Source organism: Trichosurus vulpecula, chromosome 2, assembly GCF_011100635.1.
Source record: "Trichosurus vulpecula isolate mTriVul1 chromosome 2, mTriVul1.pri, whole genome shotgun sequence".
In the NCBI taxonomy this organism is placed as follows: Eukaryota; Metazoa; Chordata; class Mammalia; order Diprotodontia; family Phalangeridae; genus Trichosurus; species Trichosurus vulpecula.
The window spans coordinates 311,773,725-311,917,903 of record NC_050574.1 but is presented as its reverse complement, the minus strand read 5'-3'; the positions used below and the strand labels follow the sequence as shown (position 1 = coordinate 311,917,903).

Genomic DNA, 144,179 nt, shown 5'->3' with positions numbered 1-144,179 from the left:
TCCATTATGCTACCTGGCTGCCTCAAATTGCCTCCTTGCTTAGAGAAGCAATGCAATTTAAAAATGCATCACAGGACCTGGAATCCAGGTAGTTGACTTGGTTACATCACATACTAGTTATGTCATCTTCAGCAAATCACTTTTCCTTGGGTCTCAGTCTCCCTATTTGCAAAAGGGGAACCCTTACAGCCAAAGTTATGGAGATTCTTACTATAAGAAATGGTTTCAAAAGTGCTGATTCGGTCACAGATCACACAATGTTTTTCTTGTTATTGGCAGCAGCTAGGTGGCTCAGTGGCATGCTGGGCCTGGAGTCAGGAATACCTGACTTCAAAACCAGCCTCAGACACTAGCTGTGTGACCCTGGGAAAGTCACTTAATCCTGTTTGCCTCAGTTCCCTCATCTGTAAAATGAGCCAGAAAAGGAAATGAGAAACCACTCCAGTATCTTCTCCAAGAAAACCTCAAAAGAGGTCACAAAGAGTCAGATATGAATGAAAACTCTCTGAACAGCTACAACAAACACAAAGAAATGTGAATAATAAATGGCAGTTCCATGCCAGCTGACCAGGTATCCCTCCTGGCACCAGGTCCTTGGCTAGTGAAACAGCCCCAGCTAACAGTAGAGGTGCCTCCTTCCCCTTCCAGCATCCCACTGGTCCTAGTCACACTCTGTAACTAAGCCTCTCTAAGAACCAAAGAAGACAATGAAATTCACCTCTGAGGGCCCTTGATTTCCAATTTGATTTCTTAGTTCGTGATGGGAATCTTGGATTCATTCAGTTTAGTCACTTGACATTCTCTATTCTAGTTTTCCTTTAAAGGAACCCTTCACAGTTTGTTTTTTAATTTTGTATGTGTAGACATCAGAGTTTTAATTCAGATCATTCAGACAACTCAGCATGTATTGAAAAACCAATTATCTATGAGTTTATAAGTAGTATGCCAGAAATATTACAGGTATTATTATGTAACAAAACACAGGATCATAGTATTTAGAGCTAAAGGGGCATTAGGGATGATCTAGTCAGCACTTTCATTTTATAGATAAGGAAACTGAGCCCCAGAGAGATTTTTATTTCCTAAAAGTTTTTCAGTAGTGACTAGAATATCGATAATTTGAACCCTCTGATCCCAAATCCAGTATTCTTTCCCCTTCATATTTTTTCTTTTTTTAAATAAATTTTTATTTTACATGCATTTGAAATCTGTCTCTCCAACTATCCCCCATCAAGAGAAAGAAAGAGAAAAAGGAAGGAAGGAAGGAAGGAAGGAAGGAAGGAAGGAAGGAAGGAAGGAAGGAACAAAGAAACTGAAAAGTTTATCATAAGCATTCATTCAGCAAAACAAATTCCCACACTAGTCATGCTTTAAAATATATGTCTCTCTCTTTGCTATCTGGCAGTAAGTTTGTGGTATGTTTCATCTTAGGTCCTCTGGACTCATCCTCACAGCTTTTCCCACAATTATGTTACCTCTGATACTGAGTCATGGCCTTCCACACTGGGGACCCTCTCCCTCCCTCCGTTACATTTGTCCTCATAAGCAGAAGGCCAGAGGGAACTCAGAAGGTGGAAACTCCACTCACAAGTCATCTCTTACCTGTCAGAAAGGCAGGCCTTGATTTCTACCTGGTAATGCTGGTCTCTATCCTTCTTCGTCCCCACACCTCTGAAAGAGTGGAAGCAAAAGTCCAGGGGAGTGGATATTTGATGCTAAAGGATTTTTTCTCTTAATGCCTGGTGGTGGAGAAGGAAGAAAAGAAAAAGAGGAAGGAGGAAATGGCTGAAGTCCTCTCTGCCAGGGTAATTTATTATAGGACTTTGTCCCCTAGCCTCTAGCAGGTATCCACTCATACGCAGTGCACTCTGGAGTCACAGCTCAGACTGATTGGTGATCTGTACCAGGCTTCACTGATTCTTACTCTTTAACCTGAGCTCTGCACTGCTTCTTCCAGACTGCTTTAGCAATGACCAAAAGCTTCTCTGCCCTCCCTGACTGGCATCAACTTTTCTCTTCCCCCTTGTATCTCAATTCACATCATGGCAATCAATTAATAAACTAAGATGTATTTGGCCCCCGGTATTCAGGACAAGTGATCATGAACAAGACAAAGCAGCTAGACCGCTGCTAGGCCTATACCTAAAAGAAATCGAAGAAAGAAGAAAAGACTATGTATAGAAATATTTGTAGCAGCTCTTTTTGTGATGGTGAAAAACTGGAAACTAAGGCTATGCCCATCGACTGGTGAGTGGCTGAACACACTGTGGAAAATGATTAGAATGGAATTCTATTATGCTGTAAGAAATGAGGAATTACATGATTTCAAAAAGACAGGGAAAGACTTATATGAGCCGATGCAGAGTGAAATAAGGTCCATGCTGTCTTCCTAATGAGGTCCTCCACATATTCTCTATTTGGGGATTACATTGGGCTGATCACCTCAAGGCCCCAAACACTAAAATTGCATCTACTGAATTACCGTAGTTTTATTGCATTCCTGTCCAATGGTCATGATATTGACAGGGAAACAATCATTAATCATACTAAGCATATTGTCCTCTGCCAGCTTAATAAATGGTATTATAAGACATTTGGAAATAGCTTATCTTTTTTTGTAAGTTTCCTCTCCTCTCACCACACATACACCCACCTTTCCTAATCTTCCTGCTCAACTTTAAACAATAGCTCTAAGTTACCCATTAGCCCTATAAAGTGGTCCATATGTCAGCACCAGCCTTCACGGATGAGTTAATCCAGAGTTCTGACTACAATTAAGCCTGAGAATCCTCAGGCTTAAATGGGACCAAATAAAGTTTATCTTGTCCATCTGCCAAGTTTCCCTAAACCACCCCAAACCACTAGCATTTGTAGAGTTCTCTAGAGAAAGTGATTCTACCACTGATTACCGGTCATGACAATATACTAAAGTTGTTGCTGTTGAGTCCTTTCCATCCTGGCTGACTCTCCATGACCCCATTTGGGGTTTTCTTGGCAGAGATACTGGACTAGTTTGCCATTTCCTTCTCTAGCTCATTTTTACAGATGAGGAACTGGAGGTAAACAGGGTAAAGTGACTTGCCAAAGGTCACACAGCTAATAAGTGCCTGAGGCAGGATTTGAATTCAGGTCCTTCTGATTCTAGGGCTGGCACACTATCCACTGTACCACATAACTGCCCATACTAGAGTTAATCCATCCCTTTTGTCTTTTTTCATCTTTTGAGCCCCCAAAAGGAACACAGATGCTAAATGTGTCTTGTAAGGTGAATGGTCACTCAGTGTATCAGTCAACAAGCATTTATTAAGGCTTACAATATTCCAGTCACTATGCTAAGCACTAAGGATACAAAGAAAGACAAATACACAGTCCCTACCCTCAAGCAACTTACATTCCAGTGGGAGAAACAATATGCAAACAACTGTGTATAGAACATGTACACATTATAAATGGAAGGTGATCTCAATGGGAAGGCACCAGCAAAAGGCAGGGGGTGGAGACTGGGAAAGACCTCCCACAAAAAGTTGAATCTAAGCTCTCTTAAATGAAGCTGGGGAAACCAGCGGGGTGGGAAGGATGGGTAAGAGGGCAGAGCACTCTAAGCATGAGGGACAGTCAGTAAAACACAAGGGAGCAGGAAGGCGGAGTGTTTTGCACAAGGAACAGCAAAAAGGCCAGTATTAACGAGTCAGAGTCCATAGAAGGAGTAAAACGTAAAAAGATTAGAAAGATCGGGAAAGCGCTAGGTTGTGAGGGACTTAAATGTCAAATCTCTGTTTGCCTCAGTTTCCTCATCTGTAAAATGGGAACAATTATAGTTCCTCCCTCCTAAGCTGGCTGTGAAGATCCAATGATATAATAAGCAGTGTTTCGCTAAGTGCCTGGCTCATATTGAGCATGACAAATGGTGGCCATTATTATGGTTAATTACAGAGGAAGAGCCTACAGACAGAGATGGAAAGACAGTCACTTGAGGATGGTGGCGTTTTCCAGGATGGTAACCACTGTGATGGGGAGGAGTGCTGATACCAGACTCTAGAAGTTTACTCCTCCTCAGAGCCCAGCAGAGAGCTCCATCCAAAGGGAATCCCAAAGGACTCCAAGAAGGGAGAGCAGGGGCTAGCAGTACTCAGTCCTTGGTTTGTGGTGGTGGCAGTAATAGTCAGAGCAAAGCCTGCAGAAAATCTGTGTTGACGTGACAACAGTCGTGGAGGTCTCCCTTCCTGAATCAGCCTTCCATCAGTCCTTTGGGGCAATTATAACCAAGACACGGCTCCTACTCAATCATGTTGTGAAAATTCTCTCGACAGACATATCCCCTTCTGCCACAACCTCTTTCAGCAATGTGAGGATCCTAGTAAAGGAGGTTGTGAAATCATGTTTGAGGCAAACCTTGCAGTTGGAAATCATGGGGGGCTGGATTATGACCCATCTTCTGATTAGTTTGTCCTACAAGAGGGAGCATCATGCATCACCACACTGATGGTAAATTCTTCAACTTGAAAAGGCTACAAGCCAAGATCAAAGTGGAGGAAATGTTGGTGCATGATTTTCTGTTTACAGGTGATTGTGCACCCAATGCAGACTCCGAAGCTGAGATGCAACAAAGTGTAGATCAATTCTCCGCTGCTTGTACTAATGTGGCCTAAGAATTAACACCAAGAAAACACAGGTGCTCCATCAGCCAGCACCACACCATCCATATGTGGAACCATTGGTTACTGCAAATGGAGAAGTTCTGAATGCTGTGCATAAGTTCACTTACCTTGGTAATCTACTTTCCAGGGATGTACACATTGATAATGAAGTTGACACATGCATTGCCAGAGCTAGCTCAGAGTTTGGGAGACTCCGAAGGAAAGTGTGGGAGAGAAAAGGCATTAGACTGACTACCAAACTGAAGATCTACAGAGCTGTGGTGCTGACCTCATTGTTGTATGCCTGAATTGAACAGGACTGAAAGCAACTAAACAACAACAGATACATGTATGTCTCTAAATCATGCTCTATGTTTATTTTTGTGGCTATGACTAGTAAAGTCAAATGAACAAGCATTTTTTAAGTTCCTACTATGTGCTAGGCACTATGTGCTAAGTGCTGGCGATATAAAGAAAGGCCAAAAAAAAAAAACCAAAACCCTGTCCCTGCTTTCAGGAAACTCACAGTCTAATGAGGGAGACAATATACAATTAAGTTATGAGCAAGGTATGCCGAGGACAAATTAAAAATAATCTCAGAGAGAAGGCACTAAGATTAAAAAAAGGCAAGAAAAGGCTTCTTAAAGAAGGTTGGAGCTTAGCTGAAATCTGAAGGAAGTCAGGGAAGCCACAAGAAGGGAGATCTAGACAGAGAGTTCCAGATATAGGGGACAGTCAGTGAAAATGCACAGTAGAGAGACAGAGTGTCATGTTTTCAAGGAACTGCAAGGAGACAAGTGTCACTTGATGGCATCACATGATATGGGAGAAAGGTATAAGAAGATTGGAAAGGTGTGAGAAGACTGGAAAGGTGTGAGAAGATTGGAAATGTAGGAAGGGAACAGGTTATGAAGGGCTTTAAAAACCTCCTGGAAGTAACAAGGAGCCACGGGAGTTTATTGAGTAGAAGAGTGACATGATCAGAAGGTCATCCACTGCATCCCAGGCCCTTGCCAGTCATTCTCATTTTTGTCTTGCCACTGGACTCTGGAGGAGAGAGTGAGGATGAAGACTGTGGAGCTCTGCCTCACTTAAACCCAATTCACAGGCAAGTCAAGACATCACCCTAGTGATGTCATTGATCATCTTGAAGAAGGAAGGACGAACAACAGCATGATCAGACCTTTTCCTATGGGAAAATCAGTTCAACAGCTGAGGCGAGAGTGGAATGGAATGGGGAGAGAAAAGTTAGGGAGACCAACCAACAAGGCTATTTCAAGGGCAACATAACGAAGAACTGCAGCAGGGTTCTGGGAGAGAAGGGGGCATATCTGAGAGATGTTACAAAGGCAAAATCAACAGGCCTTGGCAACAGATTGGATATTGGATTGGAGAGAGTGAGAGTGAGAAGAAGAGCATGACACCTAGGTTGTAATCCTGGGAAGATGGTGGTTACTTCTCCAGTGATGGGGGAAGTTAGGAGGAGGGAAGAGTCTTGAAGAAAAGATATTGAGTTCAGTTTTGGACATGATGAGTTTAAAACCTCTACAAGATATCCAATTTAAGATGTCCAATGGGAATTTGGAGATGCAAGACAGATCAGGAGAGAGGTTAGGGAAGGATAAATAAATCTGAAAATCATCTGCATAGAGATGATAATTGAATCCATGGGAACTGAGGACATGACCCAACAAAATAATGTAGAGGGAGAAGAGAAAGTGGCCCAGGACAGAACATATATATATTGTGTGTGTATGTGTGTGTGTGTATGTATATGTATATATGTTTAGTTATTTAATAAAGAGATACATTTAAAATAATTTTAATTATGTAATTGAGTAGAAAGTAAACTATTTTGTAGCTTTCAGGCAACTGTATCTTTGGGAAGACTTTATATTCAGATAAGGAAACAGACAAGATATTACCTGGTGACAGCTTACCTAACTTCAGACCAAATACCTAGGGAGAAATAAACAGCCTCATGAACATTGGCCTGGCAAATCCAAAACTCCCTCAACAAATCACACTCTGAAAAAAATGAACTTCTGGTGGCTAAGTATGCCTAGACAAGCGTTATAGTGGTAATCCCAGCGAAAAGAGTAGCAGACAGAGTCAGAAGACTTAGATGTTCAATATTTTGAATGTAGTATGCCAATCCTACAATGCACAGCACCAGACATTTTGGAGAGTACCTCTGAGTAACTATGTGTATAAAAGGCTGGGACTGGATCACAAAGAGTGGGAGAAAGGGATGGAGGAGGAAAAGAGAGGTTTGGAGTTTGAGAACAACAGTCACATGGTCTATCCTGAGAGCGACATGTGAGGTGGCACAGGCGCCCTGTTTGAAGCCCCAATTTGTTCCTGCCTTACATGCAGAAAGCTGTGAAAACTGTTGATTGCAGTGAGGGCTGAATCTGGTTTGGGTGAGATGGCTTCCCAAAACATCAGTTAGCTGCCCCTCTATTTGGTGTCTAAGCAGGAGGCCCCTTACCATTTTCTAGAGTCAAAAAATCACGACTGTCATATTTCCTCTGCCTGTAATTCAGTTCCTTCCCTTCACTGAGTGTCCTATTTGTTCCTTTTTTCTGTTCTAATGCTTCCTTGCTGATACACAAAACTAATTCCATCCTTGATTGTGTGATCACGGGGGCTAGCTACAACCACTTTCTAAACCAGTACAAGTGGTTTGTAAGTGGGAGTTATGAAAATCAAAATGAGTCATATATTATATGAACCAGAATTTCCCCTTAGACCTAGTGTTCCTTAGCAAGTCCAGTAGCCAAGGACAGATGAACCATAGAGCAGAGGGATTGCAGGCACAGATTTATCCTGAGTTCCTCTACCCCCTGGTACTTAGCCCTATGCCATGCGTAAACACTTCGCCTACCCTGGTGACATATGTATCTACTACAAACACAATATATAAGCTAGGATCCTACTCAAGGCTAGGCGGCCAAGGGGATCACCTGCATGAATGTTTTACCAATGTTTGTCCTGTATATTTTCATAGCCAAGAGGAGCCTTGAAGTGGAAATTCAAGTTTTTGCTGTCTGCTCTACAGAACATTCCATCCCATCTTTCATTTACATTGGGTAGAGATGGAAGGTCCTGAAGCTAAGTATTTCCCCTCCCCCTGGTCTCCAGAGAGAATGAGAAGAGGGAGAGAGAGTGGTGTTAGGGTGGAGAAGGTCCCACCTCAAGTTTTTGTAATTTCCCTAGTTGCTAAGGGGAAAATCACCCTGTAACTATATCGGGTCTCTTTTGTATTTACCTATGTACATATTATCTAGCCTGGCTTGACCATAAGCTCCATGAGGGCAGGGAATAGTTTGCTTTTGTCTTTGTAGACCAAGCACCTAACACAGCGCCTGAAACATAGTAGGCACATGATAAATGCTTGCTTGCTTCCTTGCTTTAATCATGTGTTATTGTAGGAAAAGCTATGAATATAAAGTCAAGGGACCTGGTTTCAACACTTGGGTCTGTTATTTACTACCTGTATGATTTTGGGTAAGTTATCTAATTTTTCTGGGTCTCAGTCTCCATTTTTATAAGATGAGGCAGTTGGCCTACATGATTTCTAAGGTAACTTCCAGATCTAAATCTGTGATCTTATGAATGAAACCTTGAAGGCAGAAGAGCAAATGCATTCCAGACCCAAAGTTTAAAAGTCTGGGGTTAATTACTGTACAACAATCTCTAGCCCTTATTAACCCCCTCTATCTATGTCTATTGTTGTGCAATGTACATATTTCAACAGAAGAACCTAATTCTAATGATCCAAAGTACACTTGAGACAGAGGAGGTATTAGGTGGCAGAGGCAATGTGTTTACCCATCGCAATTTATCAGCCATCAAAGTCTTAGAGGATTGCATGCTCAGATCTGCCCTCGTAGTTACAGCATATGGTTGGTGCAATAGAAAGCACAAAAGAAGAGGACACCTTTCTCCCAACAGAACTATTTTACAAAGAATAAGGATTTTGTGAAACTTTTCCCAGGAGTCTGAGAGTTTGCATCTTTGCCATTTGCTATAGAATCTTCTGAACCCAAGAGAGGGTATTTTGTCTTAACTTGCCCTCTAGTCCCTGAGGACCAATCAAATAGCCATCCATGGTGGGGGAAAGGAAGGCACAGAGGGGAATTAGACAGATGCTTGAACAGCTTCCCATTCTTACAGCCAATAATAGTATATATGAAGTTTGTTGCTGGGCACATTTTCATGTGAAGGGCAGGGGTTTGTAACAAAGGATGTGAGCTAGAGTGTAATACCCTCCTTTACTTAGCTTTTTTGTCCTTATTTTCTCCCAACCGATTTATTTTCACGACAAGACCCAAAGGATCCTGGGGGCTGGGGAAGGAGGCTGAATGAAGCTACCCACAAAGTCCTTTATGGTATAGGGGAATGTGGCCCTTAAAATTGTTTTAAGGGAAGCAGGTTGTCAATAAAAAAAAATTGTTGAAAGCTAACAGGAACTTTCTAATCCTAAATCAGATAGAAGCTTGGCACAAGGATGTTGCTGGGGGAAATAACTAGTTCAAAAGACAATCTTAGTCTTGGGGCACTAAGCTTGGTTTTTGTTTGGGCATTAGCTAGGTGTGATAACTCATAATTATGGATTAAAGAAACAGTCAACTTGCCCTTATCAGGAAGTGGCTTTCTAATCATTGAAACTCCAGCAGATGGAAGCCAAGATGGTTAGCAAGGCACCCTGAAGTGATGAAACCCAGAAGCTGATGATTGACAGAAACTTGGCAACTGCAATTTCAGCAAAGATGTTCTGCTCCATAGAAAGCAGGCCCAAGAAGACCAACATGGTAATGTCACCAGAAAACACAGACACAGTTCTGCAGCATCAAAAGTATGAGTTGCCCATCCACACATGTGCTCTTGTCACATATGTTCCTTGCGACATGTTCCTTCAAGCATGATCATTATTCCTGTCCATGTTCCCACTGCTGTATGTGTATTTCTAGAAGAGTATGGCCCATCATTATGAGGAAAGTGCTCTGTTACTACTTTTCTTACAATGCTATTTCATTAAATCCCTTTGCTTTGAATTAATCGTGACTTAATCCCTTGAGTGATGAATAAAAGCATCAGTAAAGGTTCATGAGCTGTGGTTTTGAGGGTACATAAACCCACCCACAGAGTACTTTGAACCTGTGATAGCTTTTCTGAGAGGACACACATTTGAATGGGGGTGTTCTCAGGCACCATGCAGTGAAGTAAATGAAAGAACAAGTAGACACCATAACCATCATAAAACTGTAGTTGGCTATACTCTACTCAACAAGACCCAAAAGAATGGCTCAGGAGAAAGAACATTCGACTTTCAGTCAAAAGATAATAGGCTCAAAACCTCTCTCTGCTACTTACTACCTGTGTGACCTTGGATAAGTCACTTGATTTCTCTAGGCCTGAGTTTTCTCACCTGTAAAATGAGGGGCTTGGCTTAGATGAACTTAAGGGAAGTCACTTAATCTTTCTGTGCCTCAGTTTAAGAAGAACATTGGACTCAATGAACTGTAAGTTCCTTCCCAGCTTTAATAGTTAAGGTTTTATGATTGCACTTAGAATATAGTCAGCTATAAATGTGGCATAGAATGTGTCAATAGAAATACTAAGACAATTATAATGATGACATTATAGTTGTCTAGTTCCCCGAAAAGGTAAGAGCATGTGAGTTCCATAAAGGGTGGGGTCTGCTTTGTCTTTTCTTTACTTCTCCAGCACAAAGCATGCTGCCTTGAACATAAACAGCACTTACTTAGATTTTTTTTTCAATTAAATTCAATTTTAAACGAGTTCATGGTAAAAAAAAAAGTTTTAAGATTATAAACTTAACCATAAAAAGCACAGAAAACAAGAGATTAAATCTTACCTTAGCCCTTTAGCCTTATAAACAAAAAGTTTAATTGATAAATTTTGTCTTTATAGCATAGTAAGTTCTGGAAAAAGAAAAAAAGAAAAGAAAACTCCTTACCCCTACCACAACGATCTTCTCTCAAGACCCATTCCCAATCACCAGATTGACACTTCCTTCATAACAAGGACAAACAAAAACAACCTGTGACAAATAGGACAGCTTTGTATATTTTTGTATATGCAGCTCTTTTTTCTTTGTAGAACAATTTTACATTTTATTTTGTAAAAAATTATTAATATATTTTTAACATTCTTTTCTTTTTAAATTTGGAGTTCCAAATTCTCTCCCTCTCTCCCATTTCCTCCACCACCCACTGAGAAGGCAAACAATGTGATATGAATCATACATGTGAAATCATGCAAAACATATTTCCATGTTAGCCATATTTAAAAAAAACAAGAAAAAAGAAAGTGAGAAAAGTATACTTCAATTTGTACTCAGAGTTTATCAGTTCTCTCTCTGGAGGTGGATAGCATTTTTTCATCTTGAGTCCTTGGAATTGTTTTGGATCATTGTAAATCAGAGTAGCCAAGTCTATCACAGCTGATTATTCTTACAACATTGGCTACTATCATGCATAATGTTCTTCTCACTTCACTTTGCATCACTTCATATAGGTTTGGCCATGTTTCTCTGAAACCATCCTTCTCATCATTTCTTATAGCACAATAGTACTCTAACACAATCACATGACACCATTTGTTCAGCCATTCCCTAATTGATGAACATCCCTACGAGTTCCAATTCTGTGCTACCACAAAGAGAACTTCTGTAAATATTTTTGTACATATAGGTCCTTTTCCTTTTTCTTTGATCTCTTTAGGATACAAACCTACTAGAGATATTGCTGGATTTAAGGGTATGCATAGTTTTGTAGCTCTTTGGGCATAGTTCAAAATTGTTTTCCAGAATGGTTGGACCAGTTCACAACTCACAAACAGTTCATTAATGTACGTGCTTTTCCCTCATCCCCTCCAGAATTTGTCATTTCTGAGAAGTGTGAGGTAGTACCTCAGAGTTGTTTTAATTTGCATTTCTCTAATCAATAATGATTTTGAACATTTTTTCATATGACTATAGTTAGCTTTGATTTCTTTTTCTGAAAACTGCCTGTTCATATCCTTTGACCATTTATCAATTGTGGAATTTTTAAATATTATTTTATTATTATATATTGTTATCATTATAATATATTATATTTAGATACATTATTTTTATAAATTTAACTCATTTCTATACTTCCTGTATATTTGAAAAATGAGGTTGTTATTAGAGAAAGTTACTGTAAGAATTTTTGATGTTACTTAATTGTCTATGGTACATTTTTATTGAAATACAGTTTCCCTGATTATCTCTTTTACTTAAATCTACTTTCGCTTTTGCTTTGTCTGAGATCATGATTGCTACCCTTGCCTTTTTCACTTCTGCTGAAACATATTAGATTCCGCTCCAGCCTTTTATTTTAACTCTGTATGTGTCTTTGTTTCAATTGTGTCTCTTGCAAACAGCATGTTGTTGGATTCTGGTTTCTAATCCATTCTACTCTCTACTTCCATTTTATTGGTGAGCTTATCCCATTAACATTCACAGTTATTACTCTGTGTATTTCCCTCCATCTCATTATCTTCTGTTTCTTCCCCTCTCTTTTTATTCTCTACCTCCTCAAAAATCTATTTTGCTTCTAACCACTGCCTCCTTTAATCTGCCCTCCCCTTTATCATCCCTGCCTCTTTCTCTTATCCTCTTCCCCTCCTATTTCCCCATTGGGCAAGTTACATTTCTATATACAGCGGAGAATATACACACATACATATATATACACACATACATGTATATACATATATGTAATATACACATATAATATGTTGCACACATATAAATACATATATACACACATTATATATATATAGATACAGATATAGATATACTTCCTTCTTTGAATCAATTCCAATGAGAGGTTCAAGCATTGCCTGCCACTTCCCCCCCATTTCCCCTGCATTATAAAAGCTCTTCCTTGTGAACCTCTTTTATGTGAGAAAATTTTCCTCATTCTACCTCCCCCTTTCCTTTCTATAAGGGCAGCTCCCTTCCCCCCCCCCTTCACTTTTTTTGGCAATCATTCCAACGTAATCGACTCACACTCATGGCCTCTGTCTATGTAAACTCCTTTTAACTACTCTAATAATAATAAAGTTCTTAGGAGTTATATGTATAATCTTCCCAAATAGGAGTGTAAATAATTTAACTTTACTGAGTCCCTTATAATGTTTACTTTTGTATGCTTCTCTTGAGTCTTGTGTTTGAATGTCAAATTTTCTATTCAGCTCTGGTCTTTTCATCAGGAATGTTTGAAAGCTATTTTATTAAATGTCCTTTTCTTTCCTCCTGAAGGATTATACTCAGTTTTGCTGGTAGGTTATTTTTGATTGTAATCCTGGCTCCTTTGCCTTCCAGAATGTTATATGCCAAGCCCTCTATTCCTTTAATGTGGAAGCCACTAAATCTCGTTTGATACTGACCATGTCTCCATGTTGTTTGAACTGTTTCTTTCTGAATGCTTGAAGTATTTTCCCTTTGACATGGGAGCTCTGGAATTTGGCTATAATGTTCCTGGGAGTTTTCATTTTGGGATCTCTTTTAGGGGGTGATGGGTGGATTCTTTCAATTTCTATTTTACCCTATGGATCTAAGATATCAGAGCAGTTTTCCTTGATAAATTCTTGAAAGATGATGTCTAGGCTTTTTTTTGATCATGGCTTTCAGGTAGTCCAATGATTCTTAAATTATCTCTCCTGGATCTATTTTCTGGGTCAGTTGTTTTTCTAATGAAGTATTTCACACCTTCTTCTATTTTTTCTTTTGATTTTCTTTTATTGTTTCTTGATGTTTCATGGAGTCATTAGCTTCCACTTGCCTATTCTAGTTTTTAAGGAATTACTTTCTTCAATGAGCTTTTATACCTCTTTTTCCATTTGGCCAAATTTGCTTTTTAAGGTGTTATTTCCTTCGCGAATTTTTGTACTTCCTTTTCCGTTTGACCTATTCTGCTTTTTAAGTTCTTTTCTTCAGTGAATTTTTATGCCTTTTTTACCTTTAGGCCAATTCTGTTTTTTAAAGTGTTATTTTCTTCAGTATTTTTTATACCTCTTTTACCAAGCTGTTAATTCTCTTTTCGTAATTTTCTTGCATCACTCTCATTTCTTTTCTCAATTTTTCCTCTACCACTTTTATCTCTTTCTTTAACTCTTTGAAGAATTCTTGTAGGGCTTGAATCTAACTAGCATTTTTCTTTGAGGCTGTTTTTATCACTTTTTCACATTGTTGTCTTCTTCTGAGTTTATGTTTTAGTCTTCCCTGCCACTGTGACAGCTTTTTATGGTCAGATTTTTTTTGTTTTTGTTTTTGTTGTTTGCTCATTTTTCCAGACTATTTCTTGACTTTCAAGTTTATGTTAAAGTTGGGTTCTGTTCACCTGAGAATGGGGAGTCATTGTCCCAAGCTTCAGGCTTTCTTCATGCTGCTGATTTTAGAGCTAGTTCTGAGTGCCTGCAAGGTCTGGGTGCTTTCAAGATGGTGTGATCCTGGGAAAGGTATGATCATTGCTCTCCTGATCTGTGCTCTGGTCTTTACCAAGGAAGGGCCTGGGTCCCCTGTAGCCACAACCACTATTACCAAGGCCCCTGCTCTTTTGTGACTGACCACCAGTGCTCCTCTCTACCCTGGAACTGTGAACCAGAACTACATATGGGCAATAGAGTTGCCAATCAAAGTCAGCAAAGGGTCCTCTATAATCTCTCTCTGACCAGTCCTCCAACTCCCTAACCATCTCCAGGCTGAGAGCTCCTGAAGCTGCTGCTACGGCCATTGTTAGCACTCTCCGTGTGTGGACTCCAGACAGATCTCCACCAGAACTCCACCCTAGTGTTTCAGACTTCCCCTGCCTACTTCTTAAGTTTTCTTAAGCCAGAAAAATAACTCACCCAGGCTTTTTGCTGGCTCTGGCACTCCAAAATTTTATTTGAATCATTATTTTAAAGTTGCTTGGAGGGAAATGTTGGGAGAGTTCAGCTGAGTGGTACTCCTAATCTGCCATCTTGGCTCCTTTATATAACACTTTGCTATAGAGTCCTAAAAATGGAATCACTGAGTTGAAAGCTATGATCATTTTTGTGGGTCATATTGTCAAATGGCTCTCCAAAAAGATTACCCTAGTCTGCAGTACTACCAAATGCATGTGTGCCTGTTTCCTGAAAAACCCACCAACGATGAATTTTTTTGTTCTTTCTGCCATTCAAGCAGTTATAAGGTAGAAGCTTAAGTTTGGTTTTGATTTCTATTTCTCTAATTATTGGGAATCTGAAGCATCTTTGCATATGACTACAAGTAGTTCGCATTTCCTTCTTCACAAATTGTCTGGTCCATATCCTTTGACCATGGTTATGCTGGTATGGTAGAAGCAATCAATATCTACTAGAAACGGAAGCTTTTTGCAGCTGCTGCCTTCTCTAAACAGATAGCGTTTTGTTGTTGCCAGGACAGAGGGGTGACCTGATTGGAGGAGAAGTAAGAGTTATTCATTGTTCATTTCCTTGTCCTTATCCAATTGCTTATCACCCCTTTGCATTAGATCCTTTTCTTCTGGCCATTTATCTACCCTGGGCTTGGAGCCTTCAAGGATACAGGCCTCTAGCATACCAGGCACTTGGTTGGAATTGCTAACTGTGAGCACTGGGAGTAGTAGCTGCTTGGCCATGTTCTGTGGGGAATGGGGGTGGGTGATGGGTAGGGACAGAACAAAGAGCCATAGTTCCAGACCTAAAATTCAGGAGAAAAAGGATCCTAAAAGTATGTAACACTTATCACTCATTTGCAGATCTTTGCTATCTGGCTTTCATAAGCAGTCTCACAAAGAACTAGAGTCCAATTAATTTTTCTACTAATTGCTGTGTAACTAATTTTTGGCAAGTCTGTCACATAATAAACACTTAATTAATGTTGGTGATGGACTGAAAGACTTTTACCTGTAGGAAATAAGTGTGAGAATCTGAAATATTAAGGAAGGTTACAGAAGACCAGGGCCCAATGCATTTTCCCTTTACCCTTCAGAGTCAAAGTATCAGGCAAAAAGGGAAAATTTCAGAAGTGACTATAATATATAGATATAACTCCTAAGTGATTATTATATGTATGTATTAATGGGGAATGCTCAGCAACAGCTTAATATTCAACAACAGACAACCCGTATAAACCAGCCACAGTATCTACATGAAATGCTATAGTTTTTATTACATTGAACTGATGGCCATTTAGTCTTGTCAGAGTTGAAGGCTCTTTTGAAAACCTCAGATTTCCTGTAATCATTAATTCGTATAACACATACATAAAGCCTTCTTAAATATTTTCTGAGATGAATTAATGTTTACAACTAGAAGAAGCATAAATAGTTGTGTGGAATATTCCATCCCCCTTTCCTTCCACCATCCTTGACTTCTTTTTCGAGAACAGATTATCTGAATGTACCTAACATGTCAATATCAGAATAAAAAGTTATTCTACTGAGAACCATTTCAATAAACATTGGAATTAAAATCCAAAAGAAAAAAGAAAGGAAAGCTTTTTCTTAAACTTGATTGGTCCAGGAGGCTAAGGTTCCAGCCAGTTGTCACAGTTTGCCTATGTCAGCCTGGGACATAGAAGACCAGCCTTGAAGAAGTTAATGACCCTCAGGCTTGATGATGGCCCACAGCTTTGGGAATTACCATTTCCAACACATACTGCTGACAAGGCACATTTCTGTAAGGAGACGGCAGGTCACTTCCACCTGAACAAGTGCCACATCCTTGGCGAGTATCCTTTTCCATGACCTGGCTAAGTAAAACCTCTCTTTGCTCATTGGTTTATGTATATTTCATTCTGTTCCAGTACTGATGCTGAAACACCAAGACGGCCTGAATAAGGCCTGGCCTATAACAACAGGGGAGGGTGTATTATTAGTATAGTATTAAATAGGTGACAATTCCTTATAGATGCTGATATCAGGCTTTATCTAATATGAGATGAGCTCATCACTTCTGGTAGGAGAACTGAATCCTTAAAAAGAAATGTTCTTGTCTCAAATGTTCTCTTCCCCACTCCTAGCACTATTTTCTTCACCTCAAGGGAATAAGGTACAGTGGATAGAGAACTGGATTTGGAGTCACAAAGATTTGGATTCAAATCCTGCTTCAGATACTAATTAGTTATGTGATCATTGGCAAATCATTTGATCTCTGTGTCTTAGTTTCCTCAACTGTAAGAGCAGGATTGGACTCAGTGGCTCCTTGAGTCCCTTCAAGTTTAAAATCAATGATTCTATTCCTCCCATCCTTTAAATCCCATCTTCTCCATAAAGCCTTCCCTTGGCTTTTGTGATACTGCTCTCTCCTGGTTGTACTCCTACCCTTCCAACTGCTCCTTCTCACTCTCCTTATCTGGTCAGACTCCTCCCCAGTGATAAGCTCTGTCCTGGGTCCTCTTCTCTTTTACTTTTCCTCCCTTGGTGATTTCATTTGCCCCCATTGATTTAACTATCTTCCCTACGTAGATGACTTTCACATCTACAGATTCAGTCCAAATCTCTGTCCTGAGATAGAGAATCTCTATCCATTTTTGAACTGTCAGATACTTACTAGAACCCTCATCTGTGTATACTGTGAGCATCTCAGATTCAACATGTGCACAACAGAATCTATCATCTTCACTCCTACACACACTTATCCTCCAAAACTCTCTATATCTGCTAAAGGTACCATCATTCTCTTTTATGTCATTCTCTCCTTTACCTCTATGTCCAACAGGATTTGACAAAATCCTGTTGATTCTACCTCCACAATATCTCTCTCATCTCTTCCATCTTATTTGTTCACACATCACATCTTCCTTGATTCTTTCCTGGAATATTGTAGTAGACACCTTGTTCCAATCTCTCCCCTTCACTAATGCCTTGATTTCCTCTAAGATGAAACACATCCTTCCATCTGGCACTCACCTTCCACAGTCTGGCTCCAACCAACCTTTCCTGTCTTTTTTCACATTATTTTCCTTTATATATTTTGTATCCCAGACAAACCAGCCTACTAGGTGCTCCCTAAACTCTATACCCCATCTCTTTTCTGTGTATATTTTCACTATTCCTCCCTCAAGCTGGAATACCCTTCTCTCTCATCTCTGCCTCTCAGAATATTTATCTTCCTCCAAGGCTCAGTTCAGGTCCCACTTCCTTTTTGAAGCCTTTCCTGATCTCCCCAGTTGCTTGTACCATTTCCTCAAATTATCTCTATTTTTTTTTTTTTTACTTATCATAGCAGTAGACTTCATGTTCCTTGAAGACAGGGGCTGTTTTATTTTTGTCTTTGTATTGCCAGCATCTAGCAAACTGCTTTGCACATAACAGATTCTTAATAAATGTTGTTTGAGTTGTATGTAGGTGACTGGCGCTTAATAAATATTTATCGATTGACTGATTTTTAATCACGTAACCTTTAATCAATTGAATCCCCCCCAAACCATCTAATGAAGTTACAGGGTAAAAGCGATGAAGTGTTGGAGTCAGGACTTGAGAGAACCAATTGTTAAATTTTCAGTGTGAGCGTTTGTACCTGAGAAGTCAACAAATAATACAGGGGCTTGGTAAAGACTTTCCATAGAAGATGAGATGTTTGTTGGGACTTGAAGGAAGCCAGGGAAGTCATTAGGTGGAGATGAAGAGGGAGTGCATTCCAGGCATGGAGAGCAACTATAGAAAATGGCTGGAGATGAGAGATGGAGGGTCTTGTTTGTGAAATAATCAGGTGACCAGTGTCACTGGATCAAAGAGTATGTGGTGGAGGGTGAGGGGTAAGAAGACTGGAAAGGTAGGGAGGTACTAGGTTATGAAATCCAAACCAATAATTTTGTATTTGATCCCAAAGGCAATAGGAGCCACTGGAGTTTACTGAGTAGGCAAAGTCCTTGACACTGTATCTCTCTTACTGTGGCCTAAGAGCAGTAGACATTTTGTTTGCAATGTTACACAATTGACACATTTTGAGACAGGCAAGAGCAAGATGTAAGAAAACATGCTCCTAGACCAGAGAGTGGGAGGAGAAAAGATGAAGGCAAAGCAAAAGTGGACTGGATCTAGGACTAGGCTAAGTGGCAACTGTGGCAGTTATGACAATGGTAAGATTGGAATCCAAATACTTTCTTTCATTTCCCCCCCAACTTTTCCCAGAACATAGAGCTGGGGAAATTTGCACACAGAGTTAAAATCCCAATTTCTTTCTTTATTAGCTCCATCTCAGACTGGTTGGGAATATTCTAAAGGAGGGCAAAAGAAGTGATTCTAGCTGAAAGTCCCATTGCAGCTCTTTATGCCTGGTTTGAAGGTTTACCTGCATTTCCATTATCTAATACACTAATAAATTACCTAGCCATTATCAATGATTTTGTCCAAGCCTAGAAATTCTTAGTTTAAGATTGAGAGAGAGGAAGCCCATGGGAGAAGAGAGTTCCCTGGTTTTACTCCAAGTTTATTAGGCTACAATTCTAATACTTACTGAGAATATCCTTAGCATACCCAATAGACTGCCTTTGAACACAGAAAGAGAATTTTAATAAGATGAAGTTCAGAGAGGGGTGGAGGTTGGTATGGTTACCTCTTAAGAGGTACACTACTCACACTAAGATTTCAATAACTGGCAATGTTTAGCTTAGAGAAGAAGAAGACTTGGGGTTGAATATTGTGGATACATCCAAGCACAGGAGCCTGTGTTCCTACTTGTCCTCTTTATTTCCCGGGATTGTTTTTCCCTGATTCCATGAAGATGATTCATCGAGAGAGAAAAAGACTGGAGGAACATTTTCTGATGAAGCTTTCTTGCATCTTTGTCTGGATCTCTGTGAGTTCTCATTTGCAACAGGACAGAAGACATGAGACAAGATAAAGGGAAGCTATCTGAATGTTGCAACATTCTCTTTTTGTTTTCTATCTTCCTTCCTCTGACCTTGTTATTGCACTTCTGAGAGTGGCTCAAGATGACCAAGGACCACATGACCAGCACATGACCATAAGGAGAGTTTCCAAGGCTGAAACCAGTGAGAAGCAGTATATTAGTGAGAAAAAAGAACCAAGAATCACCAATAACCATCTATTGTGAAAGCCATTGGGCTGGTGAGCTGGGAAGCTGATTTCAATTTTACTATATGAATCTGAGATGGAGGATGAATTCCCTTCCATATGTTCCTTTCCATGAGCTTCAGATACATATGATTAGGATTCGATCCTGCTAAACCCAAAGATCTGGGAATGAAACAACAGGAGGGCTAAGAGACAGTTAGAGGCAAAAGCTTCTATACAGGGGTCTAGTTTCCTTTCCATCATATTCTATGTATGCATAATAAGTCCTCTGATCCAGGGAAGCCAGGGCAACTTCTCCCACTAAGAAACCTTAGTTGTGGGTTCAGTCCTAGGGAGTACTAGCCCCAGAATGGAGAGTGGGGCTCTTCTCACACGCTCTAGTTCATTATGCAGCTAGGTTGCACAGTGGATAGAGCACAGGACCTAGGAAAGGAAGGCCTGAATTTGAATCCTGCCTCAGACATTTCCTAGCTCTGTGATCTTGGGCAAGTCGCTTAATCTCTCTAAGCCTCAGTTTCCTCCTCTGTAAGATGTGAATAATAATAGCACTTACCTCACAGGGTTGTCGTGAGGATCAAATGAGATCATATACATGAAGTGCTTCATGAACCTTAAAGTGCTACACAAATTTTAAAATTACGTGCGTGTGTGTGTGTGTGTGTGTGTGTGTGTGTGTGTGTGTGACAAAGGAAAGCTCTCAGAATTCCAAGTCAAACATTCCCAAGAAAGGAAGAAGAGAACAGAAGTTGTGTCTCAGTAAAATCTGATGAGTGGACATTTCTTGTTGCTTGGTGGTCACTCCTCTTTGATGCAGCCCTCTGTTATGGTAGAGAGTTGGGGAGAAGGTGGTACATGCTAACTAACCAGAAATCTCACATGCCCTTTATCAAGAGTGCTCCACTGACTTAGGGCATTCTAGTAGTTCAGGTTCAAAATTGGAACGAAATGAGATACTTAGAGACGTTAACAAGAAGTTAACAAAAAAGGTTTCCTTAGCAATATCAGAGGAAGGATATTTAGGAGTATATGGCATTGATTCAGTTGAGTGTAGTTTTCCTGCTCTTGTGTTGTCCATTCTAGCTTGATGGTCAGAAACTGGACCTTAGAAGTCTCTTGTACTTAGGTTACCAGTAAGCTGGGACAATGGACCAAGTCTTAGTCCTCTGAGCCTTGAGGACAATTTCAGTATCTTTGAAGGAAAAAATAATCTAGCCTGCATGGTGTAAGGGTTCAGGTATCAATCAATGCTCCAGCCAGAACATATGTGTTACTGGATGTGGCCAGAGAGCAGGCCAATCTCTAAACCTTGTCCACAGTTTGGCCACTGTTTCATACAATAAAATGCATAATCATAGCATGCTAAGTGTGTCAATCTGTGAATGTAGTGGGAGTGAATTAGAGAATTCACAAACAGTGGTTCTATGCTAGGTATATACAACAGATTTTATATTTTTAATGTTTTGAGCAATAGTTGATTTTATCCTCAAGATTGTACCCAGACCTGGCCAATGAGGAGTCAAGCAAAACTCCAGTGCCAGCACTACATGGGCTTGTAAAATTTAGATTGTGCCTTCCCTTGCTTAGATAATTAATATAATGATGTGCTGTGTTTTGTAGGCTTAAGTAAAGCAGCTTTTGAGTCACAGAGCCAAAGGGTTCCCTCTGGGGGCCAGTGTCTCACAAATACTGGGTTGACATATGGAAAGAGAGATTAGATTTGTTCTGCTTGGCTACAAAGTGTCGAAGTAGGGACAATGAATAAAAGTGTCAGACACTCAGATTTAGCATATTTGGATACCCCCTGAGCAAACATTTCCTAACAATTAGCATTGTCTAAAGAAGATAATGGGTTTACTTTCTCTACTGGTGGGAACAGAAGGAAATAAAGGTTTATATAGTACCTACTATGTCCCAGGCACTGTGCTAAGTGCTTTTTTAAAACAAATATTATTTCATTTGATCATCACAACAACCTGAAACAGTAAGGCAATAATAACCATGTAGATGATAATTGTCAAAATGCCTATGTGGTTCTGTATCACAAAGTATACGAGACTCTCCACATAGAAGGCAGAAGAAGTAAACCATTTATTCAGACACCAGAGAACCAGATCCCACAAGCCATTTATCCAGTCTACCACAGCAGTAAAACATTCCACACGCAATATCACAACCTGAAAACTCACCATCCCAAAACCTCTCCCACCCCCTGCTGGGGTCTTCCCCAAAACAAACTCAGTATGGCTAAGTCAGCCTGTTCACTTCTAACAATCACGAGGGTGGCCATTAGCAGCCACCAGCAGCCATAACATCTCTCTCTCTCTCTCTCTCTCTCTCTCTCTCTCTCTCTCTCTCTCTCTCTCTCAGCATTTCCTATGACTAACTTCCTTTTCCTGTCAGGAAGCTCCTCCCACCACACATGACTTAGGCTTCCTTCTTTTCACCCTGAGTTTCTGTGACTACAGGCACAGGGAATAAGGTAGAGATCAGGAAGGATAGAATGAGAAGGCACTGGAACAGAATGAATGAAAGGGAGAAATATGGGGAAGGACCTGGCATATACTACTTCCTCATTTCTAACCACTGAAATCTTTCCATCCCTTCGAGGTTCAGCTGAGGGGGCACTTTCTCTATCGAGCCTTCTCTGATCCCCCTAATTAACAGAATTCTCACCCCCTTAAATTTTCATAGAGCACTTTGCTTGACTCTCTCCTTTGTCCCTATCACAATCTATCTTTATTATGTTTGTCTATTTGTATCATGGAATAAAATGGGTAGCATAGAGCTGACCCCAGAGCCTAGAAGACTTGGAGCTAAGTCTAGCCTCTGAAACATATTTGGACTTAAGCTCTAGTGCTCTAAGAAACTCTCTAAGACTTTAAGTTGTAGAGAAGGTATTAACCTGCATTAGTCAAGGAAGTTCCTCATCTGAGGGTTCGACATCATCCTTGAAATCACAGATCCAATCCCTATTCTTATTCCTCTCATAAACTATAAGGTTCTTGAGATTAGGGACAATTGATAGGTAGGTTAGAATCAGATTTGAATCAGTCTTGAATGCCAGGATCAGGAGTTTTTCTGAGGAACTTCTTGAATTACTACAACAAATAGCTGGGCTACCATCTCTTCAAACCTGAAAAGACATTACTGTGCACTAATTATTTTTTAAAAATCATTTCTGTATATCATATATGACAGGCCCAGAATGTTAGGTTTGAACACAATCGTAGCAGTAGGCTCCATTAATCAATTTTATGTACTTGGAGCAAGCAGCCACTCTGTATGTAAATTTATGTAAAATTGAATGTAAATTAAAGTTGCTCCTTAAATTAAAGTTATGCTCCTTAAAAAAATAGGATTGTATTACTGAAACCAAGAGTATAGTCCCATTATAGCAATGGAGCAATCATAACATGAAAGATGACCAGTAAACAAATCACACAGCAAAAACATTATCTCCAGGAATTGTTGACCAATGCCGCAAATGATAAAAGCCTTAAAAAAACCTGCTCTGAAATATTCAGATATCTTATATTTAGAGGACATTTGCTTTCTACTTATTGCTAGACACTGAAATCTCTGTACCTAGCCCTTATTTTTAGAATAACAGATTTAGAAATATGAACCAGCATGGGAGAGTGGAGAGTACCCTTGCTGTATGACTACAAACAAGTCACTTGATTCCTTGGAGACGACTCTAAGAATTACCTACTCTGTTCTAGACAGATTGAAATGTATGTGCATCTATAAAGGTGGGAAAGGTCCTAGAGAATATCTCATTCAGTCTCTTCATGGTATTGTAGATTTAAAGCTAGAAGGAACTTCAGAGCCAGCCCCATTGTTTCAGAGATGTAGAAAATCAGACTCATGAAGCTTAACTATCTTGCCCAAAGTCACACAGATAGTGAGTTATCAAATCCATAAGCTATGTGCTATGCCCAAGGTACAAGCTACTAATGATGGACAGTTAGCATGGACAAGTAAGTATTTGGGGAGGAAGGGGGATGGGGGACAATGTGACTCAGGCCAATAACCTGTTAGTCCAGGTTCAATGTGGGGATGAAATGAGGTATTTCATCGGTCATTCAGGAATTAACAAAAGTTAATATAGCCATAGTATAGAAAGGATAAACAACAAAGGTACTCTAGTACTTAGGTTAGGTGGACCTGGATATCCTTCCCACTCACCCTGCCCCCATCTCCATATGGAAGCAACTGTGGTCAGCAGGGCAGGGCATGGTGACTCAAATAGTCTCAGGACATCCCTTCTGAAGGGTCCTGACTTCATATGGGTGGGCATTTTTTGCCTCTAGGTGACCAGTAAGTCAGTGAGTGAAGGCACTTCTTAAGAGCCCCTAAGGATGGTTTTTTTTTTTTTGATCTCTTAGAAGAAAACTAGCCTAATCTGTGTTGGGGGTGGGGCGGTGTAATGGGTGTGAGAGGCAGCTCTAAAACCAGCATTCTCTTAGTTCAGGGTCTATGCTGATGAGGTGGTATTTTCTTCAGTGGTCTTTTGGACCTCCTTTTCCATTTGGCTAATTCTGCTTTTCAAGGCATTCTTCTCCTCATTGGCTTTCTGGAGCTCTTTTGCCATTTGGGTTAATCTATTCTTTAAGGTGTTATTTTCTTCAGTATTTTGGGGGTCTCCTTTAGCAAGTTGTTGATTTGTTTTTCATGGTTTTCTTGCATCACTCTCATTTCTCTTCCCAGTTTTTTCTCTACTTCTCTTACTTGCTTTTCCAAATCCTTTTTGAGCTCTTCCATGGCCTGAGACCGATTCATATTTTTCTTGGAGGCTTTTGATGTAGGCTCTTTGACTTTGTTGACTTTTTCTGGCTGTATGTTTTGATCTTCTTTGTCACCAAAAAAAGATTCTAGAGTCTGAGTTTGAGTCTGAGTTCATTTTCGCTGCCTGGCCATGTTCCCAGCCAACTACTTGACCTTTGAGCATTTTGTCAGAGTGTGACTGCTTGTAGAGAATGCTTTGTCCCAAGCTTTAGGGGCTGTGCTGCTGTTTTTAGAGCTACTTCTACTCCATTGTCACTGCAAGCTCTGCCACAGCAGTGCTCCTCCTCCCCCAAGTACAACCAACCAGGATTGCAACCTAGATCCAGGCAGGGCAAAGCAAGCCGTGTCCTTCTGCTCTGGTCTGCCACTTGATTCCTCCCACCATGTGAGCCAGGGACTCTGAAAGCAGCTGATGCTGGAGCTCCGGAAGCAGCTGCAGGAGCTCACCCCCAGGGCTGGTGGCCGGACTGCTTTCTAACCCAGTCTAGCAGTTTTCCCACTAACTTGCTCTGTTGTCTTTGGCATTTATGGGTTGAGAAGTCTGGTAACTGCCACAGTTCAATGATTCATGGCCCTAAGGCCTGCTCCAGAGTGACTCTGGGTCTGGTCTGTTCCGGCGCGGCCTACAGTGGACTGTGCTCTGCTCCCAGCATGGTGGGATAGACCCTTCCCAGAGACCATCCAGGCCATGCTGGGGTGTAGACCTGCTTCCCTCTGCTATTTCGTGGGTTCCACACCTCTAGAATTTGTTCAGATCCATTTTTTACAGGTGTTTGGAGGGATCTGGGGGAGAGCTTAAGCAAGTCCCTGCTTTCTAGCCGCCATCTCGGCTCCGCCCCCCCATCTATGCTGATGAAATAAGGTTTTGTAAGTCATTGAAGAGTTGACAAAAAGGAGATGTTCTTTGCCCAAAAGCATCAAAGATATGCAACAAGGATACCATAATCATTTATTTTCAGCTTTTGTAGATACAGCCTCCTCATGGAAACTTGTCTGGTCAACAGGTCAGCAGAGTGTGGTAATTTGTGTTCTCAAGCAACTACCCAATGTGAGAAGACTAGACTCCAGATGGCAGGGACTTTGTATACCCTTAGATGACCAGGAAACCTCATCAAGGAAGCAGGGACCAATTGGATCCCAGGGACAATCAAGTCTCTTTGGGGGTAAAGCTGATCTCTAATTGAGGAGGGAAAGAGGAAGAGCCTGAGTTGACCTCATATTGGGTAGGGAGTGAGAGGCAGGAATGGGGTGGGAGAGGAAGCTGCATCAGCTGGTAAATATTAATTCTATCACTGCAGGAATCCAGGTAGCTATTGTGTCCATCACAGGGAGCCAAAAAGTTCCACTTGGGAGAGTCAAATAGCCCTTTATTTACAGATGAGGAAACTGAGGCCCAGAAAAAATGTAACTTGTCCAAGGTCATACATGTAATAAATGAGAGTCAGCATTCAAACCTCATACTGACTCCAAATCCAGCATACTTCTCATTCTACCATGATGATTTCCATGAAATGTTCCATCAAAATTGCCAGTTTTCCTTGTAAAATGCTGTCACAAGATTTGTGCTATATAACACTAGTTTCAATTTAAATTTTAAAAAATTAAATCTGTGGTTAGCTTGAAAGGAAAAGAGTTTTTTCCAGTCTCATTAGCCCTGGGAGTAGGGGGAAGGTAAGGTTGAATTGCAACTCTCTGGAAGGTAGGTCAGTCTCCCAGCTACAAATCTGGCCTTGTAACATACCATTTGTGTAACCTGGGGCAAATCACCTAACATCCCTTAACTTTAGTTTCCCCATTGATATAGGGACTGGATTACATCACCTTTAAGCTCCCTTCTAGCTCTAAATCTATGATCCCAAGATCTCTACTACATCAGTACCTCAACAGTAATCTCTAGTTTTGTTGTTTAGGTAGTGAGATGGCACAGTGGATAGAGTGCTAAGCCTGGAGTCAGGAAGATCTGAATTCAAATCCAAACACTGGGCAAGTCATTTAACATCTGCCTGCTTCAGTTTTCTCATCTATAAAATGGGGGTCATAATAGCACCTACCTCCCAGGATTGTTGTGACAATCAAATGAGATAATATTTGTAAAGTGCTTAGCACAATCCCTGACATACAATAGGCACTTAATAAATGCTTATTAATGAGGAATATAAATATATAAGTACTTGGGAGAGGAATAGACTCCTAGTCGGGTTCTGGTATCTCCAAATGAAGACAATCTGTAATTATAACCTTCATCAAAGCCATGATTTCTAGACTCAGCTAATTTCAAGATCTATTTTTTCCATATAGAATATCATCCAAATAGAATCGAGCTATCTGTTCATTTAAAAAAAAAAAACAGCTTACCAATGAAAACTTCTTGTTAGGTTAAAGAAAAAGTCACACAAATATCGTATTGTGTCCAGTTCTAGGCATCGAAAGTTAAGAGGGTCATTGACAAACTAGACACTGTCCAGAGGCAGATTCCAGGTCAGTATGAGGAAGAACTGTCTAATTATTGGCTTTCATCAACGATTCATTGGACTGCCCAGGGAATTAGTGGAAGTGTTCAAACAGAGGTCGGTTGCCTATCCATTGAACAAATTTGTAGAGGAGATTGCTCTATTAGGAGGGAAATTGAACTAGATGACTTCCCAGGGCCCTTTCAATTCAAATATTCTATGATTCTAAGTAGTTCTGTGGTAATTATGAAACTGTTTTACAATTGCAACCCGAGTCTCAAAGCCCATTTTCAAGGGACTCTCTTTATTGATAGAGAATGATTGCTCAATTCTCTGAATTAGTATAAGGGACAGAATTGATGAGAGCATGGGGGAAGAAAAATCTCAGACTTTTGGCTTTTAAGTTTCAAGAGAGAAGATATGCAGTTTCATGCTCTCTTCAGGTTCTTGAAGGGAGAGAAAGATTGGCAAGAAGCTAATGTGTAGAGGAGCTGGCAACCTCATTCATGTCCCTATCCCCAGTTTACTACACTAGAGACTTCAGGGAATTTCTACTTGGATGAGATCTGAGACTCTCCTGTTTGAGCTAATTTATTTCATTCCCAATGGAATAGTTCATTCACTCTGTTTTTGCCTAGTATATATTTTCCTATATATACTTTTTCTGAATTATGTTTGCTATTAGTTTTGAATAAATAGATTTATTTGCTATATACCTTCATTTTGCAATTGGCATCTGGTGAGGAGTCAAGCCTTAGAGATAGATAGATAGACAGATAGATAGATAGACAGACACATACACACACAGCTTGGGGTCCTCCTCCCCTGTCAAGGGGTAGAAGTCAGGGGTGCAGTTAGAACTGGCATCTGGTAAGGAGTCAAGCCATGGACAGATGGCCACAGTGGTGGGATTCAAATGAATTAACAACCGTTTCTCCATGGAACCCAGCTGAGGCGCTACTCATGGCTGATGTGGTGGTTGCAGGCCCCGTCCCCACTAACAACCGGTTCAAGGAACTAAACCTAAAATTAGGTACCAGTTCTACTGAACTGGTATGAACCAGCTGAATCCCACCACTGGGTGGATAGATAAATACACACATACACACACCCACACACACCCACACACCCACACACTCACACACACATACACACACACACACACCCCTTGGGGCCCTCCTCCCCTGCTAAGGGATAGCAATCAAGAGTGCAGCTTGAACCTAAAAATTATTTGCCTTAGACTAATAATATCTAAAGAAGCAGATAGATATAATTCTGGTCTAGTACCCCTTCTCTCTGAAGAGAACAGACTAGATTGCCTCTGGCCTCAACTCCTAGTAGGAATCAAAGACTCCTTTAAAGAAGGGGTAGAAGTGGGGGAGAGGACTCTGTTTTTCCTCTGTCTTTCCTGAGAGCCACATCTAGACAGACTCATGTGGGCACATATAACCTATATGGATAAAACTGTGCACAAAATACACACAACCCTTGCACAACTTATTGCATTTAATAGATTTGGTTAAATATGTCATCTCCCCAATTAGACTGGAAGTTTTTTGAGGGCAAGGGATTCCCATAAGGCCTAGCACAGGATGCATCACCAGCCCTATTGATACATCCTCCAATGGCTTCTGTCCCTTTTCTTTCTCTTCGTACTGCAATCACTTTTGGCTTCATTACCTACCCTGGGCTTGTCTCTACCTTTAGTGTCTGTCCAACCCCATCCAAACCACCCTACATAGCACTGATAGATTAACTGTGCTAAAACAATCTCAAAACATCTCCAACCTATTACAATGTCAGATGAGTGATGGAGCTCCCTTTTTCTGTAGCTTGATTTGTGTTACGTACTTCTATGACTCATGAGAGTGAAGTAAGGACCATCTTTGGCAATAAGACTCTGGTTTCTGGTTTCTGAGGTCATTCTGCTCAGTTAAGTGACAATCATAGGGACTTAGAGTTATAAAAGGGCCTTCCTGACATAGACTGTGTCATCTCTCTGACTCACCACCAGGTTATGATAACTAGCATATATATAGCCTTAAAGTTTGCAAAACACTTTATAATTATCTTATTTGATCCTCACATCAACGCTATGAAGTAGGCATTATTATAATTCCCATTTACAGATAAGGAAACTAAGGCAGACTGAGGTTAAATGACTTGCCCAAAGTCACATGGTTAGTCAATGTCTGAGGCCAGATTTGACCACATCTCTTCTAGAATCCAAGTTCAGCACTGTATCCACTGCACTACCCAGCTGCCCCTACTGATGAGGTTATGACGGAATCCTCTAAAGACTTTCCCTTGTACCAATCTATGTTCTAATGTTCAACTTTTGTTACTAAATAGTTGTGTTACCTAGTCAGGCTTCCCTTAAGCCAATAAGAACTAAAACTTCCTCCTTCAGTGATTTTTCTCTCAGCAACCCATGCAAGGTTAAGCTGATTAATAGCTCCAAGTCACTAGTATCCACTGCTAATTCTAACAAGGATAGAAAGATGGTCACAAAGCCATCAAACAGCAGTAATGCAAGAAACCTCACAAAGGTCCTAGAATGTAATTTTCTTGAGAGTGGGGATTGTTATAGTATTTTTTAAAATTCATTTTGAACTTAAATACAAAAAGACAAAAAAAATCCATTTACACAGCACAACACAGAGAGAAGAAACTATAAATCTCCATTTCACATCGTTTACTTTTTTTGGAAAAACCATGTAATAAATACTACATATCTTTTTCAAAGCTGCCCTGCTCTTCTATGCTTCTTTCTGAGTTTTCTTTTGTTCTCTGCTATGCACTTTTTTTTCTTCCTCCTTCCCCACCCTACACTAGAGAAGGCCACCATTAGACACAGGTATAGTTAGATAGACAGACACCAGTTCTTTCTCTGAAGGTGTAGATAGCATCTTCTTTCATAGGCCCTATGTAGTTGATTTGTGTATTTATAATACAGTAAGTTAGTTATTCACAGATATTCTTCAAACAATATTGCCGTTATCATATATAATATTCTCTTGGTTGTGCTCATTTTGTCCATTATTTCATGCAAGTTTTTCCATGTTTTTCTAAAATCAAGCAGCTCACATTTCTTACAGCACAGTAGTATTCCACCACAATCATATCTCACAATTTGTTTAACCATTCTCCAATTGATGGGCATATCCTCGATTTTCATTTTTTGTCAACACAAAGGGAGCTGCTATAAATATTTTAGAACATTAGAAGTTCTTTTCCTTTTTCCCTGATCACCTAGGGAAACCTAGCAGTGGTATTGCTGGGTCAAAGAGTATAGGCAGTTTAATGACTCTTTGGGCATAATTCCAGATTGCTCTCCTAAATGGTTGCATCAGTTCACAGTGCCACCAACTGTTTCATTCTTTATATTTGTATCCACAACACTTGGTGCAATGCCCGACTATATTAGGCAACTAATAAATGCTTGTTAATTGTTTGATCATCAAAACTCTGCTTTTCTTGAGCATCTTACATTTTTTGTATTCCTTTCACTTAGAAAAAGGCAGGTCTCTGGAGGTTCCAAATATTTACCTGCCAGCCTCCTCTTTCACTTTAGAGAGTGAACTCTCTGGTCTGGGTTGCCAAACAGGTCATCCTCCTACCCCCCACCCCTCTTTAATCCTGGTATTGATTAGGATATTTTCTCTAGCCAGTATCTTTTGAGATTCTACTGGGACAGCATGGCAAAGCAGGCAAGAGTGATTATTCTGAGATCAAGAACATAAGACAAATGCCTCAATGCCGCCCCTCACACCTTTCCTCTTGTGCTTCTTTTGTGCTTTCTTTCCCCCCTCCCCACCCCACCCTAGCTCTTCTGGATACACATGGGGGTAGATAGGCAAATACTATCTATATAAATTTATGTGGGGAAATACTTAAGAACTGGAAGTATTCCACTTTCTTCACAGGTAGGGACATCTAGTGGCTTATGCAATAAATGGGAATTTGGGGCTAGAGAACTACATTTTATTTCTTTATTATTAGGGATAGAGGGACTAAACCTGTAACTTGATTGGAATAGGAACTGATAAAGTGAAGGAAACTCCCTCGAACAATGTAAATACCTTATTCACAAATGATCACCTTAAAGAATTGCCTCAAGCACAGAAAGGTTTATTGCTTGCCCAGGGTCACAGAGTACAAGGCAGTGGCAGGACATGAACCCAGGTTTTCCTGGCTCCAAGGCCAGCTCCCTACCCACTCTGCCATATTGCCTCTCCTTAGTATCTTTATACTATCATGGAGCTTAGAAATCATCTAAAATGAAATCATTCTTAAAATGAAGAGACAAGCCCAAAGGAATTGAATTATCTCAGGTTACATTTAGCAAGCTTTCTCTCAACTCCTAGGTCTTGGTTTTTTCACTATAAAACAGCTTATCTTGCATTGACTTCTGGTTCATTGTAAAGAAAAACAATGTCTCACAGCCTGAATGTCCTCATTTTTTGCCTGAATACATATAAAACTTTGTAAGGTGACTTCAGGGTAAAAAGTTGTCGGTAGAGCTGCAGAATGTACATGTGTTTCTTTCCTGTCTGCTGCTCTCAGACCAATTCTTTTCTTATCTCTCAAAGGTCAGTGCACTGGTGAGATTGAAAAACCAAGGCATCAGAGAGAGAGGTTAGTGGTTTGCCTGAGGAAGCCCACCAAAGTCCTTGGCAAAATCAGGACTTGAATTGAGGTCTCCTGACTCCCATGTACCTTCCACTGAACCTCTATATCTCTGCCTCCTGGCTTCCCTGGATTCTTCTAATCCCCAACTAAAATCCCATCTTCTGAAGAAAGCCTTTTCCATCCTTTCAATTCTATTGCCTTCTCTCTCTTATTTCCTATGTGTCCCGTATATACCTTGTTTGTACATATTTGTTTGCTTGCTGTCTCCCCCATTTGGATTGTTACATCCCTGAGGGTTGGGACTGTCTTTTGCCTCTTTTTGTATCCCAGAGCTTAGCACCTAGTAGGTGCTTAATACAAATGTTTATTGACTATTAGGGACTTTTTGTTTTCAAAATGTCCACAGACTCTTCCTCTCTCCTATCTTTACTTTTTTAATACCTTAATACCTAATGTTGAAAGCAAATTTCTGGAAGAACATAACTGATTCCATTTTGTTCTATTAACCATTTTGCTGCAAGACCAGACACAGCAGCTAGTGTCCATCAGTGTCTCCTTTTCTCCTCTTATCAATACAAAAAAATTTAGCTGCTGAAGATGGAGGATTCCAAACTCCTGGGAATGTCCTCTTTTCTTATCTGGTCTGATGGGAAGTTTTCTTTGATTTAGTGAAACTGGCTATACTAAGAAGATAATTCTATTATCTATCTCCTGTGGCAAATGATATATACATTTTCTTCTAACAAATATACTGTATTTCTTCACATGACCACCCGCATGTTAATGAAGTCATGTTTCTTTTATTTGTTTCGTATAATATATGGATAATGCTTGTTAAATTATGAATGACACATCCCCATCAGCAACTAGTAGAGAATGACATACTCTGAGTGTAATAAAACCTGTTTCCAATTTGTTCTGGCTTACTAGACAAGTTTTAAACTTTTTCTGTAAGTTTGTAGTAGCCTCCTTCTCTTGTTGTTTCTGTCACTGTCCATTATAGGATCATAATTTAATGGTATTATCATAGGTAGAAGGGACCTTAAAGGTCATCTAGTCCAACCCTTTTGCAGGGTTTACACGGTTGTGAGCCTACATTGGGAACTTCTGAAAGCATCTCCCTGTGGAGGAAGGGAACATATCCCTTGGTAAAATGTTGTGGGGGGAGGTTGAGAGGACAAAAGACAAGAGTTGAGGCAAAAGTTGAAAGGACAAAAGATACCTGATTAAATCTCAGCACTACAGCTGCCTACAAAACAAACTGCTTGGTTTGTTTGGAATATACCCTTGTCATCCTCTTTTCTCCTCTCACCAACTGGGTTTCTGCCCTCCCACCCCCAATGAATTGATTGGAATGACAGACTTTTGTGAGAAAAACCAGCTGCTGATGCTGGCCTATGAAGGAAGACAACAGAAGACCTTTGGTCCCCTTTGCCTCTTTTCCACTTTTCCTCTGGAAGGTCTCTGAGAGCCCAGGTGGTGGGGCAGTGATATAATTCCTTTATAGGTACATGACAGAGGCAGACAGGTGCTCTCCCACTTGACCAGAGAGGGGTATTTCTAGACAATGTGATTCCTGAATCCTTGCTTCCTACTGGGATCAGGAGGTGAGAGGGCAGGGTGATAGCTTCTATACAGGCAAGAGGTATTTCTCGGATCTGTAAAGTCCATTCTTGGGTTTCCCTGGTCTCAGACTTGCGCTCCATAAAGGGCAAAGGGTGACCAGAAATTCTCTCTGCCCTTTGGGTAAACGTGTTTAGTTTTCATCTAATGTTAAAGGTAGCTAGGCTTCTGTAGGATAGGCAGGGTGAAAGCACTGAAGACAAAGGCACCAAGACACGGGAATAGCTCCTTCCGCAAAACTCTGTCCTCCCCAATTGGAGCCAGCTGAGGCCCCAGACACCTACCAAACTTATCAAGGGAAGAAAAGCTCGATCGAAACCCTTATGTCATCATTTTATGGACTGACAATTAATTGATGATATACATAAAACTTTACTCCTTCTACAATGACAACCTTTAAAATTGTTGATGCCTCTGATGTTCATTCTGCGTGTGACCTTAACTCACTTAACCTCTCTGGGACTCAGTTTCTTCTTTTTAAAATGGGAGGGGGTATACTAAATGGACTCTAAGACACCTTCAAACACTAGCGCTAAATCTATAATTCTATAATCTCATTTGCTCCCAACAACAATCACGTGAGATAAGTGCTCTAGATAATATAATTTCCATTTTACAAACAAGGAAACAATTTAGAAGTTACAGTGACTTGCCTCTGGATATAACAGGTCCTCTTACTCCTCTTACTCCAAATCCTGTCTTCTTTTCATTAAAAGTGCTGCCTACTTTTGTTAAATTTTCGGTGAGAGCATTACATCTAGGAATTTGCAAGTGCTACAAATTAAGGCTTAATTTGTTATTTTGTGACTTGTATAGACTTAGTAAAATGGAGAAAATGTTAATAACTCAGATTAAACCTAAGTGTGTGTATTTTTTTTCTTGAGAACTGGTTGTTAAACATTTACCAAGCACACTCCTACCTCCAGTTTATTCTTTTGTTACCCAAGTGCCGAAAAGCTGGCTCTGTATTTTTCTCTTCCCTTAAATTGTGAGCTTCTTGAGAGCAGGGACCATCTTTTGCCATTCTTGTATCCCCAGGGCTTAACGCAGTGCCTGGAATATAGTAGATACTATGCAAATATTTATTCCCTTCCCCCTTAATAAATGCTTATTAGCTACTAGCTTTCCTCATTAGAATGTAACCTCCTTGAAAACAGGATTTCTATCATTTCTTTATTTCTCCAGAGCCCACAGCAGAGTCTCTTGTCATTTCATTTGTACCTGTGATTTTCATTTGTGTTCGGGGCTCCTTGGAGAAAACTCCGTCTATCCATGCAGATCTGCAAGTGTAATTTATAGTATTAAGAAAGTAACCTAGGACACTAAGAGGTTGTGACCCTCCCCTGAATATACACCATGTGCATCAGAGACCAGACTTAAACTTAGATTTTCCTGATTCCAACGCACCCTATCCACTTCAACAAGCAGCGCGTCTGCCTTGCACAAAGTAGAAGCTTAAGAAATGCTCGAGTCCAAAAAAAAAAAAAAGTGTGGCCCACGGTGATAACTAGAAATTTATGAGAAAATAAAGGGAATTCTTATTTTAAAATAAAATCATTGGGTCGTTGGGCTTTTTTCCTCTTTTTCAGTAGAAATTCTTATTTAAAAAATAATTAGATTGTTGTTTTTTTCTCTCTGAATAGAAATTGATTTTTTTTTAATTCATTGGCCCGCTCGTCTCCCCGCAATGAGCGTTGCCTGGCCAAGCTTTGTCTGAGCCACGCTTGCTCTTCTTGCCCGGGTTCAGCCAGACTACATTTCCCAGAGGTCTCTGCTCCCGCCCACCCTACCAATCAGAGGGCAGAAAGATGATTGCCAGGAGAAAAGCTGAATTTAGGCCTAGCCAGAAAGGAGGCTAGACAGCTTCTCCCAGTTCCAGATCTCAAGCCTGAAGAAAAGGGATCGCTTTGCCGCCCTAAAACATTTCTTGAGATATGGAGACCAATTTGTTCTTTTGGATAAGAATACTGGTCGGAAACGTTCACACAGGCAACTTTGAGATCCACTGTGCATCACAACACTGACTACGCTAGCCGAGCGCAGTAGTCCCCTCGTTTCCTGAGGCACACTTGGGAGTAGTAGTCCTGAGGCACACTCTTGCATACTGGGAACTGTAGTCTCAGCAGCTTGCCACCTACCCTTTCAGGAAGAGAGTGGCTTAGAAACGTACGACGATGAGGCCTGAGATTGTCGGAGCAGCGGGCCGGACCCCCGTCCCAGGGTACGTACTAGGGTCGTACTGTGAAGCTCTGCCTTCCAGCAACGCAATCAGAGTAGATCTTTCAACGCTCTCCGCCGCCCGTTTCGGAAACCCTCCGCAGCCACCGTCCCCCGCTGCTCATTGGCCCTTTGACTCGTCGGGACGCCTGCGCACTAGATCCTTTTGAGGGTCTTGGGTAGGCGCCATTTTGGTCATAGAGGTGCTTCTGGGAAGCTTCTCTCCCGCCGGCTGGGGGATAAATCACACTAGGCAGGCCCTAGGCAACAGTCGGCTTTTTCTCCCGGTGGTTCCCGGCAGCCTCCCCGCCCCCTCACAGTCCCTCTTTGCTGCAGGTCGCGGGGACCCCCCCCCTTTGATTCAGGGTCCGGTAGGAGTCCTCCTGAGCCCCAGGCCGGTCCGAGCCGGGAGGGGAGGGGAAGGTGTCGGTAGCGGGGAGGAGGCTGGGGGTGCGGCGCGGGGGGCCCGGAGCCTCCCGGTCCAGGAGCCCACCTCGGGCCCGGGCCCGCCATGGAGATGGAGTATTACAGCGGCGACCAGTCAGGTGAGGAGGCCCTGAGGATGGTAGGGGCTGCAAAGGGGGCGAAGGGCAGCCTCCCCAGGAAACTATCTGTCCTGTCCTGGTGAGGGTCTTCATCCAAGTTTGGACCCATCTTCGGGGCCTCCGAACGTCCCTGGGAGAAAAGAGCTGATTCTGGCGGAGCAGGGAGTAGAGATCGCGCCCCCCCGAGCTCGGAGTCCGTGCTTGGGATAGTGTCCGGCACGCAGTCGGCGCCTAATGGATGCTTGCTGACCGACCGACCGTTGTTTGCCCGCGGGGAGACCCTTTCTCCCCGAAAGTAAAGTCGGTGTCTGGGGTAGGAGGAACCCCGGGAAGGGGAGACACTAGGTATCCGAGCAGTCGTTGTCAGTTGCAAAGTCAGTTTCTCTTTGGCTAAATAGTTGCTAATCCGAGGGAATCCGAACTTGGTGTATCTTTTCAGAGCAGTGTCGTGGGCCTGCCGCTCAACGAGCTTGCAACTATTCTTGCCACCGAAATCCTCGAATGGCCTGCGGAGTCTGTACCCAAAGCATCTGCCAAAAAATAGCTCGCCTCCGTGTAGGATTTTGCCTTTATTGAGTATTTTCCTCACAAAAGTCCTTTGAGTTGAATAATGTAATAGTAACTAAGCCCATTTTACAGATGAGGAAATGAAGGTTTGGAGAAGTGAGGAGACTTATGGCGACAGCTATCGAGTGACTAAAACCCTAAGTTCTAAATTAGGCTTTAGGACGTTGGGCAAGTTGTTTGGTACACTGTTAGAAAGGCGGTGGGCTAGATCAGGAGACTTGGGTTTTAGTACCCTTGATGCTTCTTACTGTCCTTTGGCCCTTGGATAAGTCGCATTTCATCGACCTCAGTTTCTTCACCTGTAAAAATTATTACGTAGTACTAGTCGGTCTCTAAAGGATATTTAAATTCATCTTTAAATAGCTATAAACTCTCTTTTGAATTCCTTTCCCATTTAGGAAGTTTCTCTGATTTTAGGCAGTGAACATATCGGAAACATGGTTCTTTTCCTACATGGATTCAATAAATGTTCTAGATCAAAGGTGGCCCCCAAATGGCATTTAGTTGTTAGTGACATTTTGCATTACACACTCATTTTTTTCTCATTCTTCCTTAAATAAATCTGCTATGTCCCTGGAACTGTGCTAGGCACTAAGGATTCAAAGACCAAAAAAGAAGAGGGAAGAAGGGAGAGACAAAAAGAGAAGGAAGGAGGGAGAAAGAGAGAGCGCCTGCTTTCATAGTACTTGTATTTTCTATTCTTCTCTCTAGCTCTCTTGCTTAATCACTCTTTCCTTTCTTCCATTTCTATGTCTTGGGTCTGCTGGTGGTATCTGATGTTACTGGTTAGCCCCACTGGGAATTCTTTGCCCCAGAAGTGACTAATTACTGCTTTAGAATTATAGTATAAATTTGATCCTGCTTTCAATTTAGATTAACTCTTTAGACCTTGTAGGAGATAGTTGACAAAATGCTTATCAACATAAAGTACAAGGGAATACTGAAATGTTATTGCCTTTAATACTTTCTATTGTTCATACTACAACTTTCGTTACTAAATATTTTAATCTGTTTTTACCAGCATTCTTTATGTTGTAAATATCCCAGGTAGGATCAATGGCTTTTGAGTTAGATGGTCCCAAAGTCTGTAAAGATGCTTATTGTGATTGCTGATGGATCTTTGAACACTAAAAAAAAAAACAAAAAAACCCTATAGGTTGATGGTAGTCAGAGGCAAAATAGGTGCTGAAAATAAAAAGTCCTTTTCAAGCCAGTGTATTAAGCCAGTGACTGGGAGTGTATCTAGAAGTTCCTATTTCAAAGCTACATATCTATGTAGCTTTTGTGACCTATTTCACCTGATAGGAAAGTACTTGTAAGTGTAGGTTGATTTACTTTTTTTAAGTGATTACTTCAGGTCTCTCATGTGCAAAATTAATATTTGGAGATATTATATTTAACTTTTGTGACCTATTTCATTTGATAACCGAGTACTTGTAAGTGTAGGTTGATTTACGTTTTTTACGTGATTACTACAGATCTCTAGTGAAAAATTAATATTTGGAGATGTTACCTTTGGCCCTTTATAAGTACCTTAATATATGTGAATTACTTTACCATGCAGTATTTTAGGGTCTGCCAGAATGAGATCTGATTTTCAACATGAAGTTGAAATAGTATGATCTAGTTGGCCAAATAGGAGAGATGTTTAGAGATCTTTCATTTTCTTCTTGGCTTTTCCATTGATGTTTGCTAAGTTCTGCATACATCTCATCATATTGATGTGGTTACTAGTCATCATTATTCTTGTCACTATGTGACACATATAACATTTTAAATACAAATCTAATGTAGAAATGTCAAGTCCTTAGTTATGCTATTTGCTAGTGGCAACCTTTGGCTATACTTTAAACTTAATCATAGTTGTAGCCCCAGACATTATCCATCTTACCCTTTAAGTGGGATTTTTATTGTTTTGTTTTTGAGCAGATGATGGTGGAGCTACCCCAGTACAGGATGAACGGGATTCAGGGTCAGACGTTGAAGATGATGTAATTGAGCAGCACTCTGGATCAGACAATGGAAGTTTAGAGCATCATTCAGAGGTATTGGTTGAACAGAATCTTTGGGGAGGATTCATTGTTGTATTTGATTAGACCTGTTTCCTTTAGAGTGGATCCTGGAAATTGTGTCAGAGCTTGTCATCAAAACCTAGTGATTTGTAAGGGAGCAAGGTGGGGAAGGGTGGGGAAGTTAATTAAAAAGTTATTTTGGAAGTAAAAGTTTCTTTATTATGTGTAAATTGGCAGTGAAAACAGTTTTGGTTGCTTTAAAATTTTCATTCTTTTATTTTCAAATATTAGGCAATTGCAGCCTTGAATGTGAGTGTCAAAAATGGATTAGCCCAACACCGGCTTCCAGTCCTAGTCAAATTTACTGATGCCATGATGGCAGTAAGCATTGACAACTTACATAAATAGAGTGTGAGTCTTCAGTCGCAAGTTGCAGAGCATATTATAAATTTTTATAGTAAACCACAGTCTGCTAAAACTTTATTTAAGGATCTGATCCTCAAAGGCTTGTCTAGTTAGAACAGTATATGAGAACTTAAAAGTTAAATTAAGTTGCCCGTTTTTACTGTCCAGGCAGCATGAAGTTCCAGGGCAAATTTATTAAATTACGTATGTATTAATGATCAAAGCAAAATTGAGCTTAAAAAGGTATGGAGGTTCAAGAGCCCAAGCTGTAGGTAAGTTCTGCACAAAAACATTTTAGAATATTCAGCCTAGTCCTCAGACTAGATGGTCTCTAAGGTCTTATCTCTTTCTAACTTCACATGTGTGTGCAGTTAACCTAAAAACTATATTGCCACCTTCCTAGGTCATGTAGGCAGTATTATACAATGGCAATAAAAATAAAACTAACATTTATTACTCTTGTTGTATGCGAGATTTGAAGCACAAGGAATAAGGAACAGTAAAGACAGTTTGGTTTTATTTTTTTCCATTTAAGCAGTAGTACATCATTGAATTAGTGAAGAAGCATATGTGCACATGTGAAAATGAAAAACACCCCTCTTCAATAATGCAATGCGTATGTTCTCAATATATTTATTCCCTCCTGCAGTACAGATTGCAACCCTTATTTTCTTTCCCAATGTTTGCGTGCCCCTATAGATCTTCTACAGAGAGGCTCTCTACCTAACAATAGGAGGCCTTTTAAAAAATTGTATTTATTAGGCAACAGTCAAGCTGTCCATCTCTTGCTCCTGTTATGTGTCATATGCCAATTCACCTTTTCTAATCATTTCTTGTGTGATAGCCCTTAAACCATTTATTTTGTATTGTTCGTCATTGGGAATATCTTTATACCCCCCCATGCATCACTCCATTGTCTCTTGTACCTGTAACTTTAAGTCTTCAGAGATTGTGGTGTTCATAGAATCTGAGATTTAGAGGGGCCATCTAGTTCCTAAATCCAAAAAAGGAATCCTTACTCTGAGAGGCCCCAAAGTGGTTTTTTAGCCTCTGCTTGAAGACCTTCAATGAGTAGAAACCTCCTATTTCCCAAAGCAGCCCATTCAACTTTGAGACTCTAATTATTAGAAAGTTTTTCCTGGTCTTATGCTTAAATTTTCCCTTTTGCAACTTATATCCATTGCTCTCTAGGGTCAAAAAAGAACCAGTCTAATCCCTGTTGCACATGACAGCCATTTAGAAACTTGAACACAGCTCTCATATTCCCTCTTAGCCTTTTCTTCTCCAAGCTAAGCATCCCCAAGTTCCATTTGCTGATTCCCATGGACATGAACTCAGGGACCTTTACCATTCTGGCTGCCCCGGCTCTGGTCTTTACAGAATAGTTAGTCTTGTGCTAGAGACTGGACCAGAAGACATGGTTATAGTTCCCACACTGGCACATCACAGTGTAGCTGGGGAAAACTGATTCACAAATATAAAATAGCCAGAGAAGAAGAGTTCAGGACACTGTGGAGTCAAGTTTGAGACAGTAAAGTTGTGAAAACTCCAAACAGAAGATAAGGAAGAACTGGAGCAATCAAAAAAACTCCACCTGTAGGGAGAGGCCATAATATCTTAGATTTAGAGCTGGAAGAGACCTCAGAACCTCTGGTCCAACTCTCTCCTTTTTACAAATAAGGAAACTAAAGCCCGGAGTGGCTAAGTGCAATGCCCACGGTCACCCAGGTTAATAAGTGGCATAGCCAGGATTTGAACCTAGTTCATCTGACTATAAATCTCTCATCCTTTCCAATGTATCATGCTACCCCGCTAGGTACTTTAGCTCCAGACGGGAGGATGGGCAGAGAGGAGCAAGGTGGGCATGCCAGGTAAAAGAAGTGGTGTAGAGGCAGGAATGACTGTGGCCTATGCAGCATACTTTGTGATTAGCTGCAGTGAAAGGTGAATGTTGAGCAAATATTGACATTATGAAACAATATAATTTTTAATAAAAGCACTAGCAGTGAGTCAAGGGCTCCTATTTAGTTGCACATTTTAAATTGGTATTTGCTGTTAAAATGGTTATTTTCACAAATACAGTTATATGTAAATTGAATTAAGAAAATATAATTTAGTTTTCAAAAGTAAAAAATTTACAAAAAAATTACTGGTTTTCCTATTTCTTTAATGACTCCTTTGGATTCTCATTCTCTTCCCAACTTCTTAATGTGCCCATTCCCTAGGGGTCTGTCCTAGGGTCTTCTCTCCCTACACGCTTATTTGCAGTCTCTAACTTTGAATAGATTTTGTCATCTTTTGATTTTGATAACAGCATCTTCATTTACTTACATGACACCCCTTCCTACTGTGTGAAAGTATTGGAATATACTAGGCACATGATAAATACTTGTTGCTTGACTGATCCAGATGATAAATGAGATTTAAACAGCCCATTAAGGTTTACAGAGTACTAAATTCATTGTTTTCTTTTATCCAGCCTTAATCTTTCTCCTCAGCTCCCGTCTTATGTTACCAACTTGCCTGCTGGACATTTACTAGATGTCTCATCCACATCTCAAATTCATCTAACACTTAACATAGAACTTGGTACATTGTAGGTGCCTAATAAATGCTAATCGACTGACTAACTTCCCTTACCCTCTATGTCTAATCAGTTCACAAATCTTATAAAATCTACTTCCATAGTATCTTTAGTACTAATTTCCTTCTTTCTGTATACAGGAATACCTCAGAGATATTGCGGGTTCAGTTCCAGACCACTGCAATAAAGCAAATATCTCAATAAAGCGAGTTACACAAATTTTTTGATTTTCCAGTGCATATAAAAGTTATGTTTACACCATACTGTAGTCTGTTAAGTGTGCAATAGTATGCCTAAAAAACCCAATGTATTTACCTTAATTAAAACTACTTTATTACTAAAAAAAAAATGCTAACCATCATCTAAGCCTTCAGTGAATTGAAATCTTTTTTCTGATGGAGAGTTTTGCCTCGTTGTTGATTCTGCTGACTGATCAGGGTGGTGGTTGGTGAAAGTTGGAGTGACTGTGACAATTTGACTCTTCCCTTCTTGAAAGATTTCTCTGAGATATACGATGTTGTTTGATAGCATTTTTACCCACAATAGATCTTCTTTAAAAATGGAGTCAATCCTTTCAGACCTTGCTGCTGCTTTATCAACTAAGTTTATGTAATATTTTCTAATATTTTTGTGTCTCAGGAAATAGGGAGGCCTGAGGAGAGGGAGAGGTGGAGTAGTCAGAACACACACAACATTTATTGATTAAGTTCATTGTCTTTAATGTGAATGAGGTTTCTGGCACCCCAAAACAATTACAGCAGCAACATCAAAGACCCCTGATTACAGACCACCACAACAAATACAATAATAATAATAATTTAAAGTTTAAAATATTGTGAAAATTACCAAAATGGGACAGAGACACGTTGTGAGCACATGCTGTTGGGAAAATAGCCCCAGTAGACCCACTTGATGCAGGATTGCCACAAACCTTCAATTTGTTTTTTAAAAAATCCAGTATCTGCAAAGCACAATATAATGAGGTGTGTCTGTACACAGCTTCTACGCTAATGCGTCACCTTATCGTCTCATTTGGGTTATTGTATTAGCCTCTTGATTGGTCTTTCTGATTCTAGTTTTGCCCTTTTCCACCCATCCTCCATGTAGTTGCCAACTGAATATTCCTGAAGTACAGATCTGACCTTGGCACCTCCCTACTCAAAAGCCCTCAAAGGCTCGCTGTTGTCCTTTGGTTTTATTCCTTACAACAACCCTATGATATAGGAATTATGAATTCACAGGTGAGGAAATCTGAAGCTCAAAGAGATTGTGACTTACCCTTGTCACACAGTGTCAGAGGTTGAATTTGAACCCAGGTCTCTTCAAGTTCAGTGCTCTTTTCACGGTTCCCTCCTGATGTCCCCACAGCGCCACTATAATTCAGCACATCCCAAAACCAAGCTCATCTGGTCCCCCCAAAATTGTTCCTCCTTCATTAGTTCTGTCCATACCCGTGTCCTGTTTTTACAGCCTTGGGATTATCTTTGAGTCATTGCCAGGTACAGTTAATATGATGGATTTTTATGTCAGAATCTTGTATAATCCAAACATGTGCCTCAGGCTGCCTTTTTCTTTACTGAGTCTAGTGCTTTTTTGTAATCATTAAGTACTGCATGTGTGGGCAAATCATTTAAAGAGTTGCCTCAGGCACTGAGAGGTTAAGTTATTTTGAACCAGAAGTTCTCCATTCTAATGACATAGACCTGGACCAGAAACCCCATATTTGGATCTTACACTGTCTTTACTTTTTCCATGAGTTGCAGAAAACTTTCAGAAAGATTCCTGTTAACTTCACATACACACACGTGTGTACAGAGGTTCCTAAACTTATTAGGCGTACTGCCCCCTTTAAAAAAAAGCTACTCTTTAACCCTTTAAAGGTTTTTTAAAAATTTGTATCATTTCAAAAAAAGAACACATCTTAGATTTAATAATTTATTGTAAATTTGTGGGATTTTTCCTGCATTGAAATTTTGATGACACAGTGTTGTGTCTTGTAACCATATAGTATTATATTGTAAACAAGTCATTACACACACATTCCTGCTGGTGCATGCTGGACTTTTGGACAGTGCTCCACTGGCTGGCCTGCCAGCACTTGCTCTTTAAGACTTGTCTGTGGACTTGACCACTGATCAGTTATAGCTTGCATTCTGTGTGTTTATTTGGAAAATAATGTAATCACTACAAATTTTAACTGTTACACAACAGATGGAGCAAATACGGTTTTTCAAAATTTTCATATCTTCTTCCTTACAATTCCCCCTTATTTTTATTGAACGCCCCCCAATTCCTCCTGAGGCTACTACTGCCCTGCCCCTGGACAGTTCTAGCACCCCCCAGAGGGTGGTATCACCTACTTTGGGAACTTGTGGTTAGATCATTAAATTTTTTTTTATAAAGATGACAAAGTAAATTATGAATTGGTAGATATCAATGCCCTGTCATTTACCTTTTTTAGGAGTCAATGATTTTTAGCACATTCTTTTGTAATTTTCTCCCTGATGTGACATTAAAAAAAAAAAATCCCTCAGTAGTTAACCTCCAGCATAGATTTCCCATGTATACTTGGTCTGGCTAAGCCTCCCTTACTAAAAAACTTCATTGTCTTAGATGTCATTTTTCCTTTAACAAATAATAGCCCATTAAGAACTGGGCTTTAAATTCTATATGTGACAGTGGAAACTAACATTTTCCATTGATATGTTGCCCTCTTGCCAATTTCATGTGTGAATGCCCTTGGAATGATACTAGTTAGGTCTTTCCCCAGGATGTCTACAGACTTCTTTTTGCTTTTTATGGTTTCATGAGGCAGTGATACTCATTATCTTCCATAGTGATTTACAAATGAGTTTGTATTCCAAACTGTTTCCTTTTGTAACCATGTCTATACTTGGCAAAAACACCTTTGCTGACTAAATCAGTTAAAATTCATTAGGAACTTAGTGGTAATCAAAGTCGTTATCTTTATTTTACTCCCCATTTTTCAGCATCATTGGTTTTGTTGAGTACTCAGTGTTGTCTTCTCATTTCTATGCATCGAATATGTGCGTTTGACTTTTATTTTAATTAGTCGCTGGTCTAACTATACAGAAATAGTCATATTAAGAGTTATTTTTAAATAATATTAGATATTCGCTGTGTCAAGTGATAGGAAGCAGAGAGTTCATTAGACAGTAGATCCAGAGCTGAAAGGGACCTCAGAGTACATGTAGCCCAATCTTTTATTTAACCATGAAGGTTAATTTATTTACCAAAGGTCACAAGGAAGTATGTTAATGCTTAGAGCATGAGTTGGGGGTGGGGGGCAGTCACTTAACTTCTCAGGGCCTCAGTTTCCTCATCTGTAAATGAGGGAGTTGGATTAGATAACTTCTAAGACTTCTGCCAGCACTTTACACAATCAAACCAACTCTGCCAACTGCATAGAAAAATTTTAAAATATTTTGAGTAGAATATCTGATTCTTAGAATCGTCATGAATGATATCTGTCAGATGAATGAATCAATCATTCACTTATTAAGAGCTTACTATATGTGAAGTACTGTGGTAAGTTCTGGGAATACAAATAAAAAAGCAATACTGACCTTGCTCTCAAGGAGTTTGCATTCTAATGAGGGAGACAACATATACAGGAAGTTTCAGCTGCAAGTTAGATGGAAGGTTCCATAGTCTATGGTCCTTAGGAGACTGCAGCTAAGCAAATGGGAATGTCTTTTCTTTAATGTCTGTTGGCCACTTCTCTATTTGTTCAGTTGTCTTCAGTCACATCTTACTCTTTGTGAACCCATTTGGGGTTTTCTTGGCAAAGTTGCTGGAGTGGTTTGCCATTTCTTTCTCCAAGTGTCTGAGGCCAGATTTTGAACTTCGGAAGATGAGTCTTCCTGACTCCAGGACTAGCACTCTGTCCACTGTGCCACCTAACTGCCCGTCACTTCTTTATTAGAGAATGGCTTTTCTTTTTGTGGCTGGGAGATGGGAAGAGACTGGGGGTTTCTCTAGAGTAACAAACTCCAGGCATGACACTAACATATTTTGTATGAGAACTGCCAGGAGCATTGAGAGATTAAGTAACTTGCTCATGTTAAGAGAGCTAACAAGTGTTAAAAGGAGGTCTTCAGAACAAATTTTCTTGATTCCAAAACTAACCTTCTGACCTTTGTAGCAGACTGCCTTTCTTAGTTTTGACATTTTCTATCAATTGCTTATGCAAAATGATCAGAGAAATAGATGGTGATAATGATGGTCAAGTAAATTAAGAAAACTTCGTACAAATGGTGACAGCAAAGTAAAGACATTGTACAGAGGGTGCTAAATTTATTGTAAAAAAAATTTGTTTATTTGCTTTTTCTTTGTAACTTTTCTGTAAAAGAAAACCTTTTAGAAGAAACCCTTTACCATCAAAAGGGATATGCATGTATCAGGAGTAATTAGGACTTTGTTCTTCATGTCTTTTTATCTTACCATCCGTTGTAATTTTTGTGCATCCATTGAAATTTTATTTTGGAAAATTAATCAAGTAAGGTGTTGCATGTGACTTACTCTAGTTATAGATAGCTAAGACCTTCTGTATAAGTAAGTTTAGCTGGAGTTTACTCAAATGAGAGTGCACCTGAAATATTACTTTCTCCCTCCCCCACTCCTTCCCTTTTTGCATTCCTTCTGTCCTTATAAGAAATAGTTTTCTTTAAAAGCTGTCAGCATGATGTTGAAGTGTGGAGTTCTCATTCTTCATGGACTATATAGAGTCAGCAATATGTACTTAACATTGCATTATTGAAAACAAGTGAATTATCCAGATAGTTTTACGCTATTTTTTTTTTTTTTGGTACTACTGGTGCTGTGTCAGAAAGCATTTTCTTTTGTTGTTACTTGATTTTTAAACTTTGTTAAACCACTTAACCTTCCATGCCTCAATATTTTTTCCTGGTACAAAAAAATTAGAGGTAGCATTGAAGACAGGTTAAAATGGTAGGGCCAGAGATGATGATTTGTTTATATAGAGAAGTGGTCTCCAAACGTTGTGTATGTGTGTGCTCCATCAGTAAACATTTTTTGAATATGCACCCTTCTGTGTGTATGTGTGTATATTTTTACTTATTTATGGATGATACACATGTACTACTGTTCTTATGCTTGGGTACATTATAAAAATTAAACGGAAATAAAAAATTTTATACAATAAAAGATAAAAATAATTTTTGATCCTAGAGTTGATTAGGAGTCACTAGAACTTGGATAGTAAGGGATTGACATGGTCAGACATGCATTTCAGGGAAATCATTTTGGCAGCCGAGTGGAGGATAGTATTCCATTATATTCATATACCACAACTTGTTCAGCCATTTACCAGTTGATGGGCATACCCTCATTTGGCCACCACAAAAAACAGCTGCTATAAATATTATTGTACATGTGTGTCCTTTTCCCATTTTTATAATCTCTTTGGGATACAGCCCTAGAAGTGGTATTGGTGGGTCAAAGGGTATGCACATTTTTATAGCCCTTTGAGCATAGTTCCAAATGGCTCTCCAGAATGGTTGGATCAGTTCACAACTCCACCAGCAATGCATTAGTGTTCCAATTTTCCCACATCTTCAGCATTTTAAATTTTCCTGTTTTGTTATGTTAGCCAATCTGATAGGCAATATGGTGCCTCAGAGTTGTTTTGATTTGTATTTCTAATCAATAGTGATTAAGAGCATTTTTTCATATGATTATAGATAGCTTTAATTTCTTCCTCTGAAAACTGCATGTTCATATACTTTGACCATTTATCAATTGGGAAATGACTTGTATTCTTATAAATTTGACTCAGTTCTCTATATATTTTAGAAATGAGGCTTTTATCAGAGATGCTGGTTGTAAAAATTCTTTCCCAATTTTCTGCTTCCCTACTAATCTTGGTTGCATTGGATTTGTTTGTGCAAAAACTTTTCAATTTAATGTAATCAAAATTATCCATTTTACATTTCATCGTGTTCTCTATCTTTTATTTGGTATTCTTCCATTCTCCATAAATCTGACAGGTAAACTATTCCTTGCTCTCCCAGTTTGCTTATAGTATCAGTCTTAGTATCTAAATCATGTAATCATTTTGATTTTATTTTGGTATACGGTGTAAGATGTTGGTCTATACCCAGTTTCAGCCATACTATTTTCCAGTTTTCCCAGCTGTTTTTATCAAACAGTGAGTAGTTGAACTGATTTCTTACTAATGGTCTTCCTTGAGCTCGAATGTCCAAGGATCCTCAGAAACTGGATTGATAACTCCCTTCAGTACTTAGTCCCATGAAAGCGCAAAGCTTTTCAATGCCCACCATTGAATTTGTGACCTGGTGTTTCTACCCAGGTAAGGAGGTCCAGAAAAGGAAAATGAGAGACTGTCTAGCTGTATATCCCTTTTCATAAACTGGTCATCAAATGCCTTGTTGCCTTAGTTTACTCACCAGCATTGTGTTTGAATAGTTATTCAATATTCAATAATATTCCATATTATTTTTTTAGAAACTTTAAAAGGAACATAATTTTATTCTTTGTACATTTGCATAGCCCTCTAAAAGTAAATTATTCTGTAGACAAATAAAAACTGGGAATTACACTCCTATATTTCTTGAGGCTGCTGAGACTTCCATCAGATGCATCATCTTTTAAGACACTGGTCAGCATGCAAAGAGTAGGAGAAAATTTTGTAGGCTGTGAAGAAATGGAGATTTAACAGGTTGCTTTAGTTATTTACAATAAGTATTTAACTTCAGTTTCCCTAGACAGTTATTGCTTTTATCTATAAATAATATTTCTGTTATTTGTAGATCAACTCCTGGTTTATAATGGAAATGTATAAAAATTTTATCTCAAAATACTTATGCATTGGGGAACATTTTGCACATGTAGAACACTCATACTTTCTAATGAACCTGCCAATTCTATTCATCACTAAACCTATTCCAATCCATTTCTTTCACCTATTTCCTAGCTTATTCAGCTTCCATAAAGAAGATCCACTCTGTCTCTATTCAACAAACATATATCCTCAGGCTTTTCAACTAATATTGTTCCCATCTTGTTTTAATCAAAACTGTGCTTTTCCCTGAGAATACATTAGAACCAGCTCCTTTGGGGGCTATTCCTTGATTATTGTCCTTGTGACTTTGAACAAGTCACTTAACATCCCTGGGTCTCACTTGCCTTACCTAGTAGGTAGCCTCTGAGGTCTCTTCTAGCTTTAGAACTATGATCTCACCTGGAGGAAGAATGGACAGATCTTTGCGCTTTCTATTGTTGCTTCTCTTGCCACTGTTCCCTAATGACCTTTTCCCTTTGAAGTCTGTCCAATCTCTGTTTATGAAACACTTTCTCTAATTCTTGATGTTGTCATCCATTGACTTCTTCCAGGGCATTCTCCCAATTTTTTCAGGGATTTTTTAAGTAACTAGCTCATGGTATTTTTTATCTGTTCGTCTGCTGCTATCATTCTTGAGGACTCCCTTAACAACCTATCTTTCTTGGGGATTTCCTTAGCACACAATTCCTTAATTTCAACTCTAATACCTTTCTTATGCCTAATTTATTTTACCATCTCTTGAAATCATGCCACCAATAGCCATAACATCTCTGAATATAACTTCCTGTTCTTCCACTTTCTCTTACTAAACATACTTTTTGCCTTTGCAGTACAGTTTTCCAAACAATGAAGTGTAACTCTTGTGTTCAAGACTATCTTGGGGCCAGATGTAGGGGTGTAGAAGGAGGAGTTGAGACCTCAGTGGCAAAATTATCAGCGGCCAAAAGTTATCTGATGGCTTTGAGCATAATTCCTACTAAATATTTCCACTTTATTCATGGCAGGGGTGGGGGGAGAGGTTGAAAGCAAGTGCAACATAATCAATTCACAAGACTAACATGACAAAATTGCTACGATTAGAAGTGCCGCACAGCGATTATTTGATAAGGTATATGGAAACAAGATCAGTTTTGAGTCAGCATGTGTCAGCAGGCACAGCAGCAATGGACAGCATCTCACCATCAGTGGGCGGAGGCTCATGATATAGATCAGTTGTGTTGTCAGGCTGCTTGCTCCATTTATTTTGTTTTTGACTAAATGTTTCACTATTATTGTAGAACCCAAAATACAGAACTCATTCCAAGGCTTCAGTTTAGGTGGACATCACTGAAAAAGGTCCGTTGTCTGATGAATGATTTATGTCTTGATATTTTTCCTTTCCAACAAGGATACATTGCCTACAGTGGATTTAAAGCTTATCAAAATTGAAGTAACAGCGTCTAGCTTATTTCCATAATCATCTCAAATCAGCTATTAAGGCATGGTTACCATTCGCATGTATGTTAGCATTATAGTCTTTAAAAAGCTGTATTCAATTGATTCTCAGTCCACATACATTAAATTTTATTCTGTTGACAGCTCATACACAGAAAAAATGTACAATAGTCATATAATTATTTTATTCTTCAGCTTTACCCTTCTACAAGCTTCCTTAGGTACACTGCTTAGGTAGTGTGAAAACTTAGCTTTACTGTCTAAATTCTATATACTCTCACTTTTAATATGATGGCTGTTTAAATAGTACCATGATTTATGTCTACCATAGACCACACGAAACAGGTTTTTAAATGCTTGTTGTAAACAAGGGTTAAGAACTCATTTGCTTAGATAATTAAAATACAACTTTATTATGCTCTAAATGAAAAAGGAATGGAAAAGGCAATAATGAACATGATTCACCACTGAATGTTATGATAGGATTAGCAGTGTGAAGGGGGACATAATTGCAGTTCAAAACAGTTAATTATACAGGTCTAAAATATGAATTATATATTTTTAAACTGCTAAATTTACTCCAAAGTCCATTCATCTACTTCAGCATCCTGAAGATTAAGTGCATATTCTGCCCAGTTAGATAATCAAGTGGCAAATACGCTACACCACTGACATCATAGGACAGTTGCCTGTGAAACTAGACCTCTGATGTGGGGCTCTAATTTCATTCCTTTACAGGTCATCATCTTCATCAGGGAGCTCAGTTGTCTGAGCAGTCTATACCTCTAAATTCGGGTCTCTTATAAGTTTTCTAACAAGCCAAAGGAAGGACTTTTCAAAGTTGTAGTTATATTTGGCTGAAATGTCATAGTACTAGAGATTCTTCTTGCTCTGGAAGACAGTTGATTTCACCTTAACTTTTCTATCCATATTATCTACTATGTTGCTACATAACAATATAGGGAGAAGTTCACATGCTCGTGCCAGATCTTTTTGCCAGTTAGGTACATTCTTGTAAGTTACTCTTGATGTTACATCAAACTTTATAATGGTACACTGAGCTTGGATGTAACTAATGATCACCTCTCAGAGCATCAAATTTCCCTTGGACAACTGTATCTCATACATTGAATTTAATGGGACCTCTGTTAGTATGGAACTCAAGGAATGGACCTTAATACCTAAGGTAGCTACAGACTTCTCAAATTCACCAGCCAAGTGACATTTTACAAATGTGGTTTTTCTAGTACTTGTATCACCAACTAATACAAGTTTGAACTACACTTAGGGTTCTCTTTGGGAAGCGATCATGATGATTCTTCCAGAAACACTTCCATCTCTGCCTAATTGAAATCTGCTTGCTTCATTTGAAGGAGAAATATGTGAATTTAAAGTTAAACTTTCTGGGTTAAAATACCATATCTATTATATTTCTTGTCACAGTTCATTTTGGTGAGTAAAATAAAACGAGTAGGTTTCCAAAAAACCTCCAATTTTTAAAAACTAGAAATAATTTAAGATATTTAATCATTTGACATTTTCAAGAATGAAATATAATTGTCCTAATTTTTAAATAAAATAATATGCATTTGTGATAAATATGTAACCAACTTGAAAGAAAAATCCACAGCAATAGCTGAAACTAGCACATGTCAATAGAGACTGTTTAGGAAATATAAAAGTACAAAGTAAAAAGCACAAATCCAGAAGATACAATTTTGTGAGATTCATGGAGTATTTTTATTTTAATTAAATATTTTTATAAGCAAAAAATCTGCCTTCTCTCCCTTTTATTTCCTCTCCCCTCCCTTGAAAAACAATGATAAACAAAACCCCTGTTAAAAACATAATCAGGGGAACGGAGCCAAGATGGCAGCTAGAAAGCAGGGACTAGCGTGAGCTCCCTGCTGAGCCCCTCCAAAAACCTATAAAAAATGGCTCTGAACCAACTCTAGAACTGCAGAACCCACAAAATAGCAGAGGAAAGCAGGGCTCCAGCCCAGGACAGCCTGGATGGTCTCTGGGTGAGGTCTATCCCACACGGAGCTGGGAGCGGAGCAGAGCTGAGCGGAGCAGCGCCCAGCATGGGCGGTGCAGACCAACCAGACCAGGAGTCGGGCGGAGCATGCCCTAGCACCCTGAATCAGTGAGCTGCAACAGTTACCAGACTTCTCAACCCACAAACACCAAAGACAGTGGAGAAGGTAGTGGGAAAAGCTACGGGAGTGGAAGGAGTTCGCAGTTCAGCCACCACCCCGGGGGCAGCGGAGGTGGGGCAGCTACAGCTGCAGTTGCTTCCGGCCCCAGGCCCACCTGGTGGGAGGAATTAAGTGGCAGATCAGAGCAGGAGTGCACAGCCTACTGAAGATCTAAGCCCAGTCCGGGTTGGGGGTTCTTGGGGAAGGAGGAGTGCTGGTGTGGCAGAGCTGGCACATCCCCCCCGAACGTGGAACATAGAACTCTCTGGTCTACAAGCAGAAAAACTGAAGGGTCAAGTAAGTTGGCAGGGAATATGGCCAGGCAGTGAAAACGCACCCAGATTCAGTCTCAGACTCTAGAATCCTTCTTTGGTGACAAAGAAGACTAAATCATACAGCCAGAAGAAGTCAACAAAGTGCAAGAGCTTATACCAAAAGCCTCCAAGAAAAACATGAACTGGTCTCAGGCCATGGAAGAGATCAAAAAGGATTTGGAAAAGCAAGTTAGAGAAGTAGAGGAAAAATTGGGAAGAGAAATGAGAAGGATGCGAGAAAACCATAAAAAACAAGTCAATGACTTGCTAAAGGGGACCCAAAAAAATGCTGAAAAATACACTGAAGAAAACAACACCTTAAAAAATAGACTAACTCAAATGGCAAAAGAGCTCCAAAAAGCCAATGAGGAGAATACCTTGAAAGGCAGAATTAGCCAAATGGAAAAGGAGGTCCAAAAGACCACTGAAGAAAATACTACCTTAAAAATTAGATTGGAGCAAGTGGAAACTAGTGACTTTATGAGAAATCAAGATATTATAAAACAGAACCAAAGGAATGAAAAAATGGAAGACAATGTCAAATATCTCATTGGAAAAACCCCTGACCTGGAAAATAGGTCCAGGAGAGATAATTTAAAATTATTGGACTCCCTGAAAGCCATGATCAAAAAAAGAGCCTAGATATCATCTTTCAAGAAATGATCAAGGAGAACTGCCCTGATATTCTAGAGCCACAGGGCAAAATAGAAATTGAAAGAATCCACCAATCGCCTCCTCAAATAGATCCCAAAAAGAAATCTCCTAGGAATATTGTCGCCAAATTCCAGAGCTCCCAGATCAAGGAGAAAATCCTGCAAGCAGCCAGAAAGAAACAATTTGAGTATTGTGGAAACACAATCAGAATAACCCAAGATCTAGCAGCTTCTACATTAAGAGATCGAAGGGCTTGGAATACGATATTCCGGAGGTCAATGGAGCTAGGATTAAAACCAAGAATCAATTACCCAGCAAAACTGAGTATCATGCTCCAAGGCAAAATAGGGATTTTCAATAAAATAGAGGACTTTCAACCTTTCTCACTGAAAAGACCAGAGCTGAATAGAAAATTTGACTTTCAAACACAAGAATCAAGAGAAGCATGAAAAGGTAATCAAGAAAGAGAAATTGCAAGGGACTTACTAAAGTTGAACTGTTTTGTTTACATTCCTACATGGAAAGATGATGTGTATGATTCATGAGACCTCAGTATTAGGATAGCTGAAGGGAATATTCATATATATATATATATGTTTATGTATATATGTATGTGTGAGTGTGTGTGTATGTATATATGTATGTGTATATATATATAGAGAGAGAGGGAACAGGGTGAGGTCAAGATGAAGGGAAGATATCTAAAAGAAAATCAAATTAAGGGATTTGAGAGGAATATATTGAGAGAGGGAGATAGGGAGAGATAGAATGGGGTAAATTATCTCGCATAAAAGTGGCAAGAAAAAGCAGTTCTGTAGGAAGAGAAGAGAAGGCAGGTGAGGGGGAATGAGTGAATCTTGCTCTCATCAGATTTGACCTGAGGAGGGAACACCATACATATTCAATCGGATAACTTACCCCACAGGAAAAAAGCAGGAAGAAGAAGATAAAAAAAGGGGAGATGATAGAAGGGAGGGCAAATGGGGGTGGAGGTAATCAAAACCAAACACTTTCGAAAGGGGACAGGATCAAGGTAGAAAATTCAATAAAGGGGGGATAGGTTAGGAAGGAGCAAAATATAGTGAGTCTTTCACAACATGAGTATTGTGGAAGGGTTATACATAATGATACGCATGTGGCCTATGTTGAATTGCTTGACTTCTTAGGGAGGGTGGGTGGGAAGGGAAGAGGGGAGAGAATTTGGAACTCAAAGTTTTAAAAACAGATGTTCAAAAACAAAAAAAAAAAGTTTTTGCATGCAACTAGAAAATAAGATACACAGGCAATGGGGTGTAGAAATTTATCTTGCCCTACAAGAAAGAAAGGGAAAAGGGGATGGGAGGGGAGTGGGGTGACAGAAAGGAGGGCTGACTGGGGAACAGGGCAACCAGAATATACGCCATCTTGGAGTGGGGGGAGGGTAGAAAAGGGGAGAAAATTTGTAATTCAAACTCTTGTCAAAATCAATGCTGAAAACTAAATATATTAAATAAAAAAAATTTATTAAGAACCTTTTGTGTGCCAATCACTGTGCCAAGCACTGGGGATACAGAGAAAGGCAAAATGAGACTGTTCTCAAGGAGCTCACAATCTAATAGGAGAAAACAGGAAAACAATTGTGAATAAAAAAGATATATACAAATTGGAAATAATCTCTAAGGGAGGATACTAACTAACATTAAAGAGGAGTGGGAAAGCCTTCTTATGGAAGGTGGGATTTTAACTAAAACTTGAAGGGAGCCAGGAGACAGAGATGAGGAGGGAGAGAATTCTAGGCCAGGGGAACAGCTAGTGATGCAGAGAATCAGGAAATAGAGTGTCTTGTGAAGAGAACAGAAGGGAAGTCAGTGTCATTGCATTATAGAATATGTGGAGGGGAGTAAGGTGTAAGAAGATGAAAAGATTGGAAGGAACCAGGTTATGGAGGTTTAAAATTGAGGAGCTGCATATAATTTTCCAAGTTGTTATAAGAATAGTAACTTTATTTTTTAATAGTCTTTTGTGAGAATCTTTGCAAAATTTTGTGATAATATGAGATTTTAATATTTGGTAGATATTTTTGAAAAATTGATTACTGTGAGTAAATCATTTATTCAGTGCTTACTACATGCTAGGTAGGCACTGTGCTAGTTGCTGAGTACAGTCCCAGCTTTCAGGGAGGTTGCATTCTGTCAAGGGAGACCATGTGCATGAACAAGTATATTTCTTGTGATTCAGTAATATTCTACATTCATATGCCAAAATTTATTCAGCAATTCCTATAATTAGTAGACAGCTTAGCCATACAATTAATACCATTTGTTCTCTGCATGATCCCAGCCCATTCTGAAAAATTTTTACAATGAGTATTGTTTCAGTGCTGCTAGACTGGCTGGCTGTGTTCAAGGTGAGGAAGGGGGGTAGGGTTTCATAGCTCAAATATTGAGTGCATTCTTTATTCAAGGCATTTGGTATTATGTGATTACTACAAAAAGGGTCCCTATCTGCATTAAATTAGGGGACACAAGACAAAAATGCAAGATACAGTGTGAAAATTCAGTAAGAAGTTTTAGGTGTTAATAATTCAAAGGAGGGGGTGATTATGTTGAGCTTGGGAGATGACCTCTAAGGGTCCCTTCTAGCTAAGCATGACTATGTTCCATCTCCTAGTATCATCTCACTTAGGTAGATACCAAATTTCAGTAGCAGGTAGAGGTTGAAGGGTACTAAGGTTTTCTATAACTGAAGAAATCTAATGGAACAGTTGGTACACTGGGAATACTAGTAATAGCTTCTTGACTAATGCTTGGAAAAATTGATTCTGACTATAGGAATAAGTATTCCTAATCATATTTGAGTACACTAAAGACTGTTACTTTGCATCTTAGTATATCAGGAGGACATGTTCTCTGTCAGCATATGGAAATTTTGAGTGATGCTATGAAGCTCTGAATGAAATTTGAAAATGTATTTCTGAAACAGGTGCTTTGTGTGTTTTAATCACATTGTTAAATTACGAAAACAGTTACTATTATACTCTTTGGGAGTAATTAATACACTATATCATAGTTCTTCACAAGAGTAAGGATAAATGGAAACTTTTAACGGTAGTATGGGTTCAGAGAAAAGTATCATTTTCACTTCATTTGTCTTTTAATATAGTTAGTGGATCATTTCATGGTAAAGGTGTACCCAGCTTTTTGGAATAGACATGTTCCTTTTTGGCTGTGCACTACTGCTTTTCATTATAAAATTGGATATGTTTCAGTTTTTTATTTCTCCCAATATAAAAAGTCATAAGAATATAGTGAATATTTTAAGTGTATACATTTATAGAAAACAATTTTCTGATGAAAGAGCAAAAATCCTGAAGTCAGGAAGACTGTGTGTGCTTGTATGTGCACCCACACGTGTAACATCCTCCTGAAACTTAACCAGAAACCAGACCAGAGTCACTTATAAAGAAACCATATCATTTGTGTGTTTCCTTGCCTTTTAAAATCAGTTTTTTTGGGGGGGAGAGGGATTTTTTGGTTTATCATGTATGATATCTCTTAATAGTTTGGCAAGGACTGGTTAGGGCTTTGGAGGCTATTTCATGTGCTAGAGAGCTGTGCCTTGTGTCTGATCCTTTAAATTCAATATATGACTTTAACTATTTTTGTTTTAGTGCTTTTAATATTTCATTTGGTGGGAGCTGGCTTATCTTTCCCCATTTGGGGCATCAGATGATGAGTTACCATAATGTTGTTCTTTTGTTTTTTCATAATTGCACATTCCCACATGTAGTTTTCAGTATATATAGCTATAGAATAAGCATTTTAATAACTATTACCCAGTTTTTAAAAGGCATTTTAGTTAAGTTTAAAAATTCAACTACTGTAATCTTTTTAAATGTTACTAATTTTCCTGGTTTTTTTTTCTCTTGCAGAATGATCATAGTGATAGAGAAGATGATGGACGTATTAAAAGACATCATATGACAGACTCAGAAAATGAGGACCTTACAAATCACAATGTTAGTGACTCTGAAAATGAGGAGCTTCATAGGCATAAGTATAGTGACTCTGACACGGAAGACCAGCCAGACCCTCCAGTAAGTGACTCTGAAAATGAGGACCTGAATCATCCCACAAGTGACTCTGAAAATGATGAGCCTCAGAAGCTGCCTGCTAGTGACTCTGAAAATGAAGAACCTCTCAATGGGCATGCAAGTGACTCAGAAAATGAGTATGCTCCTAAGCTTCCTGCCAGTGACTCTGAGAATGAGGAATTTCAAAAAGGTATTGATAGCGATTCAGATGTTGAAGAGCCCCATAAAGGTCCTGCCAGTGACTCGGAAGCTGATGAGTCCCGGAAAGGTCCTGCCAGTGACTCAGAAGCTGATGAATCCCGGAAAGGTCCTGCCAGCGACTCAGAAGTTGATGAGCCCAGGAAAGGTCCTGCTAGCGACTCAGAAGCTGATGAGCCCAGGAAAGGTCTTGCCAGTGATTCTGAAGCTGATGAATCCCGAAAAGGTGGTGCCAGTGACTCCGAAGCCGATGAGCCTAGGAAAGGTCTTGTTAGTGATTCTGAGGCTGATGAATCCCGAAAAGGTGGTGCCAGTGACTCAGAAACGGATGAGCCCAGGAAAGTTCTTGCTAGTGACTCAGAAGCTGAGGAACCCAGGAAAGGTCCCATCAGTGATTCGGATGCTGAGGAGCCCAGGAAAGGTCCAGCCAGTGATTCAGAAGTTGATGAGCCTAGGAAAGATCCTCCCAGCGATTCAGAAGCTGAAGAGCCCCCAAAAGGCCCTGCCAGTGACTCAGAAGCTGATGAGCCCCAAAAGAGCCATGCCAGTGACTCTGAAGCTGAGGATGCCCCTAAACTTGCCAGTGATTCTGAAAATGAAGAGGCCCCAAAACGCCAGCCAAGTGATTCTGAAAGTGAGGGGCTTCAGAAGGCTCATGCCAGTGATTCCGAAAATGAAAATTCCTCTAGACAAAAACAGAAGATCGAATCAGATGATAGTGACAGAGAGAACAAGCGGGATAAAGGGAAATTACAGAATGACTCCATTCATTCAGGTAGCCATCCGGAGGAGAAAATATTTCACAGTTCTGACAGTGAGGATGAAACACCTAAAAGGCAGAAAATGGACAGTGATGAGGATGAAGAGAAGGAAGAAGAGAAAGTAGTAAAGAGGAAAGCTGCTATCCTTTCTGATAGTGAAGACGAAGAGAAAACACGTAAGATCACAATTTAATTTCCGTTACTCTCATTCTTGTTTACTATCACGTCTGCTGATAGGGCCTGTTGGAGTGTCTTTGTATTTTGTTAGCTTTACTTTTTTGGTACCTGATGTTTAAAATGTCTCAATGAAATTTATAAAGGCTTATCTTTGAATTTAACTTACCGTGAATCATCAGCAAACTATAATTAAGGGAAAAGCATTCTCAAAATAAGAATTTAAAAGATATCTATGAATACTGGAAATATAAGGGACTTGTATTGTTTTTAGAGAGGGTTCACTGAAATAAATGCATATAGCATAATGATTATACTCAAATTTGACTGAGTGGTTTTTGACTGAACCTCCATAGTGATTTGAGATGAAACAATGGAGAGAGCCAAATGACAGCTGAGCTATTTGCCACATCTTGTTCTCTCACACCTTGGTAAAATTTGATGCTATTGTAAGCATCTCAACCTTTTTACAATTACCCTGTTAGCACAGTTGCCAATTCTGATTTTATCGTTTTCTAAAAGAAGTTGGCTTTCTTTGGACATTGGAACAGAAGTATATCCTCCCCTTGAGTGCTTAGCTGAACAGTGCCTTCCAGGGGAAGGATACCAAATGTGAGGTGATCAGGGCCTGCATAAGTATGATGGCAGTATCAGAGGAGAGAAAATGTTATGAAGGTAAAATTGACTAAACAACTGATTGAATATGAGGGGGTTATGGGATGAAAGAGAGTAAGGAGTCAAGAATGACTTGTAGGTTGCAAAGCCTGGATGATTGAAAAGATGGTTGTGCCCCCACAGTAATTTTAAGGGAAGTTAGGAAGAGGAGAGGGCTTGGGAAGAATGATAATTGTAGACATGTTGAGTTTAGACATATTGACATCTATAGGATGTCCAATTTGAGAGGTCTAGAAGCAATTGGAAATGAGAGGCTGAAACTCAGGAAAGAGGTTAGGGCTGGATAAATAGATCTGAGAATCATCAGCTTAGAGATGGTAATTGAATCCATGAGAGCTGATGAGCTCACCAAGTGAAATAGTTTAGAGCAAGGGTGGGGAACCTGCAGCCTAGAGGCCACATGTGGCCTTCTAGGTCCTCGGGTGTGGCCTTTTGACTGAATCCAAGTTTTACAGAACAAATCCTTTTATTAAGTGGATTTGTTCTGTGAAGTTTGGATTCAGTCAAAGGGCCATACTTGAGGACCTAGAGGGGCCACATGTGGCCTTAAGGCCACAGATTCCCCACCCCTGGTTTAGAGAAAGAATAGAAGAGAGCCCAGGACAGAGCTTGGGGAACACTCACAGTTAGCAGTTTCAGCCTGGATGAAGATCCAGCAGAGGAGCCTGAAAAGGAATGTAGGAGAGAGGGAGGAGGTGAACCAGAAGAGAACATGTGCCACAGACTTCTAGTGAGTATCAAGAAGAGAATGATCAGCAGTGTCAGAGGCTGCAGAGGGGTCAAGAATGATGAGAATGGAGACAAGGATGTTAGATTTGGCAATTAAGAGATCATTGGCACCTTCGGAGAGAGCAGTTTCAGGTGAATGATGAGGTTGGAAACTTGACTGCAAAGAGTAAGAGAGTGAGAGGAAAGGAAGTGGAGGTGCCAGTTGTAGATGACTTTCTCAAGGAGTTTAGCAATGAAAGAAGAGAGATATATAGTTGGGTTTTTTTTTAATATTTTATTTATTTATTTTCAGTTTTCAACATTCATTTCCATAAGTTTTAAATTTTCTCCCTCCCCAAGGTAGCATGCAATCTGATATGTGCTTTACACATACATTCCTATTAAACACATTTTCACATTAGTCATAATGCATAGAAGAATTATAGCGAATGGGAGAAACCATGAGAAAGAAAACAAAAGAGAAAAGAGTCTGGGGATAGCTAGGTGGCGCAGTGAGTAGAGCACCAGCCCTAGAGTCAGGAGGACTTGAGTTCAAATCCAGCCTCGGACACTCGACACACTTACTAGCTGTGTGACCTTGGGCAAGTCACTTAACCCCAATTGCCCTGCCTTCCCCCCTCCAAAAAAAAAAACGAGAAAAGAGTTTGCTTTGCTCTTCATTTCAACTCCATAGTTCTTTCTCTGGATGTGGATGGCATTTTCCATGAGTCCTTTGGAAAAGTTTTAGGTCCTTGAATTGCTAAGAAGGGCTAAATCTATCAAAATCAGTCAGAGGAGAGATATATAGTTAAGATTACTAGCAGGAATAGGACAAGTGAGGATTTTTTGAGGATGGAAGAGACATGAATGTGTTTGTAGGCAGTAGGGAAGTAGCCAGTACACATAGATGGAAAATAAATGAGAGAAAGCTCATACTTAGGTGGCAGGAAGAGTATGTATCAACAGTGGCGTTAGTGGTCAAGAAGCAGATCAAGAAAGTAAAGTGGTAGAAGTCAAGGGAAGAAAAAGGCATCTAGACAATGAGAGTGTTCAGCAGTGTCAGATGTTGCAGAAAGGTTAAGGAGTGTCACATGTGAGAGAACAGTTTCAGAAGAGTAGTAGAGACAGGAGACAAATGTCAGTGAATTGAGTTCAATGAGTGGTAAGGAAATGTGGAAGTAGAAAGTATAGACCCTTTGTTAGTAATAACAGGGATGAAAAAGAGGACTTGAGGTGATGTCAGAGACAAGGGAAGTTTTATTTTTTGCTTGGGGTTTGTTTTGGTTTTGCGTTTTTACAATGGAGAAGACTAACATATTTGTAGGTATCAAGGAAGCCGACTGTATGGTATAGGCATAATTGATGCTAGAAGGTCCCAAAGGAGAACAAAGAGGTTGGCCTCAAGGGCACAAGTATAGGAGTTAGCTTTGGCTTGAAGAAAGGCTACCTCATCTTCTGGAACTGAAACAAAGGAGGACAGGATGAGTGAGAGCAGAGCTTTTGAGGTTTGGGGGGAGGACAAATGAAGGAACTTAAAACAGCTGCACTCAGTTTTCTCAGTAAAATACTAAAAGCTAGAGTAGGGATATAATTGAAGGAAGCGCTTTGGAGCAGCTACCAGGAAGAGTTTGACAAAAGAGTCAATCAGAGATGAATAAAAGGATTGTCATGGGTCAATGAGAGCTCAGTTGATGTTACATTGCATCAATATGTAGTTAACCCAGGATGTTTTCTTGACTTCCTGCTGTACCTGTAGCTCTGGCAGTAGGATTGGAAAAATCAGATGGTAGAAGCCAATGTTGGAGATTAGCAGGATGGAAAGTGGAAAGAAAAGGAAAGGGATTCAAGAGTAGGGGACACCTCGTTGAAATGATTGGCTATAAAGGCTTGACTGTGAAGAGAGGGAAGTGAAACCGTAACTGGAGAGGTATTGAAATACTAGTTGGCATGAGGCCAAAGAACACTGAGAAAAAGCGAAGTAGTGAGAGAGGTGGAAAAAGAGGAGAGTTTGACCATGGAGAATTTCAGAGTTCTGAACCTCAGAGATGGAGCGGGTCATGGTGAGGTTTACCCTTTGGGTAGTTCAAGTAAGAGTAGAGATGAAAATCTTGAAAGTTAAGGAGGAAGGATCTGGATAGGGCCATGTAACTGGCGTGAATGTCAAAGAAATAAAAGTTATTGAGTTATGGTGGCAGAAAGAAAGGTGTGCAATCAGTATTAAGGTAGTTGCCTCCTTTTCCTGGCCCTGACAGTTAGAGAACATCAAGAACTAGTGGCCATTCCAGAGGGAGGCAAGAGATATAGTTTCTTTAGGAGAAATCAGGCATGTTAAAGGCATTTAATAAAAAGAGGAAATCTAAGACAACATGATATTGTTAATGATATAGTAGGAATTGGCAGGGAGGGAGGGTGTAGCATGGTGCAAGGAATGGGCAGAACAGGCTAGAGACTGGGAGGAACAAAGGGGTAAGGTGGATGGGACTGATGGTACAGGAAGAGGTCATTGGATAAAAGAAATTTCCACCAATGCAGGTAGTGATTCTGAATGTCCAGGATTACAAGAGGAGAATAGTTATTTGCTAGAGCAGAAAGATTATTAGCAAGAAAAAAACTTGTAAAGTAAATCAGTGTGAAGGGTCTCTTTAGTATGTTGGTATACTTTTAGCACAATCTTCATCAGTTTATTTCAAGCCCTGGAGAGCATTTATTTTAAAAGTTCTGGAGTTTCTCCCTTGCTTCACCCCTTACTCCTACTCCCACCCTGCTATATTTCAAAAGGTTGGTTATGCTTAGTGACCATATAGTTTTCAGCATATTACACTGAGTATTCCCTCCTCCTGGATACTCAGATGCCAGATTCTTCTGGTTCACCTCCTACTTCTCTGCAATTCATTTTCTGTCTCCTTCACTAGTTCCTCAGGGTCTGTCCTTAGCCCTCCATTTCCCTACATGCTCTCCTTTGACAGTCCTTTTCAGTCCCATACCCTCAGCTCTTAACCTCTTTACAGATAACTACCCTTCTGTAGCGGTAGCTCTGGCCTCTATTCCCACATCCCAGTTAACATTTCCAACCACCTAGAAGACAAATCTGCCTAGATTTCCCACCAAAACTTTGAGTTTAACACGTCCAAAACCAAGTTTGTTTTCTTTCCCTGCAAAACCTCCTTTTTTCCCCCTGATTTTACTATTTTTCTCAGTGGTACTGCCATTTGCCCATTTTCCTGTTATCAAAATGTTGATCTTATCATTGGCTGTTCTCTCTCCTTTACCTCGCATACAGTCTGTTTGTAAGCTTGGTTAAATTTCACCTCTGAAACATCTTTCCCCTCATCTCTCTTTCTTCTCATTTAGTAGGATTTCACTTATGAGCACCTGCCTAGATAATTACAATAGCATATTTAACAAGTTATGCCACTTGCATTCTTTGCTTCCTATTCTGTCTATCCTTAATATTTCTTCTAGACTAACCTTACTTATGTATAAATTTGATCATGTCATTCCTCTGCCCAGAAATCTTACCTACCAAGTAAATTAATTATCGTTTGCCTGACATTCAGAGAATCGTGTACAACATAGTACTGCTTTACCTTTTCAAACTTGTCTCACGCCCCCAGATATCCTATATATACTTAAGCTAAATTGAGCTACCAGGTACCCTGAACGTATCCTCTTGATTTTGTTTACACTATTTCTTGTATCTGAAAAGCTTCCTCTCTCCCCCCACCCCCCTTCACCAGTTGCATTCTAGCCAATTTTTTAAGGCCTATTTGAATTGCTACATCCTTCATAAATTCTTCTTTGGTCAATAATGTGTATACTCTTATGGACCTTACATAATACCTGTCTAATGTGCTTTTTTAAAGAAATTGTAGTAATTTTTGTTGTATGCTTTTCCTAGATTATAAGTTCCACGAGGGCAGGAACAATAAGCTTCATATACCTCCCTTTGCCTAACATATTGCTGGACACAATAAGTGCCTAAGAAATGTGGCACTTCATAAGTTGAAGTATGTGAAAACTTGACAAATATAAAATGCTGGAGAAATATATTATTATCAACATCACTTTACTTATTAACATCACTTTACTTATTAACAGCTGCAAAGAAGGGGCGCATCGTCTCTGATGCAGATGACTCTGACAGTGATGCTGCATCAGAAAAATCTACCAAAAGACAGAAAAAGATGGTAGCATCAGAGAGTGATGATGATGACGCTGGGAAGGAAGAGACTGGCAAGAAGAGTGAAGAGAAAGATCTGTTTGGGAGTGACAGTGATTCAGGAAATGAAGAGGAGTAAGTGACAGTTTAAATGTATTTGAATTTCCAGAGAATTCGTACAAATAAAGTTCAGGAAAACTTTGTATATTTCAAGTGCATTGAGTTGCCTATTAGGCTGACAGTGCTATGACAATATCCTGAATTTTTATGATCTGTTGGTGTAGCGCCAAGGCCATGTTCACAGCGCCTAAGGCAGCTATGAATATGCTGGTGCACTTCTGAATCACAAAATATAACAGACTCTACATGGAAGGCGAAACCAAAACATTTATCCCAACACCAGAAAGCCAAATCCATCACAGCAACAAAGAAGTCTGTACACATTAGCAATGTGGGCACCAACATCCCCAGGCCTTCCCTCCATTAGGGCCTGCCCACAAATGAACACCCTCAAGCAAAATCACTCCCTCTCCCACTCACGCTCCCTGCTGCTGCTGCTCCTGCTGCTGCTCCTCCTGCTCCCTGTCTCTCTCCCCCAGCTCTGACTGCTCCGTCTCACTTCCTCTCAGCTCTGTTCTACCTGTTCAGCAAGCTCCTCCCACCACAGGCTCATGTGACTCAGACAGGTCACATGGGCCTATTAATGGATAGGAAAGGTCTTCAGATTGTATTAACAGTACATTAACAATACTCCCATTGCATTAACAATACAGTTAGGATCTGGATTTTTTGGATACTTTGGAAATGAGGAAGCAGCCCAACGTAGTGGTGCACGCCTGTAACCCCTGCTACCAGGGAGGCCGAGGCTGGTGGATCATTTGAGCTTGAAAGTTCTGAATTACAGTGGGCTAAGTTGGTCAGTGTTCCCTGTGAGTCCAGCATCAATCTGGTAAGCCTCTCCCAAAGGCAGACCACCATACTGCCTACAGAGGGGTAGAAACAAAGTGACTGAAATCTCTGCTGCTTATGAGTAATGAGATCAGGCTTATGAAAAGCTCCTGCCTTTTTAGCCTGGGCAGGATAAAGAGACACAAGTCTCATGTTCCTCCTCCAGCTGAAAAAAGAAAAGGAAAGAAAATGAAGAAACAAAAATAACTTTTCCCCTATTTATATCTTTTACAGAAACTTGATAGCAGATATATTTGGAGAATCTGGTGATGAAGAGGAAGAAGAATTTACTGTAAGTATAATGTGAAACATTTGCTTTTAGAGCACATTGGATTTTTTTTTATTCTCAGATCAACTTACCTAGCCCTGACCTCTCTCCTAACGTCTGAATTCACATCTCCAGCGCTAAGTAGACATCTCAGATTGCTGCATGTTCATTGACACGTCTAAAACAGAACTCACTGTCTCTCCCCAAAAAACCTTCCCTCTTCCTGGATTTCCCTATCGTTGTCTAGGGCACCACCGTCCTCCCAGCTATCCAGGTGCACAACCTAGGTGTCATTGCTGACTCCTTGCTCTGTTTCACCCCTCCACATCCAAGTCTGTTGCCAAAGCCCGTTGATTTTACCTTAGCAGCATCTCTTATATATGGCCGCTTCTCCCTCTGATACTGCCTGCCACCACACTAGCATAGGCCCTCATCACAACACACCTGGAATGTTGCCATAGCTTACTGGTTGGTTTCCCTGCTTCAGATCTCTTCCCACTACAGTCTACCCTCCAGCTGTCAAAATTATTTTCCTAAAGTGAAGGTCTGACCATGTCACTCTTGTTTACGCTAAACTCCAGTGTTTCCCTGTCATCTCAAGCATCAAATATGAAATCCTTTCTTTAGATTTTAAAGCCCTTCACAACCTGGCCTTTTCCTACCTTTCCACTCTTTTTTGTGTCTTACATCCTTCCTAAGCCCCTAATACTGTATGATTTAGTGACACTGACCTAACTTTTTCACCCACAAGATTCTATCTCCAGACTCTAGACATTTTCTTTGACTGCACTTCAGGCTCAGAATATTGTCCCTCCTCACCCGTGTCCTGGCTTCCTTCAAGTCCCAACCAAAATCTCATATTCTATGAGAAAAACATTCCTTATTCCCCCTAATGCTAGTACCTTTTCTCTATTGACTATCTCGAATTTATCCTGTCTGTATCTTGTTTGTCCATAGATATTTACATGTTGTCTCCCCCATTAGACTATGAGCTAATTGAAATGAGGGACCCACTTTTGTGTTTCTTTATATCCCTAGTGCTTAGCACATAGTAGGTATGTAATCAGTGCTTATGGACCAGCTGACTTGATCCAAATTGGGGTAAAAACCAATAAATCTAACAGGTCTCATCAATTAGGATGGGCATATAACTTTCACTTTGTTAAAATTCTCCTTTCTTGTGTCTCTTATGCCAAAGGGCGTGTGTGTGTGTGTGTGTGTGTGTGTGTGAGAGAGAGAGAGAGTTGTGTCTGTATGTAAAAGTGTACAGGGGAATACCCATTCAAGAAGCAACAGAGAATAGGATCACTATAACTAACGTCTGCTGCCTCTGACAGGGTTTTAACCAAGAAGATCTGGAAGAAGAGAAAAGTGAAACACAAGTTAAAGAGGCAGCAGATGATTCCGATTCTGATGATAACATAAAAAGAGGAAAACAGTAAGTCCATATGTGAGCAAAATGTGTTTTATAAAAGATTTTTAGAATTGAGGACAAGTGTTTATCCAGTTTATTTTCCCTCCTGTTTGAGATAATAGTTGTAATATTTATTGATCATAGTTGCTTGGGTCAGTATAGTCTTGATGTTGTTCATATCCAGAATCTTAAAAACTAGATTCCTAACTGCAATACAAAGGACAAACCAATACCACATTTTTTTCTTTTATCAATCCCAACTTATTCTGCCCTAAGCTGACCCATGAAGCCAAGAGGAAAAGTATTAGCCTTACTAACAGGGTTTTGTAATATGAATTAATATGAACCAACCATTAGACCATTTCTTTATATTACCTTTGAACTGAAACAGATTTGAACTCATAGCAATAATAACAGATAGTGCTCGTTGTGTGTGCCCGGCATTGTGCTAAGCACTTTTTATAAATAGTATTTGATCTTCTCAGCAACCCTGTGGGGTGGACGCTGCTATTATCTTCATTTTGTGGATGAGGAGACTGAGGTAAAGAGAGGTTGAGGACTTGCCCAGGGTTACATAACTAGTAAGTGTTGGGGCTAGCTTTGAACTCAGGTCTTCCTGACTCCAGGCCCAGCACTCTATCCACTGAACCACCCAGCTGCCTCTATGTACATATTTTTGGTGGGCTTTGCAGTATGTTGTCCCGTTTTGAATTTTGTTTCAAAATATCACTTTCTATTTGAATCACACTTTATTTTGCAAAGCACTTTCATCATCTGTGATCTCGTTCTGTTTTCCTAAGAACCCGGTGAAGGAGTTATAAAGAAAATGGTATCAGCCCATTATACTAATGAAGAAGCTAAGGCACCTGATGGTTAAGTGATTTGTCTAAGACCGTACTGGCCACAAGTTGGTAGAAGAAGTGAGACTTCAATCCAAGACTACAGAGTACATAAGTGCAGTGCTCCTAAGCGTCTTGGTATAGTAGAACTGGAGTTGGATCCAAAGTCTGAGAACTTACCTTAAACCCTGGACCTCCCTTATTCTTTCATCTGTAAAATAGGAATAATATTTATACTGCCTCCCTCATGGGATTATTTCCTCTGTTCCATAAGGCCTGTTATAAATGCTTTTGACGAAAAACAAGTCTGAAAGACTTTAGAACTCCAGTCACTGCAATGATAAACTGAATCTAAAGGCCCAAGGGTGAAACATTCTGCCCACCTCCTACCAGAGAAGTGATAAGATTTAAAATGCAGAATGAGGCCCATGTTTCTAGATGTGGCTGGTTTTTTTTTGCCAGACTATGTAATATATGTTATGGGGTTTTCTTTTTATTTTGTTGTTCAGTGTTAAGAGAGGGGTAATAGGAGGAAGAGATAGTAAATGCTTATCAAAAAAAGTTTTTTAAGCCATTACAGAAAAGTCAGGAGATTCACAAATGTACAATTTCCCTTCAATAAGAGCAGTTCTTTTTGAATTTTTTGCAAGCTCAGGGCGTGTCTTGTCTTGAGGTTAGTGCCTGTATGTAATAAGCAAGTTGTTTATCTTGCAAATACTATACTTAGTATACTACATATGCTAAGTAAGTAAAATGCATCTTAAAACAGCATTATAAATTTTCATTTATCTTCAGTAATGTAGCATCCAAAATTTGGTCACACTTCATCTAAAACGTACTAGACTGTAAGTTCCTTGAACACAGGGGGCCCATCTGGTTTATTTCTGTACCCCTAGAGCACCTAGATCAATTCAACAAGCATTTCTTAAGCATCTACTATGTAAAGCACCAGTAGGCATGAAATAGTCATTGCCCCCCCAAGCCCCCCTAAAAAGACTCAACACATTTTTTACTGTTTGTAGAAGTAGTTTAAAACAGACAGATAAAGAATCTTATTATTAAGAGAGTACTGTGTACTCCACATTTGGTTATTGGTTTAAGAAATATCTTTATTTTCTGGTGGTAAATTATTAGAGGTGAAAGTGTCATTAAAGGGTTTGTGGTGTTGTAAATACCTACAAGCCAGAAGCATATCCCAGAGTTGAAGTTTAAAATGCTTATGTAAGTTTGTAGATATGAAAAAAATGGTAGTGGTAGAAGGCTTTTCATGACATCTTCACTATACCTAATTTTATCTTCCATGGACTCCAGTATGGACTTCATGTCAGATTTTGAGATGATGCTGCAGCGTAAGAAGAGTATGAGTGGAAAGCGTAGGCGAAATCGTGATGGTGGAACTTTTATTAGTGATGCGGATGATGTAGTTAGCGCCATGATTGTTAAGATGAATGAAGCGGCCGAGGTAAGCTCTGTCATGTTCTAAAACAAATCTTTTTGAGCTCCGTGTTAAAGAAGCTCTTGTTTCTTCCATTTAATAGCTATTCAAATAGTCTGCCTTCTTGGTCTAAATTTTGAGAATACAAGTATTTCCAAGTTTTCATTTATCTAAAACAAAGTTTTATGTCATGAATTTTTTCACTAAGTAAATAAAAAATATTAAAATGGTTATCATGGAATCAGTATTTGTTTTCTTGGGTTTCAGTAGTATACTAAGAAGTTTCAGATTTTTCTGCGTGAGAATCATTTTAATGGTCATGGTCATGGAATCCAGTTTATTTCCCTACGTCAATAGAATACTAACCTGTCTATGTAGATATAGGTGCCTTATTTTTCCTTTAAAGATATTCCAAGTAGATCCCACAATTTTTATTTGTCCCACACATTTCAATATTATCCAGTTCTTAGGGTTACAAAATTCTTCCTAATGTCTAAAACAGATGTCTCTGGCTTCCTGTTAAAGCCTGTATTGTTGTGCAAACTGTCTGAAAAGTTAATGATTTATTCCATATTTTAGCTAAAATAATTTCTTCTTTGTTTGGCTCTCACTTTATTATGACTGGTAATAGTTGTGTTTGACCCACATTCAGAAAGCTATGAATCACATAATTTGGGCCTTGATGAAAATAGTTCTTTTTTCCTTTGCCATTCTGATCTGTAAGAAGACCATCAAATATATCAAAAGGAACAATTTTGTATTTTTTATTGTGAAACTGAGAACTAGAAGTTCTGTTTTAATCTTTTTAAATTACAAATGACTATTTAAAACAGTAATTTATTCTGTCTGCCTCACTTTTATAGGAAGATAGGCAGCTGAACAATCAAAAAAAGCCAGCACTGAAGAAACTAACTTTGCTACCTACTGTAGTTATGCACCTTAAAAAGTAAGTATCTTGTTTTTCTATTCTCTTAAAAATAGAAATGTTTTTCTCAGTATAAGGATCATGATATAAAACTTGAATAATGTTTTTCTCCCTTATGAAGATCATGGGTGCAGACCAACCTAGCTAAGTTTTGAGTTGGCTTATTACCAGATGAGGTGATGAATTTTTATTTATTTATTTAATATTTTTAGTTTTCCGCATTGATTTTCACAAGAGTTTGAATTACCAATTTTCTCCCCATTTCTACCCTCCCCCCCACTCCAAGATGGCATATATTCTGATTGCCCTGTTCCCCAGTCAACCCTCCCTTCTTGTCACCCCACTTCCCCCAGCCCCTTTTCCCTTACTTTCTTGTAGGACAAGATAGATTTCTGTGCCCCATTGCCTGTATATCTTATTTCCTAGTTGCATGCCAAAACTTTTTTTCTTTTTACATCTGCTTTTAAAACTTTGAGTTCCAAATTCTCTCTCCTCTTCTCTCCTCACCTACCCTCCCTAAGAAGGCATGCAATTCAGCATACGCCACATGTGTATCATTGTGTAAAACCCTTCTACAGTACTCAGGTTGTGAAAGACTAACTATATTTTTCTCCTTATCCTATCCCCCTTCATTCAGTTTTCTCCCTTGACCCTGTCCATTTTCAAAAGTGTTTGTTTTTTATTACCTCCTCCCCTTATCTGCCCTCCCTTCTATCATCCCCCCTTTTTTATCTCTTTCCTCCTTCTTTCCTGTGGGGTAAGATACCCAATTGAGTGTGTATGTTATTCCCTCCTCAGATCAAATCTGATGAGAACAAGATTCACTCATTCCCCGTCACCTGCCCTCTCTTCCCTTCCAACAGAACTGCTTTTTCTTGCCACTTTTATGCGAGATAATTTACCCCATTCTATCTGTCTCTTTCTCCTTCTCTCAATATATTCCTCTCTCATCCCTTAATTTGATTTTGTTTAATTGATCATCCCTGTGCGCTCTTTATATATATTCCTTTCAGCTACCCTAATACTGAGGTCTCATGAATTATTCACGTCATCTTTCCATGTAGGAATGTAAACAAAACAGTTCCACTTTAGTAAGTCCCTTATGATTTCTCTTTCTTACTTACCTTTTCATACTTCTCTTGATTCTTGTGTTTGAAAGTCAAATTTTCTATTCAGCTCTGGTCTTTTCAGTGAGAAAGCTTAAAAGTCCTCTATTTTATTGAAAGTCCATATTTTGCCTTGGAGCATGATACTCAGTTTTGCTGGGTAATTGATTCTTGGTTTTAATCCTAGCTCCATTGACCCCCGGAATATCATATTCCAAGCTGTTTGATCCTTTAATGTAGAAGCTGCTAGATCTTATGTTATCCTGATTGTGTTTCCACAGTACTCAAATTGTTTCTTTCTGGCTGCTTGCAGTGTTTTCCCCTTGACCTGCGAACTCTGGAATTTGGCAACAATATTCCTACGATTTTCTTTTTGGGACCTTTTTCAGGAGGTGATTGATGGATTCTTTCAGTTTCTGTTTTACCCTCTGGCTCTAGAATATCAGGGCAGTTCTCCTTGATCATTTCTTGAAAGATGATATCTAGGCTTTTTTTTTTGATCATGGCTTTCAGGTAGTCCAATAATTTTTAAATTATCTGTCCTGGATCTATTTTCCAGGTCCGTGGTTTTTCCAATGAGATATTTCACACTGTCTTCCCTTTTTTCATTTCTTTGGTTCTGTTTTAGAATATCTTGATTTCTCATAAAGTCACTAGCTTCCACTTGCTCCAGTCTAATTTTTAAGGTAGTATTTTCTTCAGTGGTCTTTTGGACCTCCTTTTCCATTTGGCTAATTCTGCCTTTCAAGGCATTCTTCTCATCATTGGCTTTTTGGGGCTCTTTTGCCATTTGAGTTAGTCTATTTTTTAAGGTGTTGTTTTCTTCATTATTTTAAAATTTTCAGTATTTTTTGGGGTCTCCTTTAGCAAGTCATTGACTTGTTTTTCATGGTTTTCTCACATCCTTCTCATTTCTCTTTCCAATTTTTCCTCTACTTCTCTAACTTGCTTTTCCAAATCCTTTTTGAGTTCTTCCATGGCCTGAGACCAGTTCATGTTTTTCTTGGAGGCTTTTGATGTAGGCTCTTTGACTTTGTTGACGTCTTCTTGCTGTATGTTTTGGTCTTCTTTGTCACCAAAGAAAGATTCCAAAGTCTGAGTCTGAATCTGAGTCCATTTTCACTGCCTGGCCATGTTCCCAGCCAACTACTTGATCCTTGAGTTTTTCGTCAGGGTATGACTGTTTGTTGAGTATAGAGTACTTTGTCACAAGCTTGAGGGGCTGCACTGTTGTTTTCCGAGCTATTTCTACACAGCAAGCTCTGCCACACCAGTGCTGCTCCTCCCCCAAGAACTGCCAACCGGGACTACAACTCAGATCTGAGCAGGCTCTGCAATTGTGCTCTGATCCACCACTTACTTCCTCCCACCAGGTGGGCCTGGGGCCAGAAGCAACTGCAGCTGTAGTTCTGTCCTCAGAGCTGCAGCACCTCTGCTGCCCCTGGAGTGGTGGTCGAATTGCAAACTCCTTTCACTCTGTCCCCGCAATTTTTTTCCCACTAATCTTCTCTGTTGTCTTTGGTGTTTGTGGGTTGAGAAGTCTGGTAACTGCCACAGCTCACTGATTCAGGGCACTAGGGCCTGTTTGGCCTGGCTCCTGGTCTGGTTGGTCCAGGCACATCCCACGCTGGGCTCTGCTCTGCTCCGCTCCCAGCTCCGTGCGATAGACCTTGCCCAGCGACCATCCAGGCTGTCCTGGGCTGGAGCCCTGCTTCCCTCTGCTATTTCATGGGTTCTACAGTTCTAGAATTTGTTCAGAGCCATTTTTTATTGATGTTTGGAGGGTCGTGGGGGAGACCCCTAGGCAAGTCCCTGCTTTCCAGCTGCCATCTTGGCTCCGCCCCCTCAGAGTGATGAATTTTTTGACCAAGCAACTTTCAAACCAACCTACTGAGTTATAATGGGGATGCAGTCCCTGTCAGTGCAGGGACAAAGTCACAGATCTTAGGAAAGTATCTCAAAGCTTTGTAGTGCTGTTAGCTGCTCTGAGATTTAATTCTTACAAAACTTAACTGTCTTTACCATGCATCTGGACATAATTATATAGTCTGTCGAATTGTTAAGCATTTTCCTGAGGTTTCTCTTTCGGTTCTGCCATTAATTGGTGGACCCAGTGCCATGATGCAGATTTTTGTGAAGACTTTGACTGGGAAGACCATCACCCTTGAGGTCAAACCGTCTGATACTATTGAAAATGTCAAGGCCAAGATACAAGATAAAGGAAGGTATTCCACCTGATCAACAACAACTGTGGGCAAGCACCTGGCAGATGGACATACTTTGTGTGACTACAACATTCAGAAGGAGTCTACCCTTCATCTTGTTCTGAGACTTCATGGTGGTACCAGGAAGAGAAAGAAGGCTAAGCTTGCCTTGTGAAGCTCTAGAAGGGTGATGAGAATGGCAGGATTAGCCACATTCGGTGAGAGTGCCCACCTGATGACCGTGGTGCTGGCATCTTTATGGCTAGCCTTTTTGACAGACATTATTTTGGCAAGTGTTGTCTAACCTACTGCTTCAACAAGCCAGAAGTCAAGTAAATGTGTATGTGTTAATTTAAAACAAAAGTGTTTCATGTATATCTCATCTACTCAAAAAAATTCCTTAAGATTCACAATCATTATTTCTCTTGGAACTTTTCTTTGCAGGCAGGACCTTAAAGAAACTTTTATTGATAGTGGTGTAATGTCTGCCATCAAAGAATGGCTTTCACCTCTACCAGATAGGAGTTTGCCAGCACTGAAGATTCGGGAGGAGCTTTTAAAAATCCTGCAAGAGGTTGGAGCATTATTTCTACTGACTTTTATCCCCAGATATTGTCTACATTTATTCTTTTTACCATTGTTTTGCAAACTTTTTTACCTTGTGACATACTTGTATATTTCTGTTAAGTAACAGTTATGAATATAAGATAGTGGTGCTGTTAATCACATCACTGTGTGCTAATATTGAAGCCTGGAAAAACACATTTTGTATTTTTATTTTGAAACATTTTATGCTAACAACCCTGGGCTGATTTGTGCAACTGAATTAAAAAGTTGAAATTTTTAAGTACCTGACAAACTTTACTTTGCCATTCTTAGTTTTCCATTTATTCTAAAGAAATGCAAGTTTTTTATATCCTTCCCTCCTTTGACGTTGGGTAGATGAACTCTCATACTGCCCACAAATGTTCTGTATGCTCTGAATATTGTTTTATAGCTGGATTTAGAGGTGATAATACCTTTTCTCTCCCCACTCTCCAAAAGCCCTTCCGCCTTCTTGGCTATTGTCCAGAGTGTCCTAACTCTAGAAGTAGTTTTGTTCTGTCGACATGAACTGTGCCTTTTAGTTCCACCAGATTTGATCAGCAGGCTTCTTGTTGCTCTGATAATTTATCGAATGTGCGTGTCTGTGATTTCCAGCTGCCCAGTGTGAGCCAGGAGACCCTGAAGCACAGTGGTATTGGACGGGCAGTGATGTATCTTTATAAGCATCCCAAGGAGTCCAGACCCAACAAAGACATGGCAGGCAAATTGATCAGTATGTAAATGTTTTCAAAGTAGCACCTTTTCTTCTGTATTAACTTCTGTCTAACATATAGCCATCTGTCTAAAAAAAAATGAGAGGGAAATCCTGATTGTGTTTCATGTGCTGAAGCTTTGGCTCTATCTTCACTGATTCCTGTTTAATTTCTGTAATATGTTAATGCCAATATTAATTACCTCATGTTGCAAAAATAGAATTACAAAACTGAACAGTGAATATATAAAAAGTTTCTTTCTACCTGTTTTAGTCACCCGATGGGTAACTCTTATTCTTAATAGTTCCATGTCTGAAAAGGTAGAGCTCAACTTAGTCATTATTTCAAAGATGTGCCCAAATTTTTTAGCAATATGATTACGAATAATTTTGTGCTTTTTGTTAGTGGGGTAAGGAAAATGAAAGAACTGCTTTTATTTGTATGTAAAGGCTTCTTCTTTTTCAACCCATTAAGTTTCCTTAGCCTTTATCTGTATAATGCCTACACAACTGATTGAAAAGTAGAACATTGAGTCCAATACTGCTTTATTTGGGTGTCTGTAAAGACAACTATAGTTCAGTCAAATCTTAGAAACTAGGGGCAGCTAGGTGGCGCACTGAGTAGAGCACTGGCCCTGGAGTCAGGAGGACCTGAGTTCAAATCTGGGCTCAGACACTTGATACAGGTACTAGCTGTGTGACCTTGGGCAAGTCACTTAACCCCAATTGCCCTGCCCGCCCACCCCCCACCCCCAAAAAAAAAATCTTAGGAACTACATAGAGGCAGGTAGCCTGGTTTGAATTAACTTTCCGTTGCTTTGTTAGCTTCATGACCATACACAAGTTGCTTATCTTATTTGAGCCTCAGGAATTTGTAAAACATGTATTAGCTATTTGATATATTTGTGGCAAGGAAAACATTTTGCAAACCTTGAGATAGCATATGAGTATGAGTTATTTTTAGGCTGACTGTATATCACTAAACTGACAGGAAATTGGTTTGGGGACAAGGAATGAATTAATGTACCACAGCCTTTTGAGTCTTCAAATTTAGAAAATTAATCTATTGTGCTCAACTGTAAAATGATCCTAAAATCGTTTAACTTTCAAAGGTAGGGTATTGTAAGGGCTTTGAGTATATTCAGTCAGGAAGAGGGAGGAAAGCATCTTTATGATCATAAGCAGACATGTCCGTAACAGCTGGTCCTTTTGTTTATATTGTAGATGAGTGGTCTCGGCCTATCTTTGGCCTCACCTCCAACTACAAAGGGATGACCAGAGAGGAGAGGGAGCAGAGAGATCTGGAACAGATGCCTCAGCGTAGACGAATGAACAGGTAAGAGAGAAGGTCACCCAGCTCCAATTTCATGCATTGCAACCCTTTGTGCATCCATCTCCTTCTCCTTGGTAGTGAGTATTCATACATTAGAAAATCTGAAAGTTTATCCCAACATGATCATCCTTTCCGTTTTATCTACTTAACCAGTAGAACTCTGAAGTAATGCTGTGAAATTTAGTAATGAAGATTTTCCTCCTGAAGATTCAGCTCAGAAAGCATTTCTTAATACCATAGTGTAAATAAAGGATATTACCTACACTGAAAAGCTCAATGTTTCAACTTGATTTTCTTCATAATAAAAAAAAATATGAAACTTAACTTTTGATTTTTGTCTGTGTAGTGCTGGTGGTCAGACACCACGAAGAGATCTGGAAAAGGTGTTGACAGGAGAGGAAAAGTAAGCTTTTTCTTTTTTTTTTTTTTTTCTACAAAAGATTCAGTATAACTTAATTTGCCTGCCTGCTCTGCTTAAAGAGAAAACATAAAAAAAGTTAAACTAATACTATCCAATGTTTAAGAGTTTTGCTAGTTCCTTTTTTTCTTTTTAAATGTTTTATTGATTGTTTTTGTTTGTTACCTCGCTGACACTGCCCAATTACTCCACCCCCCCCCAAAAAAAACCCCAAAACTTCACTTTTCAGTGATACTATCAACAAGTCACCAAGTATTTATTAAATATTCGGTTTGTGCTAGGCCCTGTGCCAAGTATTGGAAATACAAAGACAAAAATAGTCCTCTGTCTCCGGGAGCTCACAAATGGGGAACACAACATGTAAATAGCTATGTACAGTAGTGCTTTTGTTTTAACAAAGCTTGCCAATTTTATCTGATCAAAATAATCTGTTTTATCTTTTATGCTGACTTGTATCCCTTATTTAGGATAGTTGTAGTTGGCAAGATAAGATTCCTCTTTCTAATTACCTGTGATTTTTTTAAAGTAATATAACCTTTTATGTTTAGGTTATCTAAGTTCTTTTATACTTAAGTTATCTAGGTTATATATTCTATCTGGAATTTATTTTTTGGCATATGGTGTGAGACGCTGATCTAATTCTTTCAAACTGCTTTCTGATATTCCCAGATTTTTTGTCAAAAGGGCTTTCTTGCCCCGATAGTTATTGTCCTTGAGTTATTGAATACTATTCATGTTCAGTTTCATTTGGGTCTTACTTACCTAATCTTCCACTGATTAACATTTCTATTTTTAATCCTGCCTCTTTAGATTATTTCTCTTGAAAGTTGTGACATTTTTTCCTCTAAATTAGAGGTATCAAACTCACGGCTCTTGGCAATTGTTTAACAAAATAAATGAAAATTCAATACAGCATCAACAATGTTAATTTGTGGTTTTCTAAGTCAATATGCTGCCCCCAGAGATCACTTTCCTTTGGAGTTTGACACCACTGAACTAGATTAATGTCTCTGAACCTTTTTTGTGTTATAGACTCTTTTGGCAGCCTGGTAAGACTCACGGACTCCTCAGAATAAGAATAATGTTTGTCTTTTTATTTTTTCTATTTTATAATTAATTGCTCTCCTTGTTTTGCTCATGTTACTTTGCATCAGTTCATACAGGTTTTCCCAGGCTCCTGTTTTTATAGCACAATAATATTTTAATCACATTTATATACTTCAGTTTGTTCAGCCATTCTCCAATTGATGGGTGCTCCCTCAGTTTCCAGTTCCTTGTCACCACAAAAAGAGCTGCTGTAAATATTTTTGTATGTATAGGTCTTTTTCTTCTTTTCTTAATCTGTTGAGTAAAGATCACTTAGTCTGAGGGTATGTATGCACAGTTTAATACCATTTTTGCTATTTATTAGCTTTTGGAGTATACACAGTTTAATAACTTTTAGTGTTAATAACACATTTTGTGTGTTTCTGCACTACAGATAATGCTTGCTCCTGAAATTTTTGAACATAGTTCCAAATTGCTTTCCAGAATTGATAGACTGCTTTACAGTTCCACCAGCAGTGCATCAATGTTCCTGTTTTCCCACAAATGCTAGTCCTCTAGCATTTGTCATTTTTCCAAGTGAATTTTTATTATTATTTTCTCTGGGTCTATGAAGTGACCCTTTGTAAACCTGTCCATTAATTTGGATGTTACTGCTATTTTTATTATATTGGCAAAGCCTGGCCATATGCGATGAGTATTTCTCCAATTATTTAATTCTTCCTTTATTTCTGTTGTAGTCACATAAGTCCAGACTGTGCTTTTGTAAAATGACTCAAGTATTTTGTGCATTTTGTAGTTATTTTGAATGGAATTTCTTTTTCTCTCTTTCCTGTTGGGTTTTAAGAGTAGACATTTCCTACTACTTTGCTAAAGTTGCTAATTGTTTTAATTTTTTTTTCATTGCATTTCTAGGCTCTTCTCAAACTAAATCATCATACCTATCATCTGTAAATAAAGACAGTTTTTTGCCTCCTCTTTGCTTATGCTTAGTTCCTTAATTTCTTTTTCTTGTGTTATTCTTTAACTAGCATTTCTAGAACTATACCAGTAAGTTTTAAATGTCATTTGTTATGTGTGCGTGTGTGTATGAATGGATGGATGTATTACTAGTGCTTTACAGCACTGTTCTTTTTCTTTTTTTTTTTAATTAAACACTTCATTTGTCTTCCTTGGACACTGTACACAATTAGCAGAGTATTTTAGATCTAGTTTTGCTTCTGTTTCCTTGAAATGTTCATTCCTTTGGCTAAGAAGGAAACTTAAAGGTCTAATTTTGTTGGGAAGATTTGTGTGGATTTCTGCACTACAAATAATGCTGATTCTTAAAGTTTATCTTTTTAAGACTTAGCCTTTTAAAAAGAAACACTTTCCTTTTCTCTATCCCAGAGCTCTTAGACCTGGAGACCCTGGTTTCTGTGCTCGTGCCAGGGTACCAATGCCCTCCAACAAGGACTATGTTGTCAGACCCAAGTGGAATGTGGAAGTAGAATCATCGAGGGTAAGTGACAACACAAAAGGAAAGCAAGGGTCTCTTTTATTGTCCTGTCTCACCCACCTGTCATCTACATGTGTGTTTAGAGAGGCCCTAGTGTTTTCCTTTCCAGCCAAACCAAGTGCCCGGAAGCAGTACAGAGATTGTCGAGAACATGATCATTTGTGAAGATGAGAATGCTTCTGGCTTCAAACAGCAGTCTTTTCCATGAAAAATCTTCTTAATCCATCTTGCCCTACATGAGCCTAGTGTCCTAGGATATCTGAGCAATTAATCCTGGAAATGAATGAAACTACTTTCACGTGATCTTAACCAGTTTCATTAAATCTGTTAGAAATTAAGGGTTGAAATTGTGAAATCTGTTGAAAATAGAATGTTAGATGAAATTAGCCAAATGGGCCTTTATTTCTTTAGTTAATTTTTGTCATATCCATTAATTGAAAATACTGTTTCTAGTCTGGTATTCTTAGAAAAGGCTTAAGCCGCTTGGAAAAACACAAGAGGCGATTTGCAGAGCAGAAACGACTGAGCAAAATGCATCGGGCTGTCAAGTTCAGCATTGAAGGCAACAGGATGCCCTTGTAAACCTGAGCTTATCAGAGAGGTATCTCTGAGGAAGTGTGAACTCCTGCATGTGCTTTAGCTAATAGCATTTTATGGAGTGTAGAAAGTGTGTTCATTATCATAACCAGGAATGCCAAACTGTCATTTGTGATTATGACCCTAACATATTTCATGAAATTCAAGTATCCTTGAATTTGTCATTATAGACTATAGATTGCAAGTGCCTTTCAGAGTAATTTTGTTCAAATCATGTTTTTAAGACAATGTTTTTGAGTCCCTGAGGGATAACAAGGGAGGTAACACGTTGAAAAATCACAGGTTCAGAAACTGCTTTTTAAAAACTTCTTTCTATTATGTCTTACTGAGATGGATACCCAGTCCTTTTCATAGACATGATAAAGGCATAATAGATAGGTCCCGAAACCCTCTTTCCCTCTTACTTCTCTCTTCCTTTCTCCATCTCCCTTTCTGTGCATCTTCTCATTTCCCCTTCTTCCCTGCAGAGCCTCTCCCCTCACCCATATTCCCATTTCTTTCTGCCTCCCTCATCTCTTTTGTCTTTCTTCTCTTCAAATAAATCTCTTCTTTCTACTTCTGAATTTTCTTTTCCCTTCTATTATTAGCTCTCCTCTCAGTTGCTGCCATCTAGTGTCAAATTTGAGAACTGTAACATGCCTAAAGAGGAAAGCATTCACTCAACATACATGAAGTACCTTCTGTGTGGTGTCAAGATGCATTAAGTGCTATCCATCTGTGTATTTCAATTTCATTGGATTAAGATGAATTGCTACATAGCCTGTGCCTTCAAAGATCTTTACAGTATAGGAGAGATCATAGAATTTTAGAGGCAAATCTCAGAGATCATCTTAGTCTCCAGGTTACCTTTTTTTGTGTCATAGATTGTCTTCATTAGTCTTGTGAAAATTTATAACTTCTTCACAGGATAATGTTTTTAAATGTATAAAAATACGTAAATTTACAAAGGAAATCAGTTCTATTGACTTGAAATACAGTTAGCAAAATATTTTTTAAAAAGTAAATTTACCTCAGGTTAAGAACCCCTGACTAGTCTTAACTCCCTAAGTTTGCAGGTGAGTTCACAAAGGTTATGAAACTTCCTAAGAGTCTCATTCTGGCAAGTGCTAGAGGCCAAAAGATATATGGGCAGGCACACAATATCTCCTTGATTTGGAAATTGTATTTCTTCCTCTCTGTGTACTGGGGCAGCAGTTGTGCTACCATGCTCATAGGAGCTAACTGTATTTTCAGAGATAAACAGTGCAGTATAGGAGTATCCTCTTTCAGCCTTCTACAAGGAGGGGGAAAGCTATAGGGAGTCTAGGATAATAAAATTTTTTATAAAGGACAGATTTTTAATAAGGGAAAATGATGACCGTTTTCTTGGACTCCAGAATACCTAGGAGTTACACATGATCATTTTAGGGTATAAAAGAACAATAGTAGAGCTGTTAAATACAAAGGATAGCTAAGGATAGATAATACAGTTAAAATGTCATAATTTGTAGTGATAAATCTGGATTTGTCCATTTTTTAGACCAGTTTTAGAAGTCTTAAGTCCCTTCAATTAAGAAATTTCTTTTTCCCCCTTTGTAAATATTCTTGCATATAAAACAAGTTAGAGTTAGTTATTACTCATTTCTTACTGTTTAGATTCTGTTAACTTGTCATTGGTATTTTCTTCTCCTCTTAGGCATAATATGTCCCCATTGTCTTGTAAGATTTGTCCCTTTCATGCCCTGTGTGGTATTGTGGGTTTTAAGTGGTCTTATTATGAGCTTAATTTTAATCAAATAGAATAGGGAGGGGTTGCTGTTTTTTTCCTTTTAACCTATGAGTCAGTCACCTTAGGAAATTTTCCATGTACTAAGTAACGATAAATAAGCACTGGCACTAAACATTCCTTTAGCTCTAATGCAATATCATAAATATGTGAATTATTGTTACCACCTGCTGTGCGCATTTGTCATGCTAGTCCTTAGCCCACCAAAGCATCTTGTTGGAATTGTAGATCTAACTAATTTGACTACTGTATTTCCATTGCTGGAAGAGAAAACTGTGTGTGTTCAATTTCTGCTGTTTTCTTAACTATTTTTTTTAATCTGTTAGTTTCAGGGGACTTCTAAGAAAGGAATCAGTCGATTGGATAAACAGATGCGGAAATTCACAGATATACGGAAAAAAAGCAGATCTGCTCATGCAGTGAAAATCAGCATTGAAGGCAATAAAATGCCATTGTGACCTTGCTGATGTTTCTTCATCTCTACTGTAAGAAATGCACCATTGGACTCTTGGGAAAGGATGACATTTTAAATTTTTTTAGTGTATCTGTAAATTGTTGGTTCAACTTCCGTATCATGTCCTTGGACTAAGACTCCAAGGGCATCTCTCCCAATTGTATTTAAACTGTTCTGTTGTGTACTTTGTACAGATGAATACTCGTTGTACTACTTCAGACTTTAGACAATAAATGCCCATCTGGTTTTGGGAAGCCGTCTCTTCATTGTTTCAGAAGAAATGCGTACATAATGGAAAATCATATGGCATGTTTTATTAATTATAGAAGTTAGAAGAACTATAGCTATTTTGGAAGATTTTTTTAACATTCTTTTATTTTTTCCATACTCTTTAGATTGCCAGGTTGCCTAATCCATTTGATTTTATGTGTCTAGGGTTTTTTGGAGTAGCCTACAGTGCTAAGTCCCAGAAAGATGAGCCTATACAGCAGCAATTCATTCTCCAATTTATAGAAATAGGGCTGTAATAATTAGAGAAGCAACAACCTCAGTTATCCAGCGCACAGCCAAGAGACTTGAATATAGACTATCCTTCCTCCTGTTCCCCAAAGATTACATGTATCAGAACAAAAGAGATATCACAGATTCACTAAAGGCTCATGCATTTTTCTCATAGGAAAGCCCCCGGGCCCTAACTCACACAAGGCCTGATTACTCTTATTTTAGACATTCTAATAAACTTAATTATCTGGTTTCATAGGACATAGAGTGACAGCAACAAAGTGAGGAGGGAATACTGCTGAGGTGGGTGTGCTGACAACAGAGGAAGAAAACTTCTTTATTCACTGGATCTGTTATCTCACTGATTTGGGGCCCCACCCTACAACAGTGCAATTTGAAATCCATTATAGCTTCTCATCCTGTGTGAGTGATTCTTGTCTTTGTACTTCCATAAATTCTCCAGAAAGGATTTACCCGGTGTACCTGAGATCATCCTCCAGGTTGGGTTTTTTATTGTTGTTTTTTTTAACATTGTATGGATACCAATATAGCCCCGAGGCCAATTCTTATAACAAGACAGAAAAACCCATTTTGGCCCATTTTAGCAGAGGGACAAAAAGACTCCACACCTTGCTGACCTTTGGAGTTCATCAGTGGAGTATATAATACAGGACAAGAATTGATGTCCCTTATGATAACCTCAAATCATTAAGGAAAAGAGATTCCCGTTTCAAGAGATAAGTAAGCATGCAAATTTTGAAAATACTTCCAACAAAAATGGTTACATTGCTGAAATGAATCTCCTTAGAAAACTGATAAGCAATGAAAATATCCCCTGACAGTATCAGATATATGCAGTGTACCTCCCAGAAAAATAATAAAGATTAAAATTCTTTCACCAAGTTCAAACATTGCTAGTCTTTGGATAAGAAATCTAGGGAATATGGTCCAGGTTTGTATTTCTTAGTATTTCTGTTCCTGACAGTGGGATTAAGGAACTTTTTTTTTTAATTTTTTTAATTAAATTTATTTATTTAACATATTTAGTTTTCAGCATTGATTTTCACAAGAGTTTGAATTACAAATTTTCTCCCCATTTCTCCCCTCCCCCCCACTCCAAGATGGTGTATATTCTAGTTGCCCTGTTCCCCAGTCAGCCCTCCCTTCTGTCACCCCACTCCCCTCCCATCCCCTTTTCCCTTCCTTTCTTGTAGGGCATAAGAAACATTTTAAAGAAGACCTATCTTCCACGCTTGTGGGAGAGTGGCTCCCACTGTTTCCTGGTCTACATTAGTCATTGCTTCATTCCGGGCCTGTCTTTCCACACCAGCAAAAAGTGTCATCCTAATCATGTTGCTACCTCGGAATCCTCTCATTTTCCTATTGTAATGGCAGCAGGCTCTCCTGAATACCGTTTCTTGTGGACAGCAAGCAACAGTAGGGCGTGCCCCGAAACAACTGCGATGCTATGGAGGTAGTGTGGGGTATCTGGTCTTTATGAACATGTCATCAAGTGTTAAGCGCTTACTGTCTACCAAGCATTTTGCTAAATACTGAGTATACAAAGAAAGGTAAAAATAGTCCTTGTCTCCAAGGAACTCATAATCTAATAGGTGAGGCAACATGAAAACCACTACATACAAATAAGCCATATACAAGATGAAGTAGAGATGCTCTCAGAGAAAAGACATTAGCATTAAGGGGCACCAAGAAAGGCTTCTTGCAATAGCTGGGACTTGATAAAGAGGAAGAAATTCCTAGGCAAAGAAGACAGCCAGTGAAAATGCATCCAGGAAATGGAGTGCTGTATGCAAGGAACAGCAAGGAAACCAGTGTCTCTGTATCACAGAATATATGGAAAAGAAGGAAGGGTCCAGGTTATGGAAGGCTTTGAAAACCCAAAAGGATTTTATATTTGATTTCCAAGATAACGCTGAAATTTATTGAATAGAAGAGACAAGATTAGATGTACTTTGGGAAGGTCAATTTTGACAGCTGATTGAAGGGTAGACTGGGGTGGGGATAGATGAGGCAGGGAGACTAATCAGAAAGTTAGATCATGAGGCCTATGTAGACCAGATATTTTGCCTATGTAAAAAAATGGGGTATTAAGAGTTCTAAGGGATAGCTGGCACAAACCCTTCATAATAGAATGATAAGCTTAAATTATTACAATAGAAATGCAGGTGGCAAAAAACTGTAGAGATTCAGGTCTCTTGGATTAACCTTGTCCTTTTTCTCAAGGTTAACAGGTGTATCCATCACAAGCCTTACTTGGCACTCAAATGCTTAAAAGTTCTCATGGTGAAAAGGGGTAGGGCATATCCCACTCTTTCAAAAATTCTCCCTTTAGTTCTGTGCATTTTGTTTCACTTTCATCATAATAGGTTTTGTAGAAAGAGTCACCGTAGGATCCCTTTTAACACCAAGCTCCTGTAGAGCATTTAAAATAGGATCTGATATATAAAATCTTAATTTGCATGGCATTTTTAAGGAGTATTACTGCTCCATAAATCAAAGTACAACTTTAGTCACTCAAGTTAATAGGTCAGGACCAGGTAGTTAGGGTTTTCAGGTTCCCAGGAGCAAGTTGGGTGAGTTGTCTTTTTTTTTTTTTTAATGGAAGGCCAGGCAAGAGGATTTTATTTATTCTTTCATTTGTTGCAATGGACCTGGAGAAACAGAAATGTTATTGCTAACGTATGATTGCCATACTGAGTGGTGGAGTGAGATCAAGATGTGTTGGGACCTATTTTAGCTATGAATGTGAAATCAGTAGGTAGGGTATGTGTTAGATTTGGGGAAGGCTTAGCTCGAAGTCTGCCAAAAGTTTATGGTCATTCTGGGGCCATTTTACTCTCAGCCTTTGTGAACCAGCAAGCCAAGTAGATAGATCTTAGAACAATTTAGAAGCTTCCCTAGGTGGTAAAGAGAAGCACCCACATATATTAAATGTCTGGTTTCTGTAGTTAGAGATGAGTGGGGATGGAGAAAAGGAATGTTCTTGTTGTCTCAAGGGAGTTATGCTATTTGTAGAAGAACAATTCCTCTGGTCCTCCATTGCATGTCTAAACAAGAAGACATTGAAGCTCTTTTCATTCTTTCATAGATATAAAGCTGAAAGGGCCCCTCAGAGGTCATCCATCCAGTCCCATGCCCTCATTTTTGCAGATGAGAAAGCTTAAGGCCCAAAAGTGACTTGCTCAGGTCATATGTTAAACGGCATATTTTCAAGAAATGAAATGAATGAAATTTTCAACAACATTTTATTTAATTGGAATATTAGCAATAACGTCTTCAGTATGATATCCATCTTTTGTGATGCAAAGGTTGACGCGCTTTGCAGGATTCACGTGAACTCAATGCAATAACTCCACATTGCCATCAATTTTCCTATGTGTCCAGACTTTAGGGACACCCTGTAGTAAATGTCTGAGGTCATATTTGAATCCAGGTCCTCCTGATTCAAGAGCCAGTGCTCTATCTGCTGTACCCTCTAGTTGACCCTATATTGTGCTGCATCTCTACAATGACTCCCACCTACCATTCCAGACGTTTTTCACACACTATTTTCCAGCCAAACTGGACTATGCCCAACCTCGGCCTCCCTTCTTTTCCCTTCCTATGTCCTATGGCTGGTATGCATTCCCTCCTTACCTCCACCTTAGATTCCTTATAATAGTAAGGTCTCACCTCAGGTGCCAACTCATACTCAAAGCTTTTCTTAACCACTAACACCGCAGATTTTAGTGTTTTTTCCTTTAAATTACTAGTATCTATCTATTTCTGTATGTGTAGCTATATAGATATAGATGTGTGTGTGTGTTTTGTCCCCCCACCCTGGTGGGGTTAGCATATAGATTGCCCAAAAGGACATGGAGAATGAGACTAGGCCAGGAAAAATTCTAAGGGAATCCAACAGAGAAGCTCTGAAATTCTATAGTTGCATGTTTTTCAAGGGTAATCTGGGAAATGGTCCATTTAATTTTACTGTAATCTGTAAACGTGATGGAGGGAAACAACATGGCTACAAAAATCGCCTGAATCCTTTTTTTGGGCTGGGGGGGAAAGGGAGGGGCAGAAAAGTATGGTTTTTTTTTAAACTTGAAACATCCACCAACTTTTAAATTTGTTTTTCAGTTACTTACATGTGAGCAGATGAATTTGATCATATGAAGTATCCATAACAACTTGTCAATTACTGCAAACTGCCTTCACCTTTCCTTGTCCATTAATCCCTGTACATTTTTTAAACACAGTTACACTGTACTCTCTTCTGGTTTTGTTTTCTTTGTTTTATATTATTTCATAAAGATTGTTTAAAAATTGTATTATAGAATTTTATTACTTTAGTATGCTACAGTTTACTGAGCTAGGACTTATTTGTTGGACGTTTTGGTTTCCAGGCTTTCGCAATTACAAATAAGGTGACAATATGTCTGAACTAATATATCTTTTAATTTTTTGATAATGTTCTAATAATGGGACCTTTGAGTCAAAGCGTATGATTACATTTGTAGCTTTTATAGTGCACTACCAAATTGTTCTCCAAAGCATCCATCAATTTGAAGTTCGATTAAATTTTTATAAATAAGGTATATGTTGGGCTTTTCCTTGGCCTTTTCTAATTCCTGGGCAGCTTTTAAAAAGTGCACAACTGTATAAATCAACAAGCATTTATTAAGCACCTACTATATGCCAGGCACCATGTTAGATACTGGGAATACAAATACAATGAGAGAAACGATCCCTAGTCAAAATGAGCTTATATTCTAATGCAGGAGACAGTAAGGAGAGGCATAAGTAATAATATAAATAAATAAAATAAATATAAAAAGAATGCTTTCATTGGCCATCCCCCAAACCTAGAATGCTTTCCCTTCTCATCTCTGCCTCCTGGCTTCCTGCACGTCCCTGCTAAAATCCTGACTTCTGTGAGAAGCCTTTTCTGATCCTCCTTAATGTTAGTGCCTTTCCTCTCGATTATCTTCTTTTGTTCATATGTAGTTGTTTAGATATTGTCTCCCCATTAGTTTGTGAGCTCTTTGAGGACAGGGACTGACTTTTGCTTTTCTTCACTTAGCCCATCACTTAGCACAGTGCCTGGCAAATAGTAGATGCTTCATAAATGCTTTTTACATGACCGACATTGACAGAGTAAGAATTCAGTGAGTCTCTGTAATTGAGCTTTACAGGAAGAGTTAGGACTTAAAGGGTGTAGGTAAGTATAGAAGAGTTTGCTTGTCTGTGATTTGAACTTCAAGTCTCTGATGTTGCTCTTGGCATATATTTCTATCCCCATGTACCCCCATGAGTTACCTCATATTTCCTTGTCATAGAATGACAACATGTCCTTGTTTTCTCAGGTTTGGTCATGACTGTTCATCACATCTCAGATAGTTAGGAGAACTCGCATGGATGTAGGTAATGGCCCTAGTCTTCCAAATAAGAGAATTGATAACACTGACCTCTTTCTTAGTTTATTTTGTTCCAAATTTAACAAACAACAACATTAATAATGAGAATATCTGAATACAAAGTAGCACAGGAAAAGAAGATTCTTTGCGAAACTGCAAATTTCAAATTATGTATAGAACATACACATATATACTATGTATACACATTTGTATATGTATACATTTGGGGCAGGGAAGGCAACTAGAGTTAAGTGATTTGCCCAGGGTCATGCATCTACAGGGTGTTCTCAATGCACTAACTCCACATTGCCATCAATTTTCCTATGTGTCCAGACTTTAGGGACACCATGTAGTGAATGTCTGAGGTCATATTTGAATCCAGGTCCTCCTGATTCAAGAGCCAGTGCTCTATCTGCTGTACCCTCTAGTTGACCCTATATGTATACATTTTGGATGTATATATATATATATATATATATATATATATATATATATATATATATATATATATATGCATGTATATTGTACACTATGTATATTTATGCTGTGTATCTGTATATAGTGTACATGCATATATGTATGCATTGTATGCATTGTGTACTTGTGTGTTCATGCATGTATATTTTTGTATGTCTATATATGTGCATTGTGTATGTGCATATCTTTCTATATACATGTGTGTACATACATACACACACGTGGGGGGTGGTACTTTCAAAGCTGTCCTGCTTACCTGAACAGAGGTATTTTACTCAGAATTAAGATGAAGCAACCAAGAAAATCCTCTAGATTCAAGTGCAATTCAACTAAACTCTATGTAATTCCTGGCAGATCCACTGCTCCATAAGAGAGCTCAGAGGTACCTTCCTGTTCCTTAGCTTGCTTCCTTCAAGCGGAATGGAGAAGATAGTTTGTGAAGGTGAGACCTAGTTCCCTCCAGGTTTGTTTTTTTTTTTTTTTACCTCAGTTGATTTTGGATTATGAATTAAGTTGTTTCCAGATAATGGCCTATAGTAGCATTTTAAATCTATTATCAAATTATAATATATATCTTTGTAGGTTATTTTTATTTACTAAAAACATGGGGAGCACTTGTCAGCAGGTATCCTCAGCCTTCCATACTAAGTCAACAGGTTTGGCAGTCCTCCTTCCTACTATGAATTGATAGGTATACTCTGGTCAGATCATTTTTCATTTTGAAGCTGGAGTTACATCACTGGCCTTGGTCACAGCTTCAATGGTCTCTTTGATCCATGAAACATAATTAGAAACTCGAGTGTATACGCCATACCTGCCTTCTTCAGCACATCCTTCTCCCCAGCTGACAATACCTAGTAGGTACCAGGTATCCCGGTAGAACACAGCCAGGGGCCCACCGCTATCTCCCTTACAAGAGTCCTTGGCCTCCACACTGTAACCCGCACAGAACATGTTATCTGTGATTATCCTGTGTGTTGATTTCCGGCAGGTTTCCATGCTGATCACTTGTAAATCCACACGCATGAGGAAACGGGAGGAAGGACCTAGGTAGTATGTGGATCCCCACCCGCTCACCATCCCTGTCTTCCCTTCTTTAGTTAGCAGTGTTCCCAGGTTATGGTTGGGAAGGCAAATAGGAAGAATGTATTTGTTAAAAACCACATCTCGGCTCAGATAGAGGAGGGCCACGTCATTGTCAAAATTCTCAAGGACATAGTAAGGGTGTGTGTGAATTTCCTTCACAGGAATCCTCTCTTCGCTTGACTCTTTTAGAAGCTTGTCATGATCACCTACAGTGGTACAAATATAATAACGACAACAACCAGCATTAACATGGTGCCTTCCATGTGCCAGGCAGGCACTGTGCTAAGCGCTTTACAGTTATTATCTCATTTGATACTCACAACAACCCTGGGAGGTAGATGCCATTATTTCACAGTTGGCAGAGGCTAAGTAACTTGCCCAGGGTCACGCAGCTAATAAATGTCCGAGGCTGCATTTGAACTCAGGTCTTCCTGACTCCCATCCCAGCACTATCCACTATGCCACCTAGCAGCCTCAAAAATAAAAAATGACTATGGTGTCTTCAAACACGGAAAACCTGGAAACAATAGAAGCCATATCTTACTCTTCTCTAAATTCCTATTTACATGATAGTCTGAGATATCCCAAATAGCATTTAATTATTCAAGGTTATACTACGGTAAGATTCTAGACTTGGAGTCGGGCTACCCTGAGTTCACATCTCACCTCGCTACTTACGGCATGATCACTTAATGTTTGGAGGTCTTAATTTTGTCACCTCTAAAATCCTCCTAGCACTTCCCTCATAGGGTTGTTGGAACTAAATGAGATGATGTAGATAAAGCCCTCTGTGAACCTTAAGCTCTCTCATGGTTGTTAACAAATCACACAAGTCATGATAGTTATTTCAGGGGGGATCTTCTCTCTGGAAAGAGCCCTCATAGGCAGCATCACATGCTTTTGAATATCCTCAGTGGCAAGAGGCCGTGTGGTATAGTGGATAGAGACTGGAGTCAGGAAGCCCTGAGTTTAAATGCTACTACCCCAATGGAATTGGGCAGCTAAGTGACACAGTGGAGAGAGCACCAAGCCTGGAGCCAGGATGACCCCAAATCCAGACTCAATCACATATTAGTTTTGTGACCCTGGGCAAGTCACTTAACCCTATTTGCCTCAGTTTCCTTATCTGTAAAATGATCTGGAGAAGGAAATGACAAACCACTCTAGCATCTTTGCTAAGAAAACCAAGGTCAACAAAGAATCAAGAGGCTGGAATGACCGAACAGCAACAACAGCGGAGTGGCTTTGTGATCCTGAGAAAGTCACTTAAATTCTCGTTCCCACCAAACAACTTTCTAAAACTTGCAGAGAGGGTGCCTGTTTTCACGGGGGAAAGGAGTTTCCGTGAAGAAAGAGTAGTATATCCTTAATAGTAACAGATCTGTTCTTTGAGGATAGCGCTGCTTTTTGGGATCAAAAGTGATTCAGAGTCACCCGTTAGTAGTAAGAAAAATAATTGCAATAATAATAACAATCAATGCAGCATTTATTAAACACCGCATGCCAGGCACTGACAACTTAGGCTTTAAGGTTTACAAAACACTTTCGCACAACACTCCTGTGTGATTGTTAATATAAGCTGAATCACCAAATTGATAGCTCCTGTTTCATCAAGTGAGAGCTGGGAGGGATCTCAAGGGTCATCTATACTAACCCCTTTCATTTTATAAATAAGGAAACTGAGACCCGGCATGGTTGAGTGATTTGCCCAAGGGTTGTTACACAGTGGCAAAGTCAGGTCCCAAACCCAGGTTTTTCTGACTCCAAATCCCATGCTTCGGCCGCTGCACCAAACACTATTTGGGTTCAGAACAAGATGTCACTGTAAAATGGAGACATCCATTTCCTTTTGCAGCTTAAAAACTATTCCTGAAGGTCTTTACAAGGAGAAATTCCCCCAGACTTTTGAAGCAATGGCAACATCAATTGGCAGAACTGTGCCATCTCTCGCAGTGCAGAGGAGCACAATCATTTGTGTGCGTAAGCTCTGGTGGTTTTGTCAAAAAGTCAGAGACAACCTGCCTCTCATTGACTTCTTTACTGTTGGCACAATTCCTTTTGAATCTCCACAGCGATAATATAGAACTGGGCCCTATTCTGTGCACTCCAAACATTCTTAGCCATTTCATGATTTTAAAAGGCAATGAAAGTGTGGCTTTTCCCCCTTCAGATGATGGTTATTAGACCTCAAGTCAAAAAGGTAGAGCTGCCCTTTTAAGAAATTGTAGAGAACTTAGGGGGACTAATTGAGGTCAAAAGATTTAGAGTTGGTAGGAACCTTAGAAATCACAGGACTCTTGACTTAGAGACGGAAAAAACTTTAAAAACCATGTAAGTCAACCTCCTGATTTTACAGCCAAGGAAACTGAAAATCCAAAAGAAATGTGTCATGCCCAAAGCCAACCAGGCAGTAAATAAGAGATGTGGGATTTGAACCTAGGAATTCCAGCTCCAAATCCCATATTCTTATCATTGCACCACACTTCTAATTGTATTATAATGAACCAGAGGGAGCTTCCAAGTGAACAAAAATCCTGCAGAAATGAAATTCTAGGGAATTCGCCTATTAGATCAGAGAGCATGCACGAAGTGGATAGATGTAAATGTAGTCCCATATGGCTTCCCTTAGTCCAGCCACTAACTCTAGGATAGAATGACCATCCAGCATCAGAGAATCGCCTAATCCTGATATTAAAGGACCTTTAAAATTAAAGATTCCTCCCACTGCCACCCAGGAATAATATGTGTATGAGGAATAAACTGACAGAACAGAATGCTTCCAGTGGAAGAAGAGCTTAAGCGGAGAATAAAGGAATTGCAATTACTCCAAAATTTAGGTATTGATAGTACAATAGTCCGTATTATTTTCTCTTCATTTTATGTGGGTCTGTTCTTTCCCATAAGAGATAAAGTTCACTGGGGCCTTCATTAGCAAAGTTTCCTGGCCATAGTAGGTACTGAGTAAATGATTTACTGATGATTGACAACTTCTGACTTCCCTTGAGTGAAAGCTAAGGCTGTGGGATTTAGCTCAGAGGTATGAGCTCCTGGGCATCTTTGGCAATGGGTCTCACTCACCTAGAGTCACATAGTGTGGCTTCATGCTCTGCAGGCAGTGTGCAGCGGTGACCACCCAGCGACTGCTGATTAAGCTTCCACCACAGAAGTCATGATCTTTTTCATTCCAGATCAAGACCTTCAGGGAGGGAAATGAAGAACTCTGAAGTCACCTTCTCCCTAAGTCACCTTTACATGGTACCCTGCACACACTATTTCTGTTATCACTGCGCACCTTTGTTTATTCATTCGTTAATGATAACAATAAGTCACTGTAAAGCATGTGCTGAGAGCAGCACCAAGACTGAATAAAACATGGAAAAATCCATGCACAGCCAGCCCAGCCCAGCAATCCCAGACTTCCTATGTGTACAGAAGCTTTAACCAAATGAAAGGATACGAGTCTTTTTTTGACCTTGAACAGTAAACAAGCCAATGTGGCTCCTATCTTACGATCTCCTTTGGCTCTCTGTCCCTCCAGAGCCACAGTCAGATTTTTAGGAAAGTCTCCTGGGACTAGTGAGGAAGCACGCCTCTTACCTCTTGGCAAAGAGCTAGTAGACAGTAGTCGCACAGTGAGGCATGCAATTTTCTTGTGACCAATGGGTTGATTTATTTTTGACTTGATGTTGCTTCTGACCAAGGAGGGTTCTGTTAGAGTTAGGGGGCATCACTAGGAAGTGAGTGTTGTTGCCGTTTTAAAACACGTTAAAAAAAAATTTCGACAGAAACTGTTTTATGAAGAGACAAAAATCTCTTGGGCTATGGAAGGAATATGTAAGCAAATCATCCTTTTGCTCCCATCCTGACCTCTCACAGCTGTAAGCCCCAGGAAATGGACAGATTATAGAAGCAGCAGATTAAAATTTATGGACTTTTAGAACAGAGCTTTGTCAATTTCCCCCTATTTTTCCAAACTTTTTTCTCACTCCTTCACTGGAAGAAGATGGAAGATGGAAAGAAAGAGACCAAACCTAAAAAGAGAAGCATGTTACCTGCCACGGGCACTTTCCCAGGCGACAGGAAGATCCTCCAATGATCTTGGTTCTGTCCTCTGCAATGAGAGAAACATGATTCAGGGCCTGCCGCAATTTAGATCTTGACTGCATTTCCAACCCTGTCTTCTATCATTTCTCAATAGGTACCCTCTGTTCTCGCCAGGCAAGTCTTCTCATGAGCCTTACACACTGTTTTCTGTATAGCATATTCCCCATTTTGCCTCCTGTCTTATCGTGGTCAAATCCTACTCATCCTTCTGAGGTCCAGCTCCATTTCCTAACACTCTCAAGAAGCCTTCTCTGAGCCACACTGAATGGTTTCTCTCTCTCTCTCTCTCTCTCTCTCTCTCTCTCTCTCTCTCTCTCTCTCTCTCTCTCTCTTTCTCTGTCTCTCTGTCTCTGTCTCTGTCTCTCTCTCCAACATACAACTGCTCCCTCCCACAGATGAAAAAACTGAGGCTCAGAGAGGTTAGATCACTTGCCCATGGTCATATAGCTATTAAATGTCAAAGGTGAAATTTGAACCCAGGGCTTCCCAGCTCCAAGTCCAGCACTCCAAACATGTGCCAGGCATCACTCATTTGACAGTCAATCAACAATAAATATCTGTTAGGTTCCTACTGTTCATTTTATCCCTCTAGTTCTACATGTATGATCCTATGATATAAAATAGTATACAAATATATTTTTATATATTTCTTGTTTGGGTTTTTTTGGAGGGAGAGGGCAGGGCAATTGGGGTTAAGTGACTTGCCCAAGGTCACACAGCTAGTAAGTATGTCAAGTGTCTGAGGCTAGATTTGAACTTAGGTGTTCCTGACTCCAGGGCTGGTGCTCTACTCACTGTGCCTCCTAGCTGCCCCGTATTTCTTTATAATGTGTATTAAATCATTATAGATTATCGTATTATACATAATATGTTATTATATTTGTATATATGATGCACTAAATGAGGGGTGTAAATGACATAAGGTGTTCCAAAAGTCTTAGTACAATTTTAAGCTATTAAAAACTATTAAAGCTTAGAGCTGCACCAAGACTTTTGGAACATCCTGTATAATACAGTAAGAGTTTGTCGTTGTGGGATTCAGTGCTCAGTGACGGATTTATGGAAGAGGTGAGAATCATGGTTTTCTTGTATTATATAACAACTTTTCCTATGGTAGTCATCTCCCCAACTAGATTCTAAGTTCCATAAGGTGATCTCATCTTCTCTTATCATACACAGGACTAGGCACACAACAGGTATTCAACAAATATTCCATGAATGAATGGAGTGAATCAGATCTATTACCTTCCATTCTATAATTTATTACATTTCTCTACCTTTAACCTTGTAGAAGCCCTCTGTTCCTGGTTCTCACCTGTCTCATTGCTCCAAGAAATCCCTTCTTCAGTCGCATTCCAGGATATGTTTCCATATGTCTTGTTGTCCTGGGAGATTTCTTCTTGAAGATCCCTGGTGTTGGGCACTTTGATGAGCCCGCAAGGAAATGAGGCTGAAAGAAGAGATGGTCTTTGTCTGAAGGTCCAGTCTCTGGCACGAGTATCAATTAGCTCTTAAATCCACATTCCAAATTATTGAGGAATCCACATTTCAAATCGTTGGGAAACGGCTTTTAGTGGCTATTTTGGGGTTCTTTATAACTGTTAAAGAGCATGTTAATCAAAAGCCACATGCACATAGTCCTGTGGTTCTGGCAGTCTAGTTCTGTGTTTATAGAACATAACAAAAGAACAAAAGCAATCATTTTTTTTTCCTTTTTGGGACAATGGATTCATTTAATGAGGCAACTAGCAGGGATAGTAAATTGAGGGCTAGACTTGAAGTCAGGAAAACCCGAGATCAAATTCCACCTGCAGGCATTTACTGTTTGTTCCTGGGAAAATCACTTAAACTCGGTCTACCTTGATTTCCTCACTGTAAAATAGGTATAATAATGCTACTACCTCAAAGAGCTGTTGTGAGGATAAAATGAGATAATGTTTGCAAAGTGCTTTGTGAACATTAAAACTATAAACGCTAGCTGCCATTATTATCATCCTCAACCTCATCCTCATTGTTATTATTATTAATCATTATTATTATTGTTATTACAGGAAATCCAAGGGGCAAAGCACACAAGGCCAAATGTTGGGAGACCTGGAGCCTACTCCTGCGTCTCTAGGTGGCTGACTGAGCTCAGAGTTGTAAGATTGTAAGCTGGAAGACACCTTAAAGAGTATCTAGTCTAAACTCTTCATTAAAAAGGAGAGAAAACGAAGGTCCGGGGACATTAAATGACTCTCCCAGGGCCATATGAGGGGTAAAGAACAGAACAGGGATTTGAACGAAGGTTTTCTGACAGCCTAATCTAATGCCTGCCTCATGTGTGTCTCCAACACAAGCCTCATCCTCAATTCCCCAGTGTTTTACATAACTGCATGGATAATGTGTCTTCTCATTATTACTTATGTTTCTATATTGCCTTAAGATTTACAAATGCACTTTCCTCACAAGAACCCAGTGATGTAGGGTATTGTTTTCCCCATTTGACTGAACCTCAGGGAGGTTGTAACTTGCCCAGTATCACAGAGTTGGAATTTGAACCCAGGTCTGATTCCAAGTTTTCTTTCCAATACACCACACTGCCTCAAATATTTATTGAGAGCATGCTGGGTTTTTGGCACTGTGCCTGGACAAAATGGGGGCAGGGGGAGAGAGGAAGTGTTTTAAGTATCATACATATAAAGAGGCTGATTATTACTCTTTGTCTAGGTAACTTCCTAATATCACTGCCAGGAAATAAACATCTCCATGTAAAAGCATCATGAATAGAGACTACAGGACTTTATAAAGTGTACATGGGGGTTTTTTTTTGGTTTGTTTTGGAGTTTTGTTGTTGTTTGTCCTTCATTTCTGAAGAAGACCAATGACATCATGGGGTGCTATCTTGACTCATGGGTGAGTTGGATTTAAGTGAGGCAGAGTTGCGCAAAGTCATCAGCCTCACTCTCTCTTCCAGAATCACTGAAGTCCAGGGGCAGGACAAAAGTCAGGACAACTGGCAATGGCTCAGGATGCAGTGGTTGACCTTGGTGTCTTTGATCTTTGACCTAGCTCTAAGCCCTCCACCATGCCTGCTTCAGCCGCCTTCCTGGACATTGGAACAAACTGTTCTCATCTGCCCATTCCACCAGAGGAAGGCTTCATATGCTCGGGGTAGACATCCCTCTAACTCACTGATGGGTTTGAGACGCTTTGGTTACCCTCAACCTGCTTTAGCCCATCTGCTGACTCAGTTTTATCGGGATATAGCTGCTCCTCGTGCTACAGCTCCTTGGAGCCTCCAGTGAGAGCTGGGTGAATCAGGCAGACAGCAAAGGTGGAGGAGCAGCCCTCACAACAGAGGTGCTAATCTCCTTCTTACCTGGTCAGTTGTTTCCTTAGATTCACTTTCATTACTTTCTCTGTGACTACAGACTACAGACCACCCCATTTCCCAACATTCCAATTTTCTCAAAACAAATACAACATATATATCCCACTAAATGAGCTGGGGAGAGAATGCCTAGGTAGGTGTTCGGGGCATGTCTCCTCTGCTATCAAGCTGCACCTCTCGGCCCTCCAAAGGACATCTTATTCACCTTCCTCCTCACACTTCATCCCATCCTCTGCTATGGTGTAGCCCTCAGCACAGGAGCATTTTGCATGGCTGGATTCTTGGTCCTGGCAGTACTGCCAACAGCCGCCATTTTGGTACCAGCATTGGCGTTGTTCTGTAAGGGAAAAAACATGTTACCCTTTGTGAGTGCACCAGCTCTGAGCATGCTCTGTGGTAGGGTAGCCTTTGGCCAAGGACACTGACCCAAGCTCATAACCCTCCCTACCTGAAATTGATTATTTGATTTGAAACCTCAGCCTCCGGATGTTAATAACTTAGAGTGGTTCGGGGGGAAGAACTTGGGAAGGTTTGTCGTTTGAAGACCTCAGTTCATTCCTGGATGTGCTGCTTACTACCCAGGTGAACTTAGGTACATTATTTAACTTTTCTGGGCCTTTGTTTCCTCATCTCTAAAATGATGGAGTTGTGCCTGGGTGACCTCTAGCATCCCTTCCAACTCAACATCTATAGTTCCTAGTTCCTGGTGTTCTGAAGAGGGTACAAAATTATCCTGCTTGGAGTGGAAGAGGAGAGAGCTTGGTGGAAGCAACATTTTATTAATAGCTAAGACGCCTGAGTTCTAGTCCTAATTTTGCTACTTGCTCATTGTGTGACCTTGAGGCAAATCATTTATCCTCTCTAGGCCTCCCTCTCAATGTATGTGAAATGAATATAAGAACATCAGTCCTAATCACAGCAGCACCTAGGGTGAAAATAAGGAGCACAAATATTATTTTTTATGATGGTACAGATCTTCTGTGCCTCCAAAGTCTGCTTTCCATTGTACATTGTTACTTTGTGGTAAGTCAATTTGGTATATAACAGTGAAGTCAATTTGGATATATAAGGCCCTCAGCTGGACAAAAACACAGAGTGCAATATTTTTAAAACCTTGACCAGGTCACACAAATCCTGCCTCACAAACGTGTTTTGAGAATCAAATGAGAAAATAGATTCAAAAACATGGAAAATGGTGAGATTTGAACCCAGGGCTTCCTGGCTCCAAATCTAACAGTTTGAAGGCACGTAGGTGGTAAACATGTTAAAACATAAAGGTATCTAGGTAGCACAATGGATAGAACACAAACCTAGAGTCAGGAAGACCTGAGTTCAGATCCTGCCTCAGAATGATTTAAAGAAATGCTAAATCGTTCATCTTTGATGTACTTTGGTAGCTTCCTTCAAGGCTCAGCTTACATACTACCTCTTACAGCAAGCCTTCCAGATCGCCTTAGTTGTTAACACTTTCTCCTTCACAAGTGTCCATATATTACATTAAGGTTTCATCTTATACCCATCAGATTCTCAAATACGAGAAAATATAAAAATGGTAAATAGTGGAGGGGTTCTAGGAAGACAGGAATACTAAACTACTGCTGGTAAAGCTGTGAATTGGACAAACTTTTGGATGACAATTTGGAATTATAGTAAGAAAGTCACTAAACTATTTCCCAGGGCTACCACTACTTGACACATACCCCAAGGAGGCCAAAGACAGAGGGAAAAGTCCCATATATACAAAAAATATTGATTGCCACACTTTTCATAATAGCAGAGAATTGGAAGGAAAGTGAGTGCCCATCATTCGGGGAGTGGCTGAATAAATCATAATATGTGAAGATAATTAATATTATTACTCTGTAAATATATGGCAAACATAAAGAACTCAGGGGACTATCAACGAAAGTATGCAGAGCAAATTACCCAAAACCAAGAGAACAATTTGCTTGATGACCACAACATAAAGGAAAACATCATTAAAAAATCTGAGAACATTGATCAATGAGCAACCGATCATGTCTTGAGGGGACTCACAGTAAAGGAAGCCTCTGACTCACAACAAAGATATGGTAGACTAGGTGCAGAACAAGGCATGAATTTTAGACATGGCCAATGTATTGAGTTATTTTACTTGATTATTCTTATTTGTTTAAAGACAGAGTTCTATTGGAGGGCAAGAGATGGGAGGGAATCTTTGGGAAGTGACAGGTTTTTTTTAAGATCATTAATAAAATATTTTTTAAATTGGTGCATATATACTTATCTATTTGCATATTGCTTTCTCCCATTCCCTCCTCACCCCCAGAAAATAAGCTCCCTGAGGGCAGGGACTACTTTTATTTGTGTCTTTATATTCCAGCACAGTTCTTGCACATGGTAGGCACCTAAGTTTTAATTGGATTAGATTGAATTGACCACGTGTATTTGCTAACTCCTCTCCCACCACATGCTCCAGTCCTTGTTCCCTTAATCTTTCTATCTCAGAGCAACAAGACTCAAAGAATGGGCCATGATGTCAATCAGTCAACGAGCGTTATTAAGTATTTACCATGTGCCAGACATTGTAATAAGCACTGGGGGCACATGGAAAGGCAGTCTCTGCCCTCAAAAAACACATTCTAATGGGGGAACAAGATCTTTGCATAGAGAAGAAATTCAGGCTATCTTCTGTGTCTAGGACAAAGCCTACTTTGACTTCAAAGTCTTCTTTACCCTTTATCACCAGCAGCAACAACATAGATACTACCTTGAGCCTCCAAGAAAGAGGGTGCCATCCCAGGAACTGTAAGGTTTAAACTATAGAGTTCACATGGTATGACCCCTGGTCCCAAGAAACTCAGCCTAATGAGGATACAAGGCACTCTAACGGATAACCTGATAACCTGATGTATCTTGATAGATAGATAGATATAGATAGATAGATATTGACATAGTCTATGTCTGCCAGTCAACAGACATGTGTTGATGTGCACATTAGTAATGCCACAGAAATAAAATAAGATATAAAATTAATGTAAATGTAATTAAAATTAAATAATATTTGTAAAGTCCTTCACACAGTGCCTGGCACATAGTTGTTGCTTAATAAATGCTCATTCCCTCCTAAACCATTAGTTCCTCCAGCCCAGGCACAGTCTATCTCCTTTACCACAGTCAGTCAATCAGTAAGCATTTATTAAGTTCCTACCATGTGCCAGGTGCCAGCTAAGCACTGGAAACACAAAGAAAGCATTCCCTGCTCTCAAGGAGCTCAGAGTCTAATGGAGGAGACAACATCCAAATAACTATGTGCAAATGAGTAATATACAGGTTAAATAATCAGTAGAGGGAAGGCACTCAAATTAAGAGGTATTGAGAAAGGCTTCCTGTAGAAGGTAGGATTTTAGCAGGAACTTTAAGGACCCAAGGAAGCTAGGAGGCAGAGGTGATGAGCGAGAACCTTCTGGGTTAAGGACACACTCACCGTTCTACCTCCTTTTCATGATTATTTTTGGATCTGTTATCTGGGAATTTGATGGGTAGGAGGGATAAACCTGATTGTCGAGTGGCCACAAGCTAATTGTGAAAGGCCTTCCCTGAAGAGAGAAAGGCTTTGATTTAGGGCCCAAGGGTAGGGAACTGAGCTCCCACACTCACCAGTTTCACAGTGTTCCCCCACAAAACGGGGTGGGCAAAGGCAAACCATCTGGTAATGCTTCACTTGACACACACCCCCATTTTTACAAGGGTTCGATTTGCAGGGATTTTTATCTGAGAGAGAAAGAAAGAAAACTGATGAGGCAGAGACCATAGCTAGAGACTGTGTGCCCTAACACCAGCCAGGCCTCAAGTAACTATCAGGCTTGGTAAAGAGGATTCTCCCTTGTTCCGTTCGTTTCATCTTCAGTGAAATGTTTCTGAAATAGTGCCTTGACGCAGGGACTCAAGTCATCGTTCTGCATGCTTGTGGCCCAGGACAATTAATGTGATGGGTAAGCTTGGCCCAACTGTAGCTCCCCTCTAAACTCAACACAAGTGCTTTCTACTGCAATAAGCCTATTCGGATTCCACTCCTATCCCCATTAGTTGCTAGTATTCTCCCCCGAGAAGTTAGTTGTATATATTTTGTATTTAATTTCCTATAAGCATGTAATTTTCCTGCTCCACCACTCCAAAGGAACATAAGCTCCCTGAGAGCAGGAACGGTTTTATATTTTTGTATCTCCAAGGCCCAACACAGTGCCAGGCAATCAAATAAGCATTTGTTAAGCATCTGCTATGTGGCAAACACCAAGCTAAGCACTGATGATACAAAAACAAAATGAGGGGCACCTAGGTGGCGCAGTGAGTAGAGCACCAGCTCTGGAGTCAGGAGGACCTGAGTTCAAATCCAGCCTCAGACACTTGACACACTTACTACCTGTGTGACCTTGGGCAAGTTACTTAACCCCAATTGCCCTGCCTTCCCCCCTCCAAAAATAAATGGTCCTTGCCCTCAAGGAGCTTATAGCCTCATATAGAGACATCCTATAGAGGCCTCAACACGTACATTTTTAAGTATATACAGAATAAATATAACATAAATATAAGCTAGTTTAGCTACTAATAGCTTGGGGGATTAGTAAAGTCTTCATGTAGAAAGTATGTTTGAGTTCTCCAAGGCAGAGGTGAAAAGGGAATGCATTCTAGGCATGGGGGACAAAGGCAGGGAAACAGGAAGTGTAGTGTGGTATGTGAGGAACAGTCGTAAGTCCAGTTTGGCTGGATTGTAACGTGAATAAAGAGGAGTGGTATATAATGATGCTGGAAGGGCAGCTGAAGCTAAGTTTAGACAGGCTTAAAAAAACAAAGAAAGGAATTTATTTTTATCCTAGAGGTAATAGGTAGCCACTAGAATTTCTTGAGTAGGGACATGACATAGTCAGACCAGTACTTAAAGTTTGCTTTGGCAGCTTGGTAGAAGATGGATAGGAATGGGGAGAAACTCGAGGCAGAGACTCATTAGTGGAGACTGTCATGTCACATGACTGACAATATGGCAGACCAGACATTTTCTCTGATCCTCATGACCTCTAGAACCTCTCCAAAATAGGAATTTCACCCAGGAGATAAATCAATGATAAATCAGTCTCCATGGTCTAAGATTGCAAGAATCCAAATAAGGTAACAATTCAATGAACTAACAGTAGATAAAGCTCAATGTGCTCCCTAATGTGCTCAGTACTTTTTGCACCATTGCCCACCACTTCTGGCAGGAGGGCTGTACAAGCTGACCCATGGACATACAGCAGAACTCAACTCTACATCCCTCTTTTTCCTCCCAATCCTGGGGAAAGCCAAAAGGCAGAAGCATGCTTAGGTCAAAACATCAATGCAGTAACCCTCTGTAGCTCATCCAAAAAATGAAGAGACAGAGTGAACTGGGGCAGGACACTTGCATGGCTGCGTGGTGCTCCACCAAACTTAGTACAAAGACCTTCACTTTCAGCTGGAGCCAGTTTAGCATCTCCCCCCATACCCTGAAGTTACTTGGGACAGAGATTAAGGTTGGTGAACTCAATTATCCATCATGGGAAGGAGGTAAACATGGCTTTAAAATACAGCTCCTAGGAAAATCACACTCAAAGAGGAAGGAGTCAGAAAATGAGCAATAGGGGACTATAAGAAAAAAAAAGACTGAAAATACCAAAGATCTCAGGAGAAATAAAACTAAATTAAAGACCTATAGCATAAGCCAAAAAAAAAAAAACAAAGAAGACATTAATAACATAATGGAATGTGGCCTCCTGATGAGGCAAAAGAGTTCAGATATCTATGAATAAATATTGCAAGACAAAGGAAAATGAATCAACACCTGATGAGGCAAAATATCCTATAAATTCAAAGAGCATAGAACACAGCAGGATGTTCCTGAATGATTTAAAAGAGAAATAAGGATGTGAAGGCAGAATTTATAGCCTGCATAGCAGAAGCAATTGGCAGAAGAGAAAAACTTGAACCCATGGTGGCAAGTCTCACTAAAGAAACAAAAGAGAAAATAACTTGAGTGGAAATGCATATACACAGAAGTGAAGGATAATTGGGAAGAAGAGTAGCAAAAAGTAACAACATTAAAAGAAAACATCATTTCCATATAAGCAAAATATGTTGATCTCAGAGACAGGATGCATAGAGAAAACTCAATGATTATAGGTCTTCTAGAAAAACACAAGTCAAAAAACCTAAATACCACAACACAAGAAATAATGCAAGAAAACTGTTCAGAACTTTTGAACACTGAAAACAAAATGTCAAACAAAAAAATCTATATAGGTTTTTTTCCTCCAGAAAAAGCCTTATGCTGCAATCTCCACTACATATTTTAAATTTAACAGTTTCTCTGACAAACAACAAATCCTGCAAATGATCACAAAAAAGACCTTTAAGTAACAATGAAAGGAAATTTGAATAACACCAGACTACTGTAAATACTGCATCCACCCAAAAATGCAGGAAGGAATGGAAAAATGTGTTGCAAAGATCAAAGAAGCTCAAGATGCAACTCAGGGTGCAACTCAACCTACCCTGCAAACCTGAGCCTAGTCATTAATGAGAGAACATAGATGTCAATTTAAAAAGAGGTGTTCAATACTTTGCTGGAAAGAAAACCAGACCTGAAGAAATTATTTGCTTTTCAAACACCTCAGACGATAACAGATATGCAAGAAATTTAAACAAATACAGCAACCAAATACAACGAAATAGCAACAAAGATACCATTTAGAGATTTCTTTCTAAATGTTCACAAGGAGGCAAGGAAGAAAACAGACATCAAATAGGAGTGATAGTAGAGAAACAGACCTGAAGCATCATAGACTAAATCCACCTACCAATGAATCAGTGTTTTTTGAGGAACTAACTTACAAAAGAAGAGAGTGCATAAAAGGGAGAAGATGGAAGGGAATATAGATATATTAGGCCAAAAGCTTACAATGAAGGGGAAATAATCCCTGTAGTCTCTCAGGAAGAGGAAAGTCTATAGGAGAATTTGCAAGGAGGCAAAGGGAGGTGTTGAAAAAGAGAAAAATCTTTCAATAGTATGAGGGGATACCACTGATGCATGCTCCTATGGGAGATGAGAACTATTCTCTCTCTCTCTCTCTCTCTCTCTCTCTCTCTCTCTCTCTCTCTCTCTCTCTCTCCAATCAGGGTTAAGTGACTTACCCAGGGTCATACAGCCAATAAGTGTCTGAGGCCAATTTCAAAATCAGGTCCTCCTGACTCCAGGGCTCTTGCTCTATCCACTCTGCCACCTAGCTACCCCAAAGAGTAACTTCTCTAACAAGAAGTGCAGAATTTAGAATGGGTATAATCTGCAGGGATTTGGAAGTAGGTACTCATCCTGCCTAAGGAATCAGAGTTCCTGTGGGGAGATAACCTTCAGAAGAGTAGGAGGACATGAACCCAGGCAGGAGATTTAAAAGCAAATGGGGGAAACAATTACTATGGGGAGGGTAAAAGTTAACAATGAATTTCACAATGAGGAAAATTCCTACCATGGGGTAATATCCACTCTATCACCTGCAGGAATTTATATTTCTAAGAGTGACGCACAACAGAAAAAGGAGGCCAAGGGGCAAGATCTACAATACAGTAACATGGAAACTGTGTAGAAGAAGGTACTTTGGAAGCTTTAATTCCATGGAGAATAGAGGGACTAAAGAGAAAGACTAAATAAGTATAAGGGCTGTGAATTAAAGAATAGAAATTTAGAATAGACAGAAAAGGAAGACACATAATGAAGAGAATGAAAGAAATAAATTTTAGAAGGAGACACAGAAAATGAACACTTAAAACCAACAAACAAAACAAGATACAAGGAGAAGAAGAAGCGGGATTTTATTTGGCTGCTAAACTGAAAGGGAAAAAAGGGAGGAAGAATTAAATAACTAGATAAACGTTGGAAAGGAAAAAAGGAACTAATAAGAAGTAAAATTCCAAAACTAGGGAAAAGTATAACAAATCAGGTGAGGCTGGGTTGAGAGTAAGGATAGGAGAGCTAATGAGAATAGAATTGCCTTAAAATAAATTAATATAAAATAACTGAAGAAATAAAGTATTGTATTTACTGAGGAAGAGGGGAAAATAATCCTAATTTGGAGATTAAAGAAGGAAGGTACTATAATAATCTAGGCAATACTGACACAGTCCTGAACTAAGATGATGACTGTGCACTTAATGAGAAAGGGACATCAGAGAGATAATATAAAGGTAGAAACAAGATTTGATAACTGATTGGATTGGATATGTAGGGTGAGGGAGTGTGAGAAATTGAGGATAATGCCAAAGTTTTGAACCTAAGAGACTGAAATGATGGCAGGACAGAAATAGAAAAGAAGTAGGTGGGTTTGGGGAGAAAGATAATGGGCGATGTTTTGGATACTTTGAATTTGAGATGTTTATTGGTCATCCAGTTTGAACCATGTACTAGGCAGGTGGTGGTGCAGGACCAGAGTTCAGGAAAGAGGCCGGAACTAGTCATACAGACGTGATAGTCATCTGCATAAAAATAATTAAAGCCATAAAAGCTAAAGAAGCCACCAACAAATAGAGTAGAGAGAAAAGGAGGAGGCTCAGGGCAGAGCCTTGGGGTATATTCACAGTTAGGGAACATGATATGGATGATGATGATCCAGCAAAGGAGAAGGGGGAAAGAATGGGCAGACAGATGGGAGGGGAACCAGGAAAGAGCATTGTCATATAAACCTAGAGAAAAGAGGGCATACAGGAAAGCATAATCAATAGTGTCATATACTACAGAGAAGTTAAGAATGAGGATTGTGAAAAGACCGGGAAATTTGGCAATGAAGAGATCATTGGTAACTTTGGAGAGCTCTTGATAAATGCTGAATGAACAAATGAATTAAAGAAAATGAATGAATGAATGGAAGTCAGAAGACCTGAGTTCAAACCTTGGTTGTGATAGTTGTTAGGTGTATATTTTGGATCAAGTCATTAAGCCTCCTTTCCTCATCTACAAAAGACGATCATTTCTGCCTTACCTACCCCCACAAATTTGTGATGGGAAGTATGTGAAGTCATGGGGTTAAAAAAAGTATTTATTAAAAACAATAGTATCTTATACATTTTTCAGAGTGTACAAAATTGGACTGATGTGATCATGACCTGCTCCTAAGACATCCCTACAATTGTAAAAAAAAAACAAAAAACAAAAAAAAAAACAACCAATGCAGTCACCACATCTCATAATATGTGAAACATCCCGCATATATTACATCTTGTAACCACACCCCGCCCCCACCCCACCACCACCTCTCTACCAAGAGAAGGGAGATATGTTTCATTGACTCTTCTCTGAGACCAATACTGATTTTTACAATTACTCAAGAGTTTGGCTCCCTTTTAATGTTCTTTTCATTTACATCATAGTCATTGTGTAAATTGCTCTTCTGATTCATACATAATTTCCGCAAGTCTCTGAGTTCTTCATACTCCCACAACTCCCTTTTTCTTATGCTGTCTTTAATGGGAGGGCCCCATAAAGCCTGCTGGAGGAAGAGTCCTCTGGATGCTAGGCTCCCGAGGTTACTATGGCCTAGGACACCATAGCTATCAGCCTGGCACTTTAGAATCAGACCTTAGAGGTTGTGTAGTCCAACCCCTCATTCCAGAGGCTTCCTAGTAACAGATTTGAAAAAAGAAGATAGTAATTTTTAAAATTATATTAATAATCCTACTTCATTAATTGAACAAGTAGGTGGACATTTTTAACTTTTCAAAAAAGTTCTTTCCTATTTGCTATCTTATTTGATCCTTACATGCACCCTATGAGGTTAGTCGGGCAAGTATCATTTTTCTCGTTGAGGCAACATGACACTTTAGAAAGCACACTGGAATAGGCTGACCATGAGTAAGTTCTTTGAACTTCAGTTTCCTCCTTTAGAAAATAAGAAAAACAGTCTGCAATTCCATGATTAGAAGATCTCCAATATCCCTTACCACTTGAACATCCTAGTTCACTTTACATATGAAGAAAGTGAGGACAAGATCACTGAAGTGACTAGCCTGAAATCACAATATGACTAGCTGAGCCAAAATTAGAATTTGGGTCCCTGATCCATGACCCAGCCTCTGTCCACTACCCCACCAGGATGAAAGATAACCTTACTTCCTCCCCTTCTTCTTACCTTTGTAGTAGAACCAGAATTCCATCTGCAGAAACAAACACAGAACAAAGAGCTATCAGAAAGACACATTAGCTTTATCTTCTCTTCCAGGGAGAGCCCATCTATCCCCAAATCTTTGCCTGAAACTCACTAGAACAAGCCAGAGGGAGACTCACACTTTAAATGAAAGGCTCTGTCTCCAGAGAGGGATGGAATTGGTGAACCTCACTTCATCGTTTAACTCTTCAGATCCATGGCCCCTCTGGTGACTGGTGGGGGAGAAGATGGAGGATGTGGAAGAGGAAGTGGCTATTCTTGAGCAATTCAGTGTGCATGAATATAATTACACTCAACTTTTAAATCTTTGTGCCACTGGAGCAGAGTCAGAGTGCAGCTAACACAACGCAGCAGAGAATCATAGATGCTTAAAAGATGGAAGCTATTTTAAAGATTATCTATTAGTCCAGCCCCATTATTTCAGAGATGAGTAAACTGAGGCCCTTGAAAGTAAAGACTTCCCCCAGCCATATGGTTAATGGATGAGCTAGAACTAGACTCTACAAAAGGAATGTATATATGGCTTTGGAATGCGCATATATGAATGAGTTTTGCTTCAGTCTTATAGCTACTTCAGCTACTGTTAAAATAAATTTCTACTCCTTGAATACATATCTATTGATGATGGGAATGTTTGTTCCAGGTATGATAGGAGATAGGGCAAAGTTAGGAGGAAAGGGGAGTGGAGCAACCTAATGATTACATAGGAGCCATAGATGATCTTCAAAATAAATAAACAAATGAATGAATGAATGAAAAATAGATAGATAGATAGAAAGAAAACTGTGCATTGACTTGACTATGAGGACCAGAACATACCAATGGGGTGAGTCATAGAGAGAAGATAGGAGGACACAGCATTATAGAAAGAAAGAAGATGAGGGGACTCACCGTTTTCTCTTGGGACTCAAAAACCTCCCGGGCTTCTTCAAAGGAGCAGTTCTCTTCCGCACACTCCCTCTCAATGTTCCCTTGTTTTAGTTCCTCCAGGAACTGGTTCTCTCTCTTCCGTAGCCTCAAGATCCTGGTGGCTTCAGCTTTTCTCAAAAACACTTTAAAAATGCCAACATTCCTCCACTTTAGGTATCTTTAGTTGATAGGGCCAATAATGGAGAAGCTTAGTGCTCTGTGAGTCACTACCCAGCCCCCTCTGGAAGGGCATACAAGAGCTAGATTCATTAGCTCCTAGGGAACAACTCTGGCTGTTAGAACACCACATCCCAGACCAGCAAATGGAATACAGATTGAGAAGATTAAGATATGTGAGGACCATCAAAACACTGAATAAGAGAAATAGGGTAGACTGGATGCTTAATATTATCTGATTCTATAATAAGGACGCCATGCCAAGGAATTCATGGTACCCAGAATTGTCTGTGGCATGGTCTGTGGTTCTCAATGTTGGACCTGAGTAACAGGTGCTATCAGATCCTCAAGATAAGAAAAAGGATCCTCTTTATTTGTCCAGTGGAATTCTACCAATTTGATGGTCCTCACATATCTTAATCTTCTCAGTCTTTTTCTGAACTACCAGTATGGGTAAAGTACAGGCACTCATACAGTGCCATTGAGTAACAACTTTTTTTCAAGTCTGCTATCTTGGAGAGAACCATTTTTTTTCTGGCACCCTTCTTGTAAGACAGTAGGTAGTCATAGAAGGGGATTATGCAGCACCCTTCCTAAATATAGCCAATTCATGCATTGAAAATACCCCAGCCCCTGCCACTGGGTTTCCTTAAGTGACGCTTCTATTCTATGGGCACCAAGGAATTTCCAAAAATCAAACTTCTCTGGCTATATCCCCATGGTTGAGGGTTTTGTGGGATAACCTAAGAGTGCTGGTTGGCACAAACCTCTGTGTTCCCTGCCCCCACTTGCTTTCTGCCCTTCTATAAGTTGTGCAGGGAAGATGTAAATGGTAAGGAGGTTCCAGTACTGTATCCCCACTCACTGCCATGCAGTACCATGTGAGCATACTGCATAGCTAGAATTAGTCTCACTCAAAGCAGAAAATGCAGAAATATTTGTTGAGTTTCGACACATCAGGGCTATGGTATCCATCTCTTCAATGGCACCCATGGACACTCCAGATGTTTCAATATAACTCAAATCAAGGTGGTCTCTGCTAAGTTTCATAGAGACTTAATTCCTTTTGAGGCAGCAAAGGTGCTTTGGTTTTTGTCAACTGAGTTTTATGTAATTATGACTTGGGATCCACTGTTCAGGTCATCAGGATACTTTTAACTTTAATGCTTTCAAGGCAATACTATGTATCATATTTTTCCTTTTTCTTCCCGTGCTATCAAGACGCATAATAGCTACTTAGATCCCATTCTGGGAAAAAAAAAACCTCCCCCTTCTCTGCCTATCTAAATCCTTCCTAAACTAAATCCTACTTCAATCAACCAACCAGTATTTATTAAATACCTACTATGTATCAGGTCCTGGAGACTTAAGTACAAAGAATGAAATAATCCCTACTTGCAATGAGTTATATTCTAATGGGGGAGACATCAAATATTTGTGAAGATATTGACCAACCCAGCCTACAGAGGCAATAATAATCAATAATGACAGACAAACCATGCTTAGATCAAAAAAAGTCTTAGTGCCATTTTAAACTTCAACATTGTATATAGCCCATTAAAGTCTACAAAGTATTTGCCTCATATTTACTCTGTGAGATAGGTAGTATGAGTATTGTTATCCCCATTTGAGCCTTTCCAGAAGTTAAAAGAGGTTAAATGACCTGCTCTGGGTTATACATCTGGTAAATATCTAATGTGAGATTCGAGCCAGCCTCTTACCTTGAAGCCCAGCATGGTATTCTACTACACCTCTGAATTTTTATGGCAGTTATATAGTCTGTTTACCATTTGAGTTCTTACTATTTTATGTCATTCACTACCATTTCATGCATGTTGGTCTTCTCTTCCTACTCCCTACACCCTAAGTAAACCATGAATGTCTTAAGCCCAGAGACCCTATCTTATACAGGGTGTCCCAAAAGTCTTATTGCAGTTTTAAACTTTAGTAGCTTAAATACATTAAGACTTTTGGTACACTCTGATTTGTGTGTGTGTGTGTGTGTGTGTGTGTGTGTGTGTGTGTGTGTGCCTGTGTGTCTGTCTGTGCATGTGGGCGCCTGCTCATGCTCCACAGCACCTAGCACAGGGCTAGGTAAACAGATGGTGCTGTTAAGACTTGATTGCAATCTGCCTCAGTGGAGGGAGCATATTCACATTGGAAGAATCACCAGATCAAAATGGTTAAGAGACAAGTACGAGAGTGATCTGCCTGAATCAGAAAAATGTTATCAACATAATGAGGTCCATCATTCTTATCAGCTATCAGCCTCTACCTACCTGACTCTGCTCCAGCCACACAGGGAAGGACCAGTCCCAGGACCAGGAGTGTTGTAACCAATGAAAACTTCCACATCATGATGTGAGAAGGCAATAAAGGGCTTCAGCAGTACCCAAGGCTATCTGTCACAGGAATTCTGAAGCAGAAAGGGCAAAAAGGTACCTCAGAGAAGGGCAAGCCCCACAGGGAAAACAGACAGAAAACATGTCTAAGGAGGTCGAGGGCGCCGATGCATCTTAAACATCCTTACCTCTTTCACTCACTCCTCTTCAGGAGAGTGTTCCAGCTCTAACCCACATGATCAGTCTCTTCTCTGGATTCCTTAAGTCCAGAAACTCCTACTGACATACTCAACTCCCTCAATCTAGAATTTGATAATTTAACTTTACATCATTTCTCCTACATCTGCTTTGTCTCCTCCACAAAGACGTAAACTCCTCTTGACTAGAGACTGTATGTCCTATTTCTGATTTCCCTCCTCCACTATTAACACTGGTCTGTGCCCACAAATTAGTTGCTCAATACCTATGTGTGCATTTATAAACTTGTGTGACCCTGGGCTAGTCATTTTGTGGGGAGGGAGACATAAGGTATATAAGACAGAATTTCTGCCCTCAGGGGGTTTAAAATCAGATACAATCAGGTAGCATCAGTACAGCAAGAGTCTGAGTCTTGCTCTTGCCAGCTGATCTTTTGTTGGAATGGGTTTTGAATGAAGAAAGCAACACCAGGGAAGATAAGATTGGGTGAGCTAGAATAGTCCCACCTCCACCCACAGGTTCACTGAACACTGTCTGCCCTCTTCTCCCCAAAGGGGTAATGTTGGCTGCTGTCATATTTGCCAGCTGGAAGCACTGGCCACTCTGGAAGTCTGGAGGCTGTATCTCTTACTGGGGAAAATAGGAGTCCATTCTGCCTTGTACTAGCAGGGTTTAAGAGGAAGGAGGAGTGTAATTTTTTTTCTCTCAGGACTCCAGACAATCAGCTAATCCCTAAAGGGTTGGACCTGTGTTTCCTTAGTACTACCCTACCCGCACCTTTTCCCAGTCATCCACTCATATTCCCTGCAGGTCCCTCCAAATAAATCCAAGTTGTCGGAATGAACACTCACCTTCCGGGAAGAACTGGCCTGTGGTGGTTTCTGAAGCCCAGAGGACAGCCACCAGCTAATAATTGACATGTTGCAAATATTGACAGAGATATAGGGTCTACTCTAGCCACTGACCAACCAAATGTGATTGTCCAACTTTCCCCCTTCTCCCCGGTAGGCATGAAGAAAATTCCCTGGTAGCCTCCTCTTAGGGAAAGATCTTCAAGGTTCATAACTTGGCTCCCCTTAGGAGGCAGTTCCCTTAATAAAAGCTTCAGCCCATCACCCCCCCTCAGCCTAGCACAACCCCCTTCAACTTGTCTCCCACTGCTTCTCAAAACATACCTTCCCCTTCAGCCAAGCTGGCCTGCTTCACCTCCCTCTCACTCCTTCCCATTCTTGTGTAGAGCCTTACTCTTACCCTGTTCTTTCATCAAGAATTGATGGACTGATTGATTTCATTCCAGGAAGACTTTTTCTTAGGTAGTAAAATCTAAAGGAAGAAGCTATCTTGATAGATATGAAGTGGGAGAACCCAGTAAGGATGAGGCCTTCTCCAGTGTGGTTAGTTTCATAATATGATAGATTTAAAGATGGAAGGGACCCTAGAGACTGACCCTTTCATTTTACAGGTAAGGAAACTGAGGCTAAGATGGATCGAGTGACTTGCCCAGAGTCACACGGCTAGTAAATGCAAGTAAAAGGTTTTGAACTCAAGTCTTACTGATTCCTAATTAAATACTCTGCTACTACAGCCTGCTGCTTCTGAATCTGGACCTTTTGTCTATCTTCTTTCCAATCAGCTGACTCTTTATTATTAAATTGCCCTTCACTAAAAGGCAATCCTCACCTCACCCCAACCCCAGGGCACCTCCCTAGAGAGGGAGTGGGAAATCCTGCCTCTTCTGTGATTGAGCCAGACAGAGAGAGAGAGAGAGACAGAGAGAGAGAGAGAGAGAGAGAGACAGAGAGACAGAGAGAGACAGAGACAGAGACAGAGAGACAGAGATAGAGATAGAGAGACAGACAGACAGAGAGACAGAGACAGAGACACAGAGAGACAGAGAGAGACACAGAGAGAGACAGAGAGAGAGAGAATTACCTGATTGGAGCTTACTCAACCAACAAAGTTGACTCACTCATGCCAGGAAACCCTGGGCGTCACCAGTGATTACCCAGCCTTGGGAATAAGTACAAGTCATTGACCTGGCACATTGATCTCATGCCAGGGGAGTTCTTTCTAACAGCAATTGCTTGGGTTCTTTGCTTCTCTTTTTTGTGTGTTATATTTGAAGGTCAATGCAGTGATGGACACTCTAAGAAATCTTTTTGATACCTAGTCCAAGAAGCCTTCTCTGATCGCCCCAGATAGAAATGATTATTCTTTCTCTCTATGAACTCCTATAGGAATAATTGTTTTCTCTATCATTTCTATAATACTTAGCACCTAAAACTTTGCACAATAGTTATTTGTATGCATGTAGTTATATCGAGGAGACAACATTGTATAGTGGAAAGATTGTAGCAGCTAGGTTGCTCCTTGGATAAAGCACTGGGCTGGGAGTCAATAGGACTTGACTTCAAATCTCACCTCAAATACTTAGTAGCTGTGGGACCCTGGTCAAGTCACTTTACCTCTGTCTGCCTCAGTTTCCCTATCTATAAAATGGGAATAATAATAAAACTTCCTAGGGTTATTGTGAGGATAAAATGAGATAATATTTGTAGAGTGATCTACAAACTTTTAAGCACTATATAAATGCTAGTTTTTTATTATTATTAATTAATCTATAATCAGGAGACACCTATCTTGCCTTGACATTAACTATGTCACAACGTGAAAAATTACTTAACCCCTCTCAGTTTCCTCATCAGCAAAATAGGGATAATAATAGTTGTAATAGAGGTTACCCCATGGAGCTGGGCATGTACTGTGGGTCCATGGGAATGGTTATGTGCCTTGGTCTCTTTCTGTAGTACGTGTGTTCCAGGCTCTTGCTAAAGGGTGTGCAACCTAGCAACTACTGGTTGGTCATTTGGTCCACATGACCAGGACTTCAAAGAGGATTGGCTACTGAACATCGCAGAGGATGAATATAGGGACCTCCTCTCTCAAATGAGCTAAGCAAAGTCTCTGCCTCTTTCCTTTTAGAAGGCCACTTTGGGACTGTGGCAGATTTTCTTTGGACTTCCAGTGAGGGGAAAGGGGAATCTCTACACACACACACATACACACCAGCACCAGCAGCAGCAATGCACAATGGCAGCCCATTGCTGGAGCAAGCGTGAGTGAGGCTATATACTTACCTAAGCAAGCCAATCTGAACTTTCAGCGCTTGGCTGCCTCTTTGCTCCCTGAGCACGGGTCCTAGGATCATGGGATTATAGATTTAGAGCTGAAATGGATCTTATAGGTCATTGACTCCGGCCCCTTCTTGCCAAGACTTGCCAAGGGTCACACGACTAGTAAGTGTCTGAGGCAGCAATAGTGATATCTGAGTATTTCTAGTCCTGTCAATAACTTGTGAATTCAAGAGTTCCTAGGTTCCTGAGTCCGTGGTGACCGCCTTGGAGGAGAGGCTGCCTACAACTACATTACTTCTAAGTGGAGATATCCAACACAAGCAGGATCTGGTGCTGAAGGGACTAAGGAAACTACACCATGCCTTGGATGGCCTTAGGAGTTGCTCAGACAGGAAGGTCTGAGGTGAAGGTGAAAAGTTTGTCTGGAAGTCCCCCCAAATTGTTTTCTTACCTCCTGGGAAAGGATATTGAGCATTGTGTTATTAAGTGTGTTATACTTCAGGTATTTGTTAATAAGCCCTTAGACTTTTGTGCTTTCAGCAGTTTCTTTCTTTCGGAGAAAATAAATAGCTGTCCTATTGATTTCTGTTTTGTACCATGAGTACCTTTCTGCTAGATACTAGACCCTTTTGGGGGGGGGGCAGGGTAAGAGATACTACAGGATACATACATTATCAATTCAATATGGAAGGAAAAATGTGCACTTGTGCACGTTAGCACACACTCAAAGGGGTCTTATGCTACATCAATCCTCCCCTCTCACTGTTTTCTAGAGGAGGAGCTGACAAAGGGACCAAGACTAGGAAAAAGAAGACCTCTTTCTGGGAGATACGGAGATGGGTAGAGAAGCACCAGAGGCCAGGAGTGAGCAAATGAGGAGGTGAGAGGGCCATACTTTTCAAAGTGCTTTTCTTTTTTTTTCCTTAAAATCTTAGCATGGTAGGGAATATGGTGTAAATTCTCATGCTGCAACCCTGATTCCTACCCTCCACAGCAAGCTGCTCATACCACAGCCCTTTGGTTTCACAGGCAAAATGAAATAGTCCTCTTAAGACCTGAGGATAATTGAGAAGCCTCCTATTGACCCCCAAAACAACTTCCACAGTTCCATAGAGCGCTTTTGAAAGACTGCCTTTTCCTTAATTTTCCAGGTTGGATTCCTGAATTCATGTGCTAATGAAATCAGGCAGGTTGGGGAGGACTATTACTCCCACTTTTTGTGTGTGTTTTTCTTTAAAAAGGAAAGTGAAGATGCTGTGAGGGGTATGGAGAAAACCTCCAAACAGCACGTGAATTCCACTGGTGGGTGCTGGGCAGAGTCCCAGAGAGGTGTGAAAGGTGAGAAGGTGCCTGATGCATCTGGTGTATACCCTGAGCATACTTCCTAGAAGGGACCCTTTCAATTCTTTTTGAGGAGATGCTAGACCTAAGTCAGATCTAAGCCTTGTTTAAAAGTTTTCCCCAGAGTTCTCCTCTGGCCTTAATAGCGACAAAATGAACCAAAAAATTCGAGAAAAGCTTGATTTCCCTCTTTGGAGTCCCACTGTCCCAATGATGAATATAGTCTTCATGTGAGGACAGACTCAGAGCCCCTTTTCTGGAAGAGAGGGAGTGTGACATAATGGAGAAGCTGCCTCTCAGAATTGTTAGGAAATTCCAAGAAGACAATGTACAGAAGGGAAGTATGGGCTTCAGGTTGCCTGTGGCTGACCAGCTCTGTCTCTCTCTGACTCTCTCTGCCTTCTCCTCTTCTCCTGGTCCTAGCACCATTTTGTGGTTCTCAGAGGCTCTCTTATAAGTGAGACAGTGTTTGGACTTAGGGGAAAATTGAAAAGAAGAATGCAAAGGGTAGGAATGTTTTTCACTGGTCTCAAAAATGCTCAGCAGGAGGTGTTGACAAGTCTGAGAGACAGGAAGCACACTGGCTTCAGTGCACCTTAAGGCAGAAAGAAGTTAAATGTAATTCAGAAAATAAAATAAGATAAAATATAAACAGTTCGTCCCTTAAAAAAAGGAATATGAGGAGCTTGAGGGCAGGAACTCTGGTTTTTTTGTTTTTGGTTTTTGGTTTTTTTTGGGGGGGTGTATGCCCAGTGCTTAGAACAGTGTATAATAAATGCTTGAGGGAAAGAAATGTAATTCAGTTACCCTAAGTGCTAAGGACCTTCCTGAGACAAAGCACATCAGCAGGTCTCTAAGAGGTCTTCATCAGTCAACAAGTATTCATTAAGTGCTTGCTCTGTGATAGCATTGTTCTAAGTGCAGGTGATATAAAGAAAGGCGAAAATAAGCTTTGCCGTCAAGGGGAGAGTCTAATGGGGGACATTGTAGTGAGGAAGACAATCTGAAAACACCTATGTATATACGAGATAAATTGGGGGTAATTTCTGCAGTCTCCTTTCCTGAAGGGCCCTTTTATTTTCCCCTGAATGGGGTTCTGAATTCAGCTATCCCCAGATACCTAGCGCAATGCCTAATAGTAGGCCCTTAAATTGTTGTAGCTTTCCTGCTGGCTGATTAATTCATTGATGTGTCAAATAGTTCAGAGGCACTTTGGCCCTGGGTAGAAGAACTGTAGCACTTTCCTGAGGAAGGGAAAGTGGAAGGCTGTGCATGGAGGCTGCCACCAGCAAAGCAACAGGAAGTTTCTGGGTCAAGTTGAAGAGCAGAGAGACACAGAGACAACTGGACCTTTCCAGTGCAGGTTATAAGAACTGTGAAGATCCAGGGAAGGGAAGTGGGCTCTACAGCAACTCTGAAGTTCTTTCCCCACTTAGAAGGCCTCAACCCCAGGATGGCACTTTAAGACTGAAACAACTATAGAAGTTTCTGGGGAAGGTGGCTCCCCCAGAGGATTGACTTGCTTTTATCTTTAGAAGACCCCAAGTTCTTTCTTGACTTGAGGGGTCATTGACCCCAGGATGTTGCTTTAAGTCTGGAATACCCAGGGAAGGCAGGGACCTTGAGAGGGGAACATATTCTTGGCTGTGGGCTCAGGCATGAATCTTATTTCTAGTCTTTGTTGTATGTAACAAATTTGTTCTATGTTCCTTCTTTATTAGCTTGGTGCTTGCAAGGGAATTTCCATTTTAAGGAAAATGCTCAGGCTAGCCATGTTTTCATTCCTCTCTAGGCTCCACTCCTGATCCTCCAAACTTTCTCTGCCATCCCCTGGATATCGCCTGGATACCTTGTCCTCCGTACTCCCTATTTTTCACCTTCCTTTTATGTGTTGTCTTCTCCAATTAGAAGGTAAGCTCCTTGAAGGCAGGGACTGTCAATTTCAATATTTCTGCTAGTATTTGATATTCCCAGAGCTGAGTACATTGCCTGGAACTTAGTAAGTGCTAAATAAATGCTCACTTACTTGGCTTGACTTGAGGACACAAAAAGAGCAACTAAAAGTGAACCAAATTCAGATGTTAAAAGAAAAGAGACTCTGAGTGAGGAGGCAGAAGCCATATTGTGTGTGTGTGTGTGTGTGTATGTGTGTGTGCGTGTGCACACGCGCTCGTGTGTCTGTGTCTGTGTGTATAGATGGATGTAGATATAGATACGTAGACAGATATAGATAGATAGATCAACCTCCGAGGCTGAAACTGGGTTGTCTGTCCTCAGTTATCACATGGGTTTCATGTAAAGTTCTTTGTAAACCACTAAGCTCTATACAAATGTTTGCTACTTTTAGTGCATGTCTTCTCTGCTAGATTGTAGACTACATAAGGATAGAATTATGACTAGGTTGGGATGACTAATTCTGAAAGTTAGAAGGCACTGATAGAACTTGTACTTTTCCACCAGATAAAAATAAGAATACTTAGCACCTAGTTAGTAAGAATAATTATTTAAAATAGGAAGCTACCAGCTAGTCCTCCTGCTGGGGCTACACCACAGGTGATCTTCCAGGCCAACGCTGCTCTGCCCTGATCCCTTTTCTGGTGGTGGCCTTCCCAACAGTGACCTTGTTGTATTCACGGCGTCCTGGGATCTCCATCTCCCCATTATGGTGTAGTACCTCTGGTCGGCTAGGTAGTGCTATGGATGGAATGCTGGGCCTGAGTCAGGAAAATCTGAGTTCAAATCCAGCCTCAGACACTAGCTGTATGATCCTGGACAAATCGCTTCAATTCTGTCTGCTTCAGTTTCCTCATCTGTTGTTGGCGTTGTTTATCTTTCATTCTCAAAGAGGACCGTTACATCAGGAAGGTGATGCCATAACTTGCCAGTGAATTGGATTTAAGTGAGAGAGGGCTGTGCAAAACCACCAGCTTCAATCTCTCGTGTGGAGCCACCCAGGGTCCAGTGGCAAGACGTAGATCAGGACAACTGGAGACGACCCCCTCCTCATCTGTAAAATGGGGATAGTAATAGCACCAACATTTCAGGGTTGTTATAAAGATCAAATGAGAAAATATTTTTAAAAGCTTGGCACAGTTCCTAGCACATAACAGACAGTTAATAAATCTTTCCTTCCTCTCCTCCTCTCTCCCTTCTTTCCTTTCTCCCTCCCATTTTTCTTCCCTCCCTCCCTTCCTTTCTTCCTTCCTTTCCTGTCTCCTTTTCTTCTTCCTTCCTTCCTCTCTTCCCTCATTCCTTCTTTCCCTTATTCTTCTCTCTTTTCCTTCCTTCCCCTCTCCCTTGCCTCCCTTCCTTCCCTCCTCTTTCTTCCCTTCTCCCTCTTAGCCTGCTCCCTCCCTCCCTTCTTTCCTAGCTACCTTCCTTCTCTCCTAGATACTTTCCTTCCTTCCTTCCTTCTTTAAGGCCTTGTATATTTGAAGTCTTAGATCTTTCCCTGAGGTTTCTTCATACCATACCACTTTTCACCCCATCCTACCCTGGTCACACTCAACTGAATTTGTCTTTGAAAGTTCATTTCTGGAATCCTTTCTCTCCCTTGGCATGCTCTGCTGTGCTCGCCCTGTATACCAGAGTTGCCAGGTATCATTCTGCCAGAAGCGGCTGGAATAGCAGAACAAGCACCAGATTATGAGCCAGAAGGACTCACATTATCCCACTACCAGCTGTGGGAAAGTCACTTCACCTTTATGGGCCTCAGTTTTCTGATCTATAAAATGAGGGGCTTGAACAAGACGATTACAAAGGTCCCCTCCACCTCTGACCTTCCATGGTTCTATGGCAGGGCCTGTGTTTTATCTTCCCTAGTGCTGAGTATAATGCCTAACTCATACTGGCATCTTAATAAATATTTGTTGAACAAATGAATCTCTTTCTATAGTCCTTTTCCCAACCCAGAATAACAATTTCATTATTTCGGTGGCTCCCAGTGGGGTAAGTCCCTCTGCTAAGGAAGATCTGCAACTGTTGTGGGATTTAAAGGCTTAGAGAGTCACTTGAAGCACTGAAGGGTAATGCCAGCCCTGGCACAAACATGGTGAGTTTGCAACAGAAACAAGATTTGAGCCCAGGTTTTCCTGACTCCAAAGCCAGTTATCAATCCACTACACAGGTTTCCTTTCCCTGGCATACAATTATTTTTTTTTTCACAAATGGTATCCCTACATTTTACTCTTGCAAATCTTTGCTAAGAACAAATCTACAGGAAAAAAAAGTGATGGCAGTGAAGTGCGTCTCTAGTATCCTCATACCTTCCCCTTTGAAAAAAGGCTCAGATGTCTCACTGCATCCTGGGGCATCTCTAGTTGTCCTGACCTATGTTTTACCATAGGACTCCAATGACTAGAGGAAAAAGTGGGGCTGATGACTTTACCCAGCTGTGCCTCACTGTATTGGCAACCAAAAATGGGCTCCTTAGCACTTAGTCAACAAGTGCCCTTGACTAGTTTGGCTTTTTCCCCTGAACTGAATGCTGTTTGTATGTTGGACTGGAGTAAGCTTGTCGGCCCCTTCACCTTGCTTCCCTTGCTTAAGCTGATGGAAAGAACCTGTGCTTTCCCGGTCAACCCCTTCACCTTGCTTAAGCAGATTGAAAGAACCTGTGCTTTCCCCGGCGTACCTTACACCCCCGCAGAAGCTGGATGGTTAAAAGCAGCTCCCGTTGGAGCCAGAGGCTGCTACAGCTACAGCCGCAGTCACAGCCACAGCCACAGCCACAGCTGAAGCAGGAGCTGCCAGTAGCAGAGCTGACCTACGGGAGGAAGCTGAACAAAGACTTCAGGCCAGTGGGTAATCTTTTTACCATAGAGGGGGAAGCATGATTTTGCTTTATGCAATCATGCTTCTCTGTAGCCTCCTGGTTACTCTTGTAAGGCGTACTTATTGGGCCTGGAAACTTTTCATTAATATGTCAAAATGGGGATGCTGGTTCATGGGTTGGTTACTGTGGAGCCTAAATATATGTTTTGATTCTTCTGCCTTCTACTTTGAGAGTTTCTTATATCCGGCGGTTCCGAACCTTTCAGACATGTTTATGATCCTCTTTGAGATTATAAACTCTGCCCTCCTAATACACTCACCTAAATCCAACTCACAAGTCAAGACATCACCCTCCTGATGTCATTGGCCCTCTTCAAGAACAAAGGACTAACAACAATCTGTGAGCAGCAGTAGCTGTCCCCTGGGGGACCCAACAGGCCAGTTCCAGCTGAGCAATGCTGCTATTTCCTCCTCTTCCTCCTCTTCTTCTGTCCATGTGGGGAGTCATAACTTTGTACATGTCCAAAGGAATAGAAATTTTGTTCACTTATACTTTGCAAGGTGTCTTGGGGTTTGGGAGCAAGAATTTTTTTCTTCCCTATTTATTCTATCATTTTTAAAAATGGGACAATTAACTCTTTTGTTTCACATAGTTCTAATTTATGATTTCTTGAAATATACATCTGGAAAACCAAGCTTTGATAAAGCCTGTGGGATTCAAATGGAGCTACCTGACTATGCCTTTAAATCCAAATCACTCTGGCTCAAACTGATTGGCCAATAATAGGTCCCAGCCCAAGGATCACTTGTTCATTGTTTTGGTTTTAGGGCTCAGAGTGAGTGTAAATAGCAATGGTTTCTGTTCTGGCAGGAAACTCTGAGGGTCTTCCCCTCCTTGACTGATTCCTTTGGGAAAGCAAACTAGGCCATCTTTTGCCTCAGTTCTTACCTAGCTTAATCACTTGATGGGGTATTGCTTCGGACAACCTCAGAAAGACCTTAGCTTAAAAGGCCAAGGTCTCCCACTGTATCTTGGGCCATCACCAGTCATCCTGACCTACGTCTTGTCACTGAACTCCTGAGTCTGGAGGAGAGAGTGAGCCTGATGACTTTGCACAGCCCTGCCTCACTTAAATCCAACTAACCTCCAAGTCAAGACAGCCCCTTCTTGATGTCATTGTTAAGTTTCCAAAATGAATGACAAACAACAGCACCTCCCCCTTTTTTTCTCTTATCTTCCTTCCTGATAGACTTTGTCCAGATGCCTGAGGTGAGGCTTGCTGCCATTCTGCTCTCTCTGCAGGCGGGGCCTCATGCTCTGGACCTTTGCCACATTCCATTTCCTCTGACCTTGAAGGTTGAGTGCCTCACCAAGAGTCTCTGATAAATTAAGTCATACTACATTGCTAATGATTTAACAAGTTATCCATCTCAGGGGCAGTCAAACTTTAAAAAGAGGAGCCTAGAGAGAACAATGCTTAGCCCAAAAGGGGAACTAATTATAAGATGGTCACACCTTGTGGCAGGATAGTGAGGAAAATATTTTGGAGTACGTAGGGAACCTTTTGGCTTCCCGGATTCCCCTCAAATCACACTACACAGGCAACCACTTATTTACGCATACTTTCTGCTGCAGATGCAATAACTCTGATAAGACAATTCAAAAACTTAATTTCCACCAAATGTTAAACCTCTTCTTTTCTAATATTTTTTTATTGGAGCTGAAAGGGAGGCAATATTGACTGGTTTATATTTTGCTCCTTATTTGGCATCATAGAATTTGGTGATGGGAGCTGGAAAGACCTGAGTTCAATTCCAGCCTTAGATATTTAAGAACTCTGTGACCTTGGGCAAGTCACTTCTGTCTGCCTCAGTTTCCTCATTTGTAAATGGAGGATAAAGAGAGCACATATCTCACAAGGTTGTGAGAAAGATCAAGTAAAATAACACGGAAAGTGTTTTTGGAAACCTTAATGTGCTAGTGATGACGATGAGGAGGAGGATTTCCAAACCTCTTAGTTTTTTATAGGTGAGAACACAGAGTTTCAGAGAAGTTAAGTTACTTACCTGAGGTCCCACAGGAAAGAGAACCGGGACTAGAACTCAGGTCTCCTGACTTCTAGTCTCATCCTCTTTCCATGATATGATATTGCTTCCAGGCCCGTTTTATAGATGGACATCAGGAAGGACAAAGAGGAGAATCACAGCACCTGGGCCTCAGTTTCCTCACAAGTTATCTCCAAGGCCCCTTCCCGTTCTAAAATTCTCTGATTCTATGATGATACATAAGTTCGGTCCTTAGCCCATGAATAACTGAGAGCTGTTTATGTCCCTGGAAGGTTGAACAGTCCCCTGCATTTGCCAGAAACCCAACAAGGCAAATATATCCTCCTCTGTCCCCACACAGCTTTATAGTACTTGTTGCTTCTTGTCCCTACCTTGTGGAGTTTGGGTATTCCCATTGTAGGATGAAAAAACTAAGGCCCAGGATAAAGCATTAAATAACTTGTTCAGGCTGACAAAGTTGGGTAGAAGCTGGAATAGCATTAGAACTCATGAGACTAAGAAAGATATTTATGTTGCTTAGCCCCCTGAGACCTAGCCTACATCTTCATTTAATAAATATATACTAAACATCTACCATGTATATTATACTATTCTGAATGCTGGGCATGGTTAGAAAGAGCACTGTTTCTGGAGTCAGAGAACCTGAGTTCAAAACCTGACTCTGCTACTAATGACCCTGGACAAGTCATTGTCCTTCTGAGCCTCAGTATCCTCATCTATGAAATGAGGAGATTGGACTACATGGTTTATGAGATCCCTTCTCAGGCTATGTCCTTAGCACCAGAAAAGATAGGAGACAAAATTAATATTATTAGGTCTACCTTCTTTTGTCCCTAGCTCTAAGTATAGAGTAAGGGTAAAGGAGTTTAATTAATAAGATTTCTTAAATATAATGCTGATTAAATACTGAAAGGGGCTACTGTAGGAGGTTAGAAAGATGTGAATCTGTTCAGGCTTGGAGGCAGGGGGCTGGACCATAGGACTTCCTCAGTTTATTTTCAGTTTTACACTGCTACCTACCCTTCCATTATATACCCACCCAGGAGTTGCTGGAGATAGCTCCAACTAGCTATGGAGAGCCAATTGTCAAATTTTCACTATGAGCATTTACCCCTCAGAAATCCACAAATGCTACAAATCAAGTCTTGATTTGTTTTTATTGATTGTCTAGACTAAAGAAATTGATGGAGAAAATGTCAGTGAAGCAGATTTAAAAGTGTGACTTGCATATGTCCCTCCCCACCGTTTGTTAAAGATTTACCAGCACATCTCTTATCATATTCCATCTCTCCATTGAGCTTGGTGGAGACCATGCCTACTACCATCTCACTAATCTGCAGAGGTCCCCAGAAAGGGAACTAAATCCTCCATGCCCCACTCCCCATAATCCTGCAAACTCTCTGTAGTGCAATCAAAAGGAGTTTCTTAATCTGGAGCTTTCCTTTGGGCTGCACTGAATGTTCAGGTATTACCTGCTCCTCGAACGCCTAAAAGTCCTTGACTTAATACAATAGTTGTGGAGTTGAGAAACTGGTTTTAAACCATCACACTTTTATAAGTCCATTCCTCACTTCCCTTTGACTTACACTGTGATTTCTGAGGTGAGTTACCTTCTTTCCTAACCAACTCCTCAGCCAGCAAGAACTCCTAAGAATTGAACTCTACCTTCCTCCACTATCCCTCCACGATTCTTACCCAAGCTCTCTGTCAAATAGTTTAAAATATGCAAATGAAGGAAGATGTAGAGTTCGAGAATCCAAAGGATCTTAGATTATTGGATTTGATAGTCCAATGCTTTCATTTCGCCAATGAGGAAACTCAGAGAGAGGAAGTGATTTGACTAAGACCATACAGTTATTAATGGGGCAGCTAGGTGGCACAGTGGATAGAGCGCTGGGCCTCCAGTCGGGAAGACTCACCTTCCTGAGTTCAAATGTGACTTCAGACACATTATCACATATTAGCTGTGTGACCCTGGACAAGTCACTTAACCCTTTTTGCCTCAGTTTCTTCCTCTGTAAAATGAGCTAGATAAGGAAATGGCAAACCACTCCAGTATCTTCACCAAGAAAACCCCAAACAGGGTCACAAAGACTCGGACATGACCGAAACAACTGAACAACAATAAAAATACAGTTCTTAAGTCCTTTAAGACTCAACACAACTGTCATTTCCTGCAGGAGGTTTTTCCCCTGTGCCCCCAGTTTCTAGTGCCTTCCCCTCTGAGGTTGCCTCCAGTCTATTCTGTATGTATCTTGCATGTACCAAAGTGTGCACATGTTGCCTCCCCCATTAAAAAGTGAGCTTCTTAAAGGCAGTGGCTGCTAGCCATTAGCACAGTGCTTGGCACATAATTAGTTCTTAATAAATGCTTGTTTAGTTGATTGATAGAGCCAGGATTTGAACCCAAGTCCTTTGACTCAAACTATAGGAATCTTTTTTTAAAAAAATAAATAATAACTCTTTTTTAGTTTATTTGACTCTAATGTCAGAGTTATGTATATGAGATTCCCTTAAACTAGGGTTTGCCTGTACTTTGTCAATTTGTAGCTATTCATATGCTCTAACCATCAGATTTAGAACTCAAAGGGACCTTAGGAATAATCTAGTTCAACCCAGTCATTGAAGTGAAATACTTTGCTCACTTTCGCATATTGTAGGTTATCCAAATACCAAAGCCAGGGCTCTTCACATCACCTCTTTCTGTTTTCCATCAATAAAGCATTTATTAAGCTTAATTAATTAATAGCATGTATTATCATCCAACTATCTTCCAGGCATTGTGTTGGGTGTTAGGGATACAAAGAAAGGCAAAAACACAAAAACAGTCCCTTCCCTTAAGGAGCTTACACACTAACAGAAAGCTCCTCAGGAGGTGACAACATGTAAATAATAGAGACAATAAGAGATATACAGAATAGTGGAAAGAAAACCTTGAAATGGAAGGCTTACATGAATGAAAGGACCAGAAAAGGGCCCCTGCAGAAGGTGGCATTTGATCTGAGTCTTGAAGGAAGCCAGGTCAAAGGCGCAGTCTGAAGATGCTCCCCGTGTAGGTAGATGTCGTCTGCCGTGACTAGATGGCAATGCGCTTGCTAAGCAGTAGGTCCGTGTCTTTTATTCTACAGAACATCTCCTTTCTACCTACAATAGTTAATTAATAGTTATCACAGCCTGAGGAAGGTGGACGTGGGCAAGCTTTGCACTCTGTTTAATGCTGGTGGACGGGCCCATACCTCACTTAGGGCTCTGAACTCCGCTGAGTCCTTCAGGAGACTAAGACGCTTTCTTACTCTTTGACAATAGTTCTTTTGCTTTGATATGGCCGTGTATCCAGTGGAGATACTGGCTGACTTTGGTGTAGATGCCAAAGTTGTTGGGTCGCCCACAGCCCTCTCCCCAGCTCACCAGGCCCACTAGGAACCACGTACCCCGGAATTCAGTGATCATGGGCCCCCCACTGTCCCCTTCACAAGCATCCCGGTTGTCACCAAGGACTCCTGCGCAGAGCATGTTCTCTGAGACACTGTTGTGCATGGTTTGAGAGCATTCAACATAAGAGACCAGGGGGATGCTGATGAACCTGAGGATATAGGTGCGGTTCTTGGACTCTTCAACCTGACGGCCCCAGCCGGTTACCACTGTTTCCCTCCCCACCTTCATGAGCTCTCGATGGGCCAGTCCCAAGTTGGGAAGGCAGATGGGTAGGATGTATTTGGAGAAGACAACAGGCTTGTTCAGGTAGAGCAGTGCGATGTCATTGTCTGAGGTACTTTTGGTATAGTTTGGGTGCACGATAGCTTCCTGTATGTTAAAATCCATCTCTGAGTTCTCAAACCTCCGGATGTCGTACTCACCTGGCATAAGGCAGGGAGGTGAACAGACAGAGAGAAAGAGAGGAAGAGAGAAAAAAAGAGAGAGACTCAGGAACTGTCTTTCCACCGTCTCCTTCCCCCAGGCTTTCTTCTGAAAGCTGGAGAAATGTCTATTCCCACAGAGAGAAATAAACAAACATGCACTCATACAAGAGGGTTCAAGATTAAGGCCTCTATTGTATATTTTAGCTGTAGTTTGGAGTAGCGGAAAAAGTGCTGGGGGCAGCTAGGTGGCGCAGTGATTAGAGGCACCGGCCCTGGAGTCAGGAGGACCTGAGTTCAAATCCAGCTTTAGACACTTGACACTAGGTGTGTGATGCTTTCCCCCCTCCAAAAACAAAGAGTGCTGTATTTACAGTCTGAAGGCCAGGGTTTAAATTCAGACTCTGCTACTTACTAGTTGTATGACCTTGGGCAATTCAATTAAGTTCTGTGGATCTCAGTTTTCTTTTCTGGGAAAAACAGAGCTTGGCGGGAGCATGGCCTAGAAGGTGTCAAACTCAAATAGAAACAGATTCCTGTGGCCTCATATTGCCTTAGAAAACCACAAATTGACATTATCTATGTTGTATTGTATTTATTTTGTTAGACATTTCCCAGTCACGGTTTAATCTGGTTACTGCACTAGGGAGTTTTATGGATTGCACTGCCCAGGAGTAGTGAGTTTGACACCTCTGAATGATCTCTTGTGCTCCTCCCACATCTCAATCTTACAAACATCCAGGACCTGTGCAGAACCTGAAGTCAGGAAAACCTGTGTTCAAGTCCAAGCTCAGACACTGCGTAACTCTTCTGCCTCAGTTTCCTTATCTATAAAATGGGGGTGGTAATAATAGCACCTACCTCCCAGGGTTATTATAAAGGGGGGAAATGAGATAATATTTGTAAAGTGCTTTGGAAACCTCAGGTACTATGTAAATGTTAGCTATTATGAATCTCTCCATAAGCACACACAAAGAAGGTCATCCTTATGTTTAGGTTGAGTGGGTATTCGATTAATCCATTCAACAAGTATTTATGAAGCACTTATCATATATGCTAGGCACTAGGAGTAGGAAGACAGACATAGAAACCATCCCTACCATCCAGAAGCTTGTATTATATTGGGCAGGGAAGAACACATCCGCATGTAAGTAAATACAAAGCATTTGCATAAATATATATGCATGTACAGGGTGTTCCTAAAGTCTGGACACATACGCAAAAATGCATATTTTCAAGAAATAAAATGAATGAAATTTTCAACAACATTTTATTTAACTGGAATATTAACAAATAACATCTTCAATATGATTTTCATCATTTGTGATGCAAAGGTTGATGCGCTTTGCAAGATTTAAGTGAACTTGATGTAGTAATTCCACATTGCCATCAATTTTAGCACATTCACTCTTTACGCGTTCAGTCAAGTGTATTGCATCTGTGATTTTCACTGAGTACACCTTCTCCTTTAGCATACCCCAGAAAAAGAAGTCAAGGGGGCTAAGGTCTGTTAATATTCCAAATATTTCAAAATATGCATTTTTGCCTATGTGTCCAGACTTTAGGGACACCCTATATATATATATATATACATAATAGAGTGTAATTACAAGTAAATACAAAATAAAGTTGCAGGAGGAGAATGCTAGCAATTAGGGATAGAGTTGGAGATCAAGATAGCTTTGTGTAGGAGGGAGTCCCTGAGTTGAGCCTTGAAGGAACCTAGGGATTCCAAGAGACAAACCTGAGGAAGTGCATTCCAGGCATGAAGCTTGAGCGAAGACAAAGAGATGGACCACCAAGTAGGAGGAACCCAGATGGACTGATGTAAGCTGTAGTGGGGAAGCCCCATCACCTAAATATTTACCAATTGCTAGACCATTGCAGTGCCTGAAAATTCATCATTATAAAGATCCGTTTATTTGAGTTAAGGTGGCATTTCCCAAACTCTCCTCTGCAGAATCCTGTCATTTTACATAATGAGAATAAGGCTTCTCTGGGAGAATTTCAGTCCTAACAATATTTTCCCCTACTATGTGGAGCAACTCGTTCACATGAAAATATGCTTAAATTTCCCCAAACCCCTTTTACCCAGGTGATATTGCAGTCAGTTAGACTTACGGGTCAGCCAGCAAATCCCAAAACACAAAACAGAGCAACAAATTAATGTGGACTGTACTAAATCATTATCTTTCCAAGGACAGCCTCTTTTAAAATCTAACTATCCCTGGGAGGTTAACACAGCCAGAGATCAATAAAATCTTATTGTGCATCCATTTTTCAGATTTTTGAAATCAGCATCCTGAGCAATCAGGAGTCCTGATGGGGAGGGAGCTAAGAAGACAATGTTGGAGCATGGGATGTTCACTCTCCAGGGAGGGCAGGCACAAGCGGCCCACTGGGCCCCTGGAAAGAGCAATACCAAGAATAAGGTTCAAAAGAACAAATTGTGAACAGCCATGAACTTCTGTAGGGCTTATTTGACATATACTTCTATACTGCCTTGTTTTGGTAGTTTCTTTATGAAGGTATGGCTCATCTCCCAAATTTAAAGCACTAGTCTCCTGGAGGCCAGGGCTTGGTTTTAAACTGATTATCTTTCTATTACCCAGAGAGCCCAGTAGGGTATCACACGAATAATGAGGGCTCAATAAATGTTTGGTTGACACATTTGGCATCCCGGAGGTAAAATGTGCTTAATGTCATTACTTCACCTCCCCCTCCTTTTCCTTCAGGGCAAACCTTGGTTCAAGGAATTCAAAGGATGAGAGGAATGAATCACTCCCACAAGCCCTCACTTTCTGTGCCTGCTCTGTGCTGTAATGGAAAGAACAGTGAATTTAGAGCCAGGAGACCTGGGTTCCAATCTCTGGTCTGCCAATTATTGCCCGGGAGACACTGGGTAAATCACGGAGCCTCACTAAGCCTGCCAAATGAAGGAGTTGTTCTAGATCATCGTTTCCGGTCCCTGGTCACAGCTCTAAATCAGATCATCCTTCCTACACTCGTTTGGAGCTACTTGCCTCAGGAGAGCAGTAACAATAATCCAGTGAAATGCTTTGAAAAGGCAAGAGGACAGACAAGCGTTCTCCTTATAGATGATCTGAATCATAGCAGATTTGGACAGTAGGGAATCATTATGTTTCATGGAAAGACAATGAATCATAGATTAAAAACCATTGCCTTGATTTTCTAGGTGAGGAAGCCGAGGTCTAAATAGATTAAACTGAAATTCTGTGTTTTCACGGGTAGTTGCAAAGTCAGGGCTAGAACTCAGGTCTCTTGGCATTCAGTACCGTCAGTGCTGCTTCCGTAATAACACACCGCCTCTTATTATCTCACTCACAATGTTCCCACGTAAGGAACTATTAAGTCTTTTTATAATGGAGCTCTCCTGTGTCTTCGCTTTTCAGGCAGTGTTTTTTCCCCCTGGTTCTCTAATGGTGGAAAGAATACTGGTCTGGGAAGCAGAGAACCTGGGTTCTGCCCAACTCTGACACTTACTATTTGTGCAACCTCTCAGACCCTCAGTTTCCTAATCAGTAAAAGGAGAGGGTTGGACTCAATGACCACTCAAGTCCTTTCTAGTTCTAAATCCATGACCACTTGCAGTTTAGTGAAAAGGGCCCCAGATTTTGAATCAAAAGACTGGGATTTGAATTCTGGTTCTGCTACCTATATGACCTTGGACAAGTCACTTCCTTCTCTGGGCCTTAGTTTCCCATCTATAAAATGATGGAGGTGGCCTAGATGATATCTACAATCCCTTCCAGCTCTAACCCTATGACTCCATGACAGTGTGTGATCCTGTCACCTTCATGGGTCCCTGGTTAGAGGATTGTTCTCACTGTCACCATCCTAACTCACATTTGTCCAGCTCTTCACACTTGACAAAGCCATTCTGATTCTTACAATAACCCTTCGAAGGATGTAAAACAATGGACTATTTTCCCCTCATTTTATTGAAGAGGAAACTGAGATACACAAAGAGTTTAAGTAATTTGGTCAAAGGTACACAGAACATGAGGGCCGAGGATTTAGCAATAAAGAAATCATTTATCACCTTGGAGGGAGCAGTTCCAACTGTGTTGGTGAGGATGAAATCCAGACTGAAGGGGGTCCAAATGTGACCAAGAAGTGAGAAAGTGGAGGTAATGACTGTCTATATTTTTAGCTCCAAATGGAAGTCTAGTGTCTGACAGAGCATTCCACCACCTCAACCTTCAATATTCCAACATAAGGGAGTATGCACAGGGCAGGTATTATTACAATTGCCATTTTACATGGGAAACCTAGATCTTAGAAAGATTTAAGTGCCTCAGGTCACAAAACTAGTAAATGGCCATCAGAACTTAGAACCTAGATTTTTCTGGTTCCCTTTCCTTTATACCACAACGGTAATATGTGGTGGTACTAATTAGGTACGTGGATGGTAAATGTGTAAATTCAGACACCTCACACTCACTTAAAGTCCCATGTTCTTTTCATTATGTCACACGACCATTTCATAGAGGAAGATACTGCTAGAAGACACTTGTTTAACTAGACAAGGTAGCATCTGGAGACCACACAGTTAGCTAGGGCAAAGTCAGGATTACAACTCAGATGGCTTCATGCCCTGCTTGTTGCCTCTGAAAACTCAATGGGATAAGGTGACTCAGATTCAGTCACCCTTTCTTAATGAACCACTAGCCTTGGTCTGGATCCTAGTGAAAACTTTTCAAGGATGGACTACTTCTTTAAAGTTAGTTGGGCATCTATACAGAAATAAGAAGTCCCTGGAAACTCAAACCACTGCTGCTTCCTTTCCCCCAAGCCCTATAAAAATAGAAATAGTTCAAATTCCCAGGGAAAGCCTCAGAAAAAAACGACTGATTATCTCTTCAGCAGTTGTCTGACTTTGGAGACACAGGGTCACAGGACACAGAAGTTTCTAAAAACTCATGGAGAATCTTAGAAGTAAGTGAAATGGAACCTAGAATAGTCCCTTAAATATCAAATATTCCAATGGAACATTATTGGATATTTCCCAGTCTCTCCCATTCCCCAAGCCTGCCTTCACCACCATGTGTGATTTTCTTACCAAGTCTTACGGTAAGGTATTTTGGATGTTCCACACAGTGGGCTGCAGTCAGCACCCAGGAAGAATGAATAAGGACACCCCCACACTTTAACTTCGACCTGGAGTCCAACAGTATCACCTGAAACAAAGAGTTCATAGGATTCAGAGATGGGAAGAATGCTAGGGATGATTTACCCACTCATTTGGCAGATGAGAAAAAGTGAGGTCATTTTGTCTTTGAAGAATACGATCAACTCTGTTGAGAACTTGATATGGGGGTGAATCCAGTTTCCCTTAATTTTTAGCTTTTTATATTCTAGTTCTGTTATTTCTCACCTTTGATATATGATGTTTTTTCTTCTTGGCTGCTTATAAAACAGTCTATTTGTCCTTATAACCTTGGAGCTTGATGAAGACGTGTTTAGGTGGGTTGAATTTGGGGTTGACCCCTTTGAGCATTGTCTGAGTTTCTATGTTATCTGTTCCTTTTAAAAAATTATTTCTGGGACATATTCTTATACTCTTTCTTTTCAGGAGGGATTAATAATTTAACACTTAAGTTGTCACTCTGAGTTTTGTTACACCCACCTCACCCCCGACCCAAATCCATTGCTTTTGTTTCCAAAACTTCCATTCTTCTAGAGGAGTAGTTTTAGAACTTGTCCATTCTGTCCTCTAGAAAAATTATTTCTGTTTCTCAGTGAATCCACTGTTTTACATGCACTTAAAGGATATTTCCAAGTTGTCAAAGTCCATAGTTTTATCTTCATCTTTTTAAGAACCTTATCTTTAATAATTTTGCTAATTTCACTTATTCCTTTATCTTCTTCAGTATGTTTATTATTCACATTAATACGTCTTGAGATAGCTCCATCTCCATTTCTTGGGGCTGTCATTGATGCTCATTAATACCTCTACTGAGGTGGGATTTCTCAATCCCCTCTCTCCATACTTGACTCAAACTTCCAAATGCTTTCTCCATGTCTCCACCTGGATGTCTCATCATCACCATGAGTTCAATACATTCTAAACTAAGATCATCAAGTCACCAGGTACAAGTGATTTTTCTGTATAACTCATCTCTATTTGTATCGCATTTGTGTACTTATTTTGTTCCTTAGCACTGTAAGCTCCACAAGGGAATAGACTGTGTTTTATTCACGTTGTCCCCACAGGGTATTATACAGTGTATTGCAGTAGGTGATGTAGTGGATAGAGCCCTGGAGCTGAAGACATGAGTTCAAATCCATCCTCGGATACTTACAAGCTAAGTGACCTTGCTCAAGTCATTTCACCTAATCTGGGGATGATAGAACTTACCTCACAGGATTGTTGTAAGGATCAGGTTAGATAATATTTTTTAAACTGAGATAACATTTGCAAACCTTAAAGTGCTATTAAATGCTAGGTAGCATAGTAGTAGCTGCAGCAGCAGCAGCAGCAGTAGTAGTAGTAGTAGTAAAAACTTGAGAAACTTTTGAATGAAAGAACAAACATATAATCCTGAATGGAGACATGTTCCTTCTTACCTGCCATGGGCTGTCACCTTTGTTGGCTGGTCTCCCCCCTAAGATGCGAACTTGTAGTTCTTCAGAATTTGGTGTTGGGTAATTCACCTTTGGTTTCCCACATGGAAAATTGGCTAGAAAATGAGGGACAATGTCAGTGAGAAATCGAACAAGCAAAAGCCCTTCATAGAAACATTCTGGCAGGCGCAGATCCTTCCATCTATCACAGTCACCTCCTTCCTACAGATTTACTGGTGATATAGCCCTAGTTGTGTCACCTTCTACTTCCTCATTTGGATTAGAGGTCTCTAAAGTCTTTTCCAAACCAAATATTTTATGACTGTGACTATTTCTCTACAGAGATCAGTTAACCAACAGTAAGCACTTTAGTTAATCAAAAATGAAAGCTACTATATGCCCTGTTCTATGTTAGGGACTGTGGGGGATATTGGATTACTCATGGTCCTTGACCTTAAGGAATTTGCAATCACAAGACATAATAGATATGAAAATTAGAGAACAAATAAGTCCCTGGATTGTGTACTTGGGATAAAGTACCTAGATTATGTGACAAGGACTGTAAGTGCTAGAGAAGAAGAACAATGATAGCTAGAATAGTCTGGGAAGGCTTCATGGAAGAGGGAAGATTTGAGCCAAGTTTTCAAGGGCAATGGGGGACAGTTTAGATCCACAATACAGATAAGGGGGCCTAGACTACGCATTTTAAAGAGCAAAGGAAGTCTGAATTGATAGAGAGATACTCAGGGTACATTTTTCAGAACATCTGGATGATGGTGGGAAAGATTATATTGTGACAATGTTGAAGAAGAAAGGAGGGAAGAAGAAAGAAAGAGAAGGTAGTAAGAAAGGAGGAGAGAATTTTTCTTTAAGGAGTGGGGATAGGGATGGGATAGGGATGAGAAAGCCCAGACTAGGAGGTGGGAAAGAAGAAAGGGTAGGTCAACCTGTGGCTTAGGAGCTAGCTATTTTTTGAATGATTGAATGAACTGTCACATACCAGAATCAAACCTACAGTCTTGGCCTCATTGACATCAGGTTATAATGAAATGACACATTTATCAAAAGGAGGGAGGGAAGGAAGGAAGGGAACAAATAGTGTTTATTAAGCACCTACTATGTGCCAGACACCATGCTAAGGACTTAATAAATGTTATTTCATTTGAGTCTTTATGATTATTGAAAATTGAGAATTCTAAATTCCAACCTCTTGTAGGTAAGAGGAAAAGGATTCACATAGCTTCTGTTGTGAAGTGGGTGACCCAAGGCACTTGATGGGCACCATGAGGGTTGGCCTTAAAGACAAGCAAAGTAAGAGTCCACCTGCATAGTGGACTCTCTGCTCAACTCCCTGCCAAAAAGTGTCCCATCCCCCGCTGCCACCTATCTTTGATATCTGAGATTCTACTATTAGAACTTTCCCCCCTACCCATTTTTTTTTCAATTTTGAGGCCTTTTACAACAGTGAGAATGCTCTTGGGGGATGGGAACACATTAATCCAGGGATTCTTTGCCCCTTTGGCACTCTGGTGAAGCCTATGTTCTCCTCAGAAAAAAAATGTTTGTTGCCTACATTCATAATTGAAGGAAATGTTAAATTTCAGTTAGTGGTTAGTGCATTTTCCCCATCCAAGTTCATGGACCCCTTTTAATCTATTTATGGGGGATGATAACCCCAGGTTAAGAATTCCTGCCTCAAATCATTATGGGCTATCACTTTAGCATAGACTATTTGACAGCCAGTTGAGAGTAAGTTCCTGAAGAAATGAGACATAAGAAAAGCACCCAAGGAAGAGGTAGGCCAGAACAAAGAAGAGCAGTAGGAGAATGCCAAAGGCAAACACACTTCACTGACTTCTTGTTTGCTTGGGTTGGCACTCAGTGGAGCGACGTATTTATGTGATGAAGGAGCCAAAAATCATAGCTAGTTCTCACCATGATTCACCTATCATGATCCAGTTCTGCCTTGGTCTTTTCTTGTCTGAGTAAAAGGTCCCGGATCTCTCCCTCTAGTTCCCCCATCCTCATTCCTGGCTTCGCACTCACCGACAGGTTCACACTCCATGGGGTTGTCGCTCTCCCGATATCCAGGGGCACAGCTGCAGTAGCGTTGCTGATTCTTGAGGTCTTCAGTGCAGTAGTGGTCACAACCACCATTGTCTACGGAGCAGTTGGTGTGGCTTTCCTCTGGGGCAGGAACGAGAGTAGGGAGTTAATCAGGGTCTGGAGCTTCCCAACACTCAGAAGGGGGAGAAGAGAGAACGTATCCCTGAGGGGATATACTGACAAACACATGATGGTAACACTGATAAATATGACTTCACACAACTGGAAAAATGTCTTTCCAGTGTTGGCTCTCCTAGGATGCTCACAGAAAGCCTGTGCCAAGGAAAGAATCTAATTCTCAGTTTAATTCAATGAGCATCGCATAGCAGAGTGAATACTGGTCCTAGAATCAGAGGACCTGAGTTCAAATCCCACCTCAGATGCTTACTATCTGTGTGATTTGGGGGCAAGTTTCTTACCCTTCCTGGGCCTCAGTTTCCTCATATGTGATATGGGGGGTTGGAATCGGTGGCATCTGAACTTTCTTCTAGCTCTAGGCAGAGGCTCTTAGCCTGGGATCCATTGATAGCCACCCCACCTCCATCCCCCACCCCCGCCATGAACAGATTTCAGGGGGTCTGTGAGCTTGGATGGCAGGAAAACTGCATCTTTAACTGAAATTGCGCATTTCCTTCAATTATTTTAAAACAGTAGTCTGAGAAGGGGTCTATAGGCTTCACCAGACTGCCAAAGGCATCCATGATACTAAAAAAGTTAAGAATCCCTGCTGTAAGGCTGTGAGCCAATGAAAGAGCCTACTTCTCAATTCAACAAACACCAGGAGGAAAGAGGGTTGAATTTGGAGCCAGAGACCTAGGTTGGAATCCTAGTTCTTATCATCTGCTACCTGTGTGACCTCAAACAATTCACCTCGCCTCTTTGGGCCTCAGTTTCATCTGTAAAATGAGAGGGTTTCATGAGATGACTTATAAGGTGCCTTCCAGCTCTAAACCCCATGATCTTTTCCTGCATTTATTAAGCACCTACTGTGTTATCACTGGGGACACCAAGACAAATAGTTCTTGTCCTCAAGAAGCTTACATTCTATTTAGCCACTCTTATCAGTTGCCATCACTAACATACAGTCTGTGCCCCAGCCAAGCTTGTTGACCCTCTCAGGCCTTGTTTTAGCTCACTGTTCCCACCCCCATCCCCTTTCTTCATGCTGCACTCCCCTCACCCCAAACGTTTTTTGACTTCCTAGTCAAACACTACCACTGCCACAGTCCTAATCATCCTCTGAATTGTCTGAAGAAGGCAGGCAGGGATTTAATTAGAAAGAGCCATTGTTCCTGAGATGAAATTGAAACTTAATTGTAGAGGCTCTTAGGGTGTAATAGGACTGGAGTCATTCCTGCTACAGAGAACTCTACCCTTCTCCTGTTGGGGGTTCACAGTTCTACTGAGCAAATGCTACTGTGACCTACCACAATGGGCCACTGGTCAAAGGAAGAAATCAAAGATAAGCTTCTGAGACTTACCATACCCACAAAGGCGTCCTTCCCAGCCTTTGTTGCAGATGCACTGAAAGCTACCAATGCCGTCAATACAGGTCCCATTATGGCAGGGATGAGGCTCACACTGGTCTCCATCTGGAAGATATTTAGAGGATAGGAGTTGGGAGTATAACGAGGTGGAGCAGATTGTTCACAAAACAGCCAGTCTTTTCTTTATCCTCCCAGGTTTGGCCAGTTTCCTAGTGTTTGATTTAATCCTGATAGACTTGGCACAGTTTGGAGAGAGAGAATACAAACCCAAGTTCCTAAAGATGCCCCAGAGAGGGCCAGTTGTCAAGGCCTTTTGTAGATCTAAAACATGGTGTGAATGTGACTAAGGAGTAAATGGTTTTCCTTAAGGATAGGAAAATGGGCTGGGCTGCTCTGGGGCCAAGATTACTCTGTGTTCAACTGTAAGTCTGGTTTAATGGGCCAGATACAGTCATACAGTCAACTATTCTGAGGATAGTAATAGGTCTCCAAAAGCCATGATATCTACTCCCCATATCCAGATATAATAAGCCTAGTGGTGGTTGTCGTATTTTTTCTTAAAAATTAAAGAAAAAAATCAGGCAAAGCTGGGAAGAACCCAGAAGAAACACATGCGAAAGACTGTCTGTTGGCCTACAATGAAACAGCAAAAGTCACAATACAAAATTTGATACTCACCCACATACTTTGACCAGTAAGCCAACTGTGAAGGGAAGAAACACAAGTTTTAGTGGAGGGTTAAGGGATCAAGAAAAATGCAGCAAATGTGGGTAAACCTATGTGCCTTTCAGTCCTGGTTTCTACTCACAACATCAATGTTTTGCACATCTGCCTACAGGCCCAGACTAAGTCAGAAGCAGGGAAAATGCTGCTATATCAATAAGCCCAGGGTGGCCAATACTGTGCCACAGGATGGGAAAGTTCTCTTGGCCTCAATTTTCCCGTTCTGTAAAATGTAAAAATGTAAAAAACCCTAGCCACAAATGTTAAGGAGACATTTGTGGCTTGTGTCACCCTCTGCATAAATTCTAGATCCTACTCTCTGGGCTTTGTCCTAGGGACCACCACAAATTTATGACAAGGACAAATTAGAGGCAGCTAGTTAGGACACTGGATAGTATACTCGGTCTAGAGTCAGGAAGAACTGAGTTCAAATCCAGCCTTAGACACTTACTACCTTTGTGATCTTGGGCAAGTCACTTCACCTCTGTTTGCCTCAGTTTACTCACCTATGAAATGGGAATAATAATACCACCTACCTGCCAACATTGTTGCAAGAATCAAATGAGATATTTATAAAGCACGGGACCTGGCACACAGTAGGTGTTTAATAAATGCTTGTTCCCTCCCCTTCCCACAGGAAAAGTGCTTCTGATACTGTCCATGCTCTTCATCCTTCTTCCAATATCCCAATCAACTCCTTTATTTCCATTCCTTTCTGACCACTCAGATTGTCCTTAAAACTCTCCCTTCTCATCATTCCCTCCTCCCTTTTCTCCAGAAATCAGAGAAAGGAGAATCTTTGCTTGGGAACTTTCCCCTGGCCTAGAGGAGCTGAGCTAAGCAGTCCCTAGACATAGAAATACTCGGCTGGTAAAGGATGGGAGGTGGGTGGGGACCTGAAGCTGACATTGATTGAATGGCCTTGGATGAGCCACTTCCTTGGAATCTGAATGGGCCTCTGTCTTCTGTCTCTGTAAAGTGCGAAGTCCTAATTCATCTATAGTAAAATAAAATGATATCTGAAACTGGACTTGAGCCCTTTGGAAGAAAAGAATCATTCAAATTTGGAGTGTCCTTGCTATTATGCACCAACAGCATTCCTCTAATCTAGCTCCCCAGGATAAACAACCCAGGTCCTTGTTGACCAGGAGCAGCGGAGGGGGAGGGAAGAGGGATCCATTTCTTCCATGCTGGGTGTAATGAGCAGGGGGAAAATGGAAGAGTTGGGTACAAAGATCTCCCTCCTGCAGAAGTTTGAGAGAGAAACAGAGACACAGACACAGAGAGAGAGGGAGAGGGAAAGGAAGAGAGGGGGAGAGAGAGCATCTCCAAGATTGCAAGTCAATCCCATAAACATTAAGTGCTTTCTATATGCACGGTACTGTGCTTGGCCCCAAGATACAAAAACAAAGCAAAAAATGCAACAAGTTCCTGCCCTCAAGTAGTTTATATTCTACTGGGCATTCAGTATGTACACAAATAAATAAGTCTAAAGTAATTTGAAGAAGAAAATAAGTATAAAGTAATTTGAAGAAGAGAAGCGAATGAACATTTATTAAGCACCTACTATATGCCAGGCACTGTTCAAAGCACTTTACAATTATTACTTAATTTGATCCTCAGAACAACCCTGGGAGGTAGGCGCTATTATTATCCCATTTTACAAATGAGGAAATGGAGGCATACAGAGCTAAGCTGACTTGCCCAGAGTCACATAGCTAGTAAATATCTGAACAGGGATTTGAACTCAGGTCTTGACTTCAGGAAGGACATTTTATCTACTGCACCACCCATGGTGCAGGAAAGGGTTTTGTGCAGGAAGTAGCAACTATGCGGGGTTAAGAATGACATCTACTCATCATCTAACTTGACTCCAGGCTTGATTCCTTCCTCAGCCCAGAACCTCTTGTAGTGAGTGTTCATCTGCTGGAGGATATGGCATATTGCAATCCCAACTTACTGTTTCTTCCCGAGTTGTAAAAATCTCCTGGACTTCTTCCAGGTCACATATCTCCTCGATGCATTCCCTCTCCAGGTTGCCAGGCTTAATCTCTTCCAGGAATGAATTAGCTCGCTTCTGAATTCTCAGGATTTGGTTGGCTTTCTTGCTGCTAAAGAACACTGAAGAAAGTAGGAGGGGTGGGTGCAGTAAGAGTAGCATGAGTAGGAGAAGAGGCTGTGTAAGCCAATATTTGAATCCTGGCATTGAAGTCAGGGCTTCCACCACTTTGCAGGATTTTAAGCATGAGGGTGGGTGGTGATGATACATGGCTAGGAACACCCAGAACTGGCATCAGCAAAATTGCGAACTCTACAGAAGTTCCTTTGGTCTCCCTCCACACCCATTCCTGGCTTCCCTTTTCGGAATCCTCTTCTCCTTCCTGTGATGGACCCTAATTTACCCTTTTGGCAACCAGCCTCCCTTTTATTTCTTTCCTCTATCCCCAAAGGAGATATCAGAGGGAGGAGATGTCAGGCTAGTCTCCTCACTCTCCCCTAAATTTTCCAGTATGTACATTTAATTTTCCTAATTAGATGGCAAGCTCTATTCATGGCTGGGGCTATAATAGCTTCAACATTCAACATTCACTTAAAATGTATTTAGTATCTTCTCTATATAGAGCTGTGTGTTAGGCGTAGGGGAAATCTAAATATTTAGGAATGACAGTGTCTGCCCTCAGTGTCTAGAACAGCATTTCTTAAACTTTGGGTCACAACCCCATATGCAGTCTCATAACTGAACGTGGGGGTCACAAAAATTTGGCAACAGTAAAAGGTTTCTGAATGCGCAACAACCAAAATTTAATTCAAAATCAAACATGTAATGAATCCGAGGTGTTTCTGGCAGCACTTGCTGGTGTTGGTTGTATCACTCAACTTTACTGCAGCCTTGGTTCTGCACAAAGCATTGATGAATATAAAATCAAAATATCGATTGACTAAAAAATGTTGAAGATGCTGTGTGTCCTGCAGTATCAAATATCCTGCCAAGATTTCTTTGTGTATAAATAAACAAGCGCGTCCATCTCATTAGTATGCAAATTTGCTTTCATCCTTAATAAGTGGTAAAATGATATGTATACCAAAGAACTGTTTTAAAATTAATTTCTTTATGACTTATTATCAATAAATGTTTGATTTGTATACCTATGTTATACCTATATACCTTGGGACATGTAAAAATTCTTAGGCAAAAAAGGATCACAAGGAGAAAAAGTTTAAGAAGCCCTGGTCTAAAAGAGGACCAAGATAGTAACGCAAATATCACTTGACAAGTGCATGAGAGAATTGGAAAACAGACTGCCTAGTGAAGTCTGTGGGGCAAGGTCAGTACTATATCTATTATAACTTTGCGGAGGTGCTGAAGTTTGAGATGAGTTTTAAAGGATAGTTAAGAATTCAACCGCAAAGAGTATTCCATTTGACTGGGCTGTTAAGTGGATAGAGTGAGATAAGATAAGGCTGGAAAAGTCCTATAGTGTGGAAATATATTTTACATAAACATACATGTATAACCTATGTCAAATTGCTTGCCTTCTCAATGGGAGAGAATTTATTTGGAACTCAAAATTTGAAAAAAGAATGTTAAAATTTTTTTTACATATAATTGGGAAGAACATTAAATTATTTTTTAAAAGTCATTTAGTGCTATATTAAGGAGAGTCTTTAGTGCCAAGCAAAAGGATTTGAATTTTATTTGCTAGGCAATAGGGAGCCACTGAGGATGTTGAGCAGGGGAGTGCCATGATCAAATCTCCTCACAAAGGAGGCCGTTCTGGCAGCACCTTGATGGACGGGTTGGGGCAGGGAGAGTGGAGGCAGAAAGAACTATTAAGATAAAAGGCTTCTGTAATAGTCCAGGAAAATGGCAACAAACTCCTGTATTAAAGTGTCCTGTACATCTTTGTACCTCTCATAATGCCTAGCACATAGCAGGGGCTCAACAATCATCCATATAAAAAGACAGAAAGTATTAGAAGAGAGAGTGGATTCCCCATCACTGGAGGTCTTCAACACAAGTTAGATGCTCACCTCTCAGGAATGGAGAGGGGATTCTTGTCCAGGTAGAGGCTGGACCAAGATCCTGCCGAAGAAAGACCCTTCCACCTCTGACTCTGGGAATTGATTTGGAAGCATGAAGCTAGGTACAAATGCAAGGGACTGTAATTATTATTCATCATTATCATTATCATCCTCATTATCATGGAATATACCCTGTCACTGTTTCAGGGGATTTGAGTTACTGCAGATGTTTACATCTGTATCTATTTGTGGGATGTGAATCTGTTACCTCTTACCTGAGTTGGCATGTCCACTGAGTGAATACCAGGAGGCCACAAACACCAAAAAGCTCACAAGTCGCCACATTTTGAAAGAACTCACATCTGGCAAAAAGAAGGAGTTACTAAAGCTCCCTTCTCTCCTCTATCCCCTTCTATTCCCAACCATCCCACCTAGAAAAGCCTTTGAAGCACTGAGGTCACAGCTTGAGGGGACAAAACATCAGAATTAGTTAATTGGGTGGCAGAACTGTTCTTAAGATACGGCATTGAGGTTATGGCCCTCGGCCAATCCTTTGAAGGTCCCTGGTCTACTAGACCATGACTGAGAGAGACAGATCACTGGAGCCACTGAAGCAGATCTTCAACTCTTGCTTTCAACTCTTGCAAAAGACCCAAGGTTCACATATGCAAAATATTGAGACCCGTCCTTACCCCAATGTTAACCAAGTTGAGTTAGGTGGGATTGCTCCCCCCATCCCCTACTGCTATGCATGCCCCTATAGTGGCATTTTCCCTTTTTTGACTTCTTTTCCCATTCAAGTCTGCTTTTGATATTACTTTAACCTGATTTTACCTGACTTAAAACGGAGGGGAGGTGAAAGGGGAAGGTAAAGGAAGACCACATGGTGAGATTTGTTCAGAGAGAGCTGTACCTTTTAGAGGAAGACCCACCCAACTCTCTCCCACCTTGGCCTCCTCCCACTACCAACTATTCACCTACACAGAAATAGCTCTGCCCAGGAAGCCTTGGGTCCTAGTCCTAGGTGTCAAGTTTCTTTGTGCGTGGGGCTTCTTCTAGGCCTTCTCTGCTTCATGGGAAAAGAGTTAAAATCCTAATACAATCCATGACAAAGAAGAATGAGTGACGTGGTTCCTTTGAGTACCCATTACCACAGAAGAGTCAACTAACCACTTAGTCCAGTTCATTCTGGGAACCTCGTTTCATTTTCCAATTGTGCTCCCTTCATTTCAAAAGCTGGATGGCTTCCTTGATCCAGGTGGGTTTCAGACTCAGCCTACGAAGATCCCCAAAATAATGAGCTTCCATCTCAAGCCACGTTTACTTCTATGCTGCTCCCTCATCCTCTGGTTCTCTCCCTTTCCCTCCCTGTCTTTTTTTCTCTCACACTTTCCTTTCTATGTTTTGCATTTCATATACCCTACTTTAAAGCATTAGAAATCATTTTGGGAGAACTTACAGGTGTGGGCAGTGAAGGACTGGAGGTATCGTCTTGTTGTCGCCATGATAGCCTCAGCTGCCTGAGTTAATCCATAACCTCAAATATTTGCTCATCGCTGTTGCACTAAGGTTTTCCTCTCCACAGATAAACAAAAGGACACTGACATTACTGAACTCATGCTAATTGGATTGGTCCTTTTTATGTATAGATTATACCTAGTATCTATCTATCTGTTGGTCTGTCTGTCTGTCTATCTATCTCTCTAGTACCTAGCAGATTAGCATAGTGTCTTAACACATTTAGGCATTTTATAAATATCTGTTGAACTGAACTGAAGAGGCTTTGGTTCAAATTCTAGCTTTACCACTAATTAGTCCTATGATCCTGGACAAATCTCTTAATCTCTCCTGAGCATTAATTAATTAGTTAATCTCTCCTGAGTTGTATCTCTAAAATAGGCATACTTCAAGAGAAGTAAAAGAGAAGAAAAGAAATCAAAAGAATTAGAACAGGCAACAAGAAAACAAAAGTATCACTTTTGCAGATGATATAATGGTATACTTAGAGAATCCCATAGAATCAACTAAAAACTAGTTGAAATTATTAACAACTTTAGCAAACTTCTGCAGAATATAAAATGGGCTACTTGCCTCAGAAGTTTGTTGGGAGAAATGCATTTAGTGAACCTTGAAGTGCTGTAGAAATGTTCTTTAATTCTGGAGGCAGCTAGGTGGCACAATAGAGCTCTGGGCGGAGAATCAGGAATTCAAATCCAGCCTCCCACACTTACTGGCTGTCCTGAGCCAGTCACTTAACCTCCATCTGCCTCATTTTCTTACAGGCATGAGGGACAGGAAGTGTAATTAGATAGGGTCTACTATGTCCTAGTCACTGTGCTAAATGCTTTACAAACATCTCGTTTGATACTTTGTGAATCTTAAAGCACAATATATATAAATGTGAGTTGTTCCAACCTTCTCATCTTTTTCTAAAGGCTTAGCATTTAGCACAGTGCCTGGCACATAATAGATGTCTAAGAAATGTTTATTGGTTGATTATCGATTGATTAGGTTCAGATGGAAACCATGTTGGAACAAGTCGCTATCCTGCTGCTATTCCTTCATAGTTAATCTTTTCTAGCCCTGTTGCACAGGTAAATAAAAACAACTTTTTAATAATTGAATAAAATCATTGTCGTTGTTCAGTTGTTTTCAGTCATGTCCAACTCTTTGGGACTCCATTTCTTGGCAAAAATACTGGAGTGGTTTGCCATTTTCTTCTCCAGCTCATTTTACAGAATAAAATTATTAGGATGGAAATTGTAAACTCACTGACAGCACCTTTGGTACAATTCTAGTAGTAGATGGGGCAACGGGAATGATATGTACTTCATTCCATTCCCACGTGATTTTGATCCCCTCAGTGAGGTATCCATACATCAAAAGCTTTCCACTCCAGTTAATTTGGAGGTTATGAGAATTTGGGGTTGTTCTTAAGATTTTATGGGTCAATGTTATGTCCAGGCAATTGTGGGCAATGGTTCTGTCTATGATAATGAATAGTCTGGTTCCTGTATAATTTATTGGTTAAGTTCTCCTGGACACTCCTTCCCTTCTAAGCTTTCGTGATGTTCTTTCCTGGTTCTCTCCCTACTTGTCCTCCTGCTCCTTCTCCGTCTCCTTTGCTAGATCTTCACCTATATCATTACCATTAACCCGGGGTGTTCTCCGAGGCTCTGTACTGGGCCTTCTTCTCCATCTATACTCTCTCATCATGGTGATCTCATCAGTTCCTGTGAGTTTAGTCCTCATCTCTATGGTTCTCAGATGGCTCCCAGATCTGTTTATTCAGCCCTAATCTCTTTCCTAAGCCCAGTCTTGCATCACCAACTGCCTTTTAAACATCTCAAATTGAATGTCCAGTGGGCATTTAAATTCAATGTGTCCAAAACAGAAATTACTTTCCCCCCAATCTCCTTCCTGTTCCCAATTTTCCTATCATTACTATCCTCCCAATCACTCAGGTTCACAACCACAGAGTCATCTTCAACTATTCACTTGAACTCTTCCCACTCATCCAATCTCTTGTCAAATCTTATTATTTCTACCTTTACAACATCTCTTACAACATATGTACACTCCTCTCCACTCACACAGCCCCCACCCTAGTACAGGCACTCATCAGCTCTCACTTAGCCCAGCAATTGGTCTCCTTGCCTCATCTCTAGTCCTAGCCATCCTCCACTCGATCACCAGAGCTTCCTAAAGCACAGTACTGACCATATCACCATCCTGTCCCCATATTCTACCCCTTCACAATAAACTGCAGCTACACAAGACCAAATATAAATCCCTTGGCATTTAAGACTCTTTACAACCTGGGTTCTTCCTACCTTTCCAATTTTATTATATTTACTTCCCTCAGTACATTCTACCATTCAGCTACACGGTCCACTTGCTATTTCTTGCATGTGACACTCCATTTCCCAACTTCATTCCTTTGGCATGTGCCCCAGGCCTGGAACGTCCTCATCCTCACCTCCAATTCTTCAGGATTCACCTCAGATCT

General features: G+C 40.3%; 3 protein-coding genes and 2 pseudogenes across 8 annotated transcripts; 2 read left to right on the top strand and 3 right to left on the bottom strand.

Moving 5' to 3' along the window:
• The first annotated feature begins 35,610 nt into the window (after positions 1–35,610).
• On the top strand, positions 35,611–81,536 carry IWS1 (interacts with SUPT6H, CTD assembly factor 1). 2 transcript variants are annotated; one of them, XM_036742817.1, is made up of 15 exons: positions 35,616–35,978; positions 38,475–38,590; positions 56,901–58,197; positions 63,677–63,872; positions 64,920–64,977; positions 66,291–66,391; positions 68,518–68,668; positions 69,505–69,587; positions 73,321–73,450; positions 74,077–74,194; positions 75,398–75,509; positions 75,853–75,909; positions 78,358–78,469; positions 78,920–79,067; positions 81,155–81,241. In XM_036742817.1, the coding sequence occupies exons 1-14, from the start codon at positions 35,945–35,947 to the stop codon at positions 79,046–79,048; spliced, it is 2,694 nt and encodes an 897-aa protein (XP_036598712.1). In that variant the 5' UTR covers positions 35,616–35,944; the 3' UTR covers positions 79,049–79,067; positions 81,155–81,241. The 2 variants fall into 2 exon arrangements, with proteins under 2 accessions (XP_036598711.1, XP_036598712.1); XM_036742816.1 differs by lacking the exon at positions 78,920–79,067 and having other exon boundaries at positions 35,611–35,978; positions 81,155–81,536.
• On the bottom strand, positions 50,602–51,135 carry LOC118840111 (annotated as a pseudogene).
• Positions 72,794–73,229, top strand: LOC118835619 (annotated as a pseudogene).
• Positions 81,537–87,761: 6,225 nt separating the features above from the next.
• Positions 87,762–110,994, bottom strand: LOC118835618 (coagulation factor X-like). Of its 4 annotated transcripts, none has more exons than XM_036742819.1 (11): positions 110,923–110,994; positions 110,062–110,175; positions 109,811–109,947; positions 107,337–107,497; positions 106,410–106,434; positions 99,880–99,993; positions 96,446–96,577; positions 94,183–94,317; positions 92,816–92,874; positions 91,842–91,959; positions 87,762–88,969 (listed from the first exon to the last, which is right to left on the bottom strand). In XM_036742819.1, exons 3-11 carry the CDS (start codon positions 109,887–109,889, stop codon positions 88,392–88,394), a joined length of 1,401 nt encoding a protein of 466 aa, XP_036598714.1. In that variant the 5' UTR covers positions 109,890–109,947; positions 110,062–110,175; positions 110,923–110,994; the 3' UTR covers positions 87,762–88,391. The 4 variants fall into 4 exon arrangements, with proteins under 4 accessions (XP_036598714.1, XP_036598716.1, XP_036598717.1 ...); XM_036742821.1 differs by lacking the exon at positions 110,923–110,994 and adding an exon at positions 110,849–110,864; XM_036742822.1 differs by lacking the exon at positions 110,062–110,175 and having other exon boundaries at positions 110,923–110,988.
• Positions 110,995–124,086: 13,092 nt separating this feature from the next.
• On the bottom strand, positions 124,087–141,721 carry PROC (protein C, inactivator of coagulation factors Va and VIIIa). 2 transcript variants are annotated; one of them, XM_036745002.1, is made up of 10 exons: positions 141,630–141,721; positions 141,341–141,446; positions 140,446–140,532; positions 138,108–138,268; positions 136,103–136,127; positions 135,419–135,529; positions 133,878–134,018; positions 131,835–131,947; positions 130,327–130,444; positions 124,087–125,243 (listed from the first exon to the last, which is right to left on the bottom strand). In XM_036745002.1, the coding sequence occupies exons 3-10, from the start codon at positions 140,513–140,515 to the stop codon at positions 124,663–124,665; spliced, it is 1,320 nt and encodes a 439-aa protein (XP_036600897.1). In that variant the 5' UTR covers positions 140,516–140,532; positions 141,341–141,446; positions 141,630–141,721; the 3' UTR covers positions 124,087–124,662. The 2 variants fall into 2 exon arrangements, with proteins under 2 accessions (XP_036600897.1, XP_036600896.1); XM_036745001.1 differs by lacking the exon at positions 141,341–141,446 and having other exon boundaries at positions 141,630–141,707.
• Between the last annotated feature and the right edge of the window lie 2,458 nt (positions 141,722–144,179).

Excerpts from the sequence above, each read along its gene's own strand:
- PROC (XM_036745001.1), bottom strand. The coding sequence starts at position 141,675 with ATGGCGACAACAAGACGATACCTCCAGTCCTTCACTGCCCACACCT. Across the intron at positions 138,269-140,445 it reads CAGTGGACATGCCAACTCAG|TGTTCTTTAGCAGCAAGAAA; the intron begins GTAAGAGGTAAC and ends TACTTTCTTCAG. Across the intron at positions 135,530-136,102 it reads TTACTGGTCAAAGTATGTGG|ATGGAGACCAGTGTGAGCCT; the intron begins GTGAGTATCAAA and ends AATATCTTCCAG.
- LOC118835618 (XM_036742819.1), bottom strand. The coding sequence starts at position 109,889 with ATGATGTGGAAGTTTTCATTGGTTACAACACTCCTGGTCCTGGGACTG. Across the intron at positions 99,994-106,409 it reads ATTCTGGTTCTACTACAAAG|ATAAAAATCCCTGCAAATCG; the intron begins GTAAGAAGAAGG and ends TTTCTCTCTCAG. Across the intron at positions 94,318-96,445 it reads GATGAAGTGTGAGGAGGAAG|CCTCATTTCCTTGCGGGCTC; the intron begins GTGAATAAGATG and ends CTCTTCTTTCAG.
- IWS1 (XM_036742816.1), top strand. The coding sequence starts at position 35,945 with ATGGAGATGGAGTATTACAGCGGCGACCAGTCAG. Across the intron at positions 66,392-68,517 it reads AACATAAAAAGAGGAAAACA|TATGGACTTCATGTCAGATT; the intron begins GTAAGTCCATAT and ends CATGGACTCCAG. Across the intron at positions 74,195-75,397 it reads CATGGCAGGCAAATTGATCA|ATGAGTGGTCTCGGCCTATC; the intron begins GTATGTAAATGT and ends TTTATATTGTAG.